We start from the raw sequence: 144,179 nt of genomic DNA, 5'->3' as shown, positions 1-144,179 counted from the left end.
CCCCAGGCACATGACACACACAAGGGACAGGTGGGCACCCCTTTGTACAAGGGGGTGAGTGGAGCACACAGAAAGAAGAGTGTCCCCAGAGACCAAGTGAATTCTTATTTGTCTAGGGCACATACCAGACCAGGTGCCAGTGACAGCCACATATACTGGCTGGGTCCCTGCAGCCTGCACATCACAGAAACATGTTCAGAGCAAACAGAGCCCACCATTCTCAGGCGCCCCAGTTACCGCACATTTGGCCAGAATGGGAGACAATGTGGTTTCTATGCAATGGCCATCCCTCCTGTGTCAGTGGTTATCCTTGCTAAGGACTCACGTCCTCATCATGAGTCCTAGAACTGTTCCCTTTGGCCATTGTAATCACCACTGGAAATGCTTGGGATCTGCAGGCTTCTCACTTGCCTCTCCCCCAGAGGCCCTGTTCTCCCCTCTCCCCATTACTAGATACTTCTCTCTCCAAAATTCAACTTTACAATGAGATAAAACATGAGTTCTATCTATAAATTATATTGCAGCAGCCCCCCTGCCTTATTCAAGTGGACACATTCTTAGACTCCCAGTGGATGCCTGAAACCTCAGATAGTAACAAACCCTATATACACTATAATTTTCCTATACATAACAGACAGAACTATGTTAAAGCTTAATTTATAAATTAAACAGAGTAAGATATCTAATAATAAGGTGGAATTTCCCTGGAATCAGATTGCATCACACACACACACACACACACACACACAAAATGATTCAAAGAGAATATTATACTCCAGACATCAAATAATATTTATCATATATGAAGTACCTGCAAAGCACCTACAAAATGCTTAGTGAATTAAAGAGACATATGGGTTAGTAGAATTGAGTTTATACTCAATTATTATATCAATGTGATATGATAATATAATATTATAAATACTTATATTGTTTTTCAGACAAAGTCAGGTTAGAAATATTAGTAATTTTAAACTATTTCTTTCTTTCTTTTTTTTTTTGTACCAGGGATTGAACCCAGGGGGACTCAACTACTGAGTCACATCCCTCTTTTCATGTATTTTATTTAGAGACAGAATCTCACTAAGTTGCTTAGGGCCTCACTAAGTTGCTGAGGCTGGCTTTGAACTTGAGATCCTCCTTCCTCAGCCTCCCAAGTTGCTGATATTACAAACATTCACCACAATGCCTGGCTGATCACAAGTACTATTTTTAACCCCTAAGTCTTTATTCACATCTGAGAAAATACTTGAAGACCACCAGTATCCTCAATGAGCACTGCATACCAGTGGTCACCTAGCAGCAGGCCAGCCTGACCCAACAGACAACACTGAATCTTCTGAGCAAGATGGGAACCAAGAAGCATTTTTTCACCTAAGAAGAATTAAACAACAATAACAAAAAAGAAAACTACACAAAACTAAAAAAACAAAACAAAATTATCTTGCAGGGGCAAGCTAATTTAAATTATATATAAATAATCAGAAAAATTAACAGCCAGAAAAAAATTGATGGTCACAGAGTTTAATTTGAGTTGATAAGAACATGTGGTTGTATCTGGTGCATATGTAAGAAGCTAAGGATTTTATATTTTCTGATAGATAATTATTTAGGAAATCAGATCCACTGGTACTGGGGGAGGGTCCCTAGTACATGGAAAGCATTGAATGGAAGCTTCACAAGTACCATTCATGCTCTGCACCTGGCACAGATTCTGCGCTCAATGAATAGTTGGATGAATGAATGAATGAATGAATGCAATTCTAGCTGCTCTGGTGACTATTAAAATACATAAGGCATAATTCTTGACAACAACTGTTTGGATGGAAAAGATACGGAATAAGTAATGATTGAATAAAGTTGAGCTCCTTATCTACCTATCAAGACTTTATATCATGGTGTGGCCTGTTTTTCTTATTCTGATACACTGTAAGAAAGGAAAAGTGATGGAGGGAAGGGAGGATAAAGAAAAGAAGGAGGGGAAGTATTTTTAAATACCCTATTGATTCCAAATCCTCCTAGATTTCCTAGAAATGTTACTTTAAAATTTAATTTTACCTAGGCACGGTGGCATGTGCCTGTAACCCCAGGGGCTCGGGAAGCTGAGGCAGGAGGACGGCAAGTTCAAAGCCAGCATCAGCAAAAGCAAGGTGCTAAGCAACTCAGTGAGACCCTGTCTCTAAGTAAAATACAAAATAAGGCTGGGGATGGGGCTTAGTGGTCAAGTGCCCCTGAGTTCAATCCCCAGAACCCCCCCCAAATTAATTTTAACCTAAACTCTTTTTAACCAAATATTTGATCAACATAATTTTGGCAAAATTCATTTGCATAGTTCAAAAGAATGTTTTCCAGGTAGGATATCACATGTGGGAGCTCCGCAACTGAAAAACCCTATCACACACTTTCCCTGTTGGAAATAATTTAGCATCTGAGTCACAGCTCTCTGCACTTGCTTACCACAAAGTGACTCCAAAACAGGGCACACACATTGACTAATCAATCCCCATGACAACACAGGGAAGCCCTGGAAGGCTCTGAGCAGCTCCCATCCCCTGGGCAGCACCACAGCTTGGCTTTTAAGAATCTTGTTCTTTCTCAGCTTTCTCTATTCAGGACATCTCCCTCCAAAGAAAGAGACAAAACAAACAACAACCCAAGAATGTAGTCACTTCCCCCCACCCCACCCCATGTGTCTCTCATCAAAAGCAGAAAGGGACTATCACTGTCCCAAATTGCAGATGAGAGAATGCACACAGATATTATTGCCAAAAGTCTTACAGCTGGTAAGTGGTGTAGACAGGATTATTCTAACCCAGGAAGATGTTTCTGAGCCTGGTGCTGATTATCAGACTCTTCCCCCTATCATTCAGCACCAAGGACACCTCCCATGGTTTTGGATGCTGCTAGGGACGCTCTGTTACAAAGGAAAGATTTGGTCTAACGACTGCAAAGAAAGCTAGCCCCCCACCAAGGAAAGTATCCCAACCACCAACACAATTTCAAATATAATTTTTAGGCAAAAGAAAACATATTTAACGGGCTGGGGATGTGGCTCAAGTGGTAACGCACTCGCCTGGCATGTACGGGGCACTGGGTTCGATCCTCAGCACCACATAAAAAATAAAAAAGATGCTGTATCCACCAAAAACTAAAAAATAAATATTAAAAAATTCTCTCTCTCTCTCTTTCAAAAAAAGAAAACATATTTAACTAATTAGTTATGTTTATTGATATTATATCAATTAATATTTTAATTGATTTTAATTCATTATTTATCTTAAATAAAAGTCATGCTAAGCAAATTTCTGCTGAAACGTTTTCATTTACAGTATAAAGTAAAATAAAAAATAAAAGACACAGATTTCCAGGTGTGTGGGACCTCAGGAGCAGCTGACCACACACTCTCTCCATTTCACAAAAAACAAGGTCAAGATAGTGATCCATGGTAAGGGACTGTTTCCAACCAATCGCTCCCCACTCTCAGCTTTGCTCAAATATTAGAAAATTAGCTTTATGCTAAAGATTTTTCCATTTCTTACCTAAGATGTTTTCCCCTGATGATAACCTTTTTAATCAGTAAGATTTTGAAAGAAAATCTCTTTGGAGAATTTATTGTAAATCAACAACTTACAAAACATTTTTATTCCCTTCTCCCTTCCCTCTCCTCAGTCCTTTTATTGGGGGGGAGGGCACTAGGGATTAAACCCAGGGATGCTTTACCACTGAGCTGTATCCCAGCCCATTTTATTCTTTATTTTGAATCAAGGCCTCACTAAGTTTCTGAGACTGGTCTGGACTTTGTGGTCCTCCTTCCTCAGTCTCCTAACTTGTTGGGATTGCAGGTACATGCTCATGTGCCTGGCCCCACCTCAGTCTTAATTAGATCAACAGCTTTCATTTTGGGGCCTCCTATGGGACAAATTGCTCTTTATGTATTATCATATTAATTCTCACAGTCACTCTGTAATACACTTGATATTAACCTTATTTTTATAGATGAGGAATGAAGACAAAAACAGCTAAATAAAGACAAAAACTGTATACCTGCATAGAGACATAGTCAATAAATGGCAAAATAAGGATTCTCATTTGTTGCAACATCCCCTTTACTTTCACATCAGCTCCCCCAAATTCATTAACTGCTCATAATCAGTGCCTAAAAGAGCCACCTATTATGAAAGGTAACATAAATTATAAAATTAAAGGTCAAGGGCAGAGCTGGGCATGGGAAGGATGAATCTCAGCTGACCAAATTGCTCTGCATAATAAAAATGAAGTGAGTGCTTTCAGTTTCTTCTGTGATGGCACAAGAGATGTGAGGTTTGTTTGTTTGTTTGGTTTTTGTTTTTTTGTTGGTTGGTTGGTTGGTTTTTTAAGAGGAATAATCTGAGAATAGCAAAGGCTGACAGAGCCCCATTGGAAGAAAGCAATCCAGGACCAGGAGCAGGCTGGGGCCAACAGGAGTAATGGCCACTAAAGAATTCCCCATGGTGAGTGTGGCACATTGAGTTTTCCCAGAGTAACCACAACAATATTTCTATGCCCAAATGTTCTTTCAGAATATTGTCACTCCCTTCAAGATGATGAGTCAGATAGGTACATGGTACCTGGCAGGATTTTGTGATGGCCTTGAAGAGTGGAAGGCGTAATGGCGTGTGATTTCTGAGGCTGAGTAACAGGAAGTAACTCAGCCTCTGCCTAACTCACTCTCTGCTAGTCAGCTTTTTGAGGCTGGGACCAAATACTTGACAGGAAACTCAAACAAGGATAAGTTTACTTAGACTTATAGTTTCAGAGGTCTCTGTCCATCATCGGGACTCTATTGCCCTGGGCCTGAGGTGAAGCAGAAGGTCACAGTGGAAGGACACGGCTAAGCAAAGCAGCTCAGCTCACAGAAGCCAGGAAGCAGAGGGAGACAGGAAGTGACCAGGGACAGATATAGTCCCCAAGGCCACACCTAATGGCTTACCTCCTCTAACCACACACCATCTGCCTATAGTTACCACCCAGTAGTCCGTTCAAATTGTTAATCCAGCAAATGGATAAATCCGCTGGTGAGGTTATAGCTGTCATGATCTAGTCATTTACTAAAACTTTACCTCTGAACCTTGCTGTATTGAGGACCATGCTTTCAACACATGAAGTGGAGGAGCATATTCATTCCAGATCCACCCATGACACACTCTCTTTCTCTCTCAACTTGGCCACCAAGTTTTGAGAGGTTATGGCACACCAGGCAGGCTCTCAGGCAACAACCACACCAACTATAAACATGCCAGTGAGTGACCTTTCAGATGACACCAGCCCACAGCACTCTGGCACCCTAACAGACACTGAATGGGTATAAATGAAGAACTTCCTCAACAGTGACGAAAGAAGCCTAGTTATAAATTTTTAATTTGTTCTGTAACTGGTATTCTCAAGCCTTCAATAAAAATCCACTAAATAGTAAAAAAATAATTAGATTTATGTTAGGGATTCCTGAGAAATGGAGGAAGGGGACTGTGTCCATGCAGGGGGGAGAGCAGTGGGAAGAAGCAGCAAAGAGGAGAACTTCAGATGTGGTGGATCAAAACCCAGAGAACAGAATCAACATGGAGTCACTTAGGTCAGACCCTAACAAAAACAAGTAAATAAACCTGATACACATATGACTGAGAAGAAGAACTATCAGAAGAGACTCCGTAACAAGCGCCACTTTGTACACAGGCCACCACAACTTTACACAGAAAATACTTCTTCGAGGACATCTGCCCAGCAACTGCCTGTCCAAACTTGGACTCACGCCACCCTTGTTATCAATCCTTGTAGCCAAGGATAACTCTTTCAAAACAATTCATGTAACTCTCCACATTTTGCCTTTAAAAACCCCTTCTCTCCCTTTACTTCCCCCAGTACTCATGTGGTTTGCTATGACAGGCATACTTTCACTGCAATGTCCATTCCGTAACACATTCATTATCTTGGGAGAATCTCTCTCTATTCTTGTTTGACTGTGGGGAAACAGGTGACAGGCATTATTAACCAGTAGAATGTAGCTCATCCCAAAAATCCTTATAAATACTGAGAAAGGGACTAGTTTTGTTTTGAAAATAAGTCTTTTAAACTACTGCTTAGGATAAAATATTCCAAAGGTTCCTGTTAAAAGAGCATAAAATAACCACTTCATTACACTGGATTCGTGAAACTTATTAAATAATATTAAAAATAGGTTTTAAAAGATATGTCGATTTCTGTCATGTGAAACTATGGATCCAGACATCCTTGTATTGATCTGGCTTCTCCAATATCACCTAGGGTCCAGGTTACTTCCTGGTTTTCTACTCTTCCATTTCTAGGGCATGGCTCTCATCCTTATGGCCAAAATGGAACACCAATGATCACATCCACATTCCAAAGAGCAGGTTGAGGAAGTGAGAGGAGAGGATGGGGAGTCAAAGGATGGGGCTATGATTTCAGTATGGTGTGTCCTCTCCAAAACTCATGTGGAAATTTAATCCTTACTATGAGATGCTAAGAGTTGGCACATTGAAGAGGTCACTCGAGCTCTGAATACATTAATCCATCCATGTGACTACTGTGTTAAGGGGTTATCTCCAGAGTAGGTCTGCTATAAAAGCCAGTTTGGCTAGGTTTCTCCCATGCTTCCTGTCCGTCACCATGTAAAGCCCTGAGCTGTCTTGGGACTCTGCCACCAAGGCCATTACCAAATGTGGCCCCTCCACCTTAGAATCATGAGTTAAAATAAACTTCTTCTCTTATAATGTACCCCTTCTATGATAATGTCTCATGAGCAACAGAAAGTGGACTAAGACAGAGTGTTTCATTCCTCTTGTTTATGTCCTGACCAATTGGTCCTTTAAGCAAGGAAATGCAGTCTTAATTCCAGGCAGTCATACGCCCACTGGAAGTCCAGAGTTCCAACAGGGGAAGATATTCTCCAAGATGGGACCACAAACAACCTCTTTTGGGTGGCCAGGAAGATGTCTGCTAAGGCTCACAGCAGGACCATTAAAATATCAAGGTGGGATTCCACATGCTGCTCAGCCTCATCCTCTGAATCTCAGCTTCTCACTCACTGCAGCCAAGTAAATGTCCTTGAGTGTCTCCTGTTGTTCCCCACACTCCGGGATGGGTTTGCAGCTGATTCATCTGGAATGGCTGCTCTCCAACACTGGCTTTCTAAAACCCATAGTATCTCCAAATTGTTTAAGTGATCTAGAAAAACCAATAAGATATTTTCAAAAGAAAATGAAATCAGTATTTCTTAAACTGAAACACACACATGTGCACTTATGAGATATATATTATATATATATATATATATATATATATATATATATATGCACTTTTAGAAATAGAAGAAATGTCATCAAATCAAACAATTGAAAGGGAGGGTCAGAATTTCACAGTGGTAGGAACAACTGTTCCCGGGGTCACTCACTCAAATGCCAAGAAGACAGACCAAATCAAAGTTTCACATTAGTAATTTCTGGTGGCTGTTTTGTCTTTGACTTTTGTGAATTTTGATTCAGTCACCAGTCTAACTTTGCTCATAGGATAGAGGAACTTGAATAAAGCCAGATCTTAGACGACCGAGCCAGACTGCTGAAGACACTGCTCTGCAAACTGGTGGAATCAGAAACAAGCAGAGTCACCACCGAGCAGTCAGAGCTGTTTTGTGGACTTGCTCTCTGTAGAATCAATATCAGTCAGAATTCACAGGGTTCCCTGCATGGTGGGGGTGCATGGAAGAGATTTCCTTGTTACTTCAAATACTATCACATCTGCTAGGTGCTTTTAGCACTTTGAAATAGACCTAATATAGTATCATCAAAATCACAAAATTTTTAATTTACTTCCATTTCTATCAAGGTCATATAGATCCGCCTAAAATCAGACAGAATTCATCAAGATGGTGTTACTTATACAACCAGAGATATGAAAAATTGTGCTGTATATGTGTAATAAGAATTGTAATGCATTCCACTGTCATATATAAATAAATAAATTTTTAAAAAGATGGTGTTACTATTGCCAGCCACTGTCTGGACGATGTGACTGTGACTCCTGAGCCTCATCTGACAGATTATCATGAAATGGACAAAGTGTTAAGAAGTATGGTCTTTAAAGTGGTTGATTAAATAATAGCAGAGCAGTCATTAAAAAAAAAAAAGGACCATAAAATACTGGCTCAGAGGCATCCCAGGGTTGAATCAAGAGTAGAATAATTCAGGGGAACTCAATACCATATCATATTTAGAAACATCAAGAGAAATTTCAAGGATTTTGGAGACTTCAGAGTTAATCATCATTTTGGAAGCTAGGCATTTTTGCATGGACCCTCTGTTCCTTGAGGACACCTTATATAACCACAGTAGTTTCAATGACAGTTGAGAAGACGCATTCTCCAATAGATTAATTGTAAGTGGCTGGAAAATAGGGTCCTGGGCTATGGTGTGAACATGGTTTGTTCACACTAAAACTCACCTTGAGGCTTAAATCCTGGAGGCAGCAGAGTTGGGAGGAGTGGGCTGGTGGGAGACGTCTGGTCATGGGGCTGGAGCCCTCACGAATGGATCAATGCTTTTCCCACAGGAATGAGTTAGTCACAGCGGGAGCTTGGCCCCTTTCTCTCTTTCGCAGGTGCCCTCTTGCCCTCCTTCTTCCCCCATCCCTGGAGCAGCATGAAGCCTTCAGATATGGCCACCCCTTGATCTTCACCCTCCCATCCTCCGGAAACGTGAGCCAAAAGAAATCTGTTATGTTTTATTTTTTAAACAAATTACCTCGTCTCTGAACTTCTGTTAGATCAACAGAAAACAGGCTGTATTTTTTCATTTATTTCCATTTTTTTAATCTGTGCTATTAAAATAAAAGGCACAACTTAAACAATCCACATTCCACCTATATGGGCTTCCCTCCCATGAGTTCAGGGTTGAAATAAGACTCCATTCCCATCATTACTTGCAGCCCATAGGACACATTTGTAGTCCCTCCTGCTCATCCAGACAGAATTGGAAGGAACTGCTGTGAATTTTACAGAAGTCACTGCTCTGTGACAAAGTTCACGGCTCCCTGCACCACCTGCCTCCGACTCCCACCAGAAGCCATCATCCCTGATTAAAGCAAACACTGTCAATTCGGCTGCGACCCAGGTCGTTCCAATCCTCTCTGAAAACATTGCCAAAGCAGATTTCTGATTGGGTCACCTTAGGTCACAGTATCCACGGGTGGACAAAATGTAGTAAAATTTTTATGGGCCACTTGAGACCTATCCAATCGTCAAGGAACAAGCACTGTCCAGAAGAGAGCAGTTGGCTTCAAGTCCTTTCAGAAACTCCTCAGCATATGGAAACTTCCCCAAGACTTCTCTGGCCTCCTTGGCAGCCCGTTGCCCACCCCCACCTCTCCTCTTGTCAGCCCAGACAGTGCAACCTATTCTCTTTTAGCTCCATGCCTCCGGCAGAACAAAGGAAGTTTCAGAGTGGGTCCCTCTCCTTTGTTAGAACCCCAAGGAGCTCTTCCAGGAAGAGGGGCTGGTGTGAGGGGTGGCTGGTGGCCTTTACAGGAATATTATTTTTACCAAATGCCTATCAGCCCCCAACCGGCCTGAGTTAACCTCGAGATACGACATATACATGTGTATTAACATATAGGTACACATTCCCTCATGGAGGGCCCTGAACATTCTGCAAAGAGATTGAGACTTGATCTTGTTGGTACTGGGAGCCACTGAAGGTCTCAATGCAAGGAGCACATGAGTTTGGGGGCATCATGGGCATCTAGATATTGCAAAGTGACTCCTGATAACTGATCAGCTTCCCCATGCCCACAGGGATCACCTGGTGGAGGCTTTAGTATGGAAACCACAGATCCCTAATCCTAATTCATCCCAGCTCTCTGATGTGCTGGGTCTGGGGTCTCTTCTCAGAACCTCAGTTTCCTCATCAATAACATGGGAAGCATTGATGTACCCATCCATGCATAAACAAAAAAATTTAAGTGATATATGAAAGAATGCTAAATTATGCCTTATGCCTCGAAATTCACTTGACATCTTTTCCTTAGAATAGAGACATTCCCGCTTCTCGGTTTCAAAAAGAAAAGCTCCAACTCCTTGAGAAACATCCAAAGAAAGGCAGCCTCCCCCATCACTATGGACTGATCCACAGGGGAACTTTCTGTTTCTAAAGTAATGTTTTAATTTAAGGTCTGTCTTATATTGTGTGTAAAATATATGTTTACTTATATGTAATTATTCTATAAATATATTATAATATAAATACAATATATAATTATATATATAAGTATAGTTTGTAATCATTCTGTTTTCAAAATGTTTTGATTTAGGATGTAGCCTAATACCTAATACTGTATAAAAATGGTGTATAAAAATAATTACATGTTGTATTTAATTTTTATATCATTCTATGTGGGTAATATGTAATTGTTATGATATAAATATATAAAATGTACATATAAATACACCAAATACAAGTCCTGACACATGCCAAGTTCTTAGTGAATCACTGGCATTGTGGCTGAATTGTGTCCCCAAAAAAGGACATCTGTGAATGTCAGCTTATTTGGAAACAGTGTCTTGGTAGCTGCATTTGAGGTAAGATAAAGTCATATTGGATTGGGGGGCATGGATAAAATCTAATGACAGGCATCCTTAGATTAGAAAAGGAAATCGGAGACACACAGAGGGAAGATGGCCATGTGAAAAGAGAGAATTTTTCTATAGAAACATCCTGCACAGGTTGCTCCCTACTCCTAGCTTTCTCTTATTAAAGAATGTGTGAGTCAGTTTCCATCACCATAACAAAATACCTGAGACAATCATCTTAAAAAGGGAAAAAGTTTATTTTGAATCATGGTTTCAGAGGTTTCGGTCTATGATTGTTTGGCTCCTTTGCTTTTAGTTCTGTATCAAGACAGAACATCATGGCAGGAACGCATGGCAGAGGATGACACTTCATGGCTAAGACATGAAAAAAAGAGGAAGAGACCAGGGTCCCATAATCCTCTTTAAGGGCACCCCAGTGGTCTAAGATTTTTCACTAGGCCCACCCTCCTGAAGGTTCCACCATCCCCCAGTAGCACCACAGGCTGGGGACCAAGCCTTTGACACCCTGGCCTTTGGAGGCATTCTAGATCCAAACTGGAGCAAAGAGCAGTCCCACTTTTTTGCTCCCATAAACAGTGTTTCTATAACAGAGACCTGGAGGTGAAATTTCTCTGGATCAAGGGATGTGTCCATTGCTTTTCTGATTCTCCACTCCTTTGCTTATGCCCATCCATGGATCCTACACCTCAAACAAACATAATTGCTTTGTCTCTAGGATCACTCAGAGGCTTTGCCTATGTTCTTCCCACTGCCTCCAATGCCTTGCCCCTCATTCCCAGTAGTCCCAACCCGGACATCCCTTGAGTTCACTCCCTGGAAGAGCTAGTCCCTCTTCCAGGAAGGCATTATGATTCCTCCCCACGAGCAATGGCCTTTCCTTCCTCTGTGTTCCGAGGCCCTTGATTTGTTCCCCTATCTATTCTACTTTGTTACTGCTGCCATCTCTCTTCTTGGGTTCTCTCCTTTCCTGGGAGCAAAGTCTCAAGGTTACGATCCCTCACTGTGTCTGTTAGGCTGTAGTGCATACTGTACCTGCTCAGTTCCCAGAGCCACATTCTTTTTGCACGCTCACAGCTATGACTTGGGAAAGGGTCTTATATTTTATAGCATGTCATAGCTTACTTAGCAGCTTTCTTTCCAGAGCTTCTTAAAATAACAGCATGGCTCACAGTGATGTCATGGGTTCCGTTTGATACAGTAGGAGATGTTCAACTGATGTTTGCTGAACTGTATGAGTTTAAATCATGGGAATCCAGAAAAGGACTCGAGACCCACGTTGCACTGTGACTAGGGGCTTCCCTGGAGTCCCTCCTGCCCTCGCCTGTCCATGAGGCTGCTGATGGCTATTCCTGCAGTCTTCGCATGCTCTGAACTGTCTGGGCAGTTACTCTAGAGGACATTCTTCTCACCACCAGGATCCCTGTTGCCTCCAGCAGCAAGCTCAGTCAAGGATTTTGCCTTCCCCTTTGTTTCTACCCTCTTTCTGTTCCCAGGTGCCCTCGGGATAAAGCAACTACACCCAAACCCTTCACTCAGGCTCTGATTCTGGAGAATGCAACTAAGATAGAAGGAAAAGGTGAGGGGCCGGGGCTGGGGGCAGCTGTGCCTGCTCTGGACCAAGGAGGGAAATCTACCCAGGGTCTGTGGCCAGGGAAGGGAGCTACCCTTCCATACCTGTCCCTACGTGCTCGGCTGGCAAGGTAGAGAGCAGGATTTACCTAGACTTGTGATAAGTGACTCGTGACCCCATGACAAGGTGCTTCAGGCAGGGCCATCTCCAGGGATAGCAGGATGGGGTGGGAGGAACCGTGCCTGGGGTGGGAGGCAGGGAGCTGGAGAGAGGAGAGCACACCAAGTGCTGGGAGCAGATGGGGCTTCCTGGACACCAGGGCTAATTAGCCACCTCGTCAGCTCAGGGCTGGGGCCCTAGCATAGTGCCCATGGCCCCCGGGGGGCTGAGCACACACACCGTACATGGGTAAGGGCTCACTAAGCTGGCAGTCTAAGTGGAGACCCCAGCCCTGAGAGAAGAAGGAAGGAGGGAGAGTGGCCATGCTGGGGACAGGTCATCACTCCACTCTCCAATCCAGAAGCCAATGCCCTCCCCTGGCCAGAGGGCAGCAGCTTGTAACACAAATCTGTGCTTCTCACTCATCAGGGACCCAAGGAGAGGAACAGAGGGAAAGGGAGGGTGGGGGAAAAGCAAGAGCTAGGGACTCTGCTTAGGGAGCTGCCACTGTAGCCCCCCTGCCCTAGACCTCAGGACCCCAGAAAATAAATGTGACTTCTCAGAGATTGAGAGAGACTCTGTGTGTGTGTGTGTGTGTGTGTGTGTGTGTGTGTGCTTGCGCCACAGGCCTCTGACAGATTTTCAGTCAATTAATCTCCATCACACGTCCCAATCCAGCAGCTGGTGGTAGCTCCCACCTCTCGGGGAGCCCCACGGGGACCTGCTCATTCCCTGTGTCCCTGAGTCCCAGCAGGTGTCTGCCCTACCTCCACAGCCTATCCTCCTGGGTTCCTCTCTCCTTCTCTCCCTTCCAAGAACAGAATTCATTTTAAGTGTCTCTGCTACCAAGCCAGGGACAATGTAGACAGTACTGGGAGGAGACTAAAGCCTTTTCATGGGAGATGAGGACATCAAGAAAGGCTTCTTCATTTTCTTGGGGTTTTTTTTAGGTGTAGGCATCTAAAATGGGCTGTATGCTAGAACCCCTAATTATTTCATAACCAATTCTTAAAATTTAACTGAGATTAAGATTCATTTTTAAATTGCAGACAAGAGCAAGAAATAGCTCCCAGACACAAAGCAACCACAGCTCCTCAAGCTGTTTTATTTGAATGTGTATTTGTGTTTGTATCAAAGCCAATCTGCCTGATTCTCTCCCAGTTTGGGGTGTTTTATCTCTGAATCTCCAATGCGGAGCACATTCCTGGCTTATGAAAGAAATTAGCAAATATTTGTTGAATAAATAGACCTCATATTCAAAACAGAGTCCCAGATAACAGAAACAGAGTAGCTAATGTATGCACGCTCTTCATAATGTGGGACAAGCCCACATTTTGTTACTAGTGACAAAATAATACTGGAATTAGCATCATCCCACGAGGCAGGATCCAAAGTAAATTGCCTTCGTTCAACATTATTGTGTTTTAAAATGTCCTCTTTTACTTTCAAAGCTCTTTATGGATGATGAAATACAAAGTCTGGATTTGCTTCGAAATGCCTCAGCAGACTAAGATTATAGATTAGACGACATCTAGCTGATGGGGACAGAGGAATTCATAAAAACCATTCTCTTCCAAAAGTATATCTTACATTTTCCACTGTAAAAATGTTTTTATTACTCCATCCTAGGAAAACCCTAATTGTAATAAAGCAGAATTCTAAGGAAAATATAAAAAAAAAGAAGGAAAATAGTCAACAACTCACAAGGTTGGTGCATCCAGTTAGGACCTATATGCTCAGCCTTGGCTCCCAGGATTCCTGATGAAGAAGAATGATGTTCCTGAAGCCTGTGTTAAAGGACAGTCTTTGCCACTATCTTGTTGCTCTGCAAATATATGCTCCAAGCCATTAAAAATTAGTAACAGTAACCAGGCATGGTGGCAGTGGCACATGCCTGTAATCCCAGCAACTCGGGGGAGGGGGGGTACTGAAGCAGAAGGATCAAGAGTTCAAAGCCAGCCTCAGCAATGGCAAGGCATTAAGCAACGCAGTGAGACCCTGTCTCTAAATAAAATATAAAACAGGGCTGGGGATGAGGCTCCGTGGTTGAGTGCCCCAGAATTCAATCCCTGGTTCCCTCTCCCACCCCAAAAAAAGAATAATAGTAAATGATACACTTCTTCATTTACTTCTTCAATGTAAAACAGAATAAGAAGAAACGACCTGATTTCCCAACCATTATTTCTGCCTTTAAGGAGAAACAGGGTTTTGCATGATAGGTCTGTGTACACTGCCTCCTTCCTTTTAAGCTTGTAAAGGGAATTTCTTGCAGACTTTGCAGGCAGAAGGAAGGGCTCTGACCTCCCTGGTGTGGCAGTGCTGGGTACCTCTGCCATCTTTTGCAAACCGAGCACAAAGAGACTCAATGCACATGAGCAGATCACCTTACCCAGAGCCCAGCCCAGCTGTGAGAGCACAGAGCAGGTGTGCGGAAGTCCTGGCTCTGTGCACTAGTAGCCAGTGTGCCTTCAAGAACTGCCTGTCAGACTATATAATTACTTGACTCCTCACTTTCTGGGGGAGCCTGTCTGGGAATCCTTACCTGTGTGTTGTCCCCCTGTGCTTGAGCATAAGCCCCATTAAAGCCCCTTTGGGATGGAATTGCTTGTTTCTTTGTGATATTTATTTGGAATTGAGCAAAAGAACCCAAGGCTGAGGGGGTAATACTAAGAGCTGATAACACTAAAAACCAGGCTGACTGGCAGCAACTGGAACTTATTAAAAGAAAAAAAACTAGTAAATAATCCTAAAGGAATGTTTCAATATGTACTTGGGATGCTTTGAATGTCCCTTCCAAAATTCATGTTGAAATTTAATCCCTATTGTGAGGTGTTAAGAGGTAGGACCACGGGAGACCTTCAAAATATGACAAGGTCAGAAGAGATCTACCTTCATGAATTGATTAATCCATTCACAAATTAATGAATGAATGGGTTGACGGGTTCTCTCAAGAGTAGGTTTATTATAAAAAAGACTTTGGTTCTGTCTCTTGTATGAGCTCCCTGGTCATGAGATGCCCTCTGTTGTGTTACGATGTAGCACAAGGCCCTCAATAAGGGGTCCTCACCATACTCTTAGACTTCTCAGCCTCCAGAACCAGGAGCCAAATAAACTTCTATTTCTTATAAATTTCCTTGTGTTAGGAATTCTGTTATAGCAATAGAAAATGGACTAAGACAATGGCTTTTTCAGAGTGGAAGGGAAGACAGTAACAATTTCTAGCAAAGTTCCATTCCTTCAAGTATCTTACACAGAATGTGAGACACAGAAGGCAGACACAATTGCTCTTATTTTTGATGACACTGTTCCAGATGTTAAAGACTATCTTCCATGTTGGTTCCATGTTTGGGCTTCTATGATGCTTGATTGAGAATATTTGTAAAGATTTTTATTCTATGCCTTTCTTGTGCAATTTGTAAATTCAATTTTAAAAACAATTTAAAGTACCTAGATTCTAATTTCAAAAAACAGCTAAAAACCTAAATATTTGCAATCTAAATAATATTCAAATAAGTGTCATTCATATGAATGGCAAAACAAGTAAATGTTTGGACATTTTATTTGGATATTTGGGCTCCCAAATACTTCTCAAAAGAGCAGACTGTCACATCAAAGAGATCATCAGTAGATTTTGGAGAGTGCACTACACTGTCACATAACCCATCTTCAGCCTGAGATTTGAGTAAGCCAATAGTTCCAGAAATGCTGAGACTTTATTTCCAAATGCATTCCAAAATGACCTTAGGAATTTGGTGCAATGAGTATAATATTTTTGGAGGGGGGAACTTAAGTTAAGCAAAAAATAGCACACATTTTTTTGTGTGCTATAAACTTCTATTCCTTATAAATTTCCTTTCATCATGTATTCTGATATAGCAACATCAAAAACAGAAGTGATACAGAAAGAGCTCAACTCCAAAGGATGGACCTAAAAATTAACATTTTTTTCATTATTCTCCATATTAACAAAACATGTTTAAATTCATATATGTTTTAAGCATATACATATGTAATCATAAAATAATAAATGCTTATTTGCCAATTGTAATGACCATTTGTTGAATACAAATATGAACTATCTCCTGCAATCCTCAACTCTGCTGCATCATTCTCACTTTAAGACTATGGAAATCACAGCTTAAAAGGTCACACAACATAACCAAGGTCATGCACTCATTACAGAACCCCTGCTCCATGGCCCAACGTACCAGCCCTATCCAAAGTCTGGAGGCTCCACCAAAGACTGAAGTAGACAGAGTCATTTTGATAGAAATTAAAAGCAATCAACCTGCCTATGAAGGACCAAGCAGGTCCTGACTGGGAAGGACCAGCAGAAAGTCCCCAAATGAGGGTGGTGTAGTCTTACCCAGCTCACCTGCAACTGTGGTCAGGCCAACACCCCTGAGGCATCTTCCAGCTCTGTTCTGGAAGAATCCACATCTAGCTCTGTATTTGAAAATGGTTATCATCCCCCACTATTCAGCCCCAGGCCTGCGAAGGCCCCAAACATACTATTTTCTGATCCCAAAGAAAGAACTTGGAGGCCTCGATGTAGAGTGATTGGCAGGCCAGGATGCAGGGGAGGGCCGCACCCACCTACCAGCAGGGAGGAGATATAGGGGGTTACACGCCCTCTGTGCAGACTGCAGGAGCACATTCCTTACTCTACACCCAAGGTCACTCAGCTTCCATCCTCTCCTAAGGCCTGGAAACAAGGAAGAGGCCGCTTCCCGTCTCCACGTCCTTCACCCTGACATTCTGTACAGTTCTTATCTCACAGCCTGGAACACAAGCTTTCCTAGGCACTGAGTAGGGTTTACCCCCCCTTCTAAAAACAGTTCACCCACTTCCTAAACAAGTACTCAAAAAGAGTGACTCTGAGAGAGCTCTCCTTGGACGACTGAACTTGAGCGTAATCCCAAACAACTGATCGGTTTTCACATTTTGGCTGCTGTGAATGAACATGGGAGTGTAGACGTCTTTTTGAGGTGATGATTTCACTTCTTTTGGGGCTTTCCCAGGGAGGGATTGCTGGGTCGTGTGGGAGTTCTATTTCTAGTTCTTTGAGGAACCTTCACACTGTTTTCTGTAATTGCAGATTGTGTGTATACATATGTGTGTGTGTATGTACGTATGTATGAATATTATTCCAACTTTTAAAAGGAGATCTTACCATCTGCAAACACATTAATGAACCTGGGGGACATTTTGTTACATGAAGTAAACCAGACAAGAAAGAAAAATCCTGCATGGTCTGACCTCTACATGGAATCTACAAATCAAATGCATAGAAGCAGAGAATAAAAGGGCAGTTACCAAGGATTGGGGCATAGAATGTTGGTCAAAGAGCACAAACTTACAGTCATGAGATAGGTCCTGGAGACCTAATGTACGGCATGGTGAGTAGAGTTAATAATGTATTACATACCTAAATTTGCTGAAAGCAAATCTTAAATGTCTTCAACCTCTCCCATTATACACACATACACACACACACAAACACAAACACACAGAGTAACTATGTGAAGTGATAGCTATGTTAATTAGCTTGATTGTGGTAATCATTTCATAAAATATTTGTGTATCAAAACATCACCCGGTATGCTCTGAACATATGGTCATTCCAGGGGATCAATTATAGGACCCCCACAGATACCACAATCTAAGGATGCTCAAATTCCTGATAATGCAATCTTCCTGCACACTTTAAATCATCTCTAGATGACTTATAATACCTGATCCAATATAAATGCCATGTAAATTGTTGTTATACTCTATCTTATAGGGAATAATGACAAGACTAAAGGTCTGTACATATTCGGTACAGACTCAACTATCATAAGCCCTAATCACATAGTGCAGTTCAGCAACACCGGAACATTTTTGACCCAAGGTTGGTTGAACATGGAGGACCAACTGTATATAATTTTTGTTAACTCAATAAACTGTGAAGAAAAAAAAAAAGCAGCTGATTTACCTGTAGGGTTAAAGCTGCCGTTCTCCATGGAGGTATCACCAAAGGCTGGAGTTGACAGGGTCATTTGGGTAGAAATTAAAAGCAATCAAGCTCCCTGTGAAAGACCAAGACTGTGAAGGACCAGCAGAGGCTACCCAAAGGTCGCTGTAGTCTTACGCAGCTCACCGTGCAGCTGTGGTCAGGCCAACACCTCTGCGGCATCTTTGACTCCCCCCTTTCTCACCTCATACCCCATCTGACAGAAAGTCCTAAACTTATAAATAAACTTAGAATAGGACCACTTCTCCCACACCCAACTGCCAGCTGCGTCTGGGCCACCATTGTGCCATGTCTGGATTCTTACAGCAGCCTTGCCAGGTCTCCTTGCCCCATGAGGTTCATCCATAACACGGTAGCAGAACGGTCCCTTAAAAATCTAAGCCAAGGGGCTGGGGTTGTGGCTCATTGGTAGAGCACTCGCCTAACACATGAGGGTCCCTGGGTTTGATCCTCATCACCACATAAAAATAAAAAAGTAAAATAAATGCATTGTGTCCAACTACAACTAAAAAAATAAACATTAAAAACATAATCTAAGCCAAATCAAGTCAGTCTCTGCTCCCAACCCTCCAAGGGCTCCTCCACTTCTTTCAGAGTCAAGGTCTTCCCCATGCTTCAAGGGCCCTGCATGATCTGCTCCTGACCACATCCGATCCCCAGTCCCTCTTGACTCCAGTCTGCCTATCAACCCTGCTGTTCTTCAAGCACACGGGGACTTTGCTTCCTCTCCCTAGAACACACATCCCTGAAGACCCTTGTGACTCACTCCCTCACCTCCCCAGGTCATGCTCAGATGTCACCTCACTGAGATCTGCCTCCAACTCCCTATTTAAAATTGCCACCGTCTCCGCCCATCATTCCCATCCATACCCCTGCACCATTTCACCCCGTAGCACCTATACCCTCCTCACCTGTCAGTGACCTATTCACACTGCCCCTCCCCCTCCCCAACACACACAGCAGGTAAAGGCCAGGGGGCATCCCCAGGGAATCCAGCTCCAGGCCCACAGTAGGCGGTTTGTGACTCAATCAATGTGAGTGAATGAATGAAGAAAGGTCTGAGAGAAGGACCAGGGCTAAAGAAGACCCTTCCAAGAACCTTTCCTGTCTCCCCTCCCATCTCCACCTCCCACCTGGGTGAAAAGAAGTGGCTGTGGTGAATGAAAGATCCCTAACATACCTGAGGGAAGAGTCATAGTCCAGGCTTTCCCCAAAGAAAACTATAATAATAATCATAATAAACAATAAAAATAGACATTTGCCAAGGATCCCCTCTGTCCCCAGCACTGTGAGAGGTGCTTTATCTGCCTCATTTCTGAAAACTCTTGAATACCACAGAAGTGCTCAGGTCTCATTTGTGAGTGTGCAACTGTATTTTTTGCAAATATTCTGACACCAACAGGTCTCAGCATAACCACCAGAAATCGGCACAGAGCCCACAAGCTAGAGGGTTAGTCCTCACAAAACAACTCTAACTCGGATGCCAGCCACATTGTGGGGCTCTCTGAAGCCATTCTGCACCACTGTCTGACGGGACAAAAGCATTTCTATTACTTGGGAAATTCCAAGGATTTAGAGGCTCCCTTCCAAGAACCAGGAAGAAAGGCCAACAAAATTGCTCATTATGCAGCTGTGGCCTTACCTAAATTCTCTTCCCTCCGTCCATTTTGGGGTTAAAGTTCCTTCCGGAATTAATTCCTACTTCCAGCTCAGGTGATTTCAAGATGACAGGGGACAGGGGAAGCATGCACCTGGGCATTAGTCTCCTGTTTCAGCTGTGACACTCCAGTGCAGGGGACTCTGTGAGGCTGCTGAGGCCAGGCCCATGTCCACTCCAACACTCCCACGGGCCACTTGCAGTCCGAGTCTTGCTGCCTCTCTAGGATCTGTCTGGAAGAGCGTCCTGTGCTCCTCCATCCCCAAACCTTATTCTTCACCCGGATTTGGCTGCGGGGAGGAAGTCAAGGACCTTTTATTCAGAAACACATATTTATCCACGCACTTCCCCTCCCTGCCACGTACCCTCTTCCCTGAGCCTGGAACAGCCTTTCTAATTTCAGAAGCCACGAGCTTTATTCTCATATCATCATGCTCCCTCCCGTATCTGACAGCTACCCCCAGAGCTGTCCCTTTCCTTCCCAAGGGATGGATTCTGAAATCCAAAGGCCTGTTTTCTAGCAGGCCATCATGCCTCCCAATGAAACAGCAACACACTCAACATGGCCTAGGAAGCACCTTTATGTAAAAGAAGCTGAACCCAAGTCCAATCCAACCTCTGCAGCCAACTTGCACTTACAGGAAGGTGGAAGCTGAGAATCAAGTGCCTGACAGCACCAGGAAGCAAACAGACAAATACAAAAAGTGGGACATCCTCCAGGAACTGATCTATGCACCAAGTCAAGGGGAGAAGAATTAGAAGAAGAAAGATATGGAAGACTACTCTAGATTAAGACATTTAAGAGATGCAACATCCAAATGCCCCAGGGAGGCCTTGTGTGGGTCCTGACTTACACAAAGCAACAATAAAGACACACTTGGGAGACACATAGGAAATGCTGTTATGGACTGAATATTATATCCAGTATGCACTCACGCACCACTAAGCAATGCTTCAGTCAACAGAGAGCTGCATGTACCATGGTGGTCCCACATGATGCTAATGGAGAGGAAATTTCCTACGACCTAGTGATGTCATGGTAGTCATGCAACACACAACCCATGTCTGTGGTGATGCTGGTGTAAACAAACTTGCTGCTTTGCCATCACATAAAAATATAGCATTTACAGTTATTTATGGTAGGTAATACTTGATAATGATAATAAGTGATTATGTTACTGGTTTAAGTATTTATTGTATCTATTAGCATTGTTTTAGAGTGTATGCTTTCTACTTACAAAAACGTTTACTATAAAATCGTATGTGGTGTTACACTGCTGTAGCCTCTTTCACCTCATGTTTACTGCATCTTGATTTACGTATCTATATATATTCATATGTGCAGTTATTTTTTTGCTGTCTACAAGAGAACAGAGTGTTTGAAGTCGCCCTTAGATCCCCAGCCTGTCTCCCAGTGCCTAGTACATAGGCAATCGTTGTTAAATGAATGGTTTTAGGGAAAGAAATACCCTGAGGGGGACTGGGGCTGTGGCTCAGTGGTAGGGCGCCCACCGTGCACATGTGAAGCCCTGGGTTCGATTCTCAGCACCACATAAAAATAAATAAAGATATTTAAAAAAATAAATAAATACTCTTAGGGACATGTCTTGGTCTATTTTGTGCTGCTGTAACAAAATACCTGAGACTGAGTAATTTATAAACAACAAAAACTTATTTCTCACATTTCTAGAGGCTGGGAAGTCCAAGATCAAGTTGCCCAAAAGTTAGGGCTATGTCTTTCTGCTTCTGAGATGGTGTCTTGGAAGAAACAAAGAGTATCCTACAAAAAGACAAAAAGCAGAAGGGCAAAAGGGAACAAAGCTCCTCTGTCAAGGCTTTAAATATGAGCACCTAATTTCACTCATGATGGCAGAGCTCTCATGACTCAGTCACCCCCAAAAACTACACCCATGGGGGGTTACAGTTCAGTGTGGATTTGGGGAGGACAAAAACATTCACATTATAGAGAATATAGACACGATTTATCATCCACAAGACGGGTGCACTTAAATGGTTCGAAGGTGTTCATGAGAAGTGCATATTACACCCAGGCACAGAGCTAAGGGCTTATAGAACTTCTGTCAATCAATCTTCACAGAAACCTTAGGAGGTAGGTGTTCTCATTCCCACTTTACAGATAAAGAAACTGAGGCTCCAGATCACAAAGCAATATTATGAGTCAACCAAAATGGACATAGCTTCCAGTTACACAGTTTGCCGGAGCCCAGCTGAATCACCAACAACCAACTTGCTGCACGATCCTTCGGCCAAGTGATCAACTTGTGGAATGACCACTAATCTCTGCATTCACTGGATTTAGGAAAGTACCCATGTCCCTGCAGCTTCTCTACATTTTCCTTCCAGACTTTCTACTTCACTTGGTTTGCTCAGAATATGTCGGCCCAGGACAGCCAAAGGTCAGTATTTCTGTCATTTCAAGCTCCTGGTGACAAGCACCGTCCACTGCCCTGTGTTTATAGGTGCATGTGTGAGCAGCACCTTGTGTGAATTTTGCTGTCCCCGTTTTCTGCAGACTTCTGTCCTATCCTCTGCCTCTGCCATTGGTGGAAAAACCAAAATCTGCTTAGACCTTGTTTGAGGCATCCATCTCCCAGTTTCAGGGAATGAGTCATGCTGTGAAGCGACTGATCGCTAACTGGCTTGAGCCTCAGTCACCGCAGACCCAGGAAAACTTGAACTCAAAATGCAGGGTGGGCTTGTCCTCCACTCAGTAGCCCTCGTTGAGCTTTATGTGACAGAGTCAGGGTGCCGGTCACAGCTCCTCCTTCAGGTTTTGGCCCCTCTGACTCAGCCTTCGGGTGCCAGCCGGTCCCACGCCTTCCTGCCCTTTGATCCACGTCTCCGTCTCCCGGCGCCATTCCACATGCAATTAGGCACCTGATAAAGGCTTCGTACCACTGATGATGGTCATGATGAGGCAAGATGGCTACGGTGATGATCACAACTGGGAGCAATTGAATGAAATTGTGCTGAGGGGATGATGAGCTGAACATCAAAATCTCCTGATGCTGAAATTCACAGCATCGCTGGCTCCCCCCTAGGGCAAGTTGGAAACACTTGTCCCTCCCCTGGGGACAGCCCATCACTCTGTATGTGTCAGGGTATTTATAGCCAGGATCACTGAGCATAGGAAAAGGTTTTGGAAGAGTGTGCTGCCAAACCCAGGGGTTCATGGAAGAGATGGTTGTGTGCCTGCTGTATCTGCTTCTCAGTTGCTCATCAAAAGCGTGGGCTTGGCGGCTGTGGTGCATTGAAGGTGACCACACATCTTTCATGTTCCTTTATTGAAGTGGAGTCTATTTTGCTTCCTCTGGACTCTGAGCAGGTCTTATGAACTGCTTTAACAAATAGAATGCAGTAAAAATGGCCCTGTGCCACTTCTAGCCCTAGACTTTAAAATTCTCGAAGCTTCCACTTATGCTTTTATTGTTCAGCTGCCCTGCCGAGAGCTAGATTTTTAAGAGGTCATGTAGGGAGAAAGCCCGGGCGATGAGTGGCGTCTGGATATTTCAGCCCCAGTTGAGCTTCCAGCTGAATGCAGCCACATGTGTGCCCTCAGCTGACATCACCTGGAAGAAGAAGATGGGCCTAGCTGAGCTCAGCTGACCTCCTGGAACACAGGAACCAGAGAAAAAGGTGTATCATTATTGTCTTAAGCCACTAAATGTGGGGGTGGCATATTATGCAGAAGTACATGACACAAAATTGCTCTGTTGAAGCCAACGGGAAACTGAGAGAATCCCCCACAGGACACTAGAATCAATCCCTCTAGAGGGCACTCCCAGTCAGGCCTGTCCATCTTGCTGGTAGAAGTGGAGAACAGTGTAGTCAGAGGATCCCTTGTTTTCGTTTTAGTCATGTTTTTCTACCACTGCGACCAAAAGATCTGCGAAGAACCATTAGAGGAGAAAAAGTTAATATGGGCTTCATAGTTTCAGAAGCCTCAGTCTATAGACAACTGACTCCATTGCTCTGGGCTCAAAGTGAGGCAGGACATTAAGGTGGAGGGGCATGGCAGAGGAAGCTGCTCAGGACGTGGCAATCAGAAATCAGAGAGAACTCCACTCACCAGGGACAAAATGTATCACACAAAGGCACACCCCCAGTGACCCACCTCCTCCAGCCATACCACACCTGCCTACAGTTACCACCCACTTAATCCATTTAAGTGGATTAATGCATTGATTAGTTACGACTCTCTGAAACCAATCATTTCGCATCTAAACTTTCTTGCATTGTCTCACACATGAGTTTTCAGGAGACTCGGTATATCCAAACCATAACCTTCCACAACTGGCCCCAAAAAGCTCATGCCCATCTCACAATGCAAAATACATGTAGTCCATTTCAAGAGTCCCCATAGTCTCAACAGTGATAGCATTACTCAAAAGTTCAAGTCCAAAGTCTCCTGTGAAACTCAAGGCAATATCTTACATATTTTCCCTGTAAAAATCAAAGCCAAGTTACATATAATCCATTATATAAATGCAGACAGTAAACATTTCTATTCCACAAGAGAGAATCGGGGACATAGAAAGAAGGGATGGGACCAAAGCAAGAGCAAAATCCAGCTGGGCAAACAAGTCCTTTAGATCCACATCCAGCATCGGGGGCACATGGCATCCTGATGTCTTCTCCAAAGGGCTTGTGAAGCTCCATTCCTGTGGCCTTGATGGTTGCTGCCCACATGGCCTCTCTATTGGCTTTTTTCTGGTCAATTCCTGCAGCTTTCCTTGGCAGATGTCCCATGTCATTGGCATCTCTTAATTTTGGAGGTCTCCACCATTCTTTTACCTTCCTTCTCACATCTCCATGCATTCCTCTCTCAGGGGCTGCCTACAGGGACTCTGACCCTGCTGAACTTTGCCTGGTCTCCCAGGCCTTCCTTTGAAAGGAAGTGGAAGCCTCCATGAATCCCTAACTCCAGCATCCTGTATTCCTGTATTGCAGAACCAGCACCATGTGTTGTCACCAAGATCTGTCACCATCTTAAGCAGTAGCCAAACCTCCTGAGACCACAGCAGCAACAGTCTCTGAACACCTCAGTGAAACAACCATCTTGGGCAAGTAGAGTGCCCCAGGGTTTCATCTCATAGGAATTTGTGCTTTCGAGCCTAAAATGGGTATGATCTTGCTGATTCCTGAGATGCTCTCAAGCCTACTTTCCTATTGTTTCTTTAGTGGCTCTTTTGTCTTTAACAACCACAACTTCCTTAGCCCCAGTTTTACTTGCATTTTCTATCCAAACTCCAAATTTTTCTAATCTTTCTGCTTTGATTTCTGCTCCTGATTATCATGATAAACTTGGCTAAAAGTCACCAGCAATATTCATGCCACTGCCTTAATGCCTTAAATTGCCTCTGCCAGATTATGTAGTCCATCACCTTTAAATTCAGTCTCACAAAAGGTCTCAGGATATGGAAAAAATGTAGATAACTTCTTAGCCAGAACATAACATGAATGGTCTCTAGTTCAATTTCCAATAAAGTCATCCTTCTCTGAAACCTCATGAGCCCAGTCTTTACTGTCCTTAGTCTCATTGGCATTCTGGTAGGAACTCCCAGAAAATCTCCCATTAAGCTCTGCTTACAACACTCTAAAGCTTTTCCATCTTGCATGTCCAAACTTTCCAGAATTCCTCCCACAAATTTCAAAAACCTTCAAAAGCTTCTGAGCCACCTGCTCAGGTTAATCACAGCAATGATCCTACTCCTGGTACCAATTTCTGTTTCAGTCAGTTTTTTTTCACAGCTGTGATCAAAATACCTGGCAAGAACGATTTTAAAGAAGAAAAACTTCAGCAGTCTCAGTTCCATAGACTACAGACTCCATTGCTTTGGGGCCAATGAGAAGCAGAACAGGATGGTTGAAGGGAGGAAAGGAGCTCAGAACATGGCAATCAGAAAGCAGAGAGAGAGCTCCACTCAACAAGGACAAAATGTATACCTCAAAGGCATAGCCCCTGGTATACCACCCCCTCCAGGCACATCCCACTTAATCCATTCAAGTGGTTTAATGCATTAAGTAGTTTAAGGTTCTCATAAACCAGTCATCTCACCTCTAAACTTTCTTGCATTGTTTCATGCATGAGCTTTTGGGGAATACCACATATTCTAACCAAAACAACCCTAATTCACAGAGAAAAAGCTCCTCCCCAAAAGACCATAAAGATAAATGGTCACCTTTGGACTGAATGTTCATGTCCCCCACCAAAGTCATGTATTGAGATCCTAGCCCCCAAAACATGGTATCAGGAGGTAGAGCATTTGGGAGGTTATTAGGGTAGGGGGGTAGAGCCTTCGTGACTGGAATTAGTGCCCTTATCACAGGGACCACAGAGAAATACCTCACCCATTCCTCTTTATGAGATTACAATGAGAAGTTAGCAGCCTACAATCTAGAAGAGGATCCTCCCCAAAACCCAACCTTCCTGGCAACCTGATTCTGGATTTCTAGCCTCCTGAAATGTGAGAGTGAATTTCTGTTGTTTATTAGCCACTAGTCCATGGTACTTTGTTATAGCAACCCCACCTCCCAAACTAAGATGTCTCCCATGGTTCTTGGCCCTGTCTAAGCCCTCCCTAGGGGTCACACACCCAAACACTTACAGGAGTGAAACAAGTAACAGAAACAAGTGAAATTGGCAGAATGACTGCACATCAGGCAGATGGGAATGAATATTCTTCACCTCCAAAAGGAACTGTGTACTTCCCGTTGTTTTCAGATGGGTCACCCTCTCTGGCTGGAGACATAAGTCAAAGAGAAATGATCTCCTACCACAAGACAAACAACAAGGGCAACTACCAATGACAAGTGACACTTGGCTTCAGGTTCCGGGTGGCATCTGGGAGTGGTGGGTAGTGGATACTCTGGGGTGCTGCCCACATCCCCTGCAGGATAGGGATGCCATTCCCTCAGCTTCTGGGAGTGTAGATGCGGATGGCTCTTAGCAGGACAACTTTCCAGGAATTGCTCTCAGCAAAATAGCCACCTTGTCCAAGGCCACACCCCTCTTGGGGTCAGCACATACCCAGTGATGGTTAATATGGCTCCTTCCCTTGATGCCAGACAGCTTTGAAAGGCCACCTAGCTCCTGTGGGGCAAGTAGGAAAGCCCTTGTTTGTGGTGGACCCACCACACTGAGGTGCAGCTTCTCTGTCCAATCCTCCTCCTTTCATTCCCGTGCTGGCATTGATCCTGAGACCTCCTGACTATAAATCCTGTCTCAGGCGGGATTCCTCGGGAGCCCCACCTAAGGCAGCTTTCCTTCAGAGCTGCTGTCACTCTGTGACCTTAGCAAATGTATTTATGAATTTGCGAGTTGGCTGTCCGCCCTCCTTCCTGTGGGGTTGTAGGCTTCACGCAGGAAGGGGATTTATTCTGATGTCACTGAGTCTTCAGCACCTGGAAGCGTGCAGGGAACATACCGTGCCCTCAGTCAGTGCTTGCTGAGCAAGTGGCTGAAGAGGATGATGATGTTCTCGCAAAGACACAACGCAGTGTGCAGTGAGGCTGGGAGAAGGGCACAGGAAGCTGCGGGCCTCCCAGGACAGTGAATAAACCAATAGGGAGTTCTGGGAAAGGCTTTGGAGAAGGGGCCCCAGGGGCTGGGGCTCTGAGGAAGAGGATCTCGAGATGGAGGTGTGGTGGAGAATGTGGCTGAGGCGGAATGAGTGAGAGCCGAGGCTGGAGCAAGCTCAGGAAGTGGTCGGGGTGTCCTCGGGCTGGTCCCCAGGGACAGGGGGGCTGAGGTGATACCGACTGGCTGAGACTGTTGTTCCAGGCTCCCAGCATGTGCCACAGATAGTCCCAGGGTCCCAGGTGGGTTCTAATTCTGTGCCTGCACTTCCTGTTCAGCTCCCGTTTGTGTTTCCCTGAGAGCTGGGAATGACCCACAGTGACGCCCTGGTGGCTGAAAGGGACCCAGTAGCTTTGGGGTTTGTTGTTGTTTCCTTTTTTTAAAGAATATAAACTGTAGAGGTTGGTTTTTCAATTCTGAATTCTAAAGGATAAAAGATGCCTGACCCTTAGAGCCATGAAGTTCCCCCAACATCATTGGGCACCAGGACAGAAAAGCACATTTCCAGGAATGAGCATTGCACATCTGAAGAGTCTAGAATGTTCCTGGCTCATCTAAAGAAACTGCCTTATCAGAGGAGCGTGTGGGTGATAGAGTAGGAATGACTGGCATACGTGTTTCTCCTTTGTCCAGGGGAAAGAAAAGCAAATGTATCCCCTTCTGCATATAAGAGACCCAACACTGTCTACTGAGAAGGCAGTGACAACCCTGCTTCCCTGCCCAGGAGCTGAAATCTCACAGTTCATAGGGTAGAAAGGATACCCCTTTCATCACGTGTTTATTCCAAAACAAGCAGAGAAAAGTTAAAATAATTACCTGTGAACGACTGTGTATGTTTCTTTCACCTAATTGGGTAATCTGCCCAGGTGTTTAGTACCAAGTCCTCCATGCTTTAATTGGGAAAAGTCAAGGACAGACACTAATTAACATCCTTAATCCAAACCAGAGGTCTAATGATATTAACCACAAGTCACGACCGCCACTGGGAACCTTTATTCTGAACCATTTCAAAGTGGAGGAGGACAGGAAGAAAAAGTATTTCTGAGGTTTTTACAATACTCACTCCAGCACCTAAGTCCAGGAGACTTTGACCCACTCTCCCCAAGAAACTGAAAGAATCGTGAGCAACTACGTGGTAGTAAAGAATTGTAAGTGAATGAGCACTCCCTCGATGCACCTTCTGTGAGCAAGCATCCTGAAATCAGTGACAGGCTGGCTTCCCTGGCTTGTCCTCTCTCCTCTCCTGAGGTCTCCTCCACAAGAATCTGGAACTCTCAAAGGGCAAATAGATTTGATGACCTGACAGCTTTTCTAAAATCTCCTCTTGATTCATTCCAGTTTTTCTTTCCAAGTGGGAAAAAAAAAATGAACAAATTCCATAAGAAAAACCCATCATTCTAAGGCGCCTAATGGACCACTGGGTTTATAAAACCAACAGGCGGCTTTTATTACGGGCCTTTTCTATTTGTAACTTTAGTTCTTTTCCAAAATTTTTCATTTATTTACAAGAAGTGGTAGTTAGAAAACACAGGTGGAAACAGAGCACATGGTTTTGATTCGCTGTTATGTTTATTATTGAACATAAAATGACATTCAAATAATTTTAGATTGCTAGCACTGTGACATTTGAAGCCATTAACTAGGTAAAAGTAAAATAGGATGAAAAGCTCAATTTAGGATCAGGCTAAAGACAAAAGGATGAGGAAACTCCCACACACACCCATCCTAATTTGCTGTAATGGAGTGCATTTTTCTGTCCTGTTTTCTCTCCCACGATGAGGAATTTTGTTATGTTGCTAACCAAATCCCTCCAGGTAAGCGCCAGCTAACGAAAACTTGGGCCCCATCAGGAAAAGAATCATGAACTGTCATTTCAAGCTCTGATTCTCCTTTGATTTCCTATTCCTCATTCCTTACCTTCAGTATGTCTCAATTCCCAGCCTCCCAAAATCATGACCAAAAAAAATTTTTATGAAAAGAAAAAAAAAAAAAACTTCAAAGAATAAAATCCATCAATTTGCAGAAATCAGTATCTTACGTAATTACATAATTTCAGAAATTAAAAGAGAGAAAAAAGATTCTCACTACCTTTCCCTCTAGGATATAAACTGTCTCTGCCTCGTGAGAACATACCTGTGTCCCCAGCATCGGCCCTCAAGAGGTTGCGACTTAGAAACCAGAGTGTAAATAAAATCTGTGTATTTGGTAGTGCTCCCAGCAGCTGCTTTGGGAGCTTCTGCTGGTTCATGTATTTGTTTTTTCATATTCTCTTTGTTTGACACATGCTAGGTTTTTCCTAGCATGCTAGCAAACATTGCTCACATTCAAGGGTTAAAATTATGGGGTCATTATTGGGCTATTCCCGAGGAACAGGCAAAAGAGACCCACGGCAGACTCACCGCAGCTGTTAGGAGCCCATTGCCAGTCACAAGGGAGTTTGCTTATTTCTATATCACAATCTCCCACCTTGATAAAAGAGAAAAACACACACCCATTTCATTTGAACTGTGTACTAAGAATAATTGCCACCAATATTGATTGGCCCTTGGGGACTTGGCTGAATTTAAAAATTGCAGACTGTGAAATCCCAGCAGATTGATCCTCACTGAGATTGCTGCTTATTTGTGACATGTTCCTATGTCTAAACTTATCTGTGAAAACTGTGAAATTAATATCCTCATGTTGAGTACAATATGGTAACACACCCTGCTGAAACACATGGCTATTTTTGTTCTTATTGTTTTAATACTGGTTCCTGTCCGTACCCCCTTGTAATATTTTTTTTTATAATGAAGACTAAGTATCTTTGTTACCTGGGGTCTCACGTTTCTATCATTTTCTAACTGTCTGTTTTGGGGAATTGCACAAATGTAGGAGCTTTTGCTACCTATTTAGTCTGTTTTTGACCCGCAGTCCTCTTGGTCGCCCCTGGCTTGGGTCTGAAATTACTGCAGTTGTCTGCTGGGTTTCTTCTTATTAGGCAGGTCAGAGTAGGTGCCAAACTAAACATTTCCTAAAAAGTGCTTCCACCTAAAACCAGAGGAGGAAGGAAATACACCAGCCTTAGCTGTTAAATCAGCGTGATTAGTCTCCAAAGTCCAAATATATTAAGGATGGAAATTTCAAGTATTTTTTAAATTAATTGCAGTTGAAAAGGAAAATACTGCTCTGTGGGTTTTGGGGGTTTGTTTATTTTCTTTTTTTTCAGTGCTGGGCATTGAACCCTGAGTCTCAAGCATGCTGCTGGGCATGTTCTTCCACTGGGCACTGGATTACACTCCCAAGCCCACCATTCATACATTCTTAAATCTGCAGAAATGTGCTCTTAACCCGCACAAAAAAAAATAGATGTGACTCCAACAATGAAAACATCAGGGAATCAGGGATTGTTAGTTAGACATAATTAAAAGTGGCAGAGAACTATTTCAATTCGTTTTCTGTTGGTCCAATAGTTCTTTGTTTTATATGTTATTATCAGAGTCCTTGCAAAAATCTCATCTTCCTTCCTCTCCATTCCAGTTTCATCCTTCCTCGTAATAAATTAAATGATAGTTTTTAAAGGAAATTGGGCAATATCACTGAAAAAAAATAAAGGCATATTTAGAAAAAAGAACTGGAAAGATATACACTAAAATCCACAAGAATTCTCTCTGGTATCATTACCTGTAATTTTTATTTTCCTTTTTTTGTTCATTTCTACAGCCTAAGTTTTCTATGATGTAAATGGTTGACTTTGGCGACAAGAAATCAAATGCTGTTTTGTTTTATTTTTTTAATGACTATTCTAAACAAGTGGCATACCTTCTATATTTCATGTGCAAATTATATATTATTTTAATTCTATTTTAATGTGAAAACCATATAAACAAAAAATTAATATAACCATTGATATTCATCCTTAAGTTTTATATTTAAATAATTCACTTTGGTGTTCAATTTTTCAACTTCATTCTGATATATTCCAAAGAAAAATTTAAATGTGACTGGTTTTGCTTCTCTTTACGTGTTGGTTGATTGGTTGGTTTCATTTCCACGTTAGCAGTAGGTTTTCTTACTTTTCATGCTAATTGAGCATTTCACTTTATTATGATCATCTGAGGTTTCTAACACAGGGTGCCATTTTTCCAAACACAAAACATAACTAATGAGTAGAATATTAAAAATGCAAATGTAACATATAAACACTCACCTACACATTACAATTTATTTCATTATCCCAATATTTGAAAATAGTTTTTAACCTTCCAATCCTGCCATTCCAACAAATGTGCTTCTACCAGACTACCAGACTAGAGAACAATGGAAAAGCAACTAAAATCTTCTTTAAATTTTTTACAGCCACAAATTAGTTTTAGAATGGAAATTTAATGTATTTTAAAATAGTACCAGGGGTTGAACTCAGGGTCATTTAACCACTAAGCCACATCATCAGCTCCTTCTATTTATTTATTTTTTTTAAATTTTGAGGCAGGGTCTTGCTAAGTCACTTAGGCCTCAATAAGTTGCTGAGGCTGGCTTTGAACTTGCCATCCTCCTGCTTCCTCCTGCCTTGCCTCCCGAGTTCCTGGAATTTCAGGCGTGCACCACCACACCCAATTGGCCTCATTCTTTTTTACTTAACAGATCATAAAAAACAAAGTGTGTTGCTAATTGCATGGGAAAAATTGTTAACCCAAAAGATATACCACAATCAATTATTTAAAATTATTTTGTCTGAAAGCCTATGTACAGCATGATGATTCTAGTTAGTAATAATGTATCATAACTTGAAATTTACTGAGGAGATATTAAGTATTAATGCACGCGTGCACGCGCGCACACACACACACACACACACACACACACAGGGTAACTATGTGAAGTGATGGGTTTTTTCATTGGCTTGATAGTGGTAGCCATTTTGTAGCAAATACATATAGCAAACAGGATTTCCCTGTATCTAAATTTGGAAGCCAATGACTTAACTCTGAGCAGACACACATACATGTCCACAGGCAAGAGGGGCCACACATCCCACATCAAAAACAGCACACACTATAATCCAGCTACCTGAGAGATTGAGACAGATGGATTCCAAGTTCAAGGCCAACCTCAGCAACTTAGTGACACCCTGTCTCAAAATAAAATAAAATAAAAAGGTTCAGAATGCAACTCAGTAGTAAAGCGCCACTGGGTTCAATCCCCAGTCACAATAACAACAACAACAACAAAGGTACTTGGAAAACAGCAACCCAGACTATATGGAGGTTGCCTACAAAACAAATCATAAGTTTCTCTCAATCACAGGATAAAGGAATGATCTACATTGTTCTTCCAGCGTGTGATGTGAAATCCATTCACAGTGCACTGTATGCCGAGAGGAGTTTTTAGGTGTGTTTTATTTGTTAGAACTGGCTTTTTACAGAGTACTTAGTTTAGGAAATGCTTATCTGACTGTAGAAGACAGGTGCAGGAGAGCAAAAGCCACAAGTCACCTGTGGAGATGACTCAACAAGGCCACAGATGGCCACCACCTCCCAGGTGCCCCTGCCCAGGGCCCAGCGAACAAGGTGAAGGTTGACTGAGAAAGGAAATGGCAATTCTGCTGAGGCCATATCCCTGCCACTGCCTGGTCCAGAAGCCACTGGTCACAACGGGCTTCACCAGATCACATACAGGACACTCGGTTAAATTTTAATTTCAGTAAAACCATGATTTTTTTTTAGTATAAATATGTCTCAGAAATTGCATTGGACATATTTTAAAAATTATTTCAGAAACCATCAATTCTCATGAGTGTCCCTTAGCTCTGAAAGAAGGCAAGAAATACAGGAATACTTAAAAACCAATTCCGCAAGATGGAGGAAGGGATACTGCTCTCACAAAGGCGAGGGCTACTATTGGGTCAGTATCCCCAGAAAAGCTGTAGCTAGTGGCTAGAACAGAGATATGAGCCCCACCTGTTTAGGTGACCTTGAATTCTACAGGACAGGCTCCAGCCCCCACTGACCACATCTTGACCACCTCTATCAACAAAAGAGTGGAAGCAGTCTCACATTCCCAAGTACACACTACACCCAGAAAGTCAATAAAACTTACTTTAAAAAAATTCTTATTTGTTTTAATTAGCTATACATGACAGTAAAATGCATTTATGCACTCTGATATATCATACATAGATGGGATATAATTTCCCATTTTTCTGAATGTACATGTTGCAGGATCATATTGGTCATAGAATCACATATATACATACAGTAATAATGTCTGAATAAAACTTACTTTTTAAAGAACTTTGTTCTCAGAGCAGAAACCTTCTAAAAGATGAATTCAGATTCTATACCTGCCTATGGCTTGTACTTAACATGCTCTGTCCCTGAGAGGCTCCACTCTTTATGGTAAGGGAAGGGTTAAGGATGGCTGCCTCCAAGTTATTTTCATTACCAGGTTGCTACACACCAGCACCTTTCAAGACCCATATGCTGTCTCAATGGTGATCATTTAAGCAGAAAACTCATCTGTTTTAACTTCACCTACATTTCAAGGAAGACGGTATAGAATTAAATTCCATCCACACCAATTATTTTTCTTCTTTCAAATGTTCAAAGGGGGAAAATAAATTATCCATTAAATCACAGATCTGTATTAAACTTCTCTTTATAATAAAAGCCCAAACAGCTGGAGTTTGACTTGCAGTTGGGTATAATAGACATTTGAAATTCAATAATTTGATTCCTTGAAAATATCACCAGTGTAGGTATCAAATGACGGCTCATTCCGTTTTCTTTTAAACATTATTAATTTCTTGGTGCCATTTAGGAACAGTAACCCCTTCGTGTAGTAAAAATTGCAAAAGCTTATGATCCAGGAGGTCCATGTCTAGCCAAGTCTCAGTTGGGAACCTGTGACGGGACTTTGGGCAAGAATATTATCACTCGGGATCTGTTTCCTTGCCTAGAAAGCAAGGGGAACCACCCAAATTACCTCACGGACTGAGGTTCCATCATTTCACACGCACTGAAATGCGATGGCAGCAGCCCCCAGGCCTTTTTATCTTGAGGAAACAGCGCCACCTTCAGGACATCTAACAGCTGACCACAGAAGTGTTTCTTCAAAGCGGGAGCGATTTGCCCTGATCTGGGGTCAACCTTCCTATGGGATTTGGTCACACACTTTTTGAATTCTGCCTGCTGGATTAAGATCAGTGTGCATGGACATGGAGCCAGGTTGAGCTAACTGATCCACTAGGGACAGCTGCATGACTTTGACCTAATTATCACAGTCTCCAGCTAGCAGTTTGTTCTTTTTGTTTGTTTGTTTGTTTTTATGGAAATTTTATTTTATTTTATTTTATTTTATATTTTTTTATTGGTTGTTCAAAACATTACAAAGCTCATGATATATCATCTTTCATACATTTGACTCAATTGGGTTATGAATTCCCATTTTTACCCCAAATACAAATTGCAGAATCACATCGGTTGCCTGCAAAATAATTGCTTATGGAACTCCACAAAGAAGGCAAAAAAGAAAGACGTACACCCAATCGACTGAACACTATAAAGCCATAATGGGCAAAACTCTTCTTCCCCAAGACACTTTCCCTCACGTTCTAGTCTTGGCACAATATCGACTTGGAGGCGTCTCCTGTATATACTTTCCTTAAGAAAAATTATACAGCAGACTCTCAAGTAAATATACATATTTCATCCAGCAAGTATTTATGGGGTGACCACACTCAGTGCCAGCACAGTGCTAAGTGATCTCACAAGATTACTTCTATTGAATTTTCATAACAACTCCTGTGAGGTGGGGTTTAATATCCCCGCCTGAATCCACTGATTTAGCCTCCAGGCTTCAACATGCTGACACACAGGAGGATGGGACAGCAACTGCAGTCAGCAGTTTGGAGGCAAAGATAGCTGGAGAACTTCATTTATTTTTGTGAAGTGTGATCTGTGGGTTGAAAAGAACCCTAGCTTTGCCAGCCATCCTTAGTAGCAGCCCCTGGATGGAGAGCTGTATGTGCTGCGATAGAGTATCACTGTCTCTAAGTCTGACTTTTCTTACAAATAGAGACATAAAAATAAAAGGGAGACCAGTGGAGTATACCAGGAAGAGGGATGAGGGGAGGGAAAAGAAAATTCTGGGGAACCATATTGGCCAAATTATATTGTTTATATTGTATGCAGGCACAAATATGTAACAATGAATCCCACTGTTATGTATAATGATAATGCACCAGTAAAAATATGGGAAAAAAAACAAATTGAGTAGAGAATATTTAAGATTGCCCCTGTGACAATATCCCATCGATTCTAAGTTCCATAGACTTTCTGGGTTAGGAAAATGCTAGCTAACGGGAATGCATCAGATCTAGAAATATCCTTCTTTCCTGTACATCAAAGAGGAGAGACATGGGCAGTATTTCATGCCAGAGTACCCTGAATCGTGAATCTCACTCTTTTCTATGCCCACATGTACTTGGATGCTGCTGCTGAAAAAAGATTGGATTTCTATTCTTTGTATCCCCCACTCCACTTTACAAAATACTGGTACATAAATCCGAAGTTATTAAAAATTTACTGGTATGTTAGAAAAATATATAGTTTGCATGCAGAACACAAGAGCTGTCCAAGCTGGAGTGATCAGACGTATTTGAGATAACAGCTGAGTTGTTCTAGGGCAGAGCCCAAGTAAGGAGACTGGCTGGGAGGGGGAAGTGCCTGGGACATTAAGATTGTAGGTGGAAGTAGGAAAGACTCAGATGGAATAAGACACCAGAGTGGGTTGACCGTTTGTGGAAGGACAAGTTAAGATATGAGATTTGAACCACACAGCAAATGCTAGAAAAAGAAAAAAAATAATAATATACTATGTAGGCAGGAAATTTCTTAGTCTTAAGCATTTTGTACTCAGAGGAAATGATATTATTTAAGGCTGAATAATCAGTCAGTTGCAGCTGAGCAAAAGCTGAGGAAGAAATGCTTGGCAGTTGTTAACCAGCTTTTGCACATAAGCAGAACTGGCAGTGTCAGTCCCGTGGTGTCTCAGAAGCTGAAACAGTACTGAGAAAGAGGAAGAGAAGGGAGATGCCCTGGTCACGCCACAGAGAAAAACACCACAGGTGAAATGGTGTGCGAACGTAGAACTGCCTACATGACACTTGTCCCCAAAAGTATGTGGCGCAGCAAGACCTGACAGCAGCAGCGGCTGAGCTCATCCTGACCAGAACCTGGCACACCCTGCTCAAGCCCCAGTGATGGTGATGGTTCATGAACGTCCATTGTCACAGGTCAGGGTCATGTTTCCTTCCCACCCCCAATGGACCATGCTTTTTATTTATTGATTGATTTATATATGACAGCAGAACGCATTACAATTCTTATTACACATAGAGAGCACAATTTTCATATCTCTAGTTGTATACACAGTATATTCACACCAATTCATGTCATCATACATGTACTTTGGATAATAATGACCATCACATTCCACCATCATTTCTAACCCCATGCCCCCTCTCTGCCCCTCCCACCCCTCTGCCCTATCTAGAGTTCATCTGTTCCTCCCATGCTCCCTCTCCATACCCCACTATGAATCAGCCTCCTTATATCAAAATTTGTTTTTTGGGGGATTGGCTAACTTCACTTAGCATTATCTGCTCTAACTCCATCCATTTACCTGCAAATGCCATGATTTTATTCTCCTTTATTGCTGAGTAATACTCCATGTGTATATATGCCACATTTTTTTTATCCATTCATCTATTGAAGGACATCTAGGTTGGTTCCACAGTTTAGCTATTGTGAATTGTGCTGCTATAAACACTGATGTGGCTGTGTCCCTGTAGTATGTTGTTTTTAAGTCCTTTGGGTATAGACCGAGGAGAGGGATAGCTGGGTCAAATGGTGGCTCCATTCCCAATTTTCCAAGAAATCTCCATGCTGCTTTCCATATTGGCTGCATCAATTTGCAGTCCCACTAGCAGTGTGTGAGTGTGCCTTTTCCCCCACATCCTTGCCAACACTTATTGTTGTTTGTATGCATAATAGCTGCCATTCTGACTGGAGTGAGATGAAATCTTAGAGAAGTTTTGATTTGCATTTCTCTAATTGTTAGTGATGATGAACATTTTTTCATGTGTTTGTTGATTGACTGTACATCATCTTCTAAGAAATGTCTCTTCAGGTCCTTGGCTCATTTATTGATTGGGTTATTTATTTATTTGTTTATTTATTTTGGAGTTTAGCTTTTTGAGTTCTTTATATACCCTAGAGATTAGTGCTCTATCTGATGTGTGAGGGTAAAGATTTGCTCCCAAGATGCAGGCTCTCTGTTCACCTCACAGATTATTTCTTTTGCTGATAAGAAACTTTTTAGTCTGAGTACATCCCATTTATTGATTCTTGATGTTAATTCTTGCACAGGAGTCTTATTATCCCACATGATGGAGATTAGTGCCTACTTTTTGTTCTATTAGACGCAGGGTCTCTGATTTTATTTCTAAGTCCTTGATCCACTTTGAGTTGAGTTTTGTGCATGGTGAGAGATAGGGGTTTAATTTCATTTTGTTGCCTGTGGATTTCCTGTTTTCCCAGCACCATTTGTTGAAGAGGCTATTTTTTTCTCCAATGCATGTTCTTGGCTCCTTTATTTAATATAAGATAATTGTAGTTTTGTGGATTAGCCTCTGTGTCCTCTATTCTGCACCATTGGTCTACCAGTCTGTTTTGGTGCCAATACCATGCTGTTTTTGTTACTATTGCTCTGTAGTATAGTTTGAGGTCTGGTATAGCGATGCCACCTCCATGCTTTCTTTTTTATAATTTCTAATCATAGGAGACTAGAATAATGAGAATCAAAAAAATATATATATATGTATATATATATATAGTCATCATTGTATTGCGGGTTGCTTCTGTGGTGTCAAGAGCAAGTTCTCAGTGCATTGTTTTCTGAAACTGCTTCTTCCTGTTCTTGGAGGAGTCCAGAGGGCTGATGTCCCAGGGAAGTGGGAAACTGGAGATGAGAGAGTGCACAGCCCATTAGGTGGCTGCAGACAATGTGCACAGAAGCGTGTACCAGTGTTACGGTGAGGACTGGATTCTGGCAGAGTAGGAGACGTTCCCATAGGGAGGTCCCTGTGTTCTGGAAGGCCAGTTCATTCACCTCCATGTTTTATTGCACACCTACTATGTGCCACATACTGGGCACAGAGCAATGACCGTCAAACCATAATGATAGGTTATCTGATAGATTGAAAGCAAAGGAGGCCTTTGGTTGGACCAAGGAAGGTGACAGTTCATGCAGGGGGACAAGTGATATCTCCTTAAGGGGAAAAGTCAGGCAAATGCTCTACCAGGGAAAGAGGTGACCATTCAGGTCACCCTGAATGGAGTGACCATTACAGATAGGCAAACAGGTAAAGATGAAGGTAATTATCTGTAAGGAGCAAGTTTACTGGTTAGAGAGGTGTGACTCCTCCTAGGTGACATGCCTTCGGTTCCTTGAATGAGCAGCCCCAGGACCCTCCAACCCACGAGGTCCCTACATGAATTTGGGAAAGGCATTCTCCCTGGGCTGCTTAGCCCAGGAGTGGACTCAGCAAGCAGAGGGCATCCTTGTTGGGTCTGGTCTCAACCTACAGCCCCATGGAGGCCCCAGGAGCCACCCTCTAGCCCTGCTCTGACGGCTCTTGCTGCCTGGACCATTTACATGGGCTGCTCTGTCTTCCTGAAAGGCTACACCACTGCCCTCCTGCTTCCTGTCCAAGCTTCACCTTAGAGGTGACTGTCACTGGGAAACCATCCCAGTCCCTCACCTGGACGTGGCTCAGCTCTCCATTCTCACATTGGTTTGCCATTCTGTCCATTTCCCTTAATTATACTCAACACAGTTACAAAGGCTTATAAAGTCGACTTTCTCCTGCTTGAGAATCTAAGCCCTAAGAAAGCAGGGCCTCTGGCCTCAAGTTCACTGCTGCATCCCCCACATGGGTGTGCACTGGGGATGCATTCAGCAAATGCTTCTGCAATATGTGAATGGGAGGGTCATTGCCAAAGCCATGGAAAGCCACCTTATCCTTCCAGGGGAGTAGTCTCACCACACTCTTCCCTCCATGCCTCCTGGACGTGCCAGGACAGCCCCTAATTCCAATCCTGGGCCCTGTGCTCAGACTCACTCCTGGAGGCCTAGGTCAGACTCACTCCTCTTTGCCTTCACCCTGACTTCCCTCATGTATCCAGAAGGGGCACTCGTTGCCCTCTTTATAAAAATATGCTGTCCTCTTCCCAGACCATAGGTTAGGTTTGGATTGTGTAAAGGCAGTGTGACTACACACGTTTGGAACGCAAAGCTACCCATGTTTCCATTTCATGTTGTTCTATCACTATTCAGTCATTCAAAAAAAAAAAAAAGAAAGAAATTACTGGGCACTATTCCAGGGACTATGTTTTCTGTTCTCAGTTTGATAGAAAACAAATTTCTTGGATTGTCCACTGTTTCATAGCAAAGACATGAGGTTGAAATGATGGGAAGTTTAACATTCTAGCTGAAATTCACTAAGCACTTTCTCCAGATTTGTTTTGTTCTTGGCCTTGGCAACAGGACTTGACCATCAGGAGGAGAGCGAGGACAATAGCAATAACTCAGCTAGCAAGGAATGTGAGTTAAATACCGTAAACCACAGGAGCACAACAATTCCCTGCTTAGAAAAGATTTGCTTGTGAACTATTTCTAGGAGCAATGGATTAAGCTAAAGAGCTATTGTTTTACGAGAGGTATTAAAAACTATTTTTATAAGATGATGAACTGACTCTGAGCCATATGACTTTATCACCCACCCTGGTTGATTCTTCCATTCTGGTTGGTACATTGCCCTTTCCTGAATGACCCCCACCCCAGCCTTCCCACACTACCCTCTGTTCACTGAGCTCCACCCAAGGTCCACCCCCACCCTTTCCTCAAAGTCCAGCATCCACAAGGTCAATGCTGGACACAGGAGGGAGCCACACCAGTTGCTAGACATACTTATCCCTTGGTAGCTGTGGGTTACGATTTCTAGGACCCTCAAGGATACCAAAACCTTCAGATGCTCAAGTCCCTTGTTTAAAATAACATACTATTTGCATAGAACCTATGCACATACTCCCATATAGTTAAAATCATCTCTAGATTACTTATAATACCTAATATGATGTAAATGATACATCAAAATAGTTGTTATAGTGTGTTGGCTTTTGAAATAATGACAAAAGTCTGTACATATTCTGTATAGATACAATATATTCTCCAAATATTTTTTATCCATGATTGGTTGAATCTTCCAGTGCAGGACCTGAGAAGGGAGCCCAGTTGCATTCTTAATACTTGATTACAGGTGAAGGAGCATACAAAGAATTCACTAAAGAGTCCATATTCCTTATAATACATAAATTCCATAAAGGATTCCGTGAAAGGAATCTAAGTCCTTTGTTCTTTAATGCTGTACTGCTCACACACAATGTTCTCGTTTTTCAAGTCAATGACTCAAAGAACCAGCAAAGGGAGTGATTTCCTAATAGAGAAGCTGTGGACCCCAACAAGATACCACCATGATTTTTTCCGGGGTTGCCCTAACGCAGTACCACAGACTGGGTGGCTTACAAAACAAAAATGTATTTTCTCACAGTTCTGGAGACTGGAAGTCTGCAATCATGGTGTCGCATGGTTGGTTTCTTCTGAGACCTCTCTCTTTGACTTCTCTCCGTGTTCTCATGTGACCATCTCTCTGTGTGTCCATGCCCTGATCTCCTCTTATGAGGCCCCCCTAGGGACCTAGTTTCACCTTCGTTATAGTTTTAAAGGTCCTCTGTCCAAATACTGTCATATTCTGTGGTACTTGGAGGTTAGGACTTCAACATACAAATAGGGAAGGGGTGGCATATTTCAGCCGTAATAGCTATTCAGGTTTCAACTTTGTCAACCTTTAAAAAGTGTTGGTTTGACTTAAAATTGATTGATGTTATAATGGTGCCAAAGAATCATCATGCATCAGTAGAAAATGTGCTATAAATGTTGAATTTGGGTCATTCTCAGGCCGTCAATGCTCAGTCTGACCCACTGCAGCTCCCAGTCAGCCAGGTGCTCACAAAGGAAAAGCAGCCCACGCTCCACATTGTGCCTGGTGCTAAGCTGGGATGCTTAATAGGTTAGATGCCTTAAATGCATTTTTGATCTACTATATTTTCAACTTACAAATGGGCTTATTGGGGTAAATCAAGGAGTATCTGTATTTCAAAAATATAGATGTTTTCTAAAAATTATATTGCCTACCTTGTTTTGAGTCCCTAATGATTATGGTTTAAAGTCTGTGCTCATCACCAGATTGGTACACAACGCAGTGTGCTTGGATTGGTGGGAAGGCAGGCCTGGGTCTTGCTAGGGTAGGCCCTGCATGTTCACTCAGCTAAAGACACAGGAGGAAACCAGTGAGGCAGGAAGCATGAATTCTCAGTTCTCTAAAGAGGCCAAAAAGTCCCTGAACCACAAAATGGGGAGTTGCAGATGTTGTGAGAAGTCAAAAATTCAGTGGTCCATTTTTTCAGAATGAAGTATTTAGCCTTAATTAGGAGGTGAAGATCCAGTCGTAGCCATTTTTAACTCTAGCCCTTCCCTTTGTCAGCCCCAAATTTTAGAATTAGCTAATCACACAGATTATAAACCCGAGCTCCTCCCATCAGGGAAAGGGGCAGCGCTATGTTAGGGATAAAAACAGGCAGACTGCCCACCCAAGTGCACTTGCTAGCCAGGTTCGGTAGCACACGCTTGTGGCAGAGGTAAGGCTTGCCTTGCCGACCCACTTCTGAGCATGTGTTTGATTTCTTGCAGCACCTCGGTATTTCTAGCAATTTTGGCACCCAACATGGAGCTCCGTCCATCACCTAAGGGTCATGAGGACTCCCTCCTTAGAGGAGATACATCCTGCTGCCTTGTTGTGGCCTCGGAGTAGGGGAGGAAACTGTGATCCCTGAGGCTGACAACAAACCCCAAATTGAAAGTGGCTCGGCCATGCAGAGAAAGGACCCAAGCAAGCACCACGTGACAGGTAACTCTGAGCACAGATCAAAGGAGGGAAATCTATTCTCACGCTTGCTCAGAAAGAAGTATTTCCTTGGTGGCCAGGCCATCCCAGAAGTTGTGTGAGTCTGACTGAGACTATTCCAAAACATGAGACCACATCTAAGAGAGTGGGATGGGAGAGTGTGCACAGGGGGTCTGGGGTGTACAAGAAAACTCCAATAAGGGGGGGTGAGCACAAAGAGGGGGGACTTAATTATAGGAATCTACAAAAAAATGAGAAATAAAAATTCTAGACCTAGGAACAGGGAAAGACAATGAAATGATTCCATAGGGAAAATAAACAGTGGTGGTGGTGGGAGAAAATCTACCCCAGTGGAGGACAAGGCTACCTGAACCTTTGATTTCAGTGTCCATCATGCCTGACAGACTACACACCTAATATTTCTAACTTACAGGTCTGCCCTATGTTTAAGTCATAATATAAAAATTTTTGATAGACCCTATTTTAACTTCTAGAGGTTTAGATCTAATAGAGACTGTAATAAATATCTGTAGCTATTATCTCCTACCTGTGGAGATCTAATACCTGCCAAAAATTACAAGATTTTTGTTTCCTGTGTCATGTATATGTATGCACACCTGTGTATTATATGTTGTGTCTACATATGTGCTTGTGTTTATATATATCACGTACATGGTATCAAAATTGGCTCATAGATAAATGAGTACTCATAAATTTAATGAATGGGTCCAAATGCCTTTCAATTAACATGACTTAAATAAAACTTTAACAAAAAGGGTCAATCTAAACGGGTAAGAGTAAGGATGCATTTGAAACTACTAACCTACACATTTTTTTTTCTAGGTGGCCAGCCAATCAGAGTGTTGGTTTCCATAAAATGTTTCAAGTGCAACGTCCATTGCTTCTAAGGGTTTTTCTTTGGCAGGAATAACTGACTTAAAGTGTTAACTAGTCTTGTTCAATACCTTGGTTTTCATGGGTAAATTTGATTTAACATAAATGGGATTAATCTTCATGAATATGTTTTGTTAGAGGACACATCTATTAACTTGCAAAATTAAAGTACTAAAACATCAACTAAGTATAAATTCAGGTACTCTTGGCTTCTTGAATTCCATAAGGTAACATATATTTGGTTCCATTACAAATTGGTAAAATAAAATAAAAAGTTCAAGATTGCATGTTTTGGAGTCTTAACCTAAAAGCGAGGTTGCCAAGTGTTAAAATTCTAACAGGTGTAATTCTATATGTATATAAAAAGCTTCAGCTGAGTTTTGATTAAAGTACTGTCAAAAGAGTGAAGTATTTCATCTTATTTAAAAAGAGTAAGATTTGTTTGAATGAGAGAAGATTGAGCTCCTATGACACAAGGGGGAACCTAAAGAGAGGGCTTTTTTCCACTTACGGCTTCTGGATAAAGGCACTGATCAGAGTCCATGATGAGCAGATATTAAAAAAGTGTTGGGGCTAATGGTTGGAACCTGTGTTGTACAGGCACTGGGAGGGTACCAAGTCTATTGACTTGGCCCATGGTTGTCTAATTGACTATACCCTGTTAGTTCTCAAATCTAAATTTTTTCTGAAACTTCCATGTGGATCCACCCCAACTTCCATTTTCCCAGATGCTCTGAGACAAGGGAGTTCACTGGAAGCTTTAACCTTGGTGGGTGGCCTTCACATTAAATTAATAATAATAATAAGTTGATTGGGTTCTGTTACCCTGAGTTCCTGATGATTAACTGTCCTATTTTATCCAGGGGGTGAAAACTGCTAGTCACAAAGGACATAACAAAGGTCTCCAGTGCTATTAGATTATAATCTGGGGACAAAAAAAAATGTTCTCCCCTTTTAAGATCTAGTAGGATGTTCAGGGTAGAGTCCAGCCTGTTGCCCACAGAACTAAAACAAATGTCCTCCTGGAGTTCCCATGTATGCAGGTATCTATGTCTTGGTAATACTGATTTCTATATAGGGAGGTCCCTAGCAGTCTCCATATGGTCAATGTGACCTTCATTGGACAGGGAGGAGAAACTGACATAAACCCCTCACAACTAGTTGATGGTGCCTTCATGGCATATAATGTCTGGGAGGAACAGAAACAAAAGCCAACCTGTGTTTCGTTGGCAGCTTATGCAAAGGGATATCCAAGGAGGCCTAAAGAAAAAGATGAAAAGGGCCTCCATCATTGAATATCAATATGCCTCGTGTAAGAAAAAGGCCCCAAAGGAGCATCTGGGTACAACTGACAGTGGGGAATCACCTGAAGTTGACGGCATTATGGTAATGATAAGGGATGCAGGTCAGGTTAACAATCTCCTGTGTGCCAACTCTGAATACAAGCTGGGGGGGCGGGGATTAAGGCACGTTTTGTTTTGTCTTTGTGTATGCCAGATTGTCCACCCCTCTCCCGGGGTAAAATTTGCTGTGTAAATTAAACATGCAGGTAACATTTTTACACAAAGTGCAACAGCTTCATTTGCAAATGGGTCGGTCCCAGGAAAGAAAATGATAGCCTGCTCTGCTGGAGGTCTAGTAAAGTGAGTAAGGTTAATTGGGCCATAGGGACCCTGAGAAAAGTGATCAATATTATCTGAACTGAGATTTTGTTTAAGGAGGGAATAACTTGCCCCAGGAAGAAAAAATACACACACACACACACACACACACACACACACCTTAAGAGTGAGGCATTAATGGGGATCCATTCTCTTCTGGACAAAGTTTCAAAACATGAATTGAAGCAGCTTTGCCACACAACCTTAATATATGTGACTAGAGATATGTATACATTTAAAAACTTAGAGGAGCGCTTCACCAAGCTGGTGTTCACCAAAATAAAGTGGTCTATAATGTTAATCTCCTTCATATTTATATAGAAATAGCAAATTTAATTGGGGATTTATTTATGTCATTTAATATTCTGTAACTGGATGAAGGTAACCTGATATCAAATATATATATATATATAATTTTGTGTTACTTTTTACAATGGGACTGGAATTTAAATGTATTTTTTGAAAGACAGTAAGGAGATCCTTACTTCTTTAAAGGTTGATATTGTAAACATGAAAGCATTTTGCCATTTATCCCACAAAGGGAAGTTAGGTGCTTTCTTAGTTTTTGTTTAATTCATGTTTCATATGTAATGTCAAATTGTATTATTTGTCAAGAGTCCTGCCTTACCTGAGATAAGGTTCTGCTTCTCACCCTACTACATGTTAGGATGGCTCCAAAGTAAGCTAAACTTAAGTTCATTTAAAGTTCAAAGGAGAGATTTTTGTTGTAATGATTACTGGGATCTCAAAATAAAGGTTTAGGATTTGTTTTATAGCTATTATATAAACCGAATGTTTTTGCTCATGTTAGTTTCATTTTGTATTTTCCTTGTAAAAATGTCTGACTGTTCTCTGGTCATGTTTTGCAGAACCACTGCTTCAAATAGAACAACTGGAATTAATTTGAGACAATAAGCCATCACCTATAGGACAGATAGGATATAAAGCTGACTTCTAGTACTGATACTGACCCTTATTAAACAAAAGGGATTACTATTAATTAAATTATAGCCTTAAAGTATGACCCATTACTCCCACTTTAAGACTGGTGAATCTTTCCTGCTGATGTTTAAAACCAAACCTGGAGTCCAAAGTCAAGGAAATAAAAGAGCTAAGGAAAAATAGCCAATATTCTGGCTTTTGACCTCTTAGGTCAGCCAAAACTCAGGGAATACCAGAACTTCTCTAAGGGCCTTGCAACTCTGATGAGCTCCCAATCAGGAGTATCAAGAGGACCCTAGAAAACAGGAGGCCAACCAGTGCACGTTCTGCAAAGAGGAAGGTCATTGGAGAAGGAAATGTCCCTGATGCTTCCAAGAGAAGCCACAAAGGTCAGCAAGACACTGACCCATCCTGGCAGATGGCACCACTGGTAGAATAAAAGCTAAAGGAGCCAAGAGGCTTCTCACAATTTCCAAAAGTGATCCCTGACAACTCTCAGCTAACTCTAACAGTAGATAGGGAAAAGGTCAATTTTGACCAGTTTGGCCTTAAACACCTGGCAAGAAAGTAGGACCAAAACCCAGACATACATGGACATTTAAATGATAAGACAATGGTACTTTTACTTGAGACATACATTTGTGTCAGTCCTCCTGAAAGTAAGCTAAACTGGGAAGTTATAAAGGAAGGGTTTTTATAAAGTGTCTGATAAATATCACAAAAAGCTCTGTCAGAGTCACAAGTTTGTTCTGAGTCAATTTGAAACCTACCTGAGCTTTATTTTATTTACTTATTTATTGATTGATGGTCTGGTTATTATAAACTGCTTCTCAGACTCTCCTGAAGTTTGCAATTCATCACTTCCAACCTGGCGACTTGATTTTAATCAAAACCTGGAAGGGAGACAAGCTTCTACAGAGCCGGAAAGGACCTTACCGAATGTTCCTAATTACCAGGATGGTTATTCAAACTGCTAAAAAGGGGAGAACTCATTACCACGGGCAATCTCCACCTCAAAAAGTTAATATATCTAAGATGGATGGCAATACAAAATGAAAATGAAACCAAAACGTATAAAGAGAAACAGAGAAGGCTTGTGAGAAAGAGATAGGTCACTGGTTCATTTTCAGAATACAGTATTTAGTTTTAATTAGAATGAGAAAATCCAATTGTAGCCATTTCTAACTATAGCCCTTTGCCTGCCCCAATTTTAAAATGAGCTAATCACATAGATTGTAGCCCCGAGCTCCTCCTGTCAGGGCAAGGGGCAGTGCTACATTAGATACAAAAACAGGTAGACTTCCAGCCCCAGAGTGCTTGCTAGCCAGGTTTGGTAGCATGCTCTTCTGGAAGAAGTCAAGTTTGCCTTGCAGACCCACTTGAGAGCATGAGTTCAATTTCTTGCAGCACGGGTAGTTCTGTAAGGGTCCGGCGAAGCGTCGGAGAAAGAGACCACCAAGTGACCACTCATGCAATTGGCAGAAGGGGATTTATTGATCTAGCATGCTAGGGCTCCGTGCCAACTCAAGAAGGGAAAGCAGCCCAGAGCCCCGAGCAGGGGCTGAGCACTGCTTAAGTACACTTTTTTTGGAGGGCGGGACTTTACATACATCACAGTCTCCTTTAACAAATCATCATACACCGCGGGAAAATAAAACAACAATTCCTAAACATGATTAGTTCATTCATTGGCGGGAACAGGTCAGGCGGGAGTGATAGGTCAGTTCTAAACGGGGTACACATTCAAACTGATTGGTTTAAGCCCTGCGATGCCTACGTGCGACCACACAGAGCCCTTCAGTTATTAAACAACCAAGTAGTCAGGGGAAATATTTACTGGGCGGTTCCAAGCATTGTCTTAACAGCTACAGAAATTTCAGGTTTTGCAGGTAGCATAGAAACCTAACAATACCTAATCCTTTACATTTTAACTCAGACCTTGCAGCTTAGAAACTTTACAATACCGGGTCTTTTACCCTTTAACTTTTACGCTTTAACTTCAATTTCTTTTACCCTTACAGTTCTAACATGTTAAGGGTCTTATCAGACCTCATCAAGCCCAGCCTACAGACTCACTCCTCCCTGATTCTCCCCTCCTGCCCCAGCTTCATACAATCCAGGGTGTTGTAGTCCTGCTCATGGACCAGCCTAGATGCAGAGGGAATGACCTCCTGGAGGAAGGGACAATTAAGCTGAGTCCAGGAGGGAAAGGAGAACCTGGGTCTTTAGGAGAAGAGAACAGCTTTCATGAGCCCAGTTCCACTGGGAAAAGAGCAGATGAAGCATTTGAGGGCAGAACACTGGTTCAGCAAAGCAGGAGTGGAGATGGGATGAGGAGCTGTGTCAACAGCTGGCCCAGCGCGTGAGATGAGCTGGCTTCAAAGGAGCTGGTTGTATCAATAACTAAGAAAACAGCAAAGAAACCACACAGCACATGAACATGAGTTTCTCAGATCAAGGGTGGGACTGCTCTGTGACCCCAAGGGTCAGCTCCACACTGGGCAGCGCTGGAAAGAGAACATGCACCTGGATTCTTTTTATTTTATAGGAGAGACGCACACAAGGGAAGTTGGATGGAATGTTCTTCACCAAATAAGGCAGAAAATTGGGTTTCAAAGGTGGAGTCTTGCTTTGTGATGTCTTGTGGTCAGCAGATTGATTGACATCTTGGCAGGTCACACCCATGTCAGGTGCTGTATGGGATCACAGGCAGAGCCAGAGGAAAGGCACTCTTTTGTTGCACAGCTCAATCAGTGCACAACAGCAGACCAGGCCCCTCATACTCTCAAATGCACGTAGCTCACACACTCAGCCCATGGATGGCTTGCGACAGAGCTGGATGAGAAGCAGAAAAAAGGCTGCAGCACAAGTGTGGATAAAAACAGGGGGCCCTGGACCCGAGGGAGAGTGGTCAGCATTTTATTTGAAGGACTGTGGGAGCTCAAGGAGTTTTGCGCAAGACAGCAAGTTTACATTTAAAAAGCTGGCCTGGTGGCTGTGTGGAAAGTGGGTAGGAGTGTGAGATTTGGGATTTTTTCCCCCACATTCAGCTATGACTCACAGGAAGTAAAGCGTACAACATCACAAACACAAACACTTTCTGGGAAATGAAATGCATCCATTGCCATGGTTTGGGAGGGTTCCCAATGCTATGGTTGGTGTTCCCACAAAAGTCCCTGTTTTTAAAACTTGGTCCCAAAAGTAGTGCTATTGGGAGGCAGTGGAATTTTAGGGGTGGGGCCTTATGGGAAGTCCTTAAGTCCTAGGGATAGGCCTTCAAAGGAAAGTGTGAGCCTGTTCTCTTCCTCTTGCTCATGAAGTGAATCTGCTCTGCCACACATTCCTGCCACCATGTGCCACTCTTACCAGAGGCCCAAAGCAATGGGGTTACTCAATCTTGAATTCCAGAGCCGTGATCCAAAATAAACCTTGACTCTGTAAGTTTTGCCTCAGGTATTTCATTATCATGATGAAAAGTAAACTCATACATCCCTCTTCAAAAGAAAGAATGCAACAATTTAGCATTACAAACACCAGCTTAGGTTCAGGGCTTTGCAAAAGGGTAGGTCTTAAAGTTTGAGCTTCTTTAGTCTCAGGGTAAAGCCACTTCTGATTACAACCCAATACACATGAATCACATACCCCCAAAGACATGCATACCACATACAAATGCACACAGACCACAATAAATGCCACGTGGACACACATCATATACACTCACACTCCATACAAATATTACACACACACATGCAACACATAGAGCACATGCTCCCCAAAACAAGCATCATATATATCCGACACATACACCTCACAGAGCACATACCCCACCACACACGGTAAAATGCCACATACACCACACACACACCTCACACACAAATACCACACAAACATTACATATACCACATACACCACACACACACCACCTACACATCCACTGGAGAGATCACAAATCACACACATACCACTATGTACACCACACAATCCAAAACAGGTTGGTATTTATCCTTACTAGGTACTATGTACCCTATTTTCTATTCTAGTCTATATTCCATTCCATTACATTTTTCTCTTAATTTTTTTCTTTTAATGATTCTGAGACTCACTAAATTGATTTCATGGCCTGCTAAAAGTTTGGAAAACACAGGCTCCCAAGAAATGGAACTTCAGCCTGTAGCCTGCCCTCTACCTATAAGCAGTCGTGCTGAGAGCCATTGCCAAGTAGGAATGACGCATGGCAATTTCTTTGTCAGCCTACTCCATGTTGCTTAGAGGGAGGACTCTCCATTGTGGAAATGGGCTTGCCTTTGGACCCAGGTCATTTGCAGTGACACTGCATGTATGTTTGAGTAAGGTGACCCTGCTCAAGGACCAGGGTGGATCCAGGTTTAGGGAGGATCCTGCTGGACCAGGGCGGATCCAGGTTTAGGGTGTATCCTGCTGGGATTAGGGAGTATCCCGCCCCTTGGGTTTAGGGCGGTTCCAGGTTTAAGGTGTACCCTGCTAGGAATAGGGCGTATCCTGCTACCTCCGGCGCGCCCGCCCGCTCCTTGAGTTCCCGTTGAGTTCTCTCGGGATTCAGAGAGTATTTGGGATTCAGAGCCTGGTGGAGTGTGTGGATTTTGCCCAGAACGTGGATTTCCCCAGAACATGATTGTAGAGTGCGGGTGTGAGTTCGGGAGTAAAGAATTGCTGGGTGTGAGTTCGGGAGTAAAGAATTGCTGTTTGAATCTACAAGGCTGTGAGTGGCTCGTGATTTTGTGCCCAGCCAGACTGCGGCACAGTCGTTCACTGGGGGATCCCTGGCCTGAGACACAGTTAGGGAAGGAAGCCCCCTCCTCCTGGGGCTGCTCTGGCCAATGATAGGAGTGGAAGAGTCGCAAGGCCAGGAGACACGCTTGCTCTGTTTGCACAGAAACTTTTTGTTTTGCGGGGTGATGGTGGGGTACTGGGTATTGAACTTAGGGGCACTCAACCATGGAGCCTCATCCTCACCCCTATTTTGTATTTTGTTTAGAGACAGGGTCTCACTGAGTTGCTTAGTAACACGCTTTTGCAGAGGCTGGCTTTGAACTCGTGATCCTCCTGCCTCAGCTCCAGAGCCACTGGGATTACTGGTGTGTGCCACCATGCCTGGCTGCACAGCTACTTTTTACCTAAGAAATACCTCACCAGTTTCCATTCTTAATCACTCCTTCATTTCACTAGGGCCTGGGTGTTTCCTTTGTCTTTCTCCAAATCAATGTTTTCCAAACTGCAACTGGTTTGTGAAATAAGTTTACAGTTCATCCTCTGCATCTGCAGGTTCTGAATCCATGACTTCAACCAACCTCAGATTGAAAATATTTGGGTGGAAAATTGTGACCCTACTGAACATCGTTCTTGTCATTATTGTTGGGAAAAGTATAAACGGCAGCCATACCCCAGAGAAAAAACCCCAACATGGCGCCTAAGCACCTCTTCTTCCTACCTTCTTCTTTTCTGCAGTGGCGCGAAAAGTTCCCGCCCACGTGAACTCTCCCGCCAGCGCCAATTTCAAATCTCGCTGACGGGGAAACTTAGCCCCAATGAGAAATAAATAATTCCTGGGCTCCGGAGCTGATATCTGAAAGAACTTGCCAATAAACGGGTTGCCTGCCATTTATCTAAACCCTACCATCTCCTCCTTAGTTCTATATAAGCACACTGCTTTTTGCAATAAAATTGGAATTCTCCGGGCGAAGTGTCTTTGCGTGGGGAATTCTTTCAATTATTCTCTAAACAATACAGTCTAACAACTATTTATGTAGTATTAAGATCATAGTAGGTTTTTAAAGTAATTGAGAGATGATTTAAAGCACAAAGAGCATGTGTGTAGTTCTATGCAAATGCTATGCCATTTTATTTAAGAGACTTGAGCATCTGTGAATTTTAGTATGGGGAGGGTGTCCTGGAACCAATCTCCTAAGAATACTGACAGTGTAGTGAGTCTCAGGCAGCATTGAAGAGAATGAAAAAATGGAATGGGACACAACAGAACAGAATAGAGCAGAACACGTCTCGAGGGTCAGTGCTGATTTGGTCTGGGGGGGCGGCGGTTTGTGTCTTATTTTAACTTTTCTTCAACTGTCAATCCAGCTATTAAACAGATGAGGCTATAAATACAGGCAGAAACAATCAGTCATGTCTGGTGATTCAAACACTGAAGTACCAAATGGAGCAACTCCAGAAATCACCAGCTGAAAAATTAAAGGGAAAATCGGAAGCCTGCAGGCCACGGCTGAATCTGCGGGTGACTCGGTGAGAGGCGAGGAATGGAATTATCTTAACCTTGTTTTATTCCTGTCTAATACCCAACCCGGGAATAATTCCACCTACTTCAAGCAGACCCATCTCTGGCAGAGTCTGAGGCCGCCAGCAGTAGGTGACTCACCTCCTAAGGAACTGGTTCACGGGATGTAGGACTGGGATCTGAACCTGCAGGGCAGGCCGCCGGCTGGAGACCCAGGGAAGGGGTGTGTCGCAGCTTGAGTTTGAAGGTATCTGGAGGCAAAATTCCCTTTTCTTAAGGGGACCTCAGTCCTTTAACATTGATTTGATGAGTCCATCCCTATTATGGAAGGTAATCTGCTTTACTCAAAATCGATTTGATTCAGGGCTGAAGTTGTAGCTCAGTAGTAGAGGGCTTGCTTAGCACAGGTGAGGCACTGGGTTTGATCTTTAGCACCACATAAAGATAAATAAATAAAATCCATCTACAACTAAAAGAAATTTAATAAAAAAAATCTATTCATTCATATATTCATCATACCTTTTTTCCCCCCCTTCTGTACTGGGGATTGAACTCAGGGGCACTCAACCACTGAGCCACATCCCCAGCCCTTTTTTTGTATTTTAATTAGACACAGGGTCTTGCTAAATTGCTTAGTGTTGAATTGCTGAGGCTGGCTTTGAACTCACTATCCTCCTGCCTTGGGCTCCGGAACCTCTGGGATTACAGGTGAACGCCACTGTGCTAGGTCTGTTAATCGTATCTTTTTTTTTTTTTTTTTAAATATTTATTTCTTTTAGTTATTGGCGGACACAACATCTTTGTTTGTATGTGGTGCTGAGGATCGAACCTGGGCCGCACGCCCGCCAGGTGAGCGCGCTACCGCTTGAGCCACATCCCCAGCCCTGTTAATCGTATCTTAAAGGTACCTTCACTGCAACATCTAGACTGGTTTGATCAAAGAACTGGGCACTGTGACCTAGCCAAGTTGAGACATTAAATTAGACATTACACATACTATTTTAGAAAATAGTACCACCATCTAACAGATGCCTAATCCAGGACCTTGGGAGTTTACTTTGCATCCTTATGTGACCCTAACCACACAGCCAATCTAGAACCAAACTCTATTTACTTACCTTCCTATTTCCAACCCATCCATCCACTGATATCCTGGTCCAGGACTCTACCACTACTGAACAACTACAAGAGCCTCCTCCCTATTAGTGTCCCCAATCTTCTTCAAATCTTTCCAAGACACAGCAAGGAGAGAGAACTTACTAACCTATAAATGAGATCATGCTAATTTCCTGTTTAATCTGGGCTCATCACAAATGCCACACAGTTGCCACACTGTCTGGTAGATCTGTTATTGACTCAGATATCACGAATGATGTTATTGGTGTGCTGATCTTTCCAAAAGGAAGAACTCATGGTAAATTTCTGAACAAAATAAAGTACATTTTTTCCCAGTTTGTGCAGCAATTACATTCCTGGAAAAATTGGTGATATTAAAATCATACTGTTTGAGTTTGTTTGGCTTTATAACCAAAAAAAAAAAAAAAAAGCATAATGGGGTGGCTTAACCAACAGAGATTTATTTCTCCAAGATCATGATTCAGTTCCTGGGGTAAAGTATATGTTTGGTATGCATGAGGATGTGGGATCAATACCCAGCACCTACCTCCAGGTTATCCTGGATTGCAGATAGCTATCTTCTTGCTGTGTCTTCATATGGTGGAGAAAGAGTGAGAGCTCTTTCTGATTACTCTCTTCTTATAAGGGCACTAATCTCATATGAGGACTGCATCCTTCTGACCTAATTACCTCCCAAGGGTCTCTGCCTTCAAATACCATTACATTGGGTGTTAGGACTTCCTCATAAGAATTTCAGGAGTGACCATTTCATCCCAAACAAAACATATGATTAAATGTAAAAAAAGAATTAGGTTCTAAGCTCAACTAATTACCAATAGGTTTTTTTACCTACATCGAGGATTCAAGAGTCTTAACAGGTTCAGGACCACTTTTATCATGGGAGGTGGTCCTGAAAATACAGAATGTTCAGCATCTCTGGCTTCTGCTCCCCAAATATTGGTACCACCTGCCCACCACCATGATAACGAATAGCATACCACCCCCACTACTTTCTACGTGGAGAACCTCTACAATGAAGTTCAGACCCCTTCACTGGACTTCCATTCTTAACTCCAACCCTCACCTATAGCTTGAGTCCAACTCTCTAATCATTCATCTTAACCCAGTGGCCATGAATCTCTCCCATGTTGCTGCCACATCACCTCTAACCCAGAGCCATTCATCATTAACTCCTCCCACCAAAGGCAGGCATTCTCACTGAATTTTTGTTCTTTATCGGACTTCATTATATTTATCTTTTCTCCCTTCCCAATTTTCAGACCCAATGGATGGTTCTTTATCTCTCCCTGATCAAGCAATTGATCAGAAACAAAATAGTCCAATTTGGGCTCTGAACTCAAGGGCGTCAGAAAAAAATTGTATGAAAACAAATGTAACGATCACTTTTTCCTGGCCAGGAGACAGCCCAGAAGGTGGGGACAACAACATATAGGTCCCTGGAAGTCGTTTTCAGCTTGTCCTTCCCACCCAGAGAAATTCTTGGAATGTTAAGTCCAGTTTCCCTCACTGCCAGCATCCTCTGGGTCCAGCTCCTCTGGGTCCCCAGAGGTTTAGCAGAGCACTTCATATTTGCAATGGGGGGAAATGGGGGTCCCTGGGGCATTCATCTTTGAGTTTCTTACCCTGCAGGAGACACTGAGTTCTCCCTGGGGTGACATTGGGGACTTTCTGAGAGGCTGCACCCAGATGTTCCTGCTCCCCAACCTCACCAGGACCTAGGATCAAGTTTAGACACCTCCATTAGACCTTGACAGCCTCTTGTGAGTTACCTGCCTTCTTGGATTTCTCTCCTAGAAAGGAGGGCCTCCGGGGAATCATGGGTCCTCTCCTCCTGTGCCTAGATCTCCCTGGACATGACAGCTGGGCCAATGGCAGACTCAAAGCACATGAGAAGCAGTTGGTGAGATTTCAGTTTAGTTTTTTAACGAATCTACATTTTTGTAGTAACTTGCTACATGAGATTCAGTACAGTGTATGTAAAATAACTCAATGCTATTTTACAAAGTCTCAAGAGACTTCAATTGGTCCATCAACATGTTCTAGATGAGAAAACTGGCTAAAATCCCCTTGCCACTTTTTTTTTCTTTCTTTTGAGCACTGTTTGAGTACATTTCTCAGGCCAGCCTGGAGAAGGGTCAAACTACCATGCGACCACAGCAGCCCCGTAGCTCTGGTATATTCCCCAGAGAAAACAAGGCTGGTACGGTGAAGCTGCAGGTACAACCGAGCTCTAGATTATATTGCTGACTGGAAAAGACAGTGAAAGAGGAAGGAAATAAGCTATTCTGAGAATCAGAGGTAAAGATGGAGGGTCACGTGTGCACAGCTGAGTTGAGGCTGGGTGTGATGAATTCAGCTGCCACTTTATCAAATAAGGCCAGAAGCTCACCCTGGTTGCAGCACCCTTTGAGTAGGTACCTTGTGCTGAGCTGAAGAAGCAGCCCTCCCCCTCCCCACTTCCTCTACCTGTCTGGGCTAAGGAGGGCAGCTGCCAGAGAGAGGCTAAGTCTGGTAATGAGGGTTTGGGACATCTCAGGCAGAGTCTCCGTGGAGGAACTGACCCCCACCTTCCTCACACATGCACGTGTGGGGCAAGTTCATAGCTTATCATGGGATAGCCATCGGAGCTTCATCCAGAACCTGCCAAGAGGATAATAGAGCTGAGCATTTGGCCTCAAAAGTAAACCTATAAGGAGATCATGCCAGAGTTGGGACCAGATCCAGTCTCCTAATGTGTCACCCTTTTTACTGATTATCCCCCACCCAAGAGGGCAGAAAGTTATAGGAGTATAGATTTTATGAAGAGAAGGGTCAAACCCACATAAATAACTGTCTCCAGCTCACTGAGTTACCTTCTACCATGAAATATTTGACACACAAGAACATTCCACATCTATAATTTTTTTTCTCCACAAGTCTCCTTCATGACCCTTACCATGCAACCTCTCAGCAAAACACATTGCTACATATTTCCTGTAAAAAGCAGATGTTGGGGGCTGGGGTTGTGGCTCAGCGGTAGAGCACTCGCCTAGCACGTGTGGGGCCCTGGGTTTGATCATCAGCACCACATAAAAATAAATAAATAAAATAAAGGTGTTGTGTCCAACTGCTGTCACTCAGGAACTCTTCTACATTCTCAATCCAAATCTAAACACATGATCTGTGTGCCTTTCCTCTGTTACAAAAAAAAATGCAAAGTCTCTGCTCCTATGGAAGTTCAACCCTTTCAGGTTCCTGAATGCTTCCCACTATTCCCATCTCAGCAACTTCACTCTCACCTTTATATCAACTCTTCCCCAGTATTAATGTATCACTTTGTACAGGATCATGCTCATACACTATGGGCATGCATTATAATCTCCCACCTTAAAAATATCTACCCTTTGAGATGCCACTGCACATCTGTTAGGGTGGCTAAATCCAAAACATGACAAAACCAAATACTGGTGGTGATGAGGAACAACAGGAACTTTCATTCATTGCTTGTGGGAATGCAAAATGGTATAGCCATGTTGGAAGACAGTTTGGCAGTTTCTTACAAAACTAATCATATCTTGCCATATGATCTAGCAATGTAGCTCCCGGGTATTTATCCAAATGAATATAAAACTTATATTCACACAAAATCCTGCATGTGGACATTTATAGCAGCTTTCTTCGTTATTGTCCAAACTGAAAGTTAACAAGATTTTCTTCCACAGGTGAATAATACACAAACTGTTCAGACAATAGAATATTGTTCAGTACTAAAATGAGCTGTCAAGCGACAACCTGACATGGAAGAACCTCAAATACATATTGCTAAGTGAAAAAGTCACTATAGAAAGGCCATATACTGTATGATTACAAATAGATAACATTCTAGAAAAGGCAAAAATTGACACAGTTTTGGAAAAGTCAATAGTTGCCTGGAGTTGAAGAAAGGACAAATGAACACTGAGAATTTTTAGGGCAGTAAAACTGTTCTGTGGGGGCTGGGGTTGTGGCTCATGAGTAGAGCACTCGCCTAGCACATGCAAGGCCCTGGGTTCCATCCTCAGCACCGCATAAAAATAAATAAATTAAATAAAGGTATTGTGACCAAATACAACTAAAAAATAAATATTTAAAAAAATTCTTCTTCTGTGGAATACAGTAATGGTGGATAGTTGTTATTATATGTTTGGCAAAAATCACAGACCATACAATAACAATATTGAAACTTGCTGTAAACCATGGACTTTAGTTAATAATAATGTATGGATGTTGGTTCATCAATGGTAACAAATGTGCCACATTAATGCAAAATGTTAATATAATAATAGGAAATTGTCAGGGCAGAACAGAGGAGGATATTAAAAGGAGTTATATGGAAACTCTATCTTCCACTCATTTTTTTTCCATAAACTGAAACCTGATCTTAAAAAAAATACAACTCAGTGGTACAGCGCTCGTCTAGCACGTGTGAGGCCCTGGGTTCCATCCTCAGCACCACATAAAAATAAATAAAATAAACCTATTCATTAAAAAATAAAATAAAGTAAAATACGTACCCTGTCCCGACAGCCTACTTTGGCTCCCTCAGTCTCTCATGTCAAATATGATACTCCATCCAACCATTGCTCAAGCCCAAGGGACAAGTCACCCCAACCCCATGGAGGACTCCTTCCTTTCCTCCTTGGCTGGGCCTTTTGGACTTCAGCATTTGCTTTTCTTCCAGCCCAGCCCTGTGGACCACAGCCCCAGGATGGTCCTTGTTCAGGTCTCAGCCTAGGGGTCCTCTATGGAGGGAGGGCCTTCCACACTGCCTTGTCTCATATCCTCCGCTTTTCCCCTCTGCAGCTTATCACCTGTTGCTTTGCCTTCATGTCATCCTGAAATTAACTTGTTCACTCCAAGGTTTGCATAGGCATCGCCATCCCCACTAGAATGTGAGGGGACAGTGACTCCTTCTGTACCATATAGCCCACACTGTCTCCAACACCTTCAGCAGAGCTTGGCATGGGAGATGCTAGGAAAATATGTACTAGGGGAAGAAGCAGATGTGCATTCTGTTTACAGGAAAAAAATTTGACTATAGTCATCTGAGATTTCCTGTCTATCCCATCTTCCTCCATGCAGTTTTCTTCATAACTAACATCTTGCATGAGTATGGAATATTTGTTACAACTGACGAGCCAATATTGATACATTATTAGGAATTAAAGTCATATGGTTTATATCAGGATTCATTCTTGGTGTCAAACATTCTAGAGGTTTTGGAAAATGTACAATGACATGTAGACATCATTATAGAATCCTACAAAAGTTTGATTGTCACCCATCTCTCCTAGGCTCCATTTATTCATCCCTATCCTGTTCACCTTGAAATCCGGGAAACTACTGAGTTTTTTTCTCAACTTTTCACTATGTCTATAGCTCGAGGTTTCCCAGAATTCCATAGAATTAGAGTAATATAGTACGTAGCCTTTTCATAGTGATTATTTTTCATTTAGTGGTACACATTTAGGGTTCCTCCTTGTATTTTTGTGGTTTAGTGGTTCATCTCTTTTTTATTATTGAATAATATTCCATTGTATAGAGGTGCCACAGTTTGCTTATCTATTTAACTATTGAAGCAAATAATCATTGCGATCTTGAAGCAATTGTTGCTTCAAGTTTGTAAAATAATTGTTGCAAAGATTGCTTCAAGGTTGCAAAAATTATTAATAAAGCTGCTATAAATGTTTATGTGTAGGTTTCTGCCTGAACATGTAAATGGATGATTCTGGAGGACAAAGTAAGATGTTTTAGCTTTCTAAGAAACTGTCAAACTGTCTTCTAGAGTAGCCGTATCATTTTGCATTCCCACCAGCAAGAAGCGAGAGTTCCTGTTGCTTCCCAGCTTCACTAACATCTGAGGTTGTCAGTCTTCTGGATTTTAGACATTCTAACAGGGACACAGCAAACCTTGTTTTAATTTGTAATTCCCTAATGATGTGCAATGTTAAAAATCTCTTTTTTGTAGGGGAGGGGCAGAGAGCAGGGATTGAATTCAGGGACACTCGACCACTGATCCACATCCCCAGTCCTATTTTGTATTTTATTTACAGACAGGGTCTCATTGAGTTGCTTAGCACCTCGATTTTGCTGAGGCTGGATTTGAACTTGTGATCCTCCTGTCTCAGCCTCCTGTGCCACTGGGATTACAGGTGTGCACCACCATGCCCACCAAGAATCTTTCTATACGTTATTTTTTCATCTCTTGTCTTCCTGATGAAAGGTCTGTTCAAATTCCTTCCCAGTTTTTAATTGGGTTGTTTATGCTTACCTTATGCTTACCTTAAGAGTTCTTTGTATATTTGGGATACATGCCCTCTATTAGATGCGTGTTTTACAAATATTTTCTCCCACTCTCCAGTCTATAGTCTGACTTTTTCTTCTTAACAGTGTCTGTACAAAGAAGAAGTTTTTAATTAAAACCAAGTCCAATTTATCTCTTTCTTTTTTTTCAAGGATTGTGTTTTCAGTGTGGTGTCTAAAAAGTCATCACCAAACCCAAGGTCACCTAAATTTTCCCCAGTGTTATCTTGTAGGAGTTTTCAAGTTTTGTATTTTATATTTAGGCCCATGATCCACTTTGAGTTAGTTTTTGTTGAAAATGTGAAATCTGTGTCTAGATTCATCTTTTTGCATATCCAATTTGTGTGTGTTAGCTTTCTGGAACTGTAACTTAACAAGAAAAAAAAGTTTATTTTGGCTCCTAGTTTCCAAGGTTGTGGTCCCTGATGGAGTCTTCATTGCTATTGGGTCTGTGGTAAGCAGCACATCGAAGCAGGAAGCCCAAAGTTGTTCACATCATGACCAGGAAGTGAAAGAGAGAGGAAGAAGACCAGACAGGGAGTCCATGATCTCCTTCATGGATACACCCCCAGTGACCGTAAGACCTCCCAATAGGCCCTTCCCCTTAGACTTTCCACCCCCTCCCAATGGCACCAAGCTGGGGTCTAACCCTTTAACACACAGGACCTTGGGGGACACTTAAGATCCATTTGTTGAAAAGGCTATCCTTTCTCCATTGAATTGCTTTATTATTTTGTCAAAGATTGGTTGACTATTTGTGTGGGTCTGTTTCTAGGCTCCCTCTTCTGTTTCATTGATCTGTTTGCCCCATCTCCAATTAATCATAGTTAACATTTTGACATATTTCTGTATTAATATATATGTTTATATAAAAGGGTACATGGAGTTTTGGATTGTCTTTCTCCCACTTACAGAGGATATTTTTGAAACTTCTCTAAAACTGTGGCTGAAAACATTGTCAATGTTGAATGTCTTTTGTAAGGAATCAAGATCCCAAATGAGTTCCCTTCAATCTTGTGGGATTGGTGGGAATTCTGCCAAGCGTTACATGATAGGTAGGGCAGTGGCATTCACTTTATGAATACCCCTGTTCCTAGCCTACAAAGGAGTATCAGCCAAGGTTAGACTCCACAGATGAAAATATTCCTTTTTATTCCATCTACAAAAATTATGAATTAAGGAAAATTCATAATCTGAAAAGGAGGAGTTCTCTTTTTCCTCAGTCACCAGAAGGTAAAAGTGAAAGCCTAATTATCATAGGCTAGGTTTATAATATTTCCCTCCTCTTTTTGGAAATGATTTTAACATTTAGATTATACATACACTTTTTTTTGGTACCTGGGAGCAAACCTAGGGGTGCTTAACCACCACATCCCTGGTGCCCCCCACCTTTTTTTTGGAGATAGGACCTTGCTAAGTTGCTGAGGCCAGTTTTGAACTTGTGATCCTCCTGCCTCAGCCTTCTGAGCCCCTAGGATTACAGGTGTGCACGATCGCGCCAGGCCAGAATATACTTACATGTTACTGAAAGCTGCCTCATGTTCTGTTTTGGAAGTTGAAAGGATATAATATTAGGTAAACGAACTAATATTGTATTTCCTGTCCACCTACTCTGAAACATCTTGAGAAGCAGGGGCTGAGCGTGGGTAGGAGCATGAAAGAAAGACACACTGAGGATCAGGGTGGTGGGTAACGATGTCTACAAAGGCCTTCTTAAACCCCCAACCTGCCAAGTCTTTACAACTGAATGGTAGGTATTTTTAATCCCTGTTTTATTGACTGGAGAATTATGATCAGATAGGTTTTTAAAACTAGTGAGAAAAGCTAGAAGCCGGGGAGCGCTAGCTTTAAGTTGGGGGCTGGGGGACAGGAAAGGATCCATTTCCCTGATTCATTCATTCAACACGTTTGTGCTGAATGTCTGTAAATGTACTGCTCTAGCCCCCGAGAAAGGCGGATCCCTCTTGGGTGGGAAGGGATGACATAATGTCACGATATTCTGCATTTATTGGGTGATATTCGTAGCTTGTGTTTTTACTCAGAGCAAACCAGTTATCTGCCCTAGAGTGTTGACCCTCCTATCCATTTATTTCGCTGGCGATGACTTCATTGCAGTAAACGAAACAGACAGGAATCCATCAGCCCTTCCTCTGTGGACCGCCCTTGACCCAGGCGAGCAATGGTTAGGACAGTGAGCAGCAGATGCAAATTACCTCATCTGGTAGCTCCGCCCCCTCCCCGGCACCGCCCACGTCTGCCCGGAGTCCCCGCCCCACGTCCAAAGACTGCAGCTAGCGCTCCCCGGCTTCCAGCTCTTCTCACCCGGCGGCCAGGAGAGACGCGGGGCGCGCAGGTGACCCTCCCCAGCGCGGTCAGCGGGCCACCACCGGCCTCCGGACCGCTTTTGCCCCACGCCGGCCTAGTCGGCGCCCGTCAGAAGAGGTCGCCTGCTGACACTGCCCCCGGGATCGCCAGCAGTGCCCTCGCGGCCGCGGGAGCCGAACCCTGGCGCCGACCGCGGCCGGGAGTGGGCGGAGGGGAGCGTCTCGGAGCGGCCCTGCGGGGCGAAACTGCCAGGGTAAGGCGCGGGCGGCGGGTCGCGGCGGAGGCCGCTGGTGCCGATTACAGTAGAACAAAGGCCTTGTGCCTGCAGTTAGTTCCCGGAATCCCTCTCCTGTGCCTGCCTCATTCCCGGACTCCGCCTCCTCCTGCCCAGCCTCGCTGTCCTGGGCATTTTGGCTCCTGCGCTCCTGCACTCCGCCACCATACAGGCCCGGTGACCCCGCAGCCCCACCCAAGAGCGGGCCCCTCTTGGGTGGGAAGGGATGACATAATGTCACGATATTCTGCATATATTGGGTGATATTCGTAGCTTGTGTTTTTACTCAGAGCATACCAGTTATCTGCCCTAGAGTGTTGACCCCCTATCCAATTTATTTCGCTGGCGATGGATGACTTCATTGAAAAATTATGGATGTCTCACCTCCTTTTGTGTTTTACTAAATTTGATGCCCTTGTTTTGCTTGGCAAGAGGTCTTAAAACTTAGCCTGAGCCTGGGACAGAACCTGGTGGGAGGTACTGATTCTAGCACCAGAGTCCTGCTGCCCCACCCCCCTCATGTCATGACCCAGAAGCTTGTCCCACCAGCTGTCCCCAGTCCCACCCTTGCCAATCCGACTGTAGTTATTTAGGCAGATGGCAGAGGCCACACCAAAATCTTCTCTAAGGAAACTAACAAATGTCACTAGCAATTTGGCTGTGGTTAAGATTTTTTCTGTCTCAGGAAGTAGCTTGAACTTTTAGTTTCTGTAGTTTACAGGTTGTCTTCAATTTTAAATCATCAAAAATCTGCATGACTCTTCATTCTTTACCTGTCTTTCCTCCAAAGTTTCTCCTGTGTTTATTTAAAAGTTAAAGAAAAATCTGCGTGAGATTTAGTTCAGATTATTTGACAAAATGTACCTTGTTTAAGACAGAAACCAGAAGGATCATAGTCCAAGAGGTACTGTCTTAGAAGTGAAATTTATATTAAAATATGTACTCCATCACTCACACCCACACAAAACCACACTGGGTTTATTTTCCTGTTACATTAATAGACCTTCAAACTATTGAAGAGTCAATGACATGTATGTTCTTTTATTATTAATCTTCATGTTTTATCAAAACTAATACCCAAACTAAAATTCCATTGATGCACTAAAATTATATGTAACTAAGTTTTTAAAAAAAAAAATCACTGTAAGGCATGCTATGTGTCATACTACTGGAAATGCCCTCTAAGTAAAGAAATGTTCTAATGTGGAAAATAAAAAGTGGCTTTATAATTTATTAAATATTAGTAAACTGGCATATTGCCTGACATTATAGTCAGCCTTCCTTATCTGCAGGTTCTGCATCTGCAGATTCAAGTAACAGTCTGTACTGAACCTGTACAAACATGTTTCCTTGTCATTATCCCCTAATAATGCAACATACCAACAATTTACATTGTATTGATTTAAAGCATGTAGGAGGATGTACATAGGTTCTACACAAATACTACACCATCTTATGTAAGGAATTTGAACATCCTTGGATTTTGGTATACTAGAAGTTAGGTCCAATCTCCAAGGGATACTGAAGGTCCACTGTTCTTTTCCCTGTCTTTTCTTCCTTACAGAATGAACTAGTGGTAGGCAATCCAGGAAAAAAATAAAGGAAAAGTTGTTATTTAGTAGAGGAGGTTGGCTGCCTTAAGAGTGGGGAGGGGTAGAGAAAAGAGGAATGTAGCATGAGGTATAAGTAGTTGGGAGCCACTGAAAATGTTCTCTGGAGCCAGCAGGAAAACGAACACACTCAGTTACCCCAGGAAGCCAGGGCTTTACTTTATAAACCAGAAAGCCTTAAGCTTTATCACTGGTTTTTGTTTGCTTGACTGTTTTTCAATTCTGAGGGCCCAAAACTATGTTTAAAATTTAAGTGTGACTGGGTGTAGTGGTGCACAGTGCTCTATCTAATGTGCAAGTGGTAATCCCAGCAGCTCAGGAAGTTGAGACAGGAGGGTCACAAGTTCAAAGTCAGCCTCAGCAAAAAAGTGAGGTGCTAAGCAATTCAGTGAGACCCTGTCTCTAATAAAATACAAAATAGGGCTGGGGATGTGGCTCAGTAGTTGAGTGCCCCTGAGTTCAATCCCAAGTACCAAAAAAAAAAAAAAAAAAAAAAAAATTAAGTGTGCCCTAACCACTAGAAACTGGCAAGTCAACAAAAATCTTGAAAATTCTCCCTAATCAATAAGAAAGAGTGCAATAAATAAATGTCTTGCCAGACATAATCAGCTATGAGTTGTTCTTTTTTTAATTTTTTATTCTAATTTGTTATATGTGACAGCAGGATGCATTTGTGCTGGGCAGGGCGAGTGAGATGGGAAATTAGAGGGCTGATGGGGAGCAGGGCGCGCCTGCACTAGAGTCATGCCCAGACTGTTGACTGTGCCTCACCTCACCCATAGGGACAGGGAACAGGGTGTGCAGGATGCTTACGGAAACCCCCTAGGAGTGTCAGACTGATCTCTCTTTCCTCTCCTATCCCAGCACCAATCCTTCAGGCAGGGTCTGGAGAAGCTTCCCTGGCTTTCCAGAACACACTGGTACCAGTAGTAAAAAGAAGTCAAGATGTCACTGCACAATGTCACAGTAGGAGGTAACGGAAGCCTTCCAAGTATAGCAGGGGAGATGGGGGAGAAAGGGAAAGAACAACAAGGAGTTGTTCTTTTTTTTTTTAAATTTTTTTATTCTAATTTGTTATATATCACAGCAGAATGCATTACAATTCATATTACACATATAGAGCACAATTATTCATATCTCTGGTTGTATACAAAGTATATTCACATCATTCTTGTTTTCATACATTTACTTTAGGGTAATAATGTCCATCTCATTCCACCATCTTTTTTACCCCCCCTTGCCTCCTCCCTTCCCCTCCTACCCCTTTTCCCTATCTAGAGTTCGTCTATTCCTCCCATGCTCCCCCTCCCAACCCCACTATGAATCAGTCTCCTTATATCAGAGAAAACATTCAGCATTTGTTTTTTTGGGATTGGCTAACTTCACTTAGCATTATCTTCTCTAACTCCATTCATTTACCTGCAAATGCCATAATTTTATTCTTTTATTGCTGAGTAATATTCCATTGTATGTATATGTGTATGTGTATATGTATATATGTATATTTATACACATATATATATATATGTATATGTGTGTGTGTGTATCACATTTTCTTTATCCATTCATCTATTGAAGGGCATCTAAGTTGGTTCCACAGTTTAGCTATTGTAAATTATGTCACAATAAACATTGATGTGGCTGTGTCCCTGTAGTATGCTGTGTTTAAGTCCTTTGGGTATAGACCGAGGAATGGGATAGCTGGGTCAAATGGTGGTTCCATTCCCAGTTTTCCAAGGAATCTCCATATTGCTTTCCATATTGGCTGCACCATTTTGCAGTCCCACCAGCAATGTATGAGTGTACCTTTTCCCCACATCCTCACCAACACTTATTGTTGTTTGTATTCTTATTAGCTGCCATTCTGACTGGAGTGAGATGAAATCTTAGAGTAGCTTTGATTTGCATTTCTCTAACTGCTAGAGATATTGAACATTTTTTCATATATTTGTTGATTGATTGTATATCACCTTCTGAGAAGTATCTGTTCAGTTCCTTGGCTCATTGATTAATTAGGTTATTTGTGTTTTGTTTTTGTTTTGGGTTTTTTGGGGTTTTTTTGAGTTTAGCTTTTTGAATTCTTTATATATCCTAGAGATTAGTGCTCTATCTAATGTGCAAGTGGTAAAAATTTGCTCCCAAGCTGCGGGCTCTCTATTCACCTCACTGATTGTTTCTTTTGCTGAGAAGAAGCTTTTTAGTTTCTGTTACTTGATTTTAATTATTGTGCTATAGGTGTCTTATTAAGGAAGTAGGGGCCTAATCCGATATGATGGAGATTGGGGCCTACTTTTTCTTCTATTAAATGCAGGGTTTCTGGTTTAATTCCTAGGTCCTTTATCCACTTTGAGTTGAGGTTTGTGCATGGTGAGAGATAGGGATTTAATTTCAGTTTTTTGCATATGGATTTCCAGTTTTCCCAGCACCATTTGTTGAAGATGCTATCTTTTCTCCAATGTATGCTTTTGGCACCTTTGTCTAAAATAAGATAACTGTAATTATGTGGGTTAGCGTCTGTGTCCTTTATTCTGTACTATTGGTCTACCATTTTGGTGCCAATACCATGCTGTTTTTGTTACTATTGCTCTATAGTATAGTTTAAGGTCTGGTATAGTGATGCCACCTGCTTCACTCTTCTTGCTAAGGATTTCTTTAACTATTCTGGTGTCTTATTTTTCCAGATGAATTTTATGACTGCTTTTTCTATTTCTATGAGGAATATCATTGGGATGTTGATTGGAATTGCATTAAATCTGTATAATGTTTTTGGTAGTATGGTCATTTTAACAATATTAATTCTGCCTATCCAAGAACAAAAAGTTAGTTCTTTGAGAAAACAAACAAAATTTACAAACCCTTAGCCATGCTAACGAAGAGAAGGAGAAAACTCAAATTACTAACAAATGTGATGGAAAAGGAAATATCACAATAGACACTACAGAAATAAGAAGATAATTAGAAATTATTTTGAAAACTTGTGCTCCAATAAAATAGAAAATATTGAAGGCATTGACAAGTTTCTAGAGTCATATGATTTGCCCAAATTGAATCTGGATGATATACATAATTTAAACAGATCAATTTCAAATGATGAAATAGAAGACACTATCAGAAGCCTATCAACCAAGAAAAGCCCAGGACCAGATGGATACACAGCCAAGTTCTACAAGACCTTTAAAGAAGAACTAATACCAATACTCTCCAATTTATTTTAGGAAATAGAAAAAGAGGGAGCACTTCCAAACTCATTCTATGAGGCCAATATCACCCTGATTCTAAAACCAGGCAAAGACACATCAAAGAAAGAAAACTTTAGACCAATATCTCTAATGAACATAGATGCAAAAATTCTCAATAAAATTCTAGCAAATTGAATACAAAAACCTATCAAAAAGATAGTGCACCACGAAGGAGCTGTTCTTGCAAGGAGTCCCGTGTGTGTGTGTGTGTGTGTGTGTGTGTGTGTGTACACACACATACATATCTTGAAACCAAAGAAATTTGTACACCCTACAACTCAATAAAAATTTGAATAATATCAAAAATGAGAAAAAATCTAAATGAACATTAAAAGAAAGATTGCAGACATAATGGAATAAACTGAAGATCATGAAAACACAATAACTGAAGAAATAAGTTAGAGGAAAGAAGAGAGAAAATATTAAAATATTTTAATAGAGGAAAGGCTTGATGTAAGCCCCCTTGGGGATGAAATAGACAAGATGAAATCAATTAGAAAGAATCTAATCTGGAAGATAGGCCAAACACAACCAAGCATTTAGGATAATTGGATCCCTGGAAGAGAGAAACCAACAAATGGTGCAAAAGTACAAATAAAAATAGGACAAAAAAAATTAATTGAAATGAAGATTTTTAAAAAGTGGTCTGTATACTAAAGAACTGGCCATTTCCAGGAAATTTTCAAATGGAAATGTTCAGCACCAAGATATTTTAAATGGTTTCAAGTCAAATAAAAAGAACTATTTAGGAATGCAAGAAGAAAAATTGAAGGAGGGAGAAACAAAATCGATCAGTGGAACACTAAAGGCCAGAATGTAATGATTTGAGGGTAAAGTTCTAAGGGAAAGAAACTTTCCCCAAGGGATTCTGTCATTCAAGTTGAAAGTCAGTGGGGGACCTTCACAACTCTGTAGAGCAGAGTGTATAGCACCATGAGCCTGCTGAAAGAAAGAAAACACACACACACACACACACATCTGCCTGGAAAACAAATTCCAGGAAATAGCCAATTAGAGATAATAGAAGGGCTGGGACTGGGGCTCCGGGTAGAGCACTTGCCTGCGTCTGATTCTCAGCACCACATAAAAAATAAATAAAATCAAGGTTTTGTGTCCAACTACAACTAAAAAATAAATATTACAAGAAGAGAGAACATAAGGAGATAACAGAAGTAAAAAAAAAATAGTACAGAAGATGTGATATTTATTCTATTTAAGTGTGGAAACAATACAGAACATCTATAGAAATTGTATGTAGACTAGATATAATTTTTATAATTCCAGACCAAAGTATATACAGAAAAAAAGAAAGAAAGAAAAGAAAGTGGGGGAGAAAAAACATTAGAATGCTAATGTTCTGATCTTTCAAAGCATGGATCAATAAATATGGTTTCAAATTAAAAGGTACTGTGAATACTTAATAGTATAACTTCCTAATGTTTTTCAAAATTTTTTAAACCTCAGAGGGATATGGTAGTGCAGCACACTATTCTTTCTGATGGACAAAAAAAGTTTTATATTTCAATAGTTCCTTCAGCTTTGCTTCATTTTTTTTCCTAAGTAGATTTAAATTTGTAAATCAACCCTGTGTGTGTGTGTGTGTGTGTGTGCACTTGCATTTGCATTAAACGACATAGGAAGATCTGTGGGATCATGTTCACCCAATGTGAATGATGATATTTGGATGCTGGGATCTGTACTTTTAGACATTATTTTTTTAATGAGCATGTTGACTTTTTACAGAAACAAGAAATATATGTGGAAAAACAATCTTGAAACAGACATGTGAAGGTATTAATGACCGATACTGGATGGTAGCAATAAGGATCATTGTTACTTTCTTCTCTGTACTCTTTTGTATTTTTTTTAATTTCCAGGAAAAGTTGTAGAATTTTATTTGTATAATATTTCTGAATCCAGTCCATTCATTATTCACGGGCTGCCTGGCAGTGTCCCAACCCCCAGGCCAGCTGGATAGAAGAAAAGACAGTTATGCTGCCTACCAGGGTTGGTGAGATAGCAGGTTCCTTGAGGGTTATCTGTCTGTTCCCTTAGGAAGAGTTGGAATTCAGAGAAGAAGAATTTCATCCAGGCTTGAGCTAAACTTTGAAAATCAGTAGTGTTTGTTGGCGTGTAAGTGGCAAGGACAGCTCCCAGGTAAGAGACCCCCGGAATGGAGAAGACCAAGCCAGGGGTGATCTATGTCTGGAGCTTAGCACATGGTTGGGACAGTGTCTCCAGGGGAAACTGGAAAGTTGGTGACAGCCTTAAATTCAGTCTTTGGAGCTTGCATACTGTCAGGCCATGGTGGGCTAAGACTGAGCTGGCTGCATGATTTGCAGGGTCCACCAGAACAAATAAAAATGTAGGGTCCAGTCATTTAAAAAGCAAGGACAAGTGTCACTAAAGAGAAAAATAGGAAGTCTTTTCTTCCTCCCTTTTTCTACCCTCCCCCATTGTCATATTTTTAAATTTCCTGTTTAATGCCATTCTAAGTCAAAAAGTAAAATTTTAATCATTTAGCATGTATTTAGCAGTTGTGCATATTATGCAGATATCAGATTTATCATATTTAAATGCAGATAAAAGAGCATTTAATTCCAACAAAACACTGAATTGGGGTTTGTAACATATGTTGGGAAGTTTCTTCAAGCCAGCTAGAAAAAACAAACTCAAGCTAGATTCAGGAAGATGCAAACCAAGGGAGTGTCCTTGGGCACCAGGATGCGGCCCGACATTGCCAGGATCCACCTCTTGCTAACTCCCTCTATCTCTGGTGAAGTCAAGCTTTACATCTCCCTTTCCCAAGGACCCACCATCCTAACCCACAGCATACTGGCCACATCCAAGGGTCTTTAAACCGCTGCTCTGAATATGCTAGCACCTGGGTCAAGCATGACCTAGAGATTATTTCAACCAGACCCAACCTCCAGCCAGCTGTCCCTGGGTGAGGCATGCACTGCCAGCCCAGAGAGAATAGCCTCTGCTCTACCTGGCGTAGTCCATGGCGGGACTGGAGCACCAAACCGGGACCTCCCAGGACTGGCACCAGGAGGGCTCCAGGGAATGCTGGGCCCTCTTCCAGTTTGATGCAGTTGACACCCAACCAAAGGGTAGCAGCAGTCAGGGGCACAGAGAGCCCATCCTGTTGGGGATGGGGAAGTGATCCAAATATGAGCTGAAGCTCCCAGCCCTCTGTGTGCACCATAGTGCTGGCAGTAACAAACACAGATTCAAAGATGAAATTATTAGGAATTTTAAGATGGCCGCAGGAGAGCATTAAACCAAGCGTAGGACCCTTCTACATGCCAGGCCCTGATGGACTGAGATGGCCAGGCTTCAGAAATGAGACAACAGAGCTCGCATTAGGAAGAATGATCTATTCATAGGGAGAGTTTTAAGGAGCCTCATTAACAATTCAGGCTGGACTCCAAGAACTCAAAATTAGATTTTGCAAATAAGTAATTATCTGGTATCAGACATCTGGTTCAAAGTAGACAATGGGTCACCAGGAACACAGCAAGGAAGGAGGCATTCCGTGGACTAGAGGGGGTAAGCAGGGCTTCTAGTTCTGTGTGTGTGTGTGTGTGTGTGTGCACGCGTGCGCGCGCGCGCAAGTGTTTTCTTGGCTCCTGAAGAGACTGAGTCTTGCTACAGACACATGACAAAGATGTACCATGATCAGAAAAAAAGCAGCGGGATGAAGGAAAGCACAGGTCAGATGTTGAAGCAAAACTCAGTAACCTCAGATGTGACATTCTCCAGTTCCAGGTGTGCCCTGCATCTAGAGGAATGTCCATAACCATGCTGCCATGGAGGTATGACAGGAAAGATGACAACATATATCACAAAGATATTCCAGCAGATGTTGGAATATATTATGGGATAAATTGTGAAGAAAGGTGCCTGGGTATTTCATGGGCATGAGTTTGCATCAGGAGTAGAAATTTTAACTTGAGGTGTCTTGGATTTTTCTAAAAGAATACCACGAGTGGGAACCATGGCAGTCAAGAGAATTTTTAGTGGGGCATAGTGGTGCATGCCTATAACGTCAGCACTCGGAAGGCTGAGGCAGGAGGAAATTATAAAATTATTAAAGCCAGCCTCAGCAACTTAGTGAGACATTGTCTCAAAGTAAAATATTTTTAAAAAGGGCTGAGATGTGACTCAGTGCTTAAGCGCCCCTGGATTCAATCCCCAGTACCAATAAAAATAAATAAATAAGACTTTTAAAGTCAAGTTGTTTGTAGCTTGAGCTCTGTTTGCTGCTTCACAGTCCTTTCCCATTTTGACAGGGGGCTCAATACTGCCTTAATATTTGGGGGGACTGAAGACAGAACCTATAGGACCTAATTGCTTGGATGGAGAAAAAAGGTCTGAAAGAAAGAAGGACATAAGTGATTGGGGCTCCTTGAAAAATTCCCATCTCACCTTGGAGTAGGGAAGACTCGAAGACTCAGAACCCAGAGGATGAAGAAGAAAATTGTCCTTGCTCAGTGTCCTTGGGGCTGGTTCCAGCATCCCCTATGGACACCCAGCTCCACAGATGCTCAACTCCTTTGCATAAAATGGCATAGTGTTTGCATATAACAGGTCCTGTGGTATGTTTTAAGTAATCTCTGGGTTGCATATAATACTTAGTACAACGTTCATTTTTTGATCTACGTTGGTTGAATCCACAGATGGAAAACTCGCACACAAACATGGCAGGCCAATGGTACCTTTAAATCTGGAAACAAAACTCAGAAACTTCTGAGTGGTTAAAAAAAAAAAAAAAACAGCACAGGCTAGTCAAAGGGCAAATGACAAACTAGGAGAAGAGAGAGAGAGAGAGAGGGAAAAAAAGATGTGATTCATATCATCAGGATCAGTTTCCCTCATACTTAAAAAGAAGTTCCTGCAAATTAATAAGACGAGGACCACAACTCAATAGAAAAATGGGCAAAAGTTGGAATAGACAGTTAACAGGAAAGGAGATACAAAGAGCTCTTAAATATAAGAAAGGACACTTAATCTCAGAATAAAAGAAATGCAAATTAATGTTAGTGTGAGGACATTTTTGCACTTAGAAATCTGATAAAAAGCTTGGTGATACCTCTATGAAAACACTGTGGGGAAGCAAAAGTTCTCACGCATTTCAGGTAGTTATGTAAATTGGTGCAGCCCAAGGGCAAGCAGTATGGCAGTTTTTATCAAAATGACAAATTCATAGCCCCAAGGCCAGGTCTCTTTTAACTACCTCTCCAGACACCCCTTCTACCTTCCCTGCCCTCCACTTTGCCCAGGGTCTTGGTTCTCCAGTAGAGAACCACTGCCCCTTTGCCCTAAAGCTTCTGATTAGCTAATGGGAAACCCCAAGAAAAGAAAAGGAGAAAAGAAGGATATTTATCCCTGATCTCTTCCCTGCAGTCACCTGGGCCTCCTGTCAGCTCCTCACAGGATTCTCTGCTTCCAAATTCCAGTATTAGCACCTTCTCCTTTTCCCTTCAAGTCCTGAGTGGTAACAGCCCCGCCACCGCCCCCTGTTGTTATCTGGAGGAACTGCATGCTCCCCTATGGCCTGCCTGCGTTTTGCTCACACATTTATACATAGTCCTTTGATTAAAGTCATTCTGAAATTATCCTAACTGGGCTCTGCGGTTTGCTGTCACAACCCTGGCTCATACGCCCTTTGCTTAATGTCTTAGCCCATTTCATGCCACAGTGCCACAGGCTGGATAATTTATAATGAATGGAAATTTATTTTGCTTATGGTGTTAGAGGCTAGGAAGTCCAAGGTCAAGGGGCCATCCATATGTGGTGAGGGTCTTCTTGCTGCATCATAATGTGGACATCACATGGCAAGAAAGCAAGAGAGGACCAAACTTGCATTTACAACAAACTCTCTCCATAATAAACCTTCTTCCTCAATATCAAGGTTAATCCATTCTCACTTTCTCAGCTGTTGAATTGTGGATTAACTCTCTAGTACATGAACTTTAGAGGACACATTCAAATCCTAGTACCTAGCAATCCTACATCTGAAAGTCTGCCTGTGTAGACTTTCACATGTGCAAAATGATATGTGTCTAAGAGAATTCCTTGCAGAACAGATTAGAAACAATTCAAATGTCCATTGTAGGGGACTAGTTACATAAATTATAGTATGTCCATAGAAGAGAACATCATGCGACTATTTTTAAAACAAAAGCAAGAAAATTTTCTTTGATGGAAGTGCTTCCCAGATATATATGGAGTGGAAAAATCAAGAATAGAGTCTGTACATACTATCTCTTGCCTAAAAAGAGGGAGAAAATCAGAATATATATTTGTTTTTGCTATGCATAAAGGATTCACCAAAATAAAAGTTTTCTGAGAGGAACAAGACTCTTCACATTTTTGTAATGGATTTAAAATTTTTTTTAACCAAATGACCATGACTAGCTAAGAAATTGGTGCCAGAGCTGTTTGAGTAAATGGGGTAAATGATTCAGCTTCTTGGCAGGCTTGGAAAGGCTGGAGCCAGGAAGTTCCCTCTTTCTTGCTGACCTTTATTTATTTATTTATTTATTTGTTTATTTATTTATTTTTGCTGCTGGGGATTGAACCCATGGCCTGTGTATGTGAGGTGAGGGAAGCACTCTACCAGCTGAGCTGTATCCCCAGCCCTCTTGCTGACCTTTTATTGTCATGTCTTTGCCCCCATTTTTATTCTTATAATTTAAATTAGAACTTCAGAATTTTGATCACCTAATGTTGGTTTTCCTTTCAGATGTGAAAATGAAGAAAGGACTTAACAACTAACAATGATGCTCTTGAGCCACGGTTCCTCAGCTGTCAGATCACGCAATTTGTGCCTCATGGGTAAGTACTGCTTTTCACCCCGGGTGTTTAAGAGCATGCCTATGTGTTCTTCACCCAGAGAGCAAACAGATTTCCTAGGCTGGAGGACCCAGATGGACCCGCCCAGTGTCAGGGGTTCAGCAGAAGGTAGTAAGTCAGTGCTAATGGCTTGGATTCAATACCGGTTTCTGCCTAATATTAATTATAGGGAACCAAACAGATGAGCAGGAAAAACATAAGCCACAACACTGTTGGGGACTGTCCTTGTGTACAACTGAAAGAGTGATTTTTCCTGCTACCCTCACTCCAATCCATTGTGGAGTTTATCACCCTACCCCTATATTTGGGAAGAGGCCAAACCCCTTCTCTCTTACCATTCCCCCAGAGAAAAATCATCCCTAAACTTAGGTTTCTGCATTTCATTTATTATTGATCTTTTTTATTTTTCCCTGGAGTCCTATTCATTCATGCCTTTTCTCTGCCTTCTTTCTGATAATAGTTCAGTATCTTAGTGTCTTCTGTTCCATATTTCATCAGTAGGCATCCGTTCATGGACAGTTGTCTCAGTGTAGACTGTCCACACACTGGGCAATGTACAGCTTCCTTGGTCTCCACCTGTAAAAATGCCAGGGGCCCCATATCCCCTAAAGCTATTGTGATACCCAGAAAACAAATTCTCCCCCCAACCTCAGGAGGATGAGACTCACCAATTCCCATTAAAATACCCTTTCTTCTTCTACCACCCTTTAAAGTGTGTTGGTTAGCAACATGCTTATTCATACCTGAGAATTTTTTTCAGATAGATAACTGCTTCTTAGGAGACTCCCTCAATCAGCCCAACCCTAGTTGTTAGTACCAGCTCCCAAATCCATCTTATTTTGGACCCCCTCAGGACACTGCTTGGACCATGTGTCATGGTACCAATGTCAACTAAGAACCATTTACTTGAGTATTTTTATTAGTACAACAAAGTCTCAATCCAATATTAATACATGAGTGTAAAAGAATATCAAACCTAGATTGTTTTAGGTTGAGCCCAGAGTAAACATTCTTGCTTTTCTAACTTGTTTTTCTTTTTCCCAGTGTACCTGAGTCTAATGTTCATCACTTCACACAATCTTCCTGGTAAGAGATGTTCTTGGCTTGATTAAATATTGGATAGGATCAAAGTGTTGGGGTGACCATTCAGATGTATAAAATATGGGAAATTTGATTTTTTGATCCCAAATACATTGCTTATTTTATTGGAATCCTTTTTCTGTAAAAGGAGGTCAAATTAACTACTCTTAATTTTCTTGTTTGTCCCACAAAACTATTATAAGAAATTGATACTAGAGATCATTTACAAACCCCTTGAAAAAATATCTAGCTCCCAGTAGTCTCACTAACAGAAGAATAAGGAGACACACGCTACGCCAACAAAAAAATAATTTCTATTTAATTTACATTCTTCCACCTGCTGGTTCCAAATAAAGAAAAATAATCTTTCATTAAATCTTACCTGCATATATAAATCTGTCTACAAAACTTCAATAGCTTCCCATATTAAATGTATGTATCGCCTTTTGCTAAATGGTGGGGATGAGGAGGTAGCAACCAGGAAGCAAAGGCCTTGGATCTTAACCACAGAAAACTTAGGTGATCTTTCAAAATTTTCCCAAAGAAAGTCAGGATTTGACAAGAGGAGCATTAGTCCCATTCGCCATTGCCACTTTCCAGTGCCTGCCACCGCATAACTAATCTCACGGTCTAGAAAATGGCTCTATTTGTGACTTAGCATTGTTGTGGGGCTTCAATGCCCAGGAAGGACCAGTCTGAGCACACCTTAGATGCCCTCCTACCCGTGACCAGGGGATTAATGCAGGGAGAATCCAGAGGAAGGAAAACTTGCAGTGGGCCAAGCTGAACTGCCTCTGGAGGGGCTAGAAGGGAGTGGGAAGCATACCAAGAGTCCAGGATGAACTGGATCCTTTTGGTCTGGTGAGCTACAGAAAGTCCCTGATTGGAGAAGCCCTTCAGTCCAAATTCTGTTTACACAGTGCCGAATTCCTGGTTCCTAAGCTTTGCTACCCTGACAGCATATTACTCATTAATAAGCTGTATTAGTTAATTTCCCATGTCTGGAGTTTCCAAGATACCAGGCTTCCAGAAGACGCCTCTCTGCAGAGGCCCCAGTCCTAACTAGATCCCAAGGGACAGACTGAACAGTGGCCAGAAAGCCACCCTGGGCTCAAAATTTCAATGCCTCTTTTCTCCTCCTGTTCTCTTTATGTCTTTCAGATGGAAGTTGTAATTTAAAGATGACATTTCGAGATTTCCGGTTAATTCTATCATGGGAATTAGAAAAACAATCCACCGTGCCAACTCACTATACATTATGGTATACAGTCATGAGGTTGGTTACATCTCATTTTTCTCTTGCTAAACATATCATCTTTTGATTATGTGGTGTCTTCCCCCGCCCCATTGTTTATTGGAGTCTTTTTGACCAAAGGTAAAACACCCATTCATATTTTTTCTTTTCATACTTACATATGTGTTTATTAGCAAATATGATAATTATAGAACTAGTAACAATGTGATAAAATAGAGGAGGTGTATAAAATTAAATATTGTGCTCAATTTGAACTTCTTGTCATGTAAAGTCTACTGTATTCTCTCCTGGTTTGTTTTGTTTTGTTTTTTTAATGCAACTAAAGTAAACAAAGAAAATTATATTACAGAGTATTTTTGTGGCAGTAAAGGAAGGAAATAGTTTTGTCACCCATTTGTTTTTAATTAATTTGAATGCTTCCATAATCCAAAGCTATTTTTGACAAAGCTGTATTTATTACCAAAGTCAATATCTACATGTCAGAACCTCAGAAGCAAAACAGTTATAGGGTTCTCACAAATGATTTCTCTAATTCAGTCAATCTGAATGTTTAAAAGTCCTGTGTTTTCCAAAAGTCCAAAGGTCTATTGACCATATTGATGGTTTATGTTCAGTTTTCTTTACTCAAAGAGGCATGTGGGACACCAGAGAGAAGTCTGGACCAATCCAGCACATGCTGGGTACTAAGAATGGTATGATCCTTGACCAGCTTGACACTCAGCTTGGGGCTCAGCCTCTGTGTGTTAATGCCACCACTTAGGGGTGTTGCGAAAATCAGTGACATAATGGATGGAAAACTTCTTTGTCTCCCTTCTTCCCGCATCTGACATTGCTATCATAAGTGGTTCCTTTGATCCAGTAGCCCCTTGGAGTGTCCTTTCGCTGATGGTTTATTTGGCTTGTAGCTGTTGCTGCTGGCCCAGGGGAGGATGTGTTGTGAGTTTCTCCTCTGCCTGCTAAAGCCTTAAAATTTCTCTCTGCACTGAGTGCTCACATGTGTTGTCTACCTACCTTTCTGTGGCTTGGTACAGCAGATACCTGTATTGTCTCTAAACTAGCTCAGGGATGAATTAGGACTAGACCATGTGGCTTTCAGCTAGAGAGGGAGGGAGAGAGTCTCTGGAAAAGCAGTCATTATTTTCCTGAAGGGGGAGAAAGATCTAAGGCCTCTATGATGAAAGCCCAAGGTTCATTCATTAATTCATCCAGCAAATATTTGCTGAGCACCTACTATATACCAGTAGATCCATCTGTGAGCCAAAGTCCCTACCCTCTGTGGGCTGAAATTCTGAAAGTGGAGACATCATTAAACAAATACAGGTATAATGTGATAAGTGGAGATAAATACTATGAAGAAAAATGTTGAAAGGTAAGAGGGATTGAGGGGTGGGGGTGGGGAAAGGATCAAGTGTTGAATTTCCAATAAGGTGGTTAGGGAAGACAGGGCCCTAGAGGAAGTGAGGCACACAGACTGGATTCTAAATACCTAAAATGCTGAAGTTTTCCATTTTCTATTTATTTCCTTTCCAAAGTAAACCAGACGATATGGAGATTATTGAGAGCTGTACAAATGTCACCACGCCATTTTGTGATGTAACGGATGTGTGGAAACAAGCGTTTGAGACCTATGTTCTCAAAGTGCTGGGATTCCGAGGGAAAGCAATGCTGTTCAACTGCACCAGCTCCGCCTTGTCCACCAACAGTGAGTAGATCTGTTTCTCTATGGCTTCCTCCTCCTCATGATCATCATTATTTGCTCTGCCATGAGAAAGGAAGGGCTGCAAAGGTGTCTTGGATTCAGAGCTAGGCTTCCTTGTGGCTTGCTATTTCCTCATTCTGTAACAGGGACTAGTTACAGGAGCTGCTCTGAGTCTCAGCTTTCTTACCTGAGAATGGAACCTGTTCTTTGCAGATGGTGGCTCCAGACCTCTGCAAAGCAAGCTCTCCTGGGCATTAGTAGCTGCTATTTTTCTGTTCGCTTTGCATTCTGACAGGAAGTAGGGAGCAGGGTTCAAGTACCTTGTATCTAAACATCAGGCTTCTTTGGGCCAGTATTTCCCTTGTACCACAACCCCACCCCAGATTGAAACTCAACTGCTAAATCTTGCACGTGCAAACACCCAGATGTGAATACAGCTAGGGCCCAAAGCAGCATAGAGGCAAAGAGCATAGGTCTTCTTCATCCTTCCTTTCTCTGTACCCAGTGTCCACACCCTAAGGCATTTGCATTAATAGGTCCAGCTTCATCACTTTTTTCAGTTTTCCAAATTTCAACTTGTTTCCAAGAGAACGGGTCAGCTTTGGCCCTGTTACAGGGTGCGTGGGAGTGTACACACACACGCACGTGTACACACACACACACACACACACACACGTACACACACACACACACACACACAGTTTTCACAAAGTCGTGATGATGGCTGAATCCCATGCTTGTGAGATTGATGAACAGGAGTGCACCTTTGGAACGAACAGTCATATCTGTGTGTATGTGTAGAAAGGAAAGGAGAGCACAGTATATAGACTGTGGTGTTGGGATTGTTGAAGAATGTGTAATGAAGTAATAATGAGGTCTTTTTCGTGGTCCAAATGACAAATATGAAAAGTACATAAAGAGAGAGGACTAGAAGGAATGCAGAGTGTCCTTGGACACAGTCCTTCTCTAGGTATTGGGCAGTGGTATTAAAAACGTGAGCACTGCCAGGTGCGGTGGCGCATACCTGTAATCCCAGGGGCTGGGGAGGCAGGAGGATCATGAGTTCAAAGCCAGCCTCAGCAAAAGCAAGGCACTAAGTAATTCAGTGAGACCCTGCCTCTAAGTAAAATACAAAATAGGGTTGGGGATGAGTCTCAGTGGTCGAGTGCCCCTGAGTTCAATGCCCGGTACCCACCCACCCCCCAAAAAACCTGAGCATGTTTGTGCTCAAATCCAGAATTCCACTTTGCCCTAAAGACATCATTAGAAGAAATGCAAAGATTTAGTTCCAAAAATATTTAACTGATACCTCAGTTCCGTTCAGAAAAGTAGAGATAATCTAAATGTTCAAAACAGTGAATCGGTTAAATCACAGTTCATCCACTTGGAGGAACTGAATTAACCATAAACAATTATGGTGTAGGGGACTGGTAGACTTTCTGTAAAGGACCAAAGAAGGAATAGTTTAGAGTTTTGTGAACCACATATGGTCTCTGGCTCATATTCTTCTTCATCTCTGTTTATAATCTTTAATAAACTTGCAGACTGGCCTTTGATGTAGGTAAATATGTGTCAATATGTTTATAAAATGTGGTTAAGTGAAATTATGTGTCATAAAAACAGTGTAGGTTAAGTTATTTAATTTTAGTTTATATAAATGTGTGTGTATGTGTGTGTATATATGCATATTTATGTTTGTAAATATGTGTATCCTTGTTTAGTTAATACATGTGAATATGCATGTATTTTTTTTTCTTTCTTTTTTTTTAATTTGCATGTATTTATATATACACAAAAGATGATTAAGACAATTGCCTATACATATTTTCTACAATGATTAAGTGTTAGTAGTAGTACATTTCATTATTGAAATATAAAAATGAGTCTTTTTAATTTTGTTTAGAAGACAGAACAAAAATTGGCAAAATGACCGTGTTCAAACAACAGGGGGTGTTGTTGATATGCAGTCATCAACTCAGGTGGGATTTTGTTTCTGTTTTCTAAACAGTATTGTATGAGCCACCGGAGTTTGAGATTGTTGGCTTTACAGACCACATTAATGTGATAGTGAAATTTCCACCTATTGCTCCCAAGATTTATGGGGAAGAAATACGGCACCATTTATCACTTTGCATCAAAGAAGAATCCATGGGGATTGTTAAGATGGTAAGTAAGTGGTCTCTGACACTAGGCTCAAAACAGTTCTGAGTGGGCACTAACAGACTCGACTCTCAAAAACAGAAATGTGTAGTTGCGAAATTCAAACCAATGGGTCTGGGCTTGAATGTGGCCTAAATTTAGTAAAGAAGAAGTCCGTTTATTGCTGAGATATCTTGATTTAGCCCAGTTGTGAGCTCTTTAAGAGAATAAGCCATGCACACAGCATCAGGGGACACAGAAGAGAGAAGTGTGTGGCGTAGATGGGGGGATGGCCAAATCTCAGCAAGCCAGGGTGACATTTCCTTGAAAGGGCAGTTTAGCTGAGCCATGCATGGAAAACACCTGTTGCTGCCTCTCCATTCCTCAGACACAGCACAGAAAGTGGCACTTTCCAGCAGTTCTGTCTCCACCCAATCTCCCCAAAGGACCCAACTGAATGTCAGTAACCTCTGGGTGACCCTGGTACTCACCAGTAGGCCTTGCTCTATTAGCATCTTTTATTTGCAGAGCCCTTTGCCAGTTGAGCCTTGCACTAAGACCAGCCCTCAGGATTAGGGCAAGGGCACTTCAAACCCAGGGCACAGGAAGTTCAGAGGCCGTGAGGTTGGAGTGGGCCTGGTGGCTCACTTGAGAAATGGCAGGAGGAGGTGACTGGAGTAAAGAAAACAGGATGGGTAAGGTCCGAGAGGGAATGAAGCCAGACCTTGGAGGGCTTTGCGATTCCAGGTCTCCTGAGTATGAGAGAAGCAGCCCCTGACCTAACAGGATGTCCTGGCTGGTACGTAAGGACAGACCGTAGGTGGCAGAAGCCAAAGTTGAGATACTATTTGGATGGTAATCACTTAATAAGCAGCAATAAACTATATAATTACTATCATTTTCCTTTAATATCCACATGGGATTATAATCAACACCCTAGGAAAAGAGAACAAAATAATAGGGGAAAAATAAGTTTATATGACTCAAGGACTGTGTCAGATACCATTAACTATTATATTTCAGCCCCATCTCTTTATGTTCCAACCATGAGCTATGAACTATTACAAATTAATATTTCTAAAATGCTTATTAGACAATTAACACCACTGTAAAATTTTGGTTGACAGGCATCTTCTTTAAATTACATTTTTTTTTTTAAAAAAAAAAAGGTTACTCCCCAGGTAAGGGGAGGGGCAGAGAGAGAGAGAGAGAGAGAGAGAGAAAGGGAGAGATGCTTGGATTATTTGGTGGTAGTGGAGGTAGTGAGGAGCAATCAAATTCTGCATGGGGTTTGCAAGTGGAGCACAGTTATTTTCATTTAAGTCGGATTCATAATGAGGTAAAAGAAGAAGGAAGTTAGGACTCCATCACTTGGACTTGTCATTAACTAAAATAGGGAAGATTATGGATGAAGTTGGTGAGAGTCGGATGGCAGCTCAGTTTGAGACATGTCAAGTTCAAGGCACCTAAAAGGAGATCTGGGGCAGGAGTTGGATGTACCAAGTGTTCGGTGGTGATCTCCCAGCTAAAGAGGGGTCCTGGGAAACCACTCACTCCTGCATATTGAAGGCCCTGAGATCAGACTCTAGATTAGAGCAGCTTTTGGTGAGTCACGGGGCAAAGGGCTGGTTGGAGTGAGTTCAAGAAAGAGGGAGAAGAATTAGAGAGCTCATTCTTCTGAGGAGTTTTTCTATAATGAGAATAAGGGATATGAACTGATAGGTGGAGGAAAAGGGAAGATGGAGTGAAGGGAGAGACTTTTTAAGATGAGAGAAATTGCAGCATGTTCACATGCAGAGGAAAAGTCTCAGGGGAGGTTGCTAGATCAATGTTCTAGCATAACTGCAGTGGGTGGGATCTCAAGAAGTGGCTGGGAGCATTGCCAGTCACAGGAGTGGAGTGTGCAACACAGATGTATAAAGGAGGGTCTCTTTGTACATTTTCTGTTATTATAACAAAATACCTGAAGTTACATACCTTGTAGAGAAAAGAGGATAATTTGGGCTCATGGCTCTAGAGGTCCAAGGTCGAGAGATTGCTTCTGATGATGGCCTTCTTGCTGGCAGAGTCTGGAAGTGACAGAGGGCATCACATGGTCAGAAACAGAAAGCATGTGTGTCTCTTCTGGTCTTTTTCTGTCATCAAACCACCTGTATTCAACCTGGGGCTCCACCCTGGTGAACTTAACCAGTACTAATCACCTCCCATAGGCCCTTCCTCCAAACACTAGAGTCAATTTTCAGGACCCTTACTACCTCACAGTAAGGATTAAATTTCCACACATGAATGCTTGAGGGACACTCAAAACCATGCTCAAACCACAGCGCAGGACCATTGTGGGAACTTCTGTTTGCTTGGTGGGAAATAGGAAGTCGGCAGTAGAGACTTGCTCAAGGCCCCATGGATCCCAGATGTTCTGTCCTCTGCCACGTTGTGCTTTTCCGTGGGAGGCAAGAGCCCTCCCACCACGCTGTTTCCACTCTTTGTCACCTTTTCCTTCTTCATTACTTACTTCCACGCATGAGCTTTGACTTTGTTTTGTGTGTGTGTATTTAATAGCTCCTTCTCCTTCCCAAAGAAATGTATAGAAACATATTGTCACCAAAGGCTGCCTTCGAACTGCTAGAAATCCCAATTTACAGAACTGCTGGTGAGAATATATTTTAGAAACTATAGAATGAAAAATTTTTTAAATTGTTATTCAGGAAAGAGCCTTCATAACATCTTTTTAATTCCAAAGTGAAACCAAACTGCAGGGGAAAGGAAGGGGTGGGGTGAGTTAGCCAGCAGCCTCAGGGCGTGGCTGCAGACAAGCTCTGTGACCTGGAGAAGTTACCTGGCCACTTCAGCTGTGGTTTCCACATCTGCAGAATGGAATGATGCCTAGGCTGTTTTGAGAGTCAGAGGAGTTACCCTAGTGGAAGTCCTTTCTGAAGTGTAAACTAGATACACATTATCAATTCAATAAGATCATCTTGAAAAATGGCAGGCTAGAGACCTTTATCATCTTTGGGACCTTTTCTCCTCATGTGTATAATGAAGTTGGTAGACTAGATTTTATGGTTTTCATATATGTGTGTGCCTAGGCATAAATACATGTAGTTTTGTGGTGATCCTGTGATATTTCTAACCCTATTTGAAATTTGAAGATGGAACCTCAAGGAGTCTCTTACAGAGCTACCTCCAAATGAAATTCTCATGTGAGTCTTACTGTTTTTTTTTTTTTTGTTGTTTTTTTTGTTTTGTTTTGTTTTGTTTTGTTTTTGCTTCTTTTTACAGCATGAACCCAAAATAAATGGAAACACCACTGGAAATTTCAACTATGTCATTGACAATTTAATTCCAAACACAAACTACTGTATATCTGTTTATTTTAAACCTAAATATCTGGAAACAAGAATACAGTCTCCCTCAAAATGCACCTTCCTTCGCCTTGACCAGGAATCAGGTGTGTGGCTTTCTGAAAATCATGTTTTGAAATTTCAATAGGTTTACTCTGAAGAAAACCTATTGAAAGCAAAGAATGTGGGATTCATGGCATGCTGAAATTGCTTGAAGCAACTGCATGCAGAGGCATGGGAGGGTGCCCACTAGCTGGCTGCCTGAGGCTGGGTGTGGTCTGTAGATAAGACCTGGCTCCCAGGAGCATTGACTCTAGCTCACAGATGAGAGCGAGCTGAGTTTTGCCAGCAAGGAGGAGAAGGTGAATGACGAAGGTGGAAAGCCTTTCTGTTGCAAAAACACCAGAATAGCCAACAGTGTGATCTTGAACCCTCTTCTGTGTGCAGAAGTGTGCAGGAGAATGATAGAGCTTAGGAGTTTTCCCTGCTGGTTATTTTCTCAGGAAGTCACTATATTGCCAACTGTTGTAACAAAAGGGAAAAATCTATGAAAGGTCTTCTGGCAAGAAGCTCTTCTAATCTTCCCAGCCCTGGTGGAAGTATCTTTAATGTTCTGCTTTACCAGAGTAAGATAAGTGGGATGTGTAAGGAGATGACTTTAAGTGACATGGTTGTTGCACATGCAGTAAGACATGCAGCAGTACCTGGCTGCAACTGGCTGTGGCCATAGCACATTGTGATTTTGTCTTCTCGTGTTCCTCAAAGCTGAATGATGCACATGTGGGCTGATTTTAAAGGAAAAAGAATCTCAATCCTCTCGTTTCAGTTGTTTTTACAATATCAATTAAACAAGAGAAAACCAAAAACTGCATAGAATCTTTTTCCCTTTAGCTCTTACAAACATATAAACACAGAAGAAATTTATGTAATTATGTTCTTTTTTTTTTGCATTTCTCATTTTTATTTGAAAGAAAAAGTTGCTCTTGCTGTACAGATTTTTAAAAAATGAAAATGCCTTTTAAGAAACATGAAGAAAAATTGGGGGAGGGGGCCACAACCTCATGGGGGTAGGGGCCAGCTAATTTTTTAACTCCTGTCCCTTCCATCCAAGAACACCTCAACATAACTTCTAAATTCTAAACCATTACCCCCAGGAACTTCAGGCGGCTGCACCTCCCAGGGCCTCTCTGATTCTAGGCCTCAGGGTCTGAACTGTATCCTCTCCTCCCCCATGTAATCATGTTCTAACGCCAGTTATCTGACCTCAAGATGTCCAACAATCCAATTCATTTCTGATACTAACTACCCCTACTTCAGATAGCAGTCACAAGTTTTGGGTCCCCAAGTCAACTTGACTACAAATTAGAGAGTTCCTTTTGGGTTCTGCATCTCTCTGACCTAACCTATTACTCTTTTGTAATCAAAATTTGCTAAAATTGACTCACAGAACTCAGTGACATGCCACACTTCTGATTACCATTTTACTACAGAGCCTGTGCACCAAGACCTAATGCAGAAGTACGTAGAACCAGGTCTGGAAGGGGTCCCAATGCAGGAGCTTCTGCCTCCATAGAATCAGGGTGTACCCCCTCCCAGTACTCCCAGTATGTTCACCCACCCAGGAGCTCCCAAGCCTTAGTGTTCTGGGCTTTATTGAGTTTCACTATATAGGTGTGATTGGCTAAATCATTGGCCATAAGATTGGACATAGTCTCCATCTTCTCTCTCCTCCTGGGGATAGGGCTGGGAGGAAGTTCCAACCCTCTGATCAAATGATTAGTTCTTCTATTGATCTGCCTTCATCCTGAAGATACCTAGCTGCACCCCATGAGTCATTTAATTAGCATAAACTCAGAAATCAGTCTTAGCCTATTTTCTGCTACTATAACAGAGTCTTGGAACTGGGTAGCAAGATGGAGGACATCACATATGGGGGAGAGTGCTCATTTTATAACAAAACTACTTCCAACATCTAACCCTTTCCCACAATACCAGCATTACTCCATTCAGAAGGGCAGGGTCCCATGATTCATATACCTCCCCAAAACATCACAGTGACAATTAAATTTCAATGAGCTTTGGAGGAGTCATTTCAACCACAGTAGTCCCTAAATGGGGCTTGTTAGAATTAACAAAAGATACTGCTGTCTCTTAGGAAGTTCCACAGCTTTTGAGGTTTTATGCCCAGGACAAAAACCAGAGATTCCAGAGGTAGATTGATGGGTGGATGGATGGATAGATAGATAAAGAGACATAAATGAAATTATATCCTAGTCTTATATAAAAACAGAACTCTCGCATATATAATACAACTTAAATTGTTAAAATGACAATAGGATGATGCTTTGATGAAACCCAGAGCTGCTGATTGGGCAGCTGACAGTTCTTTGGAGGCTGACATGTCTGGGAGGATGCGCTTCCCCCTGACTTTTCTCTAATCCACCTGCTGAGAAATGGTCATGCAGCACCGTCCAGTCATTCCATCTGCACTTGGCCTGACCACGTCCTCTTGCCTATTAAGTCAGCTTTCACTCATCCGTCATGTCCAAGACAGTTAGACTATCCAAATACTTGACATCTGGATTCTTCTCGTCTGAAACTCAGGAACCAAATAGGTTTGAATACGGTGGCATCTGTCCCTATCTGCTCACCATCTGAACTGCCCTCAACTAGACAAGCTCAAGATCCACACAGGGCAAATGCTGAGGGGTTTGGAGGGGCAACCTGAGACCAGCACTGACTTACTCAGACCCAGCAAAAGCACTGCAGGCTTGGATGGATCAGACTGATGGGGTGGTTGGGCAGAGTGGGCTGGGCATGGGATGGCAAGTGTGAGCTGAGCAAAGGAAGAAGAGTAACAGGTTAGTCATAGAGATGGAGGACCCAGATGTGGGACTTTGGATGCCATTGTGGGGACCCCCAAGGGATGTGAACAGATCTGAATGTCTGGTTGCCACCAGGTGGGGGAGCCAGGGGACTAATGGGCTGGAACTACGGTAACTTAGATGCCATGTCGTGGTTTTCGGTCCACACCAATAAACTGACATTAGTCATCAATCAGCCTTTTGACAAAGTTCTTTTTCTTTTCCATTAAAAAAGAAAATAGTAATCAGATATTACCATTCTTGTTGCTCAGCTCAGCCCTCTGCTCATAAGGTCCTTTATTTTTTTGAAAATCCCAATGCAATTCCATGGAAAATCCAAATTTTGAAGACACAACCTGGTCTCCCCTTCTCAAGATGCATTGATCTTACCCCTCTTTTATGAAAAAGATGGTTAACAGAAATAAAGTCCACTTACAACTTCCTCCTGAGTTGGAACATCGAAACAATTCCTCTCTTTTCAAATAGGAATATTTTAAAATAGTATACTTGCATAATCTACCAGTCTTTTTAGATTATCATCGAGCTAAATATAAACATTATAGGCCCATGCCTATAATCCCAGCAATTCAGGAGGCTGAAACAGGAGGATGGCAAGTTTTGAGGCCAGCCCCAGAAAATTGGTAAGGCCCTAAACAACTTTGTGAGACCTTGTCTCAAAATAAAAAGTAAAATGGGCTGGGGATGTAGCTCAGTGGTAAAGTGCCCCTGGGTTAAATCCCTAGTACCAAACAATAAAAAAATAAATAAAGACAAAAATTTTAAGTTTTCACAAAGAATGCTCAGATTTGTGAGAATACCCCAATTTGACAAGCATTGTTCTAGCTTGTTAATTTCAATTTACATAATTTAGTTTGTAGGATGTCCTATTTTAAAGATTGCATTTGGTCTGTGTTAGTTGCCTTTATGTTACTGTAACAAAACCTGAGATAATCAACTTGTAAAGAGGAAAGGTTTTTTTTATTTTGGCTCAAGTTTTGGAAGTTTTGGTCCATGGTCGATTGGTCCAGTCGCTCTGGAGAGGCAGCACATCTCAGTGGAGGGCACATGGCAGTGCAAACTGGTCATCTCATGGCTGGGAGCAAGAGTCAGAGAGAGAGGTGACTGGGTCCCATTGTCCCCTTCAAGAGCATGCCCATAGTGACCAGAAGATCTCTCACTAGGCCCTCCCTCTTAAATGTTTTCCAACACCTCCCAATAGCACCACAGATGGAGGACCAAGCCTTTAACACAAGAGCCTTTGGGGTACATTCTAGACATTCCAAACTACAGCAAGATCCTTTGTAGCTACTCTCCAGAAATTGAATGGGTACATGAGTCATTAGTGTGATGAAGAACTGAGCTTCTAATTCTGCACAATTTTATTTGTTTATATTTAAACAGTCACAGCTAGTGGGACAGTGCAGTTACAGAACATAAACCAAAAGAAATTTCACTTTGAAATACATGAAAAGCTAAATATATTTTATTGGTTAAAGAGTACGCCCTTGCCTTGCTCTCCAAGCTTTGGTATTTAGCAAATAGAAAACATTATTTTTCAAACTTCTGTTTCTCAGATAATCACTTTCTAACCCCTGACCAATGTGCATTTATTCCCATCTGTGATCATTTATTGGATGTCTTTTGAAATAAAGTCTTTTTTTTTTTCAAACAGAATCATCCGAAAATGCCAAAATAAGTGTGATAATCACTGTGTTTTCAGTAGTCTTCGTCCTCCTAGGCACCATCGTACTACTGAAGCGAATTGGTTACATATGCTTAAGAGATAATTTTCCCAAAGTCCTGGTATGTGGTTTTAAAAATTTTTGTATCTTAATTTTTCTAAACTAAAAATTTTTACTATATATTTAAATGTTTTCATAGAAGAAAGTTCATTTCCATAAACACCAACAAGTCTTATCAGGCTGGGTTCTTTTCCATCCCTGCAAAAATATATTTTGCAGTTACAGTGCGTCTGTGCCTTATGTTTTCTCTTCATATACTGTCCACCTATTATTTATTTCCACCTATTATATTATTTCTAATGACTACACAGAATTCCACTGTTATTATTGTATCACATTTTTAACTACAGCACATTTGGATTGATTTCTTTTTCACTTCTTTTCCTTTCTTTCCTTGGACATTATAAATAGTGCAAAGGAAATTATTGTATGGATTGTGTTTTGTTTTATTTTGAATTATTTCAGTGGAATCTACACACCAAGTAGATCTCTTATAAATGATATTTTAAAGAACTGATGCTAAGCTAGGCGCAGTGGCATACACCTGTAATCCCAGGGGCTCTGGAGGCTGAGGCAGGAGGATCACGAGTTTAAAGCCAGCCTCAGTAACTTAGTGAGGCCCCAAGCAACTCAGAGAGACCCTGTCTCTAAATAAAATATTTTTAAAAGGGCTGGGGATGTGGCTCAGTGGTTAAGTGCCCCTGGTTCAACCCCTAATGCCAAAAAAAAAAAAAAAAACCTACAAGAACTGAGCCAGTAGTGATGTGTATCTCTCTCTAATGCTCCACTGACCACAATGAATCATTTTTACTGTCTTTATTCATTGTGTACATAAGGCTCCCTGGGAGGTGCTCTCATGTGTGTTACTTTGATTATTAACAAAAACAGCCATTTGTTTACCTTCATTTCCTCTCTGTGCTTCTCAAACTTAGAGCCTTTACAGAGGCTAGATATTGATCGTACACTTTTTTAAACCTCGTGGTTTTTTTTTTTTTACTCGACTGCATTCACCCATCATTTTCCATTTTCCCTATTTTATTCCTTCCTTTTATGTTAGTAACATTTAGAAATACATTATTGTTTATGTTTGAACTCATACACCTAATTCTAATTTTTAGAAATTACATTTTTCAGCAGCCATTATAATTAAACATTACTTCATGGTTGATAGAAGTGCACTCCTAGGCCGGGCGTGGTGGTGCACCCTGTAAGCCCAGCAGCTTGGGAGGCTGAGGCAGGAGGATCATGAGTTCAAAGCCAGCCTCAGCAATTTAGTGAGATTCTCTCTCTAAATAAATGAAATATAAAAAGGGGATGGAGGATGTAGCTTTTGGTTCAATCCCCTGGTACCAAAAAAAAAAGTGCATTCTTCATGCTCATCTTACCATGTTGACATCTTATGTCTGTCTAGTATTTCTCCATTAAAAATTGTTACTCTATGTTTAGGTTAAAAACCCTGGGAATGGAGAAACTGACTCTAGGCCTAGCACCTTTGCTTATGTGTGTTCAATCAAGAATAGCTGTTATGAGCTGGGGTTGTGGCTCAGTGGTAGAGCACTTGCCTGGCATGTGTGAGGCCCTGGGTTTGATCCTCAGCACCACGTATAAATAAATGAATAGTCCATTGACAACTAAAAAAAAATTAAAAATAAAAAAAGAACAGCTGTTAACATTTTTTTAAGCAGCATCTTCTCTTCATTTAGCAAGTGTAACAAACATGTCAACATGTTTCTGGGTGTGGAGGACACAGCAGGACAAAAACCCCCGCCCTCATACACCTTAGAGTTGAAAGTGCTGTAGAGACAAGACACTTTATTGGTGATATATGATTGTCTAAATTTTAAAAGTCACATGATTCTAAAGATAAACTATTTAGGATTAATACGTTTAGCAAAGTCCTCATATTCAAAAATATTTGGGAAAGACTGCATCTGTACTGACTTGTTTTCTTGTCGTTGTTGCCGAAGCAATACAGTATGCCAGCCATGCACAAAGCTGTCCCTCCAGGGGACTGACAGTTGAAAGGGAATGCGTGGAGGTTCCATGCAAATGCACTGCGTTATATAAGGCACGTGCGCTCAGGGGATCTGGAGGGCCAGCTGTGCCATGCACCAGGAGCCAGCCTGGCACCAGTGAGCACTACCTAACCCCGGCTCCCCCTGTTGTTCCTGCAGTCATCATCCCCATCTGTCATGGTGCAGTGGCTACTCAGCTTTATTATGTAGAAAATAAAGAGCAAACACAGTAATAGACTAATTGTCTGTCTCTTCTTCTCCCCCTGCCCTTCCTCTCTCTCTCTCTCTCTCTCTCTCTCAAGAATTTTCATAACTTTGTAGCCCAGATATTTCCCGGTCTACCACCAACAGAAGCTGTGAATGCAGTAGAAGTCATTTCTGTCAACAAAAAGAAGAAAGTATGGGATTATAATTATGATGATGACAGTGACAGTGACCATGAAGTAGCTCTCAGAACTAGCGCCGGTGGTTACACCATGCACGGACTGACCAGCAGGCTTCTGAGCCAGGTCTCCGCTGCCTCCCAGGAGCCTGAGATGGAAGGCTCCGAAGCTGAGGAATCTGATCCTTACGAGGCTGAGCCTGAGCCCCACCCCGGGCCCCCTACGGTGCCAAAGCCCAGCCCCTGCCACACAAGTGGTCCCTATGAGAGGAGAGAGAGCTTGAGCCAGGACTCTTTTCCTGAGGACAACTGCAGCTCCCCTGGAGGGTCCGGGGACAGAATTACCTTTAATGTGAATTTAAACTCTGTGTTTATGAGAGCTCCTGATGACGATGACTCAGAAGAATCCCCTTTGGTGTCATCTCTTCCAGAAGAGATCATCAACTTAGAAGAGGATCCTGACCAAATGGAATCCTGTCTTCTGGTGGCCAGTGGGGAAAGGACACAGTTGCTCGACCTTAGCCCCTTTTCCCAGTGCCTGTGGACTGAGGAAGATACTCCATCTGATAGAAGTGATACTTCTGATTTTGATGTTGACTCTGGAAGGGACGGTTATATCATGAGATGATTCTGAATATAGCTCATTAACTTGAACTAAGAAGTCCACATAGGGTTCTCGCCCTGTACACGGACTTGTTGCCTTATGAGCCACAGGTGGTCTGTGAGGAAAGGAGTACAAGGAGTACAGAACTGTAGGGGCTGGCCAGTTCTTCCTGATGACATAATCTGTGAGCATTCCCGGTATGGGAATATATAGTATCATCGAGCACACTGTTTACAAGTCCAAGTGATACATTTTGAAGACGCATGCTCTGCCTTCTCCCTTTATTCTAATATACTTCTTAGGAATCTCATCTTGGTTCCCAATAAGCAAGATTCCCTGTGTTCTTCAGGGTGATCTTGTCCCTCTGGCCCTGTAATGTTTCTGGGAAACAACTGAATTGCCAGGATGGGAGAAGCGAGAAAGAAGGGAAAATCCTAGCAGGAGCTATGAGTAGTGTGAGCAGGTAGAGACCCTGAGCCCAGGAAGCTCAAGGAATGAGCAATAAACCAGGCTGAAGGGATGGGTTGGAGCAGGATTAGCTGGAGAGAAAGGATGCAGACGCATAAGGAAACAAGGGAAGGGCCAGCAATTTCAGTCAGTGGTCCCTGGGCACCTCTCAGATGTCATATTGTCACCACCAAGCTGAGAACTCCACTCAGGTGCTCATGCAGCCCTTCCCGGCTTTAAGAGTGAAATACATATATGCACATTAATAACTGTAGTATCAGGCAGGACACATTGCATGAGGGAGAGGGATAAAAATCTCAGTGTCCCATTTTAAGATCTAAAAAAAGAACAAAATCAAAAATGCTTCAAGGTCTTTGGAAGAAAGGTGGCCTACAAGTCTAAGAGATCCTGTTTGTCAAATTTTAAAGTGCTATGTGCTGATTGCAAATATCCTCAATGGGTCCAGTTACTGTAAATGGGGCAAGGGAGGGGGGTGAAATCCTAGAAGTCATGTAGCAAACAGTATTAAGCACTGAGAGTCAGAGTCGGAGTTCTAACTGCTCAAATTTCGCTGTATGACCCTGGGCATTTTACTTGGCCTCTCTGAGTCTCAACTTCTTTTATTTTTTAAAGAAAATTTCTAAAAAATTTATTTTTTAGGGTGACTATGTAATCTCTAAGACCCTTTGAATCTAGAAGAAGTATTTAAAAACACACAGGAATAATAAATAAATACAGAAGTTCCACGACCCTGCCAGGCTCCCAGGAAGGATGAAAGGTTGAGGATCTTCCCATCTCACTCCCCTTACCCCAAGAGCAGGTTTCTCAGACCCATCTCCTGGGCCTATTCAAAAGGGGAAAAGCAAAAGTCATGCAGGTCGTGGCTCAAGGATTTTTAATAGGTAACTTATGTAATTGCTGTAAAGTAACCCAAGAAGGAAACCCTTATTTAAGAATCTAATGAAATCCCTTAGGAAAGAGACCTTGTCCTACACAAAAGCCACCACTTTGCCTTCTGAACGTATGTATCGAATTTTGAAAGATTTCACATTGCTCTTTTGATATGACCTCTCTATGGTGCTAGTTTGTCGCCCCTGGCGCTTATTTTTAAAGTTTTGTATAACGGTTGGGTGTTTGGTAAAGGGTAATAATACAAGAATACTTTTTCGTACAAACTTGATGTGGGCCTCATTATTTTTTCTCATCCAAGAGTGTATTTGTGCCGCAGATTTTTGCTTCTGCTGGCATCCCGGAATTGCACCAGCTCCCTCTACAGCGACAACGGCCCCTGGCCTCCGGGCACGCGCTGGGGTCAGGCGAAGCCCTAGGTTGCCCAACACTTCCGCCCGCTGGTTTCTAACCTCACCCACCCTTGAGCAAGTCCCCAAAGAGGAAGTTAAAGCTCTCCTCAGCAGTCTTGTGACGAACTAGCATCTGGGAAACGAATGGCGTGTTGGCGTGTTCCTCCCGGGGAGCCCTGGAGAAGGCTGGGGTCTGCTCACCGAGCGCTTTCTAGAGGACGCGGCGTTCCCGTGGGAAGAACCGGGGGAACACAGAACTGCACAGAGCCAGCAGCCAAGCCCCAAACCCGGGGTACCTGGTGGCGTGGCAGCGCCCTCTCCAGGCCGAGGCCGCCTCGCGCTCCTGCTCGCCGAGGCCCCGCCCCCGACCGCCGCTTCTCCAGCGGCGCGGGCCGGCCCGGGGGCGGGGTCGCGGCGGGGCGGAGCGCTGAGGCCGCTCCACGGGGGTTCCCGGAAGCGCGCGCGGGGTGGTGGCCGCGGCGAGTGTCTCGCGCTCCCTTGGCGTCCCCGGCGCCCTCGCCCGCCCCCGGCGCGGCCATGGCGCGGAGCCTCGCCTGCTGGCTGGGCGGCTGCCTGCTGGTGTCAGGTGAGGGGTCTGCGGGAAGGGGCAGGGGGACCGCCGCGGGCGGAGGCGCCAGGGAACCGCGAGGCCCGGCGAGATGCTTTGCTACGCACGTGGGGTGGCGATTCCCCAGGCGGCGACCCCAGATCGCAGCCGGTGGGTGCCCGTAAAGGGACCCAGTGCCGTGACCGGTCGCCGCACCAAGCTGCTGCGGCCGCCGCCCTGGATCCTGAAGCTGGGGAGGAGCCCCACCCACACCCGGCCCGCACCGTCCAGCCGGCGATCTCAAGGGGCGCTCCCCGCGTGCTGTGTTCGCGCTTGCTGCAGTTCCTGCCGGCGCGTCCTAACCAAGCGGCCTCCAGAGAGGCACAGAGCCTCCCCCGGCGGCTGTCTCAGACCCTCCTGGAGTCTGGAGGCGGCCCCTCCACGAGGCCCATTACACATCCTCCTCCTTCTGCCCGATCACCACCAGACCTGCTAGCAGAAGGGTCCACATCACCTTCCCCTTAAGCACTCGGCCCTGCGCCTTGAAATCTGAATTCTGCCGCCCAGTGTTCCGCTGTGGGGCTTTTGCGAGCTAAATCCAGTGAAACCTTCTCTGCCCTCCTCTACAACGAGTGCCCAGGTTCAAATAGCGCGATGGCTGACCCCTTCCTTCTTTGGGATGAACTGTGTGCTGGCCTTTGAAGCCCACACTCTCCAGTTTCTTCCATACCTCTCAGGATGGTTCTACTTGGGATCCTCTGCCTGATCTCTCTGTAGTTGAGTTCATGACCAAGCCTTCTCTCCCGCCCCTAAGTTTCAACAGACCAGTGGCATTAAATAATAGACCTGTGACTCTCACCTTTGTGTCTATTGGTACTAGTCGGGTGATAGGTGTGTTTATTATGCTCTCCTCTCTGCTTGTGTGTATGTCTAGAAAATTCTATTTAAAAGTTTAAAAATAATTTCTGCCTCTACCTCACATCCGCCCTCCCTGTGAGGGCCAAGCTGGCTTATCCAGCTGTTTACCTGACCTCCCCCCTTGAATCTTTTTTCAGCCTCTCCCATTTCAGAACTGAAATGGTTCCCTGCCCAGGCTCCAATCAGGGCACCAGATGCATAAGCCAGAAATGGACATTCATTTCAGTTCACCACATCAGAAAGTCTAGAGTTTATACCTCTGGAAATAGATCTGAAATCCACCTGCTGAGCCCTAACTCTCACACCTTTCTTCTAATGCAGGTCACCATCATCTGTCCCCACTTCATTTTTGCTTCCTACCTACCCCCACCCCAAAATTTCTTCTTAAACTAAAACTAAGAAGATATTAGTTCTTCAAATAAAATCTAGTCTCCTCAGCACAATTAACACACCCTCCCTCTCTCCCTCACCTACATGTCATTTGAAGACACAGAGCCCTAGGGGAGACCAAGGTGTTGAATGTGTCATTTTGGGGACAATATTTTTTAATGAAAGAAAAAGTTATATATATATTTTTTCCTTTGTTTTTACAGCATCGGGGCTGGTGCCACCTCCTGAAAATGTCAGAATGAAGTCAGTTAATTTCAAGAACATTCTACAGTGGACGTCGCCTGTTTTTCATAAAGGGAATCTGACTTTCACAACTCAATACCAAAGGTGGGTCTGGTGGCTCTTGGCAGGAAGGTGCCAGAACATGGTGGCCTTGGGCCAGGCCATAGAGGGAGGGAACCTAACTGTCACCCATGACAGCTAAGATGAGCCTCCCTGCTGACCTTTCTCTTTCCATCTAGGGAATTCCTGTGGCCAGCTTTTCCTTTTTATGATTCCCTCTTGGACTGTTTATTACAGGGCTGGTTGTAGATCTGGACGTGTTATCATGGGTGTAGATGTAGTCAGCCACAGTGGTAGTCTCACGGTGACTCAGTGCTATGCCAAAACTATCTCATCACCACTGATGTATTTTAAGAGGAAAATGCTACTGCTGTCATCTCCAGTTATTAGAGTAATATTGATACAAGTCAGTGTCCAAATAGAAGCTGACTATCTGAGAAACCAAGGTATGCAAAGCAGGCAGGAAGACCCCTGCTCCCACACCATCCACCGCCTCCCGTGGATTAGAGCAGCCCACCCCAGTGCCAAGCAGTGCAGTTGACTTGCCCAGTGGACTGTCAAAAACTCCATTGTCTGACAACAGCAGAGACTCTGGACAACAGCAGAGACAACTGTCACCCCTGACAATTATCTCAGGAGTGCTCTGAACACCCTCTACCTGTTCTGCTTGGTCACATTTCCCTGATAAAAGATAAAGAAGTCCATACCACCCCTCCCTTGGCAGCCTGTCACCATCTGCCACAGGTTGGACTGTAGGTGACACACCTTCACACCAGGTACAAATAGCAGCAGGAGGCCCAAGGCCAATGAGTGACGTGCCTGTGGCTCAGAGGAGGATAGACCAGCCCTTCAGTGAGGCAGGAGGAGATTCCCTTCAGTCCTGTTAATCCCATCCCCCACCCCACCCAGCTGTCATTTAATCAACACACCCAAGGCCCGTGAAGTCCTAGAATCCAAGTAGGAAAAAAAAAGATAATCTTTATCTACAAGTTGAGTTTTTGTTTTGTTTCTAGTTTAAAATAATTTCACACAACAAAAAATTCCAAAATTTCAAGTATAATACTAAGAACTTTAGATGGCCTACATCCAAATTCACCAGCTTTAAAATTTGCCACATTTCCTCTCCCTCCTTCCTATTTATCTCTTACACAGAATGCCCTTTGCCCCTTAGTATTTCAATGTATGTGTCATAAGAACAAGGATAATCTTTTATATCCCACAGTATAGTTATCAAATTCAGGAACGTCAACATGGCACAAAGCTTTCATCCAGTCTACAGTATAGAGTCCAAGGATTGAAGGAAGGTCATTCCACAACTTTTTTTTCCTGAGGTATATTCTTAGTACTAAGTCCTAGGACTCATATTTTTTTCCACTCAGTCTGGAAATCCTTAGAGATTTCACTGTGGAAAATTAACTATCCTCTTTTATCAGTCTGTTTTTTATTACCACTATGAAATACCTGAGGCTGGGAGCTTTATAAAGAAAATTTTTCCTCATAGTTTTGAAGGTCTAAGGCCAAAGTTTATATCTGGCCTTCTTGCTGGCAGGGTCACAAGGCAGCAGTGACAGGGAGCAACACATGAGAATACTGGTCTCTCTCTTATAAAGCCACTAGTCTTCAATCATGGGACCTCTGCCCCTATGACTTTATCTAAACCTAATCACCTCCCAGTGGCCCTCTGAACACATAGTCAATTAAGTGTCCACCCGGTCAATACCTCACAGTGGGGAAACACCGACATGTGTTTTAGAGGGAATAAACCATAGCACCTCTCTTTCTGTCTCTCTTCCCTGTGGTTTATTTTGGTGGGTCTGTGCTTTGCTGTTTTGCCATTGTAGTAGTTTTGCCATTGTCTTTTAGACAGAGGTCTCAGTGACTTTGTGAAGGTATGGGAGAGGTCATTCACCAAGTCAGCACCTGGGATCCAGCTGTCCTCCTCAGGAAACCACAGACAGAACATGGCATGTGCTAGGGCAAATAAACACATGCTGGCCACGTCCTTGGGGAAGAGGTTGGTCCCAGGAGATCTGATTCCTCTTACTTGGCTTCACAGAAGTCTTGCTTAGATTTAACCTGAACAGTTGCACAACAGGAGCTCTCTGTTGTGCGTCTGTTGTCAGGCTGGCCAGGATGGGGCTCTCTAGAAGATAGATTGGTGGTTACAATATGGAAACATCCAAAACTTAGATGTAAGTATGGGGAAGGGGTCATATTACCTATTGAATGGGGAAAGAGTTATTTGTGAAAGCAATTAAAATAACCTAGAAGTTATTGCAAAACAACTTTTGAAATGCTGTCAGCCAACTGATACATCAGTTTAAATTAAGGAAATGGCCAAATGTGAGAAAGTCCCTTAATGACATGACCCCTGGATTTTCCAGATAATAGGATATAAGACAGCCATGAAGAGTTGATTAATTGACTCATTGTCTGGGGCGTATTAAGTGGGAAAAGTAAATTATAAAATAGTATGATCACAATTGTCTCTACCTACTTTTTGCAAGGGATTGTTCTAAACATCACCAAGAATGCAGTGAGATGTGGTCTCCAAGACTCTAAAGTGAAACACAACTGAATGTAGTTGGACAGGTTTCCTAGGCTCTGCATACCTGACCCCTAAGCTGATGAATGTTGCTATTATTATCAGCATCACCATCATTGTTGCTTCTGAGGACAGCCAAAATGGTTTTGACATTTAGACAGGAAGATACAATGGAAAACTAGTCAGACTTCTCACTTACAGGAAGGGAGGCTGTGTGTCCATGGGTTAGATGGTGCCAATTACCCTCCTCAGGCTCTCCTGAGGTTAAGTTGTGGGAGGTGGAATTTGCTTAGCATCCCGGTGTTTCCAGATGTCATCTCTTCTTCCACATGATGTTTTTCCACTCTGTCTTCAGTGGTCGCTGTTGGGGCTATTGTCCTGACTGAAATTCATATTTGTTTTATAGTTTTTCTAGAATAAACAGTGTGAACCATTTCTAGGACATTATTTGAAATCAGCATAATATACTTACTTAATCTGTGTGTATCAAAATCTCACAAGTCATGCCTCACTGCTTTAAGATACACACAACCAAGGAAGGAAGGAGGCTTTCTTGGTCAAATATTTTGAATACTCAACCCCTTTCTGGAAAGACACATGCTTATTAGGATGTAAGGTCTCTGGGAGATTCTAATATGAAAACATCTAATTTTATGTTTAATGCAATTTCCCCCAAAATTATTTGTCCATGAGATAGATTATCTTTGAAATGCCTTATGATGACCCAAGGATCATTAACTGTATCCCACGGAGCACAGCTTGGAAAGTGCTAATGTAAATCATGCATGTAATTCATCAAGATCGATGATTAAGAATTGCTTTATTTTCTCTCCTTGTCCCCAGTTAGTCTTTGGTAGCAGAAAGAATAAAGCACCAGTCAGCCTGAAAGAAGCTGAAGTTCGAGCTCTCATGATTTTGTCTTTCTAATTGTGTAGTTATAGGAAATTCCAAGATAAATGCAAGAGCATTACCTCGACCCAATGCGACTTCTCAAATCTTTCCAAGTATGGCGACCACATCTTGAGAGTCAGGTCTGAATTTGCAGATGAATATTCAGACTGGGTGAACATCTCCTTCTGCCCTGTGGATGACAGTAAGCCATTCTGATTTCCATTCTGTTGGGTGTCATCGCTTGCCTTGGTTTTGTTCCACCTGGGTTGTCTATCAACAAGAATTCTTGGAGTGTGCAGGAAGTGGATAGCTCTGCACAAGGAGCTTGAGGAATATAACAAAGAAGGCCGCGGCCTTAAAGAAGCACAGGGGCACAACAGGAAAGGATGAAATGAAATAATTAAATATAAATTTGAAACTTCAGTGCCTTCATGGCATTGGGGCCAGCACTATTAATGAGAAGGATTCAGATGACAGTTTTCTGAATGGGAGTCAGTTTTGAATTATGATCTCAACAAAAGTATGACATGAAAGGCAGAAGAGTATAGACAGGTGTGGGGACAGAAAGGCCATATGCAGACAGGCAGCTTGCTCAGAGGAAGGACAGAAGGGGAGAGAGCTGATGTCGAGTGGGCTGGGATCAGGCTGCTGGTAAGAAAGCTCTAGGGCACACCCAGAGGGCCATGAGGACCCACCACAAGCACAGTTAGAGTATCAGGAACTGAAAACCAATTAAACTACCATGTAGCAATTAAGGCAGTAAAGACAATTCAGGGTTTCAAGACACTCACATACCCGCTATTTTAGTTAGCTCTTTTGCCACTGTGACCAAGAGACCTGACAAGAACCACATACAGGAGGAGAAGTTTATTTGGGGTTCACAGTTTCAGAGGTCTCAGTCCGTAGATGGCCAACTTATAGCTTGGGGCTCAAGGTGAGGCAGAACGTCATGGCATAAGGGTGTGGTAGAGAAAATCAGCTCAGGACATGTCCCCCAGGAAGCAGAGAGGAGAGAGCTATGCTCACCGGGGACAAAATGTAACCCCAAAGACACACCTCCAGTGACCTCTCCTCCAGCCACAACCTACCTGCCTATAGTTACTGTCCAGTTAATCCATATCAGTGCCTTAATGCACTTATTTTATTAAAAGTTCTCATAACCCAATCATATCACCTCTAAATTTTCTTGCATTATCTCACACATAAGCTTTTGGGGTACACATCTTATCTAAACCATAACAAGCCCTCTAAGAAGCACTCAGAGAGAAGAATTGAGAGAATTATCTTTATGCAGGGAAAGGTCTTTGTATGCGTCTCCTGCCCTGGACCCTTGTGTTTCTCCCTCGTAGACTATGGGGCCAGGATGTCCTTCTCTTTCCCAAATTCTGTCCCAGCTTGGGCAGACTTTTATTTTTGGAATCCAAAATTATTAAAGTTATATTATCTTTTCTAAGATTTTCTTTATAAAAACAAATAAAAAATGAATACAAAAAGTCCAGTTTAACAATAGTCACGTCTTCAAAACTCAGTGTAGTGTTCCTTGACTTAGTGGAGTCCCATTTCTGTAACTCAGTCATAACCTGAAAATATCATAAATCAAAATGCATTTAAGACCCAAAACCTTTCAAACATCCTAGCTGAGCAGCACAGCCCAGAATAGAGTACCGGTTGTCTCCCCTGATACTGTGTGACTGACGGAGCTGCAGGTCACCACTGGCCAGCATTGCAAGAGAGGATTGGGCTACATATCGACAGCCTGGGGAAAGAGCATGATTCAAAATCCCAGGTTTCTATCAATGCAGCTCACTTTCACAACTTCATAAAGTCCAAAACATCATAAATGAAGCCTTCATAAGTTTAAGACCATCTATTTAGGTTTCTGTTCCTATAATTGCCAGTTGATTCTGACTGGTTCCAAATCCTATTTTAGGTCCCATCTGTGGAAGTTCCCTTTAAAAACAGGCTAAGCAGCTTGTCAAAAGGTCACACAGATGATAAGTGGCAGAGCAAGGATTCAGACCCAAGCCCCTATGCCCATGCTCTTAGCAGCTCTGGCCCTATGTGGGATATTCACCTCCTGAAGTATTCTAGCAATAAGAAAGTGCTTCGTGACATCATGGGGAATCTGTTATATTGGCTTTGAGAAAGTATCTAACAAATTTTCTTGTCTGGTTTTCAGACCAGCAGATTACAATGGTAGAAGTAGGCTCCTTAGCAGCCCCCAGAAAGTAACAGTGGCCAGAAAAGAATACAGGACATAGGTCAACACAGTGCAGTTTCCCAGAGCCACGAGCTGTTCCCTCTGATTGTTATCAAGCACCTACTATGTGCCAGGCCATGCTCAGCATTGAAATTCCAGTAGCAAACAAGGCAAAAAAAAAAAAAAAACCTGTTCTCATGGAACATAGATTCTAATGGGAAAACTGATCTAGTAAAAGATAGGTTAGATCTAGAAAAAGACAGGTTAGAAAAATTCACGTGGTAATTATATATGTTAAGCATGTTAGGGTTGCCACTGAAAATAATAGAAGTACTATCTGTAGGTTCCAGCCCAGAAAAGGAAAGAAAATTTGAGCTATCAGAAGAAGGAAAAAAGAGGAGGAGGAAAAACAAAATAAAATACGATGTTTTTAAAAGCAGTCCTTACAGGTAACACAAGATAATGGATTTGGAATAATTCTAAAAATATTAGAAATTATAATAGACATAAATGAACTAAAGTGATTAATAAAGATTATCAGATTTTGTTTTTATAGTGTTGGGGGTTGAACCCAGGGTGACTTACATTGAGCTGTATCCCCAGCCCATTTTTTTTTTTTTTTTGCCTTATATAATCACACTTTCTTGTAGTGAGAATACTTTAAATCTACTCTCTTAGCCCAGCCCATTTTTTATTGTTTGTTTGGTTCAGGGATTAAAGCCAGAGGCATTTAACCACTGAGCCACATCCCTAGCCCTTTTATTTTGAGACAGGGTCTTGCTAAGTTGCTGAAGCTGGTCTTGAACTTGTGATCCTCCTGCTTTAGCCTTCTGAATAGTTGGCATTAGAAGCATGAATCAGATTTTTATTTTAAAGAAACAAACTCCACCTATCACCCTTTACCCCCTCATTTATAGCAAGGTCTATCAAAGAACAGTGTACTTAAATAGACTAATTGTCCTGCACAGTTATAAAACATTAGTGTTGCAGTAATGTTTTAAAAATGTGACTTTTATTATTTATCATTTTGATTTGTTCTTATACTTAGCCATTATTGGACCTCCTGCAGTGCAAGTAGAAGCACTTGCTGATTCTTTACACATGCAATTCTTAGCTCCCCAAATTGAGAATGAACCAGAAACATGGACCATGAAGAACTTTTATTCCTCATGGACTTACAATGTGCACTATTGGAAAAATGGAACTGATAAGAAGGTAAACTTGGCTAATCACATGCACTTCAATGTGGGCACCCATGTTCTCTGTTGAGTTTTGACCCGATGAAAGAAGGCAGGAGTCCACCCAGGCAGAGCCTTGCAAGGCGGCAGCATCCATGGTCCAGAGGATCTAAGGCTGGTCCTCTAAGAGCCAGAGCTTCCCAGGCTGAAGCACGACTGTACCTTGGGCTCAAACTTCCCAGCCCCCAATGGAAATACAGAAAGCAAGTTTTAGGGTGAAGTCTGCATGACGAGAATAGACCCTTTTCCCAGGAAGGGAAGTTGCAGGAGAGAGCAGGGCTGAGTCAGCAATTGGTGGGGGAAGTTGGAGTCCACTGAATCAGGTGACCAGCTGAATGATTGCTGAGTCATGGCGTCAACACCCCATGCCCCAGATCAGTCACATATCAAATATGTCAAGTCTGTAGTCAAGGCACCCCCTACCCCAGGACGCTACATTCACCTTTTTTTTTTTTTTGTAGCGGGGTAGGGGTACCAGGTATTGAACTCAGGGGCACTCAACCACTGAGCCACCTCCTCAGCCCTGTTTTGTATTTTATTTAGAGACAGGGTCTCACTGAGTTGCTTAGTGCCTCACCATTGCTGAGGCCACCTTTGAACTCGTGATCCTCCTGTCTCAGCCTCTGCTGGGACTACTGTTATGCGCTACCATTCCAGGCCACCATTCGCCTTCTTTACCACAGTTTTCGCTGTTGCTCTCCTCTTTAGGGAACAACTCCTTTAAAAACTTGGCTTTGGAACTTGAAAGCAAAATGAAAGAAAAAGAAATGGAAACAGACCTCAGTGGATCAGCGATGCTCTATTAAGCACCTGAGGGGCACGTTTTCAAAAGAGATAATGGCAGCTGGTTACGATAGGGGTCTGAGTTTTGTAGGGTTTAGTTAGACTGAATCACAGCAGAATGTTGGGCAGTCAGGGGGACAGTCGTGAAAGTCCAGGGTCCATTGTTTTCCTTCTCTCCCTGGGACTCACTGTTCTTTTTTTTTTTTTTCTCCCTGGGTTTATTACTATTTTTTTTCTTAAAGACATTTTAGTTGTAGATGGACCCAATACCTTCATTTTATTTATTTATTTTTATGTGGTGCTGAGGCTTGAACCCAGTGCCTCACACATGCCAGGCAAGCACTCTGCCACTGAGCCACACCACAGCCCCCTGGGGTTATTATTTTCTATATCATTCAGATCCTAAAGACCTGATGGGAGTATTCCCCTGCCACCATGTGGCTCAGGTAACATGAATGTCTTCAGCTTCCTCAGATCTTCAAAACGGTTATAATAACCCACTTCATCCATAAAACAGGGTAATAATTCACTTCATAGGATTGTTGGAGAGTTTTAATCACAAAATGAAAAACATGTCCCATTTCCTGGAACAGTGTATGTGATCACTACATGAGGTCCCCTTCCCTTTATGTAGACCTATTAAGGCCTTTTGTGTTCATCCTTGGGCAGACTTAGTTTGCCAGTTCAGACCTACTGAACTGAATACCATTCATAGTCCTAAACTGACTTACATATATGTTATATAGGATATATTTCATTAAATGTTGCTCATATCACTTACTTCTCAAAAAATTGGGAGGAAGAGATCACCCATGTTTATCGTCTTAATTAAATACACACATTCACACACATACTAAACAACAACAATAAAAGTTAATCCCCCCACAATTCCTCATCATGATGCAGTACCTTAATCTGTTCCTGCTGCTATAACAGAATAGCACAGAGTGTGTAAAATATAAACAGTATAAATTATTTCTCACAATACTGGAGATATATGCTGGAGTCTGAAAAGGCCAAGATGGAGACACTGGAAGATTCAGGGTCTGGTGAGGGCTGTTCTCTCTGCTCCCAAGATGAGGTCTTGTTGCAGCATCTTAACTAGCCCAAGATGAAAATCAGAGGGGGTGCAGAGCCCCTGATTCCTCTTTCACAAGCTTACTAATCCCATTCACGAGGGCTCACTTGTGACCTTGTAAAGCCTCCACCTCTTAATACTGTCATATTGGTGATTTAGCTTCAGGGTAGGAATAGCAGGGGGACACATACATTCAAACCCTGGCATGTGGGGCATCTGCTTCCTCATAGAAGAGCTGATTTGGTTATAGTCAAGACTCCAGGAAATGTGCCTGGAAAGCAACACAGAATATTTGGTTTTACACCCACTCATCCAATGCAGGTGTTTCTGCTAACCCCTGAGACTCAAAGAGAAGACCCAGAACCCCCTCCGGGGTGAGAAGCCTCCTCTAAGGATCTGGCTCTGTACTCACCCCACTGTAGCTAAGTGCCTGCAACACTAAACTAAGCATGAAATGCAAATCCCATTTTATATTTAGCTTCTTATATTTATTCTTTTATATTAAGCTTCTAGAACACTCCACCAGCAACGGCACAGGCATCTCGTTACACATTTGTCCTCTCACTTTGCCGGATTGTGTGGAAGGAAGGGTTGTGTTGCTGGAAAGGCCACTGGTTCCCCAGTTGCTCCCTCCCAGGGGCCTAAATGTCATCATTACCCACGTATATGGTTCCCTTCTAGAACGCAAACGTTTCAAGACAGTCAGATTAGTTCCCTACACTAATAACACTTTTAGAAATTCCACATATGCTTGCCACTTATGGTCTGAGTTTTAGTCTTTTTTCAAAAACTGCATTGTAAGGCTTCAGAGGCACTGGACTTCTAGAAATGAAAGCCAGGAGTTTTTTAGGTGTGGTTTGGTTTGCTTTGTTTGTTTTTTAAATTAACTTCATAGAAACTCTGTCATTCTCTTCATATATTCAACAGTATAGTCAAATCTTGCCCTCAGAGAGTTTGATTTTTTATACAGTAATCAAGCTGTCACCAATCCAGGTGCCAAAGTTTAAAAAAAAAGGAGTCTGCACTCGCTCTGTAGGCTCTTTTAATGCCCTTTATTTTTTTAGGAACTACTTCAGTTTCTCAAATTGAGAAATAGCTCATTAATTATGATATATTGCATTCAGCTTCAACTGAGATGAGTCAGTAACTCCAGCTGCCAGGGAAGAACAGGCTGTGGAATGCTCCCTGAGCAAGCCAGGGCCTCTGGAGAACCCCACGCAGCCAAGATCAGAACCCCACGCAGCCAAGATCAGAAACATGCTCTGTATTAGTAGCTAGTGCTGCTGTCACAGAATGCCAACAGTTAGGTAGCTTCAACCACAGGAATTTATTGTCTGCTGAAAATCTAAGACCAAGGTGTCCACAAGGCCGTGCTCCATCTGAAGCTGCGGGGATTTGTCCCACTCCTCTGTCCAGTTGAATTAGAGACCCACCTCATAACCTCAGTTTAACTTGGTGACCTCTGTAAAGGCCCTACCTCCCTATAAGGTCACATCATAGGTACCAGGGGTTAGGACTTCAACCTATGAATTTTTTTTTTTTAGTTTTCGGTGGACACAACATCTTTATTTTATTTTTATGTGGTGCTGAGGATTGAACCCAGCGCCCCACGCATGCCAGGCGAGTGCGTTACCGCTTGAGCCACATCCCCAGCCCAAGAATTTTTAAGGGACACAGTTCAACCCATTAAAACTGGTTTATCTTTGGGGAAGGGGCAGTTTGCATATCATTTAGGGTAGAGAATTTGGGAAACAAGATGATTTGTCAGGGTTGGGGCTGTAGCTCAGTGGTAGAGCGCTTGCCTAGGATGTGTGAGGCATTAGGTTTGATCCCCAGAACCACATAAAAATAAATGAATAAATAAAGTTTTTTTAGTTGTGGCCATCTTCAACTAAAAAATATATATATATTTAAAAAAAGAAAAGAAAAGATGGTTTGTCAGCATCACAGTCCGTCTTGCTGCATCCCTTAGAATAGTGTGGAGTCCCTGAAATGAGCTGGGAGGAGCGAGCACCTGCCATTGTTCTTTACTGTTTTAAGTCTGAAGCAGTAATCACAGCTTGTTAAGTGTGAGAAAAAAAAAAGAGAAGAAAAAATAATGGTCTCCCTTCACTGTTAAGGTGTGTTCTTGTTTCATCCCCATTACCAGTTTCAAACTACTCTTCAGTATGACTTTGGGGTCCTCAGAAACCTGGAGCCCTGGACAATTTACTGCATTCAAGTTCAAGCATTTCTTCTTGTTCGGAACAAAACTGGGGAATGGAGTGAGCCTGTGTGTGAGCGAACAATGGAGGGTGAGTGAGACGCACAGTGTGTGCTTCAGCCTCTGCGGCATTTTAAAAGAATTACACACACCACACACAATCCTCAGGCATCATCACAATCTGCTCAGACTCCTGCTCAGGAATTAGCATCCCCTCCTCTGAAGGTCAGCTTCATGCTGAGAAGGAGATGCCCGCTTCTGAGACTGCTCGTTCACTTAGCCCAAGGCATTGACGGCAGGGTGGTCCATTGGGCAGCTGAAGTTGGCCCCACAAGCCCGTCTTCGCCCTGCTTGACTGCGCTCTCCAGCTCCCCAGAGCAAGACCATTCTCCCCAGACCACCCTGCAGAGCTGGAGCTTTGCCACACCCCCATGCGCCCTGGAAGTCTCCTTCCCAGGGCATACACGAGTCCTGCAGATGCATGAGGACTGGCAGGGAGGGTTTGGGAACCTCATCACTGTCCTCAGCTGGTGCTGCTGGTATAGCCCCTTGTCGATTATGAGATAGGCCCTCACCTCCATCCTTCACATATGATGGGGACCACAGTGTCCAGCCCAGTGCCTGCACACTTGGTGTTTCTTAAAAGAGCAGACGGGGGCAGGTGAAGGGGAGAGAGGAGCAGGTGCCTGGGTGCTGGTGCTTTATGTGCACCATGTGGCGGTTGAGCTTCGTGGGGATCACTGTCGCCCGCATGTCTGCATAGCAGAGCAGCCTCTTTTGTTACACAGAGACACGGTCAAAGGGTTTGGGAAGCTCAGACAGTGGAAGATGGGACACATATAGGGCCATTCATGTCACAAAGCTTGGCATGAGGGGTACAATTTGATCAAAAAGAAAATTAGTTTAAATAGTTCACAACTGCAAGTGATTACTCTGACAATAGCCAAACATTTTATAAAAGAAAGGGAAAAAGGAAATGACCAAAAACGTGCTCTTGTCAAATATCATTTTAGTTTTGGGGGTTGGGTGGGTTTTTTGGTTTTGTTTTTGTTTTTCATTCTCACTTTATGTAATCTTATAATCAGTTGTGGGTTTTTTTTTTTAATATTTTTAGTTGTAGATGGACACGATGTCTTTATTTATTTTTATGTGGTGCTGAGGATCAAACCCAGGGCCTCACACGTGCTAGGCAAACGTGCAACCACGAGCCACAACCCCTGCCCTTACGATCAGTTTTTAATGAGAGCTTTGTAAGGATCTTTTCCCCTTTTGCAGACTAGAAAATGAAGGTTCAGAGATAACAATTAAGTTACCCAAAGCACTCAGCTGGTAAATTACATGGACAGAACAGAACACAGACCAGTCTAAGCCTGGATTGTGTCCCCTGTAATTTTCTGCCTGCATATTCATTCCAAAGGTAAAGTGAGGCATCACATCCCTATGGATAAAACAGAAAGGTGGTCTGTCCCACAGTGTGAAATAGACTGAAATTAAGGGGAATATCCTGGTAACTTGTTTTTCTGCATCCTGTATTTTCTCATAGTGAGAGAAAGGCTGAAGGGCTGCCTGCCTCCCGCCTCCCATCACCCCCCTGTCTCCTGCACACACCTCCGCCCCCCACCTAAAGGATACCAAAAAATCTGAAAATAGGAGTTGTTCGTGCTAGCAGGCTAACTGCAAAATCTGCATATGTATGTTTCCTGCCTTTTGTCCCCACTTTGACACCTCTTCTCTCTTAAAAGCTTTGTTCCCCAGAACATTGGAAACAAAACGTTTTCTTCTGTCTTGTTTCAGAGCCTAGCCCCACCCCTGAGTGAGTGACAGTTCTAGCACATGAAGCAGGAATTGATGGGGAGCTAGTATAGAGGCCTGGACCTGGTGAGGGCGCGTGCTAGACACGCGAGGGCAGTGCCGGCAAAGATGCAAACAGAAGAGGAGGAGGGAAGGAGGCAGAAGACACAGCAGGTGCCTCCCAGCCTCTCCCCCGCACAGATGCCAGTATTTAAGGCATGTCCATTCTGAGTCACACACATGGCGCATTCCCTGGGATACCAGCAGATGCCTGCAGTTAAGGTAGCTCCAGGACCAATACACTGTCCAGAGTTCTTGGGTTTTGGGGGAGGTTTTTGTATGTGGTGCTGAGAATCGAATCCAGTGCCTCACACATTGCTAGGCAACTGCTCTACTCTGAGCCACAACCCCAGCCCCCAGAGTTCTTTGATCAACCCTGAGTGACAGTTGACATTTTCCCCACAAACAATCCTTTTCAAATGACTTGCTCTCTAATAAGCAGAGTTCGATCTCCTGGCCTCTCTTGGCACCAAATGCACTGGACTTTACTCATGAGGGTGGTACTGATAGTCAGGGGCAGGGCATAGGGAGGCCTGGCTGCCAGGGCAACTGGAGAAGGGGCCTGCTGGTGAATGAGGAGAGATGTGACCAGGAATGACCAGGTGATGTCCTGGATACTGTCCTGGAGAAGCCAAGTGTGATTCTATCTGTAAAACCAGATCTGTCTCAGTGGTGTTGCAGTAGGAGAAAGAGCCCGCTCCATTTATGCAGAGGAGACGGGACCCCTTACAGAAGAATGAGGGAGTGAAAAAATGACAAAATTCAGGTAAATGCCATTGCCATTAGACCACCTGTGTCTGTTAATTGGCATTTATCAAAGTCAGGCTCCTACTCTCCCCTGGGGACTGTCCTCTCTGGTAGCTTCAAAGGAATGGTGCTCAGTTTCTTGAAGAATATACTCCTGGGTTGTAGCAGACCACTATATGCATAAAGGGAGAGGAAAGATTCACAGTGGCAAGCCCTTTTTAGTGAAAGCTCTCAGGAGGACAGGTCAGGGGCTCATGGTCTATGTTGGCAAGGCCACGGGGTGTGCCCTTTAAACAGGCTGGGCCTTCTGTCAGAAGCTCAAGAGGGGCTGGGTCATCCCAGGGATGCAACTCAGGCTCCCAGGAGCCGTGCTGCAGCTTGGTGGGTCTCTCAGAGGTGGAGTCATTAGTGGTGAGTTTCTGCACCATGGCTCTTTCTCCCTTGGGCTTGGCCTTGGGGGTTGGTTTGCTGCTTCAAAACCGAAGAGGTGGATCCAGAGCAGGGGGCTTATTGCCACCTAAAAGTAAGTAAATTGACCCAAATCCTTGCTTATTATTCTTATTATATGTGCTATTCGTAATCCCAGAGACCAAACTTTGAAGAAACAGGAAAGGGGTGCGACTCAGTGAGCACCTTGGGTCCTCCACCCCTCTGCTGTGTTTTCCAGGATTTCTAAGACGCTGTCTGAGATGGACAAATGGGCACTCTTTTGAGGGATTGCCATTGAATTGCAGTGGCTAACATGGCCTTCCGGTCACTGAGATCCAACCTGTACATGACAAGAGTGTAACCCACCCTGTTGTCCCTGGCAGAAACAAAGTTTTCCTGGGTGGTGGCCGTCGTGCTGATAGCTTCGGTCTTCGTGGTGTTCCTGATGTTCCTCGGCTGCTCTGTCTCCCTGTGGTACATTTACAAGAAGACCAAGTACACCTTCTCCCCTGGGAATTCACTTCCACAGCACCTGAAAGAGGTAGGTAGGAGGGAGTGAGATGTGCCTTAGAAAACCCCTGCTGGAAGAGTTCTCCAAGGTCAGGGCTGCCCATTCCAAGGTCAAGGCTGCCTGTTCCAGACAGTATTTTCCTGGGGAATAGTACACATCTTGTGTGCTGGTCCATCGCCATATGCCCATTCAGAGAAACCTGAGTCCAAAGACCAGCCCTTAGGAAGAAAGCAAAGGATTGTCTCAGATGTGACCTGGATGGCGCCTTCTCTGGCCTTCACTGCCCAAAGCCCCAAGTCCTCAGGAAGCCATGCTGATGGTTGTGGGGCAGGAAAGGAAAGAGCAAAGCTCCCAGTAGAGAAGATGAGAAAGAGAACACTGTAGGCCAAGTGCCAGCGAGGAGCCGAGGGTGAGAACGGGATCAGGGAGAGGTGTGCTTTTAGTTTGGGAATATCTGAGAATGACTTCAATCTGGTTGTGCATCTGAGACTTTAGGGAGGCAATTTTCAAGATGTAGAAGAAAAAAGATTTAATCCATCTAAAGACTGTAGGACTGAAGAGGCCGTAAGAAATAAAATTCTGGATACACAATCAACCCTCTATGTCCACAGGTCCCACATCTATGGTCTCAGCCAGCTGCAGATCAGATATATCTGGGGGTGGGGGAGGGGGAATGCAACTGTACTGAACATGTACAGAGTTTTTTTTCTAGTCATTATTTTCTATATAATACAGTATAACAACTATTTACATTTATCAGGTGGTATAAATGATCTAGAGATAATTAAAGTATACAGGAGAATGTGCATAGGTTACATTCAAATACTACACAAGTTTATGTAAGGAATCCGTGGATTTTGCTATCCACAAGGGGTCCTACAGCCAATCCCCATGGATACTGAAGGGCAACTATTTACTGACACTTAAAATTGAAAAATATGCCAAGTGCAGACCCAAAAAGCACCTATCTAAGACACTAAGATAGAAATTTGCATTCAAAAGGCTCCATGGTAAATTTCCTTGGGCATGATACCTCTAAAGGAGTGAAGATGGCAGAATGGGGCACAGAGAGGTTGAGCTATCATGCAGCAGCAACACAGGCCTCATCCAGTCCCCAAGGGCTCTGAGCTGGAATAGCCCTTCAGAAGTATCCCAAGCTGAGGCAAGAGAGCTGGACCTGGGAACCCCTCAGTGGCCATGTGGTAGATACAGGAAACCCCGGGGAAGGGACCTCACCTAGGACGAGGTACAAGCATCAGCACCAGTATTCCTGGCAGCTGAGAGGGCAGGCACCTCATTCCTGAAGGGAGAGCTGTATGGCCTCTCTCAGCATCCGCCACAGCCTGCCCCTTGGACCACTGGGACCTACCAGGAACAGCTCCTTCAGGATTTCTTTTCCTGGGGAAGGTTCCAAGAGCAAGTTAGTAAGACAAACCCCATCTCCCACCACTGCAGCTGGTTCCAAGACCATGAGTAATATTCATGGTCTTTTCCTTCACCATCATTCATCCTCTCCGTCCTGTGACTAGCCTCTGCTGGCCTAGCAGGACTGAGCTCTGGCCCCCAGGCCCTTCTTGGGCAGTGACTGCTCTGCCTGTCCATTTGCATCAGAACTGGGCAGGAGAGAGCCAGGAGATGCCCCAGTGACTCCATTGGGCACCCACCAGAGTGTGGCAGCAGCATTAGCCCTTCCTGGTGACCAGTGTGGCCACTCCTTTCTTTGCCTACTGGTCTTGCATGAGAAGCAGCAGCCATAGTGTCAAGTTGAATGGGCCTCATGCTGTGTTTACTGGTCAAATGCTCTTACTCTAAAATCCTCTGGACTAGGGTTCAGCAAACTATTCCTTAAAGGGTTGGATAGAAAATATTTAAGGCTTTGCAGACCAAGTGGTAAAATCGAAATTACACAGGTACGTATATAACCATTTAAATGTAATCATCTAAAAATCTTGACTCATGGGCTGTACAGAAATAATCAGTGGACTAGATTTGGCTCATGGGCTGTAGACTCACAAAATCTACCCAAGTGGTGACCAGGGCCACTCCTTTATCTCTTGATTCTTGAACCCATGTGTTCTACCTCCTGAGGCCATAGGAACAAATAGCGGTTGTTGGTTCTAGGTGCGTGCCAGGTGCTGGGGGCATCTTCACAGGGTATTGTCTCCAAGCAGGCATCCCACTTTGAACAGGCCATTCTTTTATTCTTCCTGGCTGGTGCGTTGTATGATATGATTAGTGGGTACCATGGGCAAGTGCCCACTCCTGGCCCTCTTAGATATCAGGATTATTCTACTAGAACTTCCACTGAAAAGTACGGCATATTGGGTGTCTTATCCAACAGCAGTATATTGACATTTCTACAAACTGAAAGTCTGAGTTCACGGTGTGGGCAGGATTGGTTCCTACTGAGAGCTATGAGGAGAGTCACTCCAGGCCTTTCCCCTACTTTCTGCTGGTTGCCGACAGTCTTTGGCATTCCTCGGTGCATAGAAGCCTCACCCTACCCTCTGTCCTCACCTTCACATAGCCTTCTCCCTGGGTATGCCCATGTCCACATTTCCCCTTTTAATAAGGACATCGGTCATATTGGACCAGAGGCCTGCTGTGCTCTGGTTCGACCTTATTCTAACTTACCTAATCATTTTTTCATGACTGTTTGCAAGTAAGTTCATATTCCGAAGTACTGGAGGTTAGGACTTATGTAAAATTTTATAGGGACACAGTTCAAGCTACAGTGTGTGCCAGTAGACCAAATTCTCAGTAAGATCTCCGTGGTGCCGACTGAGGCCTGTTGGACACAAAATGGCAAGTCATTTCTGAAATGACTGTCCACTTAATAAGGATCCATCACTTCCAGGGAACAAGGGATTTGATGTCATCAACTTGCCACCAGGTGGCCATTTGGTCTCCTTGCGGGTGCTGTCATCCCAGGGGCTCAGCACTGATCTCTACTACAGGAGGTTGGACATTTGGCCGCAGCTGTTGCCACGTTAGTCTTGGGGGGCAGGAGGTCTGCTCTTGGGTCCATGCAGAGCCTCCATCCGTGGCACTGTGGCTGTTCTGTTTATGAGCCCACTGGGCCACATATGGGTGACAAATGGCCGAGGCTGGCTGCCCACTGGCTGTGTCATCCTGTCTCCTTGGTTCTTCCCTTTCCATGGCACATGCTGTCAGTGGGGGTTAGTATGTGTTACAGAAATTCACACACTTCAGCTGTACACTGCCACCCACGTGCCTCTTCCCCAGGGACGTGTCCTTGTCCCTGACCTTCCAGCCTTCCTTCTGCTAGGTTCCAATCTCCAGCCCAGCCATGACCTCAGCCTGTGAGTCCATGGCAAACCTGATCTTTGGTCACTTTACTTTACACATAAAGTAGATGACTGGATACATGGTCGGAGTCTCCACCTGTTGGAGGGCTTTCTGCCTGAGGGGGGAGCCCGTGCAACAGCAGGACATTTCCAGGTTGCACCCACATGCCATGCCAGCTGCCTGTGAACCAGGGTTGGCTTTTCCCTTCTTCTTCAGCTGGTCATAAGGACCTGTCCCTCATCTACTCACAGTATGAGCAGGGGCAGAGCAAGGTGCATGGGGACAGATGACATGGGAGTCTGAGCCACCTATATATGTGACTGACCTGTGCCCTCTGACCCTGTCTTAGGATCTGATGTGACTGAACAGGCCCCAAAGATAGTGTCAGTTTATGTAACAAACACAAACTTTCTAAAAAACAAAAAAAAGATGATTTTAGGCCTGGAGATATAGCTTTGTTGGTACAGTGCTTGCCTCACATGCACAAGGTCCTGGCTTCAATCCCCAAAACCACACACACACATTAAAAAAAAAAAAAAACAAGAAAGGGAGGAAGGATGGAAGGATGGATGATTCGCAAATCCAGGGAACATGCATCATGGCAAACCATGGGGACCCTTGGGCTCACCCGGAGAGGCAGAGGAAACAGGTGTTTTAAAAGGTAAATTGAAGAAAGTTACATAAGTGGTTTTGAAGTAATGATCCTTGGCTCTGAGAATCAATAACCACCTTGGTGTCAGCACAGGGTTGTGAAGGTGGTTTTTGGGCAGATGTCTGTCCTTGAAGAGATAGTCTTTGCGCAAGGTTGTGGTTTGGTAGAATCTCTTGTAATAGTTCCTGTTATCAGGGAAATCATGCATGAGGGTCCCACCTACCCCATCCCCACCCCTGCTTAAGACCTTCCAATTCCATTTAGTTTGGTTTGATTTAAGTGGCTCCATTTTGGTACCTAACTTTCATAGTGGTCACTCACGGACAGCATTGTCACCTAGTATCTCATGGCCAGAGGCTCTGCATCTGCCAGGCCTCCATACCACTCAGTGAGCTGTTTTCCAGACAGGATATCCTGATCTGCTGCAGATGACCCAGCCTGATCCCAGAACTCTAGTGTCCACATTGTGATTTTCTTCTTAGGATTGATCTGTGAACTCCACCCAAGGTCATTTTGCACCAAAGACACTTCAAGGATCTGCCAGGTCACATGTCCATCAGGTTCAGTTAGTCTGTCCTCATGGTAGAGAGTGCACCTGTCTGGAAGCAGAGGTAGAGCTGTCTGCTCTGTAGTCCACTCCTGCTGCGGGGCCCTTGCCCGCCCTGGGTCCCCCCAGACAGCAGCCCTCAGTCTCCTGATAAACACCCTGTAGCGTATCCCCATGTGCGGAATGTGCTGCTCCAATGCCTAACGGGACCTACCAAGCTAGCTCGTTCTTCTTAGTGGCGGGAGGGGTGACATATGATGGACTGTTCATAGCCCCACTGAGCTGGGGTAGCAAGATAAGTTGCTGAGAAACCAAAGAAGATACCCAGATATAGCCAGGTGCAGTGGCGCGCACCTGTAATCCCAGCGGCTGGGGGAGGCTGAGGCAGGAGGATGGCGAGTTCAAAGCCAGCCCCAGCAACAGCGAAGTGCCAAGCAACTCAGTGAGACGCTGTCTCTAAATAAAATATAAAATAGGGCTCAGTGGTTAAGTGCCCCTGAGTTCAATCCTTGGTACCCCCCCCCCTCTCCCAAAAAAGAAGATACCCAAGATGACATGTGAGACATAAGGTTTTTTGAAAACTGTTCATGGGAGGGTCAGCTGCGACAGGCTAGATGGATAACACCTCCATCTTTTGTGGTGCATTATCCAGTGGCAGCCAGCTGGATGAGCACATGTCCTCTCCACAGCTTGTTCTGCACCAGGTAATTCAGGGAGGGGGCTTCTAGGCTGAGCCACATGAGCAGCAGTGTCATTAGCTTGCTTTGTTCCAGCATCTAAGGAGCAGTTGTCTGGTCACGTGCTAGAAAGCAGTTTCCACAGATAACACTCTTTTCCCTAGTTTCCACTACATGAGTCACTTCCTTCAACATAATGCTTACCTTGGCTTGGCTATGTCCCGGATGCTTCCAGGATCTGGTGTTTCAGTGTACTCCTGCTTTCAGGGATGTCACATATGGTAATTCAGTCTTGACTTGGAGAGAATGTTCCAGCATGCCCCACTCCACGGGACCCTTCCAACTTCCCTGATGTAGCAGGTCCCTGTTTCTTCATAGGGCGAGTTCGCCACCCTCTGCAGTGTGTGCCTTACCCGTGCCTTGGCACTTCTTGAACTTCTGGCCCTACTGATGCATTGTGATAGCTAACACGAAGCCTTTGTCCCCACACCAACCAGTCAGGGCTGCCCCTGGGAAGAGACGTGGTATTATGGAAGGTAACTGCCTCCTGTGAAGGGCGCTGCCCAGCGAGGGACCCGGCTGTGAGCCATTCCAGCTGTTGGCATTCCAGGAAGCTGGAGAATAAGGGGATCCACCATGAAGGGGTCTGGGTTGCACAGGGCAGCACCCTCTGTGGATAGAAAGTGGAACTCATGACTGGGGGCGAGTGTTTGAGAGCAGCTGGAACCTTCTCCACAGGATGCCTGCAAGCCCTGCAGCACTAGGAAGCATCAGGAATCCTCTAGGCGTGAGCCTTGTGAAGGCACAAGAACAAAAAAGAGGGTCAGGCCCTTTGTTCTGGGTAGAAGGTATTTTCTTGAGAACCAAAAGGAAACTATTCACCTGCTATTTTTGTTGCTTGGCTTTTCCATCAAAGAAACTGGTCAGACAGGAAAGAACAGATGGCAAATCAAAGCTGAGGCTAGTGTAATGGAGGGGGTCGTGGGAATGAGCGCTCCCCTGCGAGGCTGGCAGTTCCTGTAATATCTGAGCAACACAGAGGTTGGGGTGCTGGAGAGGGGCCCAGAAGAGTAAGGGTCAAGGAAGTTCCAAAGCACTTCAGGGCTTATCGGGGTCTCCCCAGCACCAAATTCTCCATCTTGGCTCTTATTGTATAGAATGTGTTAATCACGGCCCAGAGAATGATTTGGGGTTTAGGGAGATGAGCTGGGAGGGAGCTTTGAGTTGAGAGCAGAAAAGGTTATTCAACATTGAGCTGTTGAGCTGCCACCTGTTTCTCTGGGTCCAACCGGGAGATTCAGCTCGATATTTGCTTTTTTGAAATTTAGTGCACCTTCCCTTGGTTTCCCTTCCTCTCCCTTCCCCAGGAGAATAACGGGTAACTTCAGCAAGACTCTGACCGTGGATCCACTGGACATGAGGTTTAGGGAGCTCCCGCCTCCTCCCAGCTTTGTCCTTGCCCAGCAGGGAACTGGACACAGTTCCCCTGGCCTCCCCACTCCCTTCCTTGGGTGGAAATCGTGACAGGTCCAAACCAGCAGGCACAGCAGCTGCAGCATATCAAAAGTCTGAGCAGGACAGAACGGGCTAATGGATTAAAGGGGGGACCACGGCGTTCCATCGGGAGGGGACAGGTTACAAGTGCAAAGCTTTAAAAAATTTCTCCAATACATGTTTCTCCATGTAACTGTGAGCATTAAGGGCATAGCTCCCCTATCTGGATGAAGACTGAAGAACGTGAAATTAGCAGAGATTTCCAGAAGTATATCTGGGCATCTTCATTGTTCAAAGTGTTAGAGAGATAAGTGTGATTGGACTATGTTCCCTGTCCCTAACTGGCCCTGTCTATGAGAGAAATGACCTGTGGACAAGTCAGTGTCCATCAAATGTACTGAGACAGCACAATTTAATAGGAACATATCATAAGCCATAAGCGTGCACCACCACACTGGCCATCATAACCCTCCCCTACCCCTTTGCTAGATTTTTTAAAAGTAAAAAGAAACAGGTGAAGTAAACACTAATCACATGTTTTATATAACCTCATGTATATAAAATAGCATCATTTCAACATGTAACCAATGTATTTTTAAGTTATTAAGGTATTTACATTCTTTTTTTTTTTTTACGTAGCCCCTACATAATAGGTTGTAATTCACACAGCACACATAGAACAATCTAGCCACACTCCAAGTGGTCAGTAGCCACTACCATCCTAGATAGTTCAGGGCTAAGGGCTGAAATCAAGGATCAGGTAGGATGGCGGGGAACGTCAAACAGGGCCTAACTCAGCCTGAGGACGTGAGAGAGACCATGTGTTCTTCCAAGACATGATCATCCAGGCCTGCAATCCTAGAGGAAATGCCAGCCAGGCTGCGTATGCCCCACAGCGTCATGATTGAGCTGAAAGTCCTCCCTGTTGGACTGGGAATGTAGCTCAGTTGGTAGAGTGTATGCTTAGCATGTGCAAGGCCCGGGGTTCAATCCCCAGCACACCCACATAAAAAAGGAACTATCAGAGGGCGACCTGGGATCACTTAGCAACTGAGTTGCACATCTCATTGTCGCATCTTTTAAAATTGTGGTAAAATACACATGGCACAAAATTTCCACGTAATCTTTTTTTCTCTCTCTCTCTTATACTGGGAATTGAACCCAGGGGCTCTTTACCACGGAGCCACATCCCCAGCTCTTTTTCTTTTCCTTTTGAGACAGGATCTCACTGAGTTGCCCAGGTTAGCCTTGGGCTTGAAATCCTCCTACCTCAGCCCCTTACCCCCATCACAGTCACTGGAAGTACAGGCATGTGCCACCACACCTGGCCATCATAACCTCCCCCACCCCTTTTTTTTTTAAGAGTGTATTTGGGATTTTACAAAATGAGTACCAGAATTGCATACTTCCCAACAATAAAAACCCACTTTTATAATTTTTTTCAACTGATATCAAACTGATGCTCAGCAGTTCATAAAAATCAATAAAGCAAAAATAAGCATGCCTAAAAATCAGAGCAAGTAATAAAGTTTACATTAAAATTATGGGGTATCTGGGCTGGGGATATAGCTCAGTTGGTAGAGTGTTTGCCTCGCATGCATAAGTCCCTGGTTCAATCCCCAGCACCACACACACACGAAAACTACAATATATAAAGTATATACATGTCATGTAACTTTAGATTTTCTGTTGGTGGTGTATTTTTTTAATTTGTTCTAATCAGTTATACATGACAATAGAATGCATTTTGACACATCATACCTAAATGAAGTATAACTTCTCATTCTTCTGATTGTACATGTTGTAGAATCACATGGTCATGTAATCATACATGTACATAGGGTACTAATGTCTAATTCATTCTACTACCCTTCCTACCACCATACTCCCTCCCCTCCCTTCACTCCTCTCTGCCTAATGCCAAGTACTTTTATTTTTCCCTTGCCATCCCTCCTTATTATGAATTAATATCTGCAGATCAGAGAAAATATTTGGCCTTTGGTTTTTTGGGATTGGCTTAGTGTGCTATTCTCTAGCTCCATCCAGTTACCTGCAAATGCCATAATTTCATTCTTCTTTAAGGCTGAGTAATATTCCATTGTGTATATATACCATCTTTTCTTTATCCATTCATCCGCTGAAAGACATCTAGGTTGGTACCATAGTTTGGCTATTGTGAATTGAACTGCTATAACATTGATGCGGCATCATCACTGTAATATGCAGATTTTAAGTCCTTTGGGTATAAACTGATGAGTGGGATAGCTGAGTCAAATGCTGGTTCCATTCCAAGTTTTCTGAGGAAACTTTCCATAATGTACCGATTTGCAGTCCCACCAACAATGTATGAGTGTACCTTTTGCCCCACATCCTTGCCAACACTTATTGTTGCTTATATTCCTGATAATTGCCATTCTGACTGGAGTGAGGTGAAATCTTAGTTTTGATTTTCATTTCTCTTATGCAGCCATCACCACCATTCACCATTCACATTCAGAACTTTTTTCATTTTCCAAAAGTAAACTCTTTCCCCTCTCCCCCAAATCCTGGCAATAACCATTCTTCTACCTGCCTCTATAAATCCAACTCTTCCACCCTTAAATAAATGGAATCGTACAGTATTTCTCCTCTGGAGACTGGCCGGTTTCACCTAGTCTTTAGGTGTCTTTAGGGTTTATCCATGTGTAGCATGTCTCAGAACTTCCTCTTTTTTAATGCTAACTAATATTCCATTGCAACAAATGCACCACATTTGTTGTATGTTCATCCACACGTGGACACTGGGCTTGCTTCTACCTTCAGTTGTTGTTAATAATGCTGCTGTGAACATGGGTGTACCAATATCTCTTCAACATACTGCTTTTATTTCTCTTGGAACTGTACCTAGGAATGAATTGCTAGATAATATGATAATTGTGTTTTTTATTTATAAAGGAAGCACCGTACTGTTACTGTTACATTTTTAAAATAATATTTTTCATCCCAGAAATCCTATATAAAATCTTTGTAAGGCCAGAAAAAAGAAATGGTACTGAACTGTCCTCTTTCCCCCAACAGTTTCTGGGCAACCCCCATCACAGCAAGCTTCTGTTCTTCTCCTTCCCGCTCTCGGATGAGAACGAAGTTTTTGACAAATTAAGTGTCATTTCAGAAGACTGTGAAAGCAGCAAGCAGAATCCTGGTGACAGCTGCAGCTTTGGGACTCCATCTGGGCCAGGACCCCCGGAGCTCATTTCCAAGGGGGAGACCCATTTCCAAGGAGGAGACCCGTACGGGGACTCCCCACTTCTCTCATCTGCCTCAGAGGGTGATCAGAGTGACTGCCTGAGGAAACCCCAAATCTAGAACTCCTACACGTGGACTTGTCCAAGGAGCTGAGCTTTGAAGGCTCATGTGGCAAAAATACTCCATCCTGTGAACTCACCACTCCAAAAAGACTTTAATGATTAAAAAAGAAATTGACTTAAAGAGTATAATTTTTAGCCTCTCGTACTCATCAAAACAAGGATCATGTTTTATTTGTGAGAAACAAATATTTAAAATTAGAGATGAAATGGAGATGGTATGAAATCCTACCAGAGTGCTGATCAGCTAACCTAAAAACCAACCTCAACTCAAAAGTGGTCAGCACCACACTGGACAGACATGAATTTTTTTGGATTTCAGGAAGACTTTGATATTTCTTTTTCTATTTATCTGTGTTTTATGTACTGCAGGTGCTCTGTTAAAGTTTGATTCTCTTATCTAATCTGTGTTTGTGTCAGTCAGCTTCCTGTTATTATGACAAAGTACATAACATAAACAAGTTAAAAGGAGAAAAGGTTTATTTTGGCTCACGGTGTCAGAAGTTCCAGTCCATGTGTTGGTTGGCCCTGTGGCTTTGGGCCTGTGGCGGCACAGTAAGTATATCATGGTGGGCTACATGGTGGAGGAGGCTGTTCCCCTCCTTTCAGCCAAAGAGAGAAGAGCCAGGGTCCCAATATCCCCTTCAAGGTCGTGACCCCAAAGACCCAACTTCCTTGGATGAGGCCCTGCCTCTTAAAGGTTCTGCCACACTCCAGTAGGGCCACAGGCTGGGTTCCAGGTCTTGAGTACACAGGTCTTTGGGGACATATAAGATCCAAACTATAAAAGTGTTAATGTTTTGTATAATTGTTAGTGAATTCCGTTTGCCAGGTTTTTTTTTTTTAAATATTTTTTAGTTGTTGATGGATCTTTTATTTATATGTGGTGCTGAGACTCGAACCCAGCACCTCACTCATGCTAGGCAAGCACTCTACCACTGAGCCATAACCCCAGCCCTTCCATTTGCCATTTTTGACATCCATTCCTTCAGCCAGGCGTGTGCTGGGTCTGGGGAAGCTTCATGGAACAGAAGGTCCCCGGGCTTTGTCCAGCATAGACACTAGTCTGTGCCCTGTCGTTTTTCTCCTGTGTGAGGATGGGAAGGCCTAAGGATTGGCAATAACATTTAAAATGCTGTGCCAACACCCGCAGACAGTAGACAGCCAATAAATGGCAGCTCTTCCTACAGCTAGATCATCTCACAGGCGTGACCACTCTGCCAGGAACAGATGTCCCTTTTGTGCCGAATTGTCCAGTAAAGCAGATCCATCAAAGGCCCCCAAACAGAAAAAGTGCTCTTTTAGTTAATTTGACATTGGGCGGTGGGTACAGCTCAGCAATAGAGCACTTGCCTGGCAGATGCAAGGCCCTGGGCTAGGTCCCCAGCCCCACAAATAAGTGAATGAAATCATTAGACATTTAAATGTGTGTATTTATGTAGGCTCTGGTCAGATGCAGGACTTTCTTGCCCACAGAAGAGGCAGGAGCTCTGTAGGAAACGACCTCTGCATCCAGAATGACACCATAACATGGTTTGGAGCTGCCACGCTCTCAAGTGGCATTTTTCTTGTCAATTACTAGTTGCACACAGGCAGGGTCATTGTCCAAAAGAGTGGAAATGACAGTGCACACATATGTTCACACACACACACATCTATCCAAGTAAAATCTACTACAACTTTTATAGAATGTGATTTGTACCTTCAGACAGGTGGCGTTGGAAAATCTCTAAAGCCCCTGGAGAAAACCTCCATGGTTTAAGCTGCAGTTGGTTTTGTTCCTTCTTTGGTGACAAGGGACTGCACGCTGTTTAGAGGGAGTCATAGGCGTGTTTCCAGAAAGCAGTGTAAGACCTGAGAGTCAGGATCCCAAATGGCCCAGCACTGCTTCAGACAGTCATGGTGCTCGTCAGCGAGTCAGTTTCACTTCCATGACTTCCAGGCACCAGTCCCGTCTCTCAGTTCGCCAGGCAGTTGTAAGATTCAAGGCAGTGTGATCCAAGCTGATCTGCAACCCTGAAGGTTATTAACAACACTCCACCAAGTTCCTAACTTTACATGGGAAACATTTGCATTTTTAGAAAATGTTCAGCCTACTTAAGTGAAATTTATATTGTACCAAAAATGGTTTCCCCTACGCTATTTATTTCCAAGGAGACACGGATGCACCAGGAAGAGAGAAAGGCTGAATCTTAGTGGAAATGTCGAGTTTGGCAAATGTCAGCTGGCACCTCTGCAGGGTGGCAGGCAGCCTCGTTTGGAAGGGTAATCGTGGTCTCTGTAAAGGGCACAGCAGGATCGGGGGTCACATAGGCTCTGGTGGGGTGACAGGGTTTTCTTCTTGCCCACAGAAGAGGCAGAGCTTTGTAGAGACAATCTCGGTTCCCAGCGATGACACTGTACCATGGTATGAGCTGCAGGGACCCCCTCACTTTCACGTGGCATTTTTCTTTTGAATGACTATTTGAACACAGGCAGGGGGCATCATCCAAAAGAGTGGAAATGACAGTGTACATTTACTGGAAAACCACTCCGCCCGCTGGATTTACCTTCCCACAAGGAGGAAGTGAAAAGGAACCAACCCGGGAACAAGTGCCTTTCAGTGCTAAGAGCAGAAATGTCTGGTCAGGCCGGGAATCAGAAAGGCACCTAATGGCCTTCACAGACTCAGATCATCTATAACCTCATTGAAAAGGTCTTTAAACCTCACCAGCGCGTACTCCTGAGGTAGAATAGAAAAAGTATAAAAGGTAGAAAGGAGACAAGAAAAAGAAAGTCTGTCACTTGAACCTGGAAGCTTGGTGCTGAATTTCCTCATACCTTCACTCCAGTGGCCTGTTATCCTCCCAGATCTGTTACTCCCAGGTTTCTGAGAAAACTGTAGTCTAAGAGTTACTGTAAACTCACTCACGAAAACTGAGTCATGCCTGTTGATCAGCCCTTGTAATGAATAGATTAAGCACAGAGAGATACAAGACTTTCTAGCATTATCTACTGATCAGATAATGAAGGCCACGTCAGCCTAAGGATCCCAAGAGGACCAGACCCCCATCGACTGTCATGTGATCACTGGACGGATGTCCCATGCCCAAGTCTCCTTTAAAAGAAGAAATTGAAAATCCCCAAAACATCTTGCTCTTGAGGTGACTGCATCCTCCCTTGAATGTGGGTCCCTTGCTCTCCTTAAAAAAAAAAACTTGTCTCTGACACATTCATTTCTGTGATGTTTGTCAAGAATCCCACTGATCCTGAGTCAAAGTCCCCTTCCCCAGGAACTCTTCAGATCTCCTCGGTGACACTCCTGTTGTTGGTTTTGGGGTTTGTTTTGTTTTGTTTTGTTGTTTAACTGTTATGGTCTATTTAAAAATCTAATGCTATCTTTGTCCTTTGTCCCCTCCTCAATTTTAAATTCAAATTTACGCTTAAACAAACAGGCATTTGATTGCCAATGACCTGCGATGGAAACCCCTCTGGGCCTGCCCCTGGGTGGAGGAGAAGAGGAGAGCATCACATGTCCTTGGTCCTGGGGTGTGAGACCCTGCATCTGGGCGGCTAATCCTCCCCCCTGCTCAGACCCCTGGGGACAGCACAGCATCTAGAGTGGATGGACAAGGGCTCTTCTCCAGAGCACAAGAGGGCAGGGGTCCATTCAGGTGACAAGGGTCATCCTGGTCTGCAGGCCTGAAGGCGCTGCTTAACATGGTATGGGAGCAAATGCCAGAATCTGAGTCCTGAGGTGTTTCCAGCGCTTGGCGATGGGGGTTTGCATCTTCTCCAGGCAGATGTGCAGCATGACATTGCAATAGCTGTCCCCAACCTGGTGGCTCCAGGGAGCAAGAAGTCAGACAGTTTCCACATGGCCTCGCTGTCCACCACCCCATTTCTGTCCTGGTGGGGAGACTCCTCCACAGCCATCTGTTGCTTAGAGACCTTGAAATGAAGCATGATGACAGAGAAGGATCTGTTTGGGGGACTTCCTTGCCTTCATTTTATAGTAATGATTTAAAATTTTTTTCAGTAACATTGCTAAGGAAGAAATGACTGCATTTCTGTTTCTGATGCTGTTTCAATTTCTTCTTACTCTGACTAGGTTTAAGGATGGAAGAGAAAGTCATTCTGTCTCCCAGTTAAGCTCTTCCTCCTGGATGTTGGGTTGGTGGGAGGGCTGATGGAGGTGGCACCTCTGCAGACACATCAAGGCAGTTTCTCCAGCCCTTACAGTGAGTCTGGGAGCTCCACAAAATCACATTAAGAAACTGTTCTGCGTCTGTCTGCTAGGGATGGTTTCTTTGTTTGAAACTGAAACTCTGAGAAGACCTCAGAAAATGAGGTGTGGGGGTGAGGACATGGATTTCCCAGTCCTCAGAATCTACCCATCTAGGTGTGCAGGAATTGGGCAGGGATGAGATTCTCTCTCCCTCTTTCTACCCCTGCCCCACCATCCCCACAGTTTCCCAGTCGAGGAAGGAGACAGCACCTTTCCCCTAGAAGGGAAAAGTCCTAAAAGACCAGAGACTGGCCAGCTGGGGGCAGGTGAATGGGAGACCCACTGGAAGGGAGAGGAAAGATAAAGTGCAGGTCTTCCTGAACCAGTAGCTGGCAACAAAGCCCTCATCTCCCTAGGGAAGACCCCAGGATAGAACCAAAGGCAGCACAATGACCAAGGCCAATAACCACATTGAGAAATATACTCTTTTGTCTCTTCACTGCCACTCTGCACACACTCAGATCCATGAATAGGTGTTTGCTTAGTACTGAAAACTAGTCCTTTCATATAGTCACTATCTGTCTTAGTCCATTTTGTGTTGCTATAACAAAATACCTGAGGCTGGGAAACTTCATAGTGGAAAGAGTTTTATTAGCTCACGGTTCTGGAGATTCAGGATCATGGTGCTAATTTCTACTCAGCTCTGGTGGAGCCTTCTGGTAGATGACATCACAATACCTGGAGCACAGGCAGAAGAGAGATTTAGGTTAAGGTGCCAGGTCACTTATAGCAACTCACTCTCCTGGCAACTAATGTCATGCCACAAGACTGAACGCATTCCCAAAGTCAGTGTTAGTCCATCCAGGAGGGTGGGGCCCTTATGACCTAAATACCTCCCACTAGGTCTCACCTCACATTGGCTCCACCACCTCAACACCAGCATACCGGGGGCAAGCTGCCACGTGGGAACCTCCAAGGGACCACATCTACCCCATGGCACTATCCTAACAATCCTGCCTCGCTCTGGGCCAGCTTCTCAGCTATGAAGGTTGCTCATGTCTCTGGGACGATAGGTGGTAAGGAGATGCCTCTCTCATTTGACCTGCAAGATTTCATCAAGTTTGTGAAGAAACGCAACAGGCTTCCAGTACACACACTATAGCTGGCCAGACAACCTCCAGGACCCTCAGAGGAAGCCAGCTAAAACGCTGGGTGTGATGTTGGAAGAAGAGCTTTTAAAATGTTTCAATGAGGAAGAAAAGAAATATTCAGAAGCCAAAAAAACTGGAGAAATTAGTCACCACTTTCACCTCAAAGATAATCTCAGGGGCAGCAGACAAAACCCAGGTGTTATGATTTGAATGTGAGGTGTCCCCCAAAAGCTCAGGCGTGAGACAACGCAAGAAGATTCAGAGAAGAAATGATTGGGTTGTGAGAGTCTTAACCTAACCATTGAGTAATTCCCTGCTGGGGGTTAACTGAGTGGTGACTGGAGGCAGGTAGGATGCGGCTGGAGGAGGTGGGAATTGGGGGAGTGGCTTTGGGTATATATTTGTAATTTAGCAAGTGTAGACCTGTCTCTCCCCCTCCCTCCCTCCCTCCCTCCTTCCTCCCTCCCTCCCTCCTCCCTCCCCACTCCACCCCTCTCTCTCTCTCCTTCCTGATCCTCCTGTGACTGCTTGCCTCTGCCACATTCTTCAGCCATAATGTTCAGCCTCACCTCAAGCCCAAGGAATGGAACCCACTATCTATGGATTGAGACCTCTGAAACCCTGAACCCTCAAACTTTTCCTCCTCTACAGTTGCCTGGTTGGTCCTTTTAGTCACAGCCACAAAAAAAAGCTGATTAAAACACCAGGGATCCCCCAGGTGGAGGCCTAGAGGAAACTCCAACAGCTCCTCACCCTGCTGTGGAAGGGTGCATTAGGCATTAAAGAATCTCCTTCCCATCTTGACATTTGTTTCCTGCGGCTGCCGTAACAAGTCACCACACTCTTGCTGATGTAGAGCAACAGAATTTATCCTCACAATTTTGGACCCCAGAAGTCAAAAATTAGTCTCGCTGGACTGAAATGAGAGTGTTGAAAGGGTCTCTGGAGCTTCCGAGGAGAACCCACTCCTCGCCTCTTCCAGGCGTCAGCATTCCTTGGCTTGTGGCCTCACTGGTTCTACCTCTGCCTCCATGTTCACATCAGTTTCTCCTCCATCGGTGACGTCCCTTTGCTCCTCTGACAAAGGGACACCTGGGATTGCATTTAAGCCTCACCTGGATAATCCAGGATAATCTCCCCATCTCCAGATTCTCAATAACATTTGCAGAGGTCCTTTCTCCAAATAAGGTCACATTCATGGGTGCCAGGTACTAGGACCTAATATCTCTGGGGTCCTTAGACCACACACCCTCACCAGGAACCACAGGGAAACCATTTCAGTTTGGGTTTTGGTTTCTGAGTGAAGGGACGAAATCCTTCTTTCCTGAGAAATTATCATCTCAAACTGGCCCTCACACTGGTCCACACCCACAAATCACCCTACCTAGGTGGCCAAACCAAACTTCAGTTTAACTGTTGGAGATCGCAAAACCCAGAATGAATGCATGATGAACAAACTCCCACAGAAACGACAAGCAGCTACTAAGTTGTCTCACCAAGACTCCAGATGCTGACATAAATTTCTCATCTTGAGTGTGTTTAGTATTAAGTACAAGAAGGCATTGATATCGGGGCTGGGGTAGTGGCTCAGGGGTAAACACCCCCTAGCATGGGTGAGGCATGGGTTCAATTCTCAGCACTGCATATAAATTAAAAAGAATAAAGGTCCATTGACAGCTAAAAAATATTTTTAAAAAAGAAGGCTTTGATAGGGTGCGGACAGCACCAGAGGCTGCATCACTCAGCTTTGCTGGGCTAACAGTGGACCCAAATCTCAGTGGTTTTTTATGACAAAGGCTTATTTCTTGTCCAGGCAACGTGTGCCTGGAAGACAACTGTGGGTCTGTTCTAGTCTCAGAGACTTCTTCATTCCCAGATCTAGGCTATAGGATATCTCCCAAAGGGAAAGAAATGCAATGGTTACTAGAACTTTTATGGAAACCACTGAACAGATGGGGGTGGAGGGGACAAAGACTTCTAGAAGTGAAAATTACAATTAAAGTTTGTAAAAAATCAGAGAACAAGCAGAGTGCAGGGGTGCACCCCTGTAATTCCAGTGGCTCCTGAGGCTGAGGCAGGAGGATCACAGTTTCAAAGCCAACCTCAGCAAATTAGCAAAGCTGTGAGCAACCTAATGAGATGCTGTTTCAAAGTAAAAAACTTTAAAAGGGCTGGGGATGTAGCTCAGTGGTTATGTACCCTTGGGTTTGATCCCTGGTACAAAAAAAAAAAAGTCAGAGGACAGAGTAATGACAGATTAGACATGGCTGAAGAAATTTGCGAACTGGGCAGCAAAGAAACAGAACCAATAGAATATGTGTATAAATAGAGATTTGTTTTAATTGAGGAGAATGGCAACTATGAAATCTGCAGGGAAGACTAACAGCCTAAAGTCCCAGGAAGAGGTCAGTTTTTTTAATTCAAAGGCAGTCTCAAGGCAGAATTAACTCTTCCTCAAACATCCTCATCTCTCCCCTGCCCCCATAAGGCCTTCAACTGATAAGACCCACCCACATTATGGAGGGTAATCTTCTTTACTCAGACTACTGATGGAAATATTAATGTCATCTAAAAAAATCCTTCACAGTAATATCAAGACTAGTGTTCAACCAAGTATTTGTACCATAAACTACTCACATTGGCACATAAAATTAACCACCATGGGGAAAGTAGATCTGTGACTACCTTTTCAAGTTTTTTCAATGTTTGTTGCATCTACATAGAAATACAATTGGTATTTAAAATCAAAGATCTTGTTAAGCTTAGTAGCTTTTTTGCAGGGTCTTTAGAATTTTCTGTGTATATACTTAACATTGTCTGAACAAAGACCATTTTACTTTTTTAAAAAAGAGATTTCCCAGGGCCCAATATAGAGAGACAAGATGATGAGAAATATGAGTGGTTAAGATACAAGACATACGAAGGATGTCTAATCCAAGTTCCAGAAGGAGAAAAGGGAGAATGCAATATTGAAAAGATATTGATGAAAGATACCTGTCTATAAATTTTAGAATCCCAAATTCCAATTTGTCTAAATCCCAAGTTTGGCCAAAAAGAAATCACAGCAGATGCCAAACACGGAGGAGGCAGATGACCTTCAAAGGAGAAACAAGCTTGTGGGTGACTTCCCAGCCACAAGGAGGCCAGACGGGGCGGAACACCTTCCATGTACATCAAAAACTTTGTCAACCTAGAATCCTGTACCCTGCAACAAATGTCCTTCAGGAAAAGAGATAAAATAAAGACTCCAACAACAAGTGAGAGAGTTGGACATCAAAAGACCTTTATCAGACAAATATTTAAAAGATTGTTTCAGGCACAAGGAAACTGATCCCAGAAGGAAGCTTGCTATTTAGAAATAAAGGAAAGAAACATAAACAAGCTGACTGATCTAAACAGACATGGGTTGTATAAAACATTAATAATTTAAGTGAGAGATCTGTTGTACCACATTACACTTCACGACACATTGTATTCTTGCAAATCACTAAGAAAGTAGATTTTAAGTGTTCTCAAATGACACCAAAGCCTGTTAAGCCTGTGAGGGAATATATATGTTAATTAGCTCGATTTAGCCATCCCACAATAAATATATTCAATAAAGGTTGAATTAAATTGAATTGAATTAAATTAGATTTTTTAAAACTTAACAATGAGTTTTAAGAGCAACAAAAACACAAAAGGGGGGAAATGGAAGTTCAGGTTCTTTGGGGGAGCAGGGTAAGCGCACTGAGTAGTTTCAGACGTGGCTAAGGTCAGTGTGTGAAAACGTCTAGGGCAAATTTATTGCTAGAAAAGTGTTTGTCAGTGGGGTGGGGGGAGATGTGTGCTGGGGACATCCGGTATCGTCTAGAAACACCTCCCTGCCTCGACTGGAGGGAGTATGGCTGGTCCCCGAGAGTCAAGGCCAGGGTGCTGCTGAGCACCAGTAGCAGAAAGAGCACCCCACACCCGGTGACAGTCACCCAGGCCAAGGAGTCTGTGGCATAGAGTTTGAGAAACCCTGTCCTAGAGGAAAAGTGGAAGAGAAAAATTAACGAGGAAAGAGACTACTCCAACCAGAAAGGAGAGAAGAAAACTTTGGGGTAGTCAGAACAAACAGAAAACATAAAGTAAAATAATAGAAGTAAATTCAAAACAGAATGGATGTGGGGCTGGGGTTGTGACTCGGTGGTAGAGCGCTTTCCCCTCCTGTGTGAGGCCCTGGGTTCGATCCTCAGCACCACATAAAAATAAAGGTATTGTGTTCATCTACAACTAAAAATTACTTTAAAAAATTAAGTGGACTATGATCCAGCAGAGACACGATCATATTTTTTCAATGTAAATAGTAAGGTTTTAAGTATTTTTAAAAGACCTACATAGAACATAAAGATGCAGAAAGACTAGAAGTAAAAAGAGAACAAAAGGTATTCCAGGAAAATCCTAACCAAGAAAGCTTTTGTTATATTACTATCCTATAAAATAGGCTCGAAGCCACAAAGCATTAAAACACCATTACATTATCATAAAAAGTTTCAGCTCATCAGGGGGATAAATTAGTCCTAAACATATTTCGTGTCACAACATGGTTTCAAAATAGAGCAGAATTGGCTCAGCCATGGGGAGAACTGGCCAAGGTCACCACCACATGAACATACTGATAGCTGACACCTCTGCAGCCCGGACGATGAGCACCGTGCTGTTGAGCACATTCCAGTGCAGTTCTTTATGGAACCCAAGACACCACCTGTTATAAGATGCACCGTTAGTATTTGAACCCCTGGGAGAAAAGGAAAATGTTATCCCCTAAAATATGCCTCATATGATGGCAGGGCACAACTCAACATCAGAGGTGTTAAAGTGTGTGTGTGTGTGTGTGTCTGCATCTGTGTGTGTCTGCTGGGTGTGTGTGTGTGTGTGTGTGTGTGTGTGTGGAGAGAAAAACAAATATGGCAGTGTTAATAGTGACCTAGATGGAGGGGATCTCAGCCTAAAACCTCATGAGGCACTGGGTTCAATCCTCAGCACCACATAAAAATAAAGGTATTTTGGGTTTTTTTTTTTCCTGGAATATCTTTTGCTGTCTTTTTTACTTCCAGTCTTTCTGTATCTTTATGTTCTAAAGATATCTTTATGTTTTCTAAAGGTTTAAATTTTTTCAAAATAGGAGTTGGGGAAAATTAGAATGAAAAGGCAAATGATAACAAAGAGTCACCATTCCCACAGGTCTTCAATTTCCATATGTGTTCAAAACAGCACTTTTTTTTTTAATTAAAATTTTAATAGACAGAACTGGAAACTATCATGCTAAGTGAAATAATCTAGACTCAGAAAGCCAAAGATTGAGATTAAATAGAAAATTTAAGTCAACTAAAACACCATAAAGCATATGCAAGAGAAAAAACTAGTAAAAATCTTCTGGGTAAAAGGTTATATCGTGTACAGATTATCCTGATGCCACAGTTGGACTATTTCTGTCCCTTCAAAATTCATGCACTGAAATCTCATCCCCAGTATATTCAGCAGTGGAACTCTTGGGTGGTGGTTAAGTCTTGAGGACAGAGCCCTCAAGAGTGGAATTAGTGACCTAATAAAGGAGGTTCCGGGGAGCTGTTCACCTCTTCTGCCACTGTGAGAACAAATGGAAGGTACCATCTATGACAAACAGATCTTCACCAGACACCCATCTGCTGTACCTTGATATTGCACTCCCAGCTTCCAGAACCATTAGCAAAACACGTCTATGAATTGCTGATTCTGAACAGTCAAATCACCTGGCTTCTTTAAAATCAAATTGAAATTGTTTTTCAACTTCAACCTTACATAAGAAGTCACCCAGAGTTCTGCATCATCTTGCTTCTACTTTTAATAGTTTTGTTTCTTTGCTGCTAAAATATAGCCCTGATTATAAATGAAAAGTTAAACCTTAGTGGCAAACTTTCTTTTATTGTTAAAAGTCATCTTTGAGCACAGAACTAATGATGGAATATTTTTACCAAGTAAACGTTTCAAAATTTAGCTCTCTGGCTGTTCAGATAAGCCCAGTTTTGGAGAATTCTAGATTAATGGTCAAATGTTTTCAGTCTTTGATCATCCTTAGAGGCAGATATGAGGATTGGGGGGCTTCTATGACCTCAATTTTGTTTTTCCTCAAAAACTGACTCTCATTTCCTATCAAGATGGAGTCCTGAGGCTATGGCCATCACCAGAGTTAAATTTCTGTCCTAGAAATGCCTTTTGTTACCACTGCATTCTCACCAATAGACGAGGGATCCAAACACAGGAGCTATAAGAGGGAGGGAGTAACTAATGCAGGAGAAGATTTGTTCAAAAAAATCTAATAAATCCTCTTTCTTTTTCTAGCCTCACAGAAATTCATGGAGAATACCCAACTAGACCATAGCTTTAAAAAAAAAAAAACAAAACAGCACACACACACAAAAATGTTGCATTTGTCAAATAAAGTGAGAGGGGCCCAGAAGTGTGGCTCAGTAGTGGAGCACCTGCCAAGTATGTTCAAGGCCCTGGGTTTGATCTCCAGATTAAGAAACATAACAGATAAAAATAAAGTGAGGGGAGTTTCATACTCAGATGCTTCCTGTTTAAACCAGAGGAAGCTTTTGAGGCAGATCACAATGCCAGGTGTGGCAGGCTGATACCCTGCACGCCCAGACTTCAGGGCCTTTAGGAAACTGCTCAGAGAAGTGAGGCTGGTGACTGCAGACTCTGAACACAGGAAGCTCTCTGCAAACCCTCAAACCCCGTTAGTTACCCTCGCAGCCTGCCCCAGCATCCTGTGTCAACGGTAATTTGAGCATTTTAATAAATAACAGCTTTACTGAGAAATAATTCAGAAACCAGACAATTCACCCATTGTTTTTTTCTAATCATAAAATAGAACTCTGACTTTACATCTTACATGTTTTCCACACTCTGGAAATAGGTAAACAGCTAAAATGAGAGGAGCCCAGTATATACACCTAGAGGTTCCCCAATGTCTTCGTCTGCTTGGGCTGATATAACAAAATACCACAGACGGGGTGACTTAAAGAGCAGAAATTAACTTCTCACAGTTCTGGAGGCTGGACGTCTGAGATGTCTGCCTGGGCAAGTGCCAGCGAGGGTTCTTTTCTTGGTTTGCGGGTGACTGACTGCCTTCCCGTGTTCTTACATGGTGCAGAGAGTAAGCTCCGTGGACTCTTACGAGAACAGTGACCCGTCATGAAGACTTTGCCCTCATCTAATGCTAAATGTCCCCCAGACGCCCCATTTTCAAACACCATACATTGAGGTTTGGGGCTTCAGCATGTGATTTTGGGGGAGACACAACACATTTAGTCTGTAACATATTTCACCAGTCCCTTATTGCACACCAATATTACATGAAAAAAAAAATGTTTATAAATATAAACAATTTGTTTTCAAATAAAAAATCATTTTTCCCTGCTCTGAAGTTCCTCATTTTTTCACTCTCTCCTGGTTCTTTCCCACTAGCCTGTCTTGGCCATATTCAGTTTTCACACTGTGTCTTCATATCCATGGAGACAGTATGGTAAGACTGCTGTGGCACACTTACGAGTGCTCTTTATCCACCTAAAGACTCACTGTCAGGTGAAAGCAGCATCCTATTTTGTCAGGAAGTCCCTTTTATGTGATACTTCTAGTTTCTGAGGAACCAACTCAAACTCTTTCTTCATGTGAACTCAAATCAGGCTCAATGCCCCACCTACAAAAAAAAAAAAAAAAAAAAAAACGGTTTTTGCAATTCCATTCTGTTGTATGTGGCCAGTGAAATATCTTCAAAACTACACTAGAATAAAAATAGCCTGTGTTCTCAAAGACTTATCTAATCTCCTGAGCTTGTCTCAGTTGATATCAAATCCACAAGTCAAAAGTCACCAGTGACTTCTGCTCTTTGACTTTCAAAACTAGACACATCATCAAATCATCCCATATATACAAAATATATTAGACCTCCCTACACAAAGGTTTAACCTACAAGTTTGGGGCTTTATGATGGTGCAGAAGCAATGTGTACTGTAGAAACCGTATTTCAAATTGTGATCTTTTCCAGGCTAGCAGCAGGCCATGGGACACTCTCTTATGAAGCTGGGTGACAGCAGAGGGCACAGCTCCCAGTCAGCCGTGTGATCATGAAGGTGGATGATCAGCACCCAATACTGGGCTGCATGGTAGTTTAAGTGTGTTGTTTTTTATATTTTCAGCCTCTGATGAGTTTTATTAGGACACGGCCCCATCCTAAGGAACATCTGAGAAGACCCCAGTATATACATCAAGGAACATTTCCCCCATGCTTCTGACCGCCTCTTCCATAACCTCATTCTTTAGATTTGACAGATTTAAAACATTAGATCTTTTCTTCAGAATGTGTGTTTGGGGGCTGGGGTTGTGGCTCAGTGGCAGAAGCACTCATCTAGTATGGGTGAGGCACTGGCTTTGATCCTCAGCACCACATAAAGATAAATAATAAAGGTATTATGTCCATCTACAACTAAAAAATAAAATCCCAAATGCCCCCAATCTGAAACTTAAAAAAAATAAAAATAAAAAACAGATTGCATGTTTTGATGTCAAATCAGGGACCAGCTCCAACTATATGCCTTCCTATGCTTGCTACATTCACAGAATTTCTCTGAAGAATGATTTCTCTGATGTCAAATAAGGTCTGTGCCACTGCCTTTCCACGTTCTACACACGCAGGGTTTCTCTCCGGGATCACTCCTTTCATGGAGGATGTGCACTGACTAAAGGCCTTCCTACATGTTTTGCATGAGCACGGCTTCTCTCCAGTGTAAATTCTTTCATACAGGCAAGATGTGCAGTCTTCCTTTCCACACTGATCACATTCATAGGGTCTATCTTCAGTATGAATTCTCTTATGTCAAATAAGATATTTGGTGGCTGAATGCTTTCCCACATTCCTCACACTGATAGGGTTTTTCTCCAGTATGAATCCTCTGATGTTCAATAAGAAATGACTGGCGGACAAGTACTTTACTACATTCATTGCACTTGCAAGGTTTCTTTTCAGAATGAATGTTCTGATGTTTTTTAAAGTTTGAAGTTCCAGAAAACATCTTTTCACATTCCTTACACTCAAAGAGCTTCTTCTTCCTTCTGTGGACTTTCTGATGTTGGATAAGGAAAGGGTGAATGCCAATCACAGACCTTCTCGCCTTTATTGCATCTATACAGCCTCTTTGCACTACGAAACCTTCAAAGCAGAATAAGGATTGAAAGGCACCTAAAGTCCTTCTCACATTTATCATATTTGTAGGGTTTTCCTGAAGTGTGAATTCGCTGATAAAGTGGAAGGGGTGCAATCCTACTAAAGGTTTTCCCACATTTTCTTCATTTAAAGGCATTCTCTAAACGGTGACTTCTCTGCAGCACACTCTGACTTAAGACCTTCACACTTTTATGGGGTTTCTCTCTAATATGAATGTTTTCATGTGTAACAAGGGCTGGTTTCTTTTTGAAGCCTCTGCCATATTCATTGCATTTATGTATTTTCTTTCTACTGTGAATTCTCTTCTGAACTAAAAGGGATGACTTCCGACTGAAGGCTTTCCCACATTTTCTGCACTGGTAGACTCAACAAATTTGGAGAGATGGGCATGGACTCAAGGCCTTCCCGTTAAATGTTTCCTTTCCATTATGAATTTTTTTTTTTAATTGAACCTTTCCCCACTTTTATCACATTCATGGCTTTTCTTTCCATTGTGAGCTCTCTGGTGAGGAGTGGGAGATGAGATCTGACTGACAGCTTTTCTACAATTAGACATTCATAAGGTCTCTCTCCAATATGTGAGTTCTCATGAAGTTTAAGAGAGAAACTTCAACTAAAGTTTTCACCACAGTAATTGCATTTTAAATATTTCTTCCCTGAATTATCTTTCTTGGGGGTTTGGTTTGGAATGAATTTTTGTTGTAGCCCCACTTCTCTGTGGAAATCTTTTGTTTTGCAGAAACTGGTTTCTGATAGCCCTTTGCCTGGATTTGTTGCATGGATTTGGTGGTAATTTCTTGGTCTCACACTTAGACCCTGAGTCTGGGCCCTGAGTCTTCTTGGTGGCACCACCATTCGGGGTGCTTTCCCCTTCTCCAGTAGGGTGATGACATTTGGCCTCCAAGAGGAAAGACCCAGTGAGACCAGGTTCCTATAGTTTCCAACATGACATCTTCATACAAATCCTTCTGAATGAGGCTCAGCCATTCCCACTCCTCCTGGAAGAAGTAAATGGCCAAGTCCCCAAGAGTCACTGGTGCCTTGGATCCGACGTGCAGCGGACATCCTTTCTGCTCCCTTGAGAGTCCACCTTCAAAGAGAGGTGAAGTGCAGGAGGGACAACAATGGATAGTTTGAAGCCACTGGTAATGTGGCTTACAGCAGCAACAGGAAACGAGTACAATAAGCTTCCGTGTTTTTCCTTCCAATTTAGGACCCCCCCCAAAAAATGGACTTCTTTTGTTTTGTCAGTGAGTGGCATGATGCTGCGTCCCAGCTGGAGCCCACCACCACAAGTGCACAAGAACCCCACTGCTTGTGTGATCCCCTGCGGGACCCTGGCCCACCGCGATTCACCCATTTAAAGTGTGCCTCCCGAAGTTTTTAACAGAGAAGGACTTTAGGTGCCTTTCAATCCTTGTTCTGCAATCATGATCACTCGCTGCAGGACTTTCATCACCCCCCAAAAGAGGCTCCCCACCTATTAGCAGCCACTCCCATATTCCTGCCACCCCGTCCCTTCCCGGGCAACCCCTAATCTACTTTCTGTCAATGGATTTGCCTATTCTGGACATTTTGTGTAAGTGCAATGATACAGAATGTGATACTTTGAAGCTGGATTCTTTTTCTAAGCATGTTTTGGGGGTTCATTGGGTTGTAGTGTGTATTGATACCTCATTTGTTTTAATTTAAACATAATATTCTAGTTTATGGATAAACCACAACTTGTTTAAATCACTCATCTGTTGCTGGGCATTTGTCTGTTTCCATTTTTTGATGATGAAGAGCAACACTACTATGAATGCTCATGTACACATTTTTGTGTGGATCACATTTTCATTTCTCTTGGGTCTATACCTAGAAGTAGCGTTGCTGGCTCATATGATAACTTCATGCTTAGCTGTTTGAGGAACTGCTGGGCTGTTTTCAACAGCAGCATAGCATCTTGTAACACTGTCTTTTCATGGTATCTCAACCCACTATTAGCAAGGAACTCATAATGCAGTCCAAGACCTGGTCTCCCCAGCCCTTGGGACAACAAAGATGCTATCAGATGTTTGCAGAGACTTCTGCCATTTTCAAGTTTGCCACTCTTCACTGCCTATCTTCCTCAGTCCACCAATAACCTTGAGACTCACTGGGAGATGGAAAAACATTTCTTGTTAGAGCTTTGCATGCATTCACTGCCCCTACCCAAGCTAAGTCCTGGTTTCCTTTTCCTTAATGAGTCTACTTCTGTCTCATACTTTCTACTGCCAGCTCTCCCACTGATCCAATGCTTCCAGGATTTCCCTGCATGGATTTCATGGCTTTGCCTGTCTGATTTGCATCAGAGGAGCAGAGTGATGGGAACTAGACTTTGTACCAGTCACTTTTCTGTTGCTATAACAAATACCTGATATCAACTTTTTATAAAGAGAAAAGGTTTATTTTGGCTCACAATTTTGGAGGTTTCAGTCCGTGTTGGCTTATTGCTTTTGTACCTGTTGTGAGGCAGCACATCACGGCAGAGCACATGGTGAAGCAAAGGGTTCACCTCACGACTGGGAAAACAAAGCGGAAGAGTCCAGGATCCCACAATCCTCCTCAAGGACACACCCTCAATGACCCAAAGCCCTCCTCTCATCTTAAAGGTTCTGCCACCTCTCAGAAGTCCCATTGAGCATGGTACAGTAGTGCACACCTGTAATCCCAGCAACTCAGAAGGCTGAGACAGAAGGATCACAAGTTCAAGGCCAACCTCAGCAACTTAGCGGGGATGTCAGCAACTTAGTGAGACTCTGTCTCAAAATAAAGCTGAAGATGGTTTATTTTAGCTACATGGTTAAGCACCCCTGGATTAATCCCCCCCCCAAAAAAAAAACCAATTCCTTTGAGAATTGAAACTATTCTCAGTCTGAACTGCAAATGAGACTTTAACACATGGGCCTTTAAAAGAAATTCCAGACCCAAACGACAGCAGGAATATAGGCAAGAGAATCTGGTTCCAAGTTATTATAGAGAAATAAGGGGGCAGGTTGTTGCCAAGGACTGAATCCGGTGGATTCCAGGAATAGATTCTTTTGATTCTCCTCAAAAAGGGCAGAGAAGAGACATTCAGAGAAGGGGGTTGGTCAGCAGGCTCGAGGGCTCAATGTTGGATAAACTTCCCGCTGCTTTTTCAATGACGAATTTCCCTCCCCAGCAAATCTCCCTAGATTAAAGATGATTCTCTGGATTGTGGTTAACCAATTCCTCACATTGTGAGCCAGGCTGGAGAATTCAATGTTGAGGGAACACTGATGTGCCCTGTAGCTTTTTTTGTTTGTTTTTTGGGTCTTGGTGGCGTTTTTTGTTTGGTTTGGTTTGGTTTTTGGAATTTCCTTCACCCTTACTCTGTGGCCTTTTCAGCACCCTCAACCCCCCTATCTCTCGGATATCACAGGGTCTTCTAGCCTCGCAGGGGAGCGCTCATTCCCTCGACCCCCTCCATTACACTTGCCTCGGCTTTGATTTGCCATCTGCTCTTTCCTTTCTGACTAGTTTCTCTGATGGAAAAGCCAAGCAGCAAAAATAGCAGGTGAATAGTTTCCTCTTGGTTCTCAGTTAACAAAACACCTTCTACCCAGAGCAGTGGCCCTACGCCTCCGCGCTCTTCCTGCCCCTACTGTGGCTTCACTAATCAGTGCACACTGTATGCATATATTAAAATGTCACATTGAACCCCATTAGTGTGTGCACTTAAGTCATGTTCTTTAAATTAAAAAAAAAAAAAGCCTCCAAGGATTCTTGGCTCATTCTTGTGGTACAGTCTTAGCAGCAATCCTTTTAGAAGGTCAAAGCCACTCTGAATCGGTCACTTTCACTGTGTGCCCACTGTGTCTTTAGAATGGATCCAGTTTGAGAGATGCTTACAAATCAGGTTTAAAGTAAATGTTTCGAGGAATGTTTACAAGTCATATTTACTTTCATCTTTACACATTACAAGTCATAATTTAAATTTTTCCTCTTTATTTTCTTTAGTCCTGGTGGCAGACTTAATCTGACGAGCTGCAACAATGGAGGAAAGCTAACCAGACATTCTTTTTTTTCAATATTTTTTTTACTGGTAGATGGACACAACATCTTTATTTTATTTGTTTATTTTTATGTGGAGCCGGGGATTGAACCCAGTGCCTCCTGCATGCTAGGCAAGCGCTCTGCCACTGAGCCACAGTCCCAGCCCCACCAGACATTCTTCGTAGATGTTTCTCATTGAATTGAGGTTTCCCTGCCAGGACTGACAGGACCGAAAGGCCAGGGCTTGACCGTGAGCTGGAGATTATATGATGCCAACTAAGCCTGTGGTGACTCTGTGTCCTTATCTCTGTAAGGCTCTGTAGTCTTCAGAGATTCTCACAATCCCAGGGAGGAGGCTGCAGGCACCATCTGCAGAGCCCTCCACAGCCTTATCAGGGGCCCATCTCCATTTTCTAAAAAACACCAACTGCCCACCAGTACACCTAGGTTCAGGGTATCAAGGGGTTCCTTGCCTGATTCTTACAACTTCTCCATTTTATATGATTTCAAATAAAAAACAAAAGTTTAAAATAGAAAAGAAAAGGAACTCCATCTCAGCTCTCGGCCACGGCCTGCATCTGATCATACACTAAGATCCACGTTGAGGTCCTGGTAGCATCAGGAAAATCTGCAGCACACATGGAAAGGGTGATGGGGTGGGGGTGCTTTTGTATATGGCATTGGGACTGACATTCTCCTGGTTTGTCTTGTGGAAGACTGAAGAGAAAGCAGGGCATTGAAGGTGGGCTCTGGAGACAGACATCAGTTCACCAGAGGGACCACCCTGCCATCAGGGCCTTGGTCTAAGAGAAGGAGCAGCCCCAGAAGCAAATATCTCCTTCTCGGCATGAAGCTGACCTTCAGGGCTGGGAGACCTTGAAGAGGAGGGGATGCTGGTTCCTGAGCTGGCAGGAGTCTGAGCAGGCGGTGATGACTGCCAAGGCTCGTGGGTGGTGTCTAGAGCTGTTTGCTAAGGAGGCAGAAGTGCAGGCTGTGCGTCCCACGACTCGCTGTCACTGTTGTTGGCTCATGGAAAGGCTCACCCCATTCCTCAGTTTTGTTGGAAGGAACCCTCAAGGCTGATGGCTTGGGGTAGACACTTGCCTAGCATGTGGAAGGCCCTGCATTCAGTCTCCAGCAAAGAAGGAGGAGGAGGAGGAAGAAGAATTAGGGAAACAGGAAAGCAGTCATACTCACCAGTTAAAAATAAAATCTCTGCTTTGGATCTAAAATAGGAAAGATCAGGTGGCAGGTGCTTCTTTGAACTCATTTCAAGGGATCTAACACTAAGGGATGCAGCAAGACTGTGATGCTAACAACCAACTCATTTTAACAGTAAATTCTAGAACTGGGCTGGGGATGTGGCTCAAGCGGTAGCGCGCTCGCCTGGCACGCGTGCGGCCCGGGTTCGATCTTCAGCACCACATACAAAAAAAGATGTTGTGTCTGCCGAAAGCTTAAAAATAAATGTTAAAATTCTCTCTCAAAAAAAAAAAAAAATTCTAGAACTGGATCACAATATGATGTCTGTGGCTCTGGAATTGGAGGATCTCAGAGTATAATGAGAAACCATATGAAACTAGCAAAGATGTTGGGTAGTTGTACTGGACTACGTGGTATCCTCCAAAATTCACGTCCATCCAAAATCTCGGAATGGGACTTTATTTGAAACCAGGGTTTTGGCAGACATGAGTCAGTTAATTTAAAATAAAGCCATACTAGATTAGGATGAATCCTCATCCATTGCCTGGTGTCTTTATAAAAAGGGAAACAAAGAGACAAAGAGGACAGCCATATCCATGGGAACTGAGTGCAGATAAATAGAGACCGGTTGATGCTTCTACAAGGCCAGGAGCTCGGAGGACTGCCGGCCGCCATTGGAGCCAGGAAGAGGCAAGGAAAAATCTTCATCTGGAAGCTTTGGGTAGATCATGGCTCTGCCAACACCTTGACTTTAGACTTCTGGAATCCAGAACTCCGATAGAACCCATTCTTATTGTTTAAACAACTCCCTTACCGGTAATTTGCCAGGGCAGCAATGGGAAACTTAAAACCGAGAAAGGACGTGTGGCTCTATCCTGACCAGTTTTAATGTTTTTATGTCCCCCAGAACTTTTTTTTTTTTTAGGGTGAGGTTTCCCTAAGTTGCCCAGGCAGGCCTTGAACTCAGTGTGTCAAATGGGAAGGAGAAGGAGGCAAATGACTGCTCCAGGTCAAGTATAGGAAGCCACACATCCTTTCGTTGCAAGGGACTTACCTGATGGGGACAGGGCCTGTTGACTCACTGCCTCTTTTCCTGAGCTCTTGTTCAGAAAATGTTCAGCCCACCCAATTCCTGGGCAAACAAGAGAGGCAGGGAGCCTGTGTCATGCTCCAGAGATTCCCCATGATTTTCTTCCTGATCAAGTTCATGGTTACTTCTCCTGGCTGCCTTGTCACTCTTGGTGAGACAGAGCTGACCAGCCGTACACAATGTCTTTGTTTCTGTGTCCCCCAAAACTTTTTTTTTAAGGTGAGGTTTCCCTAAGTTGCCCAGGCAGGCCTTGAACTCAGGATTCTACTGCTGGGATTAAAGTGGTGTGCCACACACCCCAGCTTCCTCAGAGCTCTTAGTTAAATAGCCACTAACTAATGAGCCAGGCTTTTATGAGCCCAGATTTATTGCTCTTGATTTATGAATAAAAATATGCCCAGGGGCTAGGGATATAACTTGGCAGTAGAACGCTTGCCTAGCATAAGTGAGGCCTTGGGTTCTATCCTAGTAAATATTAACAAAAACAATTATGATCATTATTATCATACTCTAGCAAAAAACACTAGACTTATGGGATTATTATCTATAAGCAGGATAACCATTACAAAGACAGATTTTAAATTGGCTTGAACAATTCAATAAAAACAGCAAAAGTGGGCAGCCTCAACTCATGTTCTGTTTGCCTTTTGTCCAGGGCCTGCCCTTCAAGGTGGCTGCCAGTGAAGGGTGCCTTGCATATCTGTCCCCATGGAGTGGATGGAGTAGGGTAACAGGAGTCAACTCTTATTTAGTGCTTCCCGTGTGAAGGCCCTGTTCTAAGCACTTTGACATTTTTTATTTGATTCCCACAACAACACAATGAAGCAGATACTATTATTCCCCTTGTTTTTTAGAGAAGGACACAAAGGCATAGAAAGGTTAAGTAACTTACCTAAGATCACACGGGCAACATTTGAACCCAACTAGCCTGGCTCCAGAATACGTGACAAGCAGACTCTAGGATGGCCACCTGTAATCTCCACCTCCTGGATTCACATCTTTTGTGTAATCCCCTCCCCTTTTGTGCAGAAGGTGCAATATGACTGGCTTCTAGCCAATAGAATGGGACCCAGGTGACAGGATACCACCTCCCTATTTAGGTTTCATGTGATTGTGATATATATCTTGCTGGCTTACTCTATTGCCTTCTCGGATGGCACACTCCAGCAAAGCAAGCTGCTGGGTAGAGAGGCCCATGTGGCAAAACCTAAAGATACTCTAGCCACCAGCCAGAAAAATACTGAGGTCCTCAATCCAGCAAACCTCAAGGAACTGAATTCTACCAATAACCACAGGAGCTTGGAAGTAGATGTTTTTCTAGTTTAGTGTTTGAATGAGACCCTAACCCTGGCCTACACTTTGATTATAACCTTGTGAGAGACCCCAAACCAAGAAGCCAGCTAAGTGTCTCTGGATTTCTGACCCACAGACTCTATGAAATAGTAAATGTGTGTTGTTTTAGGCTAAGATCAGGGCTAATTGTTACGCAACAATCAATAACTAATACAACCCTGCTAGAACTGAGTTACAGCTTGACCACAACTTGCTGACCTTGCACTATCTCTGGATCTCAATCCTGGTCAAATGAGACCAACTCATTCCATTTATTCACTCAACTACTGTCTATTAAGCAACTAGAGTGCTAGGAACACAGTTCTAGGTATTATCTAAGAGAGAATGAGACAGAGTCCCTGCATGTAAATATGTCATGGCAGATTGCAGCAAGTGCCATGATGAAGCATAAAGCAAAAGATAGTAGATAAAAAATGTCAGGGCCAAAAGTGGGGCCAGGGATGGCTCAGTAGAAATGAAACATTTGAGTGAGAGACCTAAAGGAGGCAAAGGAGCAAGATTTGCAGATATTCAGGGAAAATTGTGTCCTCGCTAAGGGAAACAGCCAGCTCAAAGGCACTGTGTGGGAACATGGTTTGCAAGGATCAAGGCTTGGCAGGAGGTCCAGTGTGGCTACGGCAGAGGGACCCGGGAGGGGAGTGAAGGCACCCTCAGAATGTCCTCACAGTGCACAGTCCACAGGCAGTGGATGGAACCCAGAAAAGCCTACATCCAAAACCCGAGGCCCTACCCCCCATCCTGAGGTGAACTTCTGAGGGTGACCCAAGGCAGTAACTTGCAAACAAGGGGTGTGCAAAGGTTATTCACAGGGAGGGCGACAAGAGGGGGCGGGGGCTGGGTGCTTCCGGTCTTCTCCTGTGCATGTGCACACTTATCCCTGACCTCAGTTAAAGCCTGGATTCCCTGACTTGGCCCAGTCCAAGGAGGTCCTGCCCACGCTGTTGTGGAGTCCAAGAGCCAGCATGGGATTCTCAGTCCTCTTCATTTGAGTCCTGCATTACACAAGTTAGTCGTTTCATTGCCAGATTGCCTCGTGCATATCTTTTACGGTTTTAAAAGATTTTAAAAAGACATCTGGGAGTCAGATCTGGCACCAGGTTATGATCTATTACGGTGTGTTTTCTGTGCAAGAATGACAACACACGGTCCCAGACTCGCCATAAAGGCCTCAGCCCTTGTCATTGAGACTGGACAGTTAGACCTACTTATTTGTCCCCATGTTTTTCCTCTGAGGATGAGTTGGCCTCAATTCAAATCCACGTTGCTTCATTTTTAAATGGGCTATCTTGAGGAAATACCTTAAGACAGCAAAGACTTTGGTTCCAAGTACAAAACACCCAACCCAAATCATAGGAGCAGAGTTAAAAAAAACAAAAAACTCATGCATATGATAATCATGAAAGAGGGATAATAATAGACAAGAGATGTTGTTATGGTTTGGATATGAGGTGTCCTCCCCAAAGCTCCTGTGTTAGTGCAGAATATTTAGAGGTGAGATGATTACGAGAGTTGGAATCTAATCTGTCCATTTATTTGAATGTCTGGATGGTAACTGTAGGCAGGAGGGCTGTGGCCTGAGAAGGTGGGTCACTAAGGGTGGGCTCTGGAAGGGTACATCTTCCCACTTCCGTCTCCCTCTCTCTGCTTCCTGGCTGCCATGAGGTGAGCAGCTTTCCTTCAGCCTTGATGTTCTGACCTTGAGCCCCGGGAAATGGAGTCCACCGTGGACTGAACCTCTGAAACCAGGAGCCAAAATAAACTTTCCTTCTCAACATTGTTCTTCTCAGGTGTTTTGCTCACAACAGCGAAAAGCTGACTAACAAGGACGTCAACACATATTGCAAATCTGAAAAGTCAATAAAGGAAGGGCAGTTGGAGTAGTGAAGCCCAGAAACTAAGTATGTAGAGAAAGGTTCAGTCAATGAATAACTCAGAGCCCCCCAGAAAGGCTCAGGGTGGGAATGAGCTGAGTACCTCAGGAGGCAAGACCAAGGATGAAGTTGAAAGCAGGGAATTGAGTGACAGTCTGGATATGAAGGTTTTAGTCCTTGGGGTTCATTCATTCCAGCTTCCACAAGGCTACCCTTCCTCAGATGCCACAGGCTTATTCTCTCTTAAAAAAAATAAATTAAAAAAAAAAAAACGGAGGGAGTAACATCAGCAAGGTAC

At 43.1% G+C, this 144,179-nt stretch overlaps 2 protein-coding genes, 2 long non-coding RNA genes and 1 pseudogene across 6 annotated transcripts; 3 read left to right on the top strand and 2 right to left on the bottom strand.

Moving 5' to 3' along the window:
- The first annotated feature begins 36,768 nt into the window (after positions 1-36,768).
- LOC114087724 (uncharacterized) lies at positions 36,769-43,924 on the top strand. The gene is made up of 3 exons (XR_003581882.2): positions 36,769-36,909; positions 42,486-42,702; positions 43,543-43,924. It is a non-coding gene; the product is annotated as an uncharacterized lncRNA (long non-coding RNA).
- Positions 43,925-62,230: 18,306 nt separating this feature from the next.
- Ifnar2 (interferon alpha and beta receptor subunit 2) lies at positions 62,231-92,974 on the top strand. 2 transcript variants are annotated; one of them, XM_071615083.1, is made up of 10 exons: positions 62,231-62,500; positions 69,426-69,527; positions 74,122-74,213; positions 75,276-75,317; positions 76,473-76,587; positions 78,099-78,268; positions 80,274-80,431; positions 83,684-83,852; positions 88,282-88,412; positions 90,669-92,974. In XM_071615083.1, the coding sequence occupies exons 3-10, from the start codon at positions 74,156-74,158 to the stop codon at positions 91,374-91,376; spliced, it is 1,551 nt and encodes a 516-aa protein (XP_071471184.1). In that variant the 5' UTR covers positions 62,231-62,500; positions 69,426-69,527; positions 74,122-74,155; the 3' UTR covers positions 91,377-92,974. The 2 variants fall into 2 exon arrangements, with proteins under 2 accessions (XP_071471184.1, XP_027784867.2); XM_027929066.2 differs by lacking the exon at positions 69,426-69,527.
- LOC114087578 (uncharacterized) lies at positions 87,566-93,488 on the bottom strand. 2 transcript variants are annotated; one of them, XR_004618493.2, is made up of 3 exons: positions 93,397-93,488; positions 91,094-91,347; positions 87,566-87,702 (listed from the first exon to the last, which is right to left on the bottom strand). It is a non-coding gene; the product is annotated as an uncharacterized lncRNA (long non-coding RNA). The 2 variants fall into 2 exon arrangements; XR_003581862.3 differs by lacking the exon at positions 93,397-93,488 and adding an exon at positions 93,302-93,388.
- An 88-nt stretch (positions 93,489-93,576) lies between these two features.
- On the top strand, positions 93,577-120,140 carry Il10rb (interleukin 10 receptor subunit beta). The gene is made up of 7 exons (XM_027929104.2): positions 93,577-93,686; positions 95,159-95,282; positions 98,718-98,875; positions 101,922-102,088; positions 106,122-106,266; positions 109,586-109,743; positions 119,450-120,140. The coding sequence occupies exons 1-7, from the start codon at positions 93,638-93,640 to the stop codon at positions 119,735-119,737; spliced, it is 1,089 nt and encodes a 362-aa protein (XP_027784905.1). The 5' UTR covers positions 93,577-93,637; the 3' UTR covers positions 119,738-120,140.
- An 8,709-nt stretch (positions 120,141-128,849) lies between these two features.
- Positions 128,850-141,854, bottom strand: LOC139706750 (zinc finger protein 667-like; annotated as a pseudogene).
- Positions 141,855-144,179: the final 2,325 nt, after the last annotated feature.

This window comes from Marmota flaviventris, chromosome 8 (assembly GCF_047511675.1).
Source record: "Marmota flaviventris isolate mMarFla1 chromosome 8, mMarFla1.hap1, whole genome shotgun sequence".
NCBI classification, from domain to species: domain Eukaryota; kingdom Metazoa; phylum Chordata; class Mammalia; order Rodentia; family Sciuridae; genus Marmota; species Marmota flaviventris.
The sequence above is the reverse complement of the archived record's forward strand: the minus strand, read 5'-3'. Positions and strand labels throughout refer to the sequence as shown.

Excerpts from the sequence above, each read along its gene's own strand:
- Ifnar2 (XM_027929066.2), top strand. The coding sequence starts at position 74,156 with ATGATGCTCTTGAGCCACGGTTCCTCAGCTGTCAGATCACGCAATTTG. Across the intron at positions 75,318-76,472 it reads CACTTCACACAATCTTCCTG|ATGGAAGTTGTAATTTAAAG; the intron begins GTAAGAGATGTT and ends TATGTCTTTCAG. Across the intron at positions 80,432-83,683 it reads CCATGGGGATTGTTAAGATG|CATGAACCCAAAATAAATGG; the intron begins GTAAGTAAGTGG and ends TTCTTTTTACAG.
- Il10rb (XM_027929104.2), top strand. The coding sequence starts at position 93,638 with ATGGCGCGGAGCCTCGCCTGCTGGCTGGGCGGCTGCCTGCTGGTGTCA. Across the intron at positions 102,089-106,121 it reads AAAATGGAACTGATAAGAAG|TTTCAAACTACTCTTCAGTA; the intron begins GTAAACTTGGCT and ends CCCCATTACCAG. Across the intron at positions 109,744-119,449 it reads TTCCACAGCACCTGAAAGAG|TTTCTGGGCAACCCCCATCA; the intron begins GTAGGTAGGAGG and ends TTCCCCCAACAG.